The sequence below is a fragment of the Bidens hawaiensis genome, unplaced genomic scaffold (genome assembly GCF_021521415.1).
Source record: "Bidens hawaiensis isolate Kalapana, Puna unplaced genomic scaffold, B.hawaiensis_p1.1 tig00002236_1, whole genome shotgun sequence".
NCBI classification, from domain to species: domain Eukaryota; kingdom Viridiplantae; phylum Streptophyta; class Magnoliopsida; order Asterales; family Asteraceae; genus Bidens; species Bidens hawaiensis.
This window is the reverse complement of record NW_027491119.1, coordinates 1,342,103-1,457,263: the sequence shown is the minus strand read 5'-3', so window position 1 is coordinate 1,457,263 and position 115,161 is coordinate 1,342,103. Positions and strand designations below refer to the sequence as shown.

Below are 115,161 nucleotides of genomic sequence, written 5' to 3'. Positions count from 1 at the left end.
CCCATGCTCAACCAGGAGGGATGACTGTAGTTGATTTGCTTCCACTAGGCTTTGAATAGTCTTCGATTGCTCTGCCACGATCCGCTCTAGTGAAGCTATTCTCTCTGAGTCTGACATAGGCGAAGGCGAGACATCAGAAGCAGGCGTAACCGCAGGTGGTACCAATTGTAGGTTCCCTGGACGGATCACACGAGATATCCCGATATACACAGGTGCGGAATCCCTGTGTAGATCGTTACGGACGTAGAATACAAGCTCACAAACACACGAACACGATACGAACAAACACACGTTATATTGATAACTCGACCCTTAATACTTACAGACTATCGACCTTACGTCACTCGACTCACTGAATTACACGTAAATTAACCAACTCGATCAACTACAAAACAGTAGACCGTAACCTATATAAATACACGACAACTTCGCCTCAGGCGAAGTTGTCCATAACTTCGCTCGTTCAACAAGTTCGCCTAGGCGAACTTGTCAACAACTTCGCTTGGTTAACAAGTTCGCCTAAGCGAACTTGTCAACAACTTCGCTTTAACAAACAAATATACAAACAATATTACAGACTCGATTACAGACATTAGACATATGAACTACTGACATCTATGCACCAACAAGGCCCAATAATGATGTTACTAGTATCTAAGCATATAAAACAATTATAATTATTTTTTTGGTATTTAGTAAGAAATTGCACTTTACTTTGCACGTTTGCTCAAATGCAACAAATCTGATCCTTGGCGCTAACGTATGCGAAACTTTCACTTAACTTTTACTCGCGGTGGTGTTCCCGTCCTACCTGAAGGTATCCGAACATTTTTAATTCCTTTTATTTTATATCACCAGCTTTAATTACTTGTTTTTTACATAAAAAATACTTCAATTTAAGTTGTTATGTTAAATTTCCTCGTTTTATTTATTATAAATGTACATCTGAATTTGCTGAATAATGACTTCTTACGGATCTTATCTATTAAAGTAGTCAAAATTAAGTAACTCATGTAACAAGCGTATAAAAATGACTTCTTAGCTATTAAAGTAGTCAAAGTTGAGTAACTCTTGCTAGCATTTTTTTTATTTAAATCATTTAATTTATTTTTAAACAAATACCACTTGGGTAGTTGGTAGGAGTTTATGCCTCTTGATGAGAGGTCCCAGGTTCAATCATTGACGATGACATTGTTGGACTCGGTCTGCCCAAGACACATATTATGATTAATGTGGCTAGTACGTTATGATCCAAGTCGGGTCATACCCAATAATAAGCTAGACAAACACTGATTATATTTGTTTATATATGATATGATCATAAGTAAATAAATATTGACACATGTTATTTGAAAAATGTTTCTAAATACAATGTACTTGTGAAATGAATAAATCATATGGATGATTTATATTTTGAGAGAGAACATTATATAATGTTATTTAAGATGGTTAAATAACAATATGTAACACTTATCAATTTGCATGTTGCTTGAAAAATGTTATGTTATAATTCTATGAAATGAAAATACATAACGTAATAAGTTTTACATTTTAAAACTTGTTTCAAAAAAATATATATATATAAAAATTGAAATGGGCATGAGGGTGCCCCCCCTCTATTCAGTTTTATATTATTATTTTCAAGTGAGTGGAGACATGCAAATGTTGTGATTGGCACTTTGGGTGGTGCATTTGAATGACCACAACATTTCTCTTTCATTTTTCATTACACATTTTTGCAAGTAATAAAAAACACTCTCACTCTCTTCCTTTCTCTTCCAATTTTGGCCAAAGGAGAAGAAGAACAAGGAGGTGTTTTTCAAGTGCTAAAATCCTAGCCAAAGGTGTGTTGTTGGAGCTTAGGGTATACTAGCTTGAGGAACTACCTATTGAAGTTCTCGCCTACTTTTCACCATCTCCTTCGTACTTCTTTGGTTTACTTGAAAGGTAGTTTAACATGCGTGAACTTATAGTGACATGCATGTGTTTGATAGTATGTATTTCGTATTTGGATCCGGGTTTGGGTTTTGCATGTATAAAATTGGTTTTATTCACTATGAACTAACAAGATTTAAATCTTTTATCCGCTGCGTTTTTCATAAAATTGGAGTTTTATGACTTTGATAATCTTGTTAAAACCCAACAATGGCATCAAGAGCCGCTTATACGGATGCATGCTTCATTAAACCCGAAAATTTTCGGGTTTATGGTGGGGTTTTACCATATGGCCGAAAATTTTAGGGGTTTTGGTTAGCCCATGGTTTTTCAAGGTTATGCTTTACATGCATGTGGTAATCTTGAAAAACTAAGTCATTTGGATGATTGATTGTGTTCTTTGGACAAAAACCCGAAACTTTCGGTTTGGTTGTTTTTTGGGCCGAAAGTTTGAGGGAAAAAGGGGAACCATATTGGTCTTGTATTATTGCACATTTGGATGTGTATTGGATGCATAACCTAGTCATGGTCTTGTGTTTGGTTGAATGATTGTGTTGATGTGTTTGTTCATTCAAGTGGTTGTTTGTTCATTCGATATGGTTGTAATATTTATTTGGGTTTGTAATCTATTTATTCATTCATTTGGTTTGTAATAATAAGTAGATTAGATGCATTTCTTTTACTAGAAAAATGTATTAGGACATATATTGTAAAAGAAGATGCAAGGATAGAAGCCCAAATAAAGTGGAGACCACAACACGGGGGTGAACACTTGGAGCATTTGGATGCGGGATCAAGTGGGAGTTCACCGACACAAGATTATGTCCTTTCGGGTCCCTTAGGAAAGACCTTTTTGACCCACTTGTCTTCGGTCAACAAGTGTAGTCAACATTACGAGGCTATGGTTATGAACTTGTGGTTGTATGTTTTATGCTTGCATGGTTGATTTTCTTTTGTTTGTGTTATTGCAATATGGTTTGCTAACTACTTAAAATCAACAACTAGTATAAAATTGGTTCCTTAGAAATCGTTAGGTAATAAAAATTGGTTTTATTAAAGTATAATGATTTCATAATAAAATGGGTTTTATTAATAGGAATTTTGAAAATGGGTTTTTCAACTTAATACCATACATTTGAATGCATGCAAATGAAAGGTACATAAAAGCTTTTCCAATCTAGAATTTTGAAAACTAAAATCCCCTTTATAAAATAAGTCGAACACCATCCTTTTATACAACACTCGAATCACTTGGAAACTCGATATGGGATAAAGGTCACCTAACCATGTTGGAGGAAACTTGGGAGTTTGAGGTGGGTTTACCATATAGGTGGGATAAAGGTCACCTAACCACTTGTATATTTAAACTCACACGTGTGTATAAGTAGGACGACTTAAATTGGAAACCATGTGAATAGGGTCACAGAAGCATGGTATACAATGGTGTTGATGGGATTAAACATGCCAACTAAACATAAGATGTTTAACCGATCCCATAAAACTATAAGTTGCAAAGGGTTGCAATTGTCAAACGTTGACTACCTTGTTAATTTAAATAGTAGGATAAAGGTCACCTAACTACTATTTGAATGTAACGTTGGGTTCTAGATTTTAATCATTAATTGTCTAGGAGACATAAAGGGTATTAATGATTAAAATTAATTATTGATATCGAAAATACTAAAATTGAGCTTTGTTATATTTGTAGATGGCCGCAATCAAGAATCCACCTAACGTTATTATTCCACCCGTTAACAACCTATCACTAAGATCTATTCTTGATAAGGATCGTCTAAACCATACCAACTTTATGGATTGGTATCGAAACTTGAGAATCGTTCTCAAGCAAGAAAAGAAATATTACGTGATAGACGAGCCTATTCCCGAAGAACCTAGCATTGACGTTGCTAATAACTATAACAATTGGGTAAAGCACAATGAGGATTCCGTGCAAGTTTCTTGCCTCATGTTGGGAACTATGATTCCCGAAATTCAAAAGGATTTTGAACTTCATGGGGCATACGACATGATCACCCAACTTAAGGAAATGTTCCTTACACAAGCTAGGGTGGAACGCTTCGAAACGGTTCGAGCGCTTCATGCATGTCGTATGGAAGAAACCCAATCCGTTTCCTCCTATGTGCTTAAGATGAAAAGCCACATTGATCGTCTCGAGCACCTTAATTGTCGCGTCTCAAACGAGTTAGCCACGGATTTGATCCTAAATGGGCTAACCAAGAAATTTGAGACTTTTGTTATGAATTATAACATGAATGGGTGGGACAAGAGCATTGGTGAGCTTCATGCAATGCTCAAGACGGCCGAGACGGGAATGGGTAAAAAGGTTTTACCCGTTCTCACGATCAATGAGGGAAGCAATAGGAAGAGGCATCACCCGGAACCTAAGGCAAAGGTTGCCAAAGGTAAGGGACAAGTCATGGCTAAGTTCAAGGGAAAGGCGAAAGCGGGACCACCCAAACCAAAAGAAAAAAAGCCAAAGGTTTGCACGGAGGATCCGTGTTTTGGATGTGGGGAGATAGGGCATTGGATGAGGAATTGTCCAACCTATCTAAAAGATTTGAAAGCTAAGAGGGATGCGGGGCAAACCTCGGGTACAACTTTCATGATTCATGTTGATCTTAATATTATTTCCTCTAACACATGGGTATTGGATACCGGATGTGGAACTCATATTTGCAATTTGTTGCAGGGGTTCAAAGGAAATGAAGGATTCAAGAAGGGAGATATTAGTCTCTTCATTGGCAATGGAGCAAATGTTGTTGTCGAAGCCCGAGGGGACTACATTTTGAAGCTTCCAAATGGTTTGGAAGTTATTTTAAATAACGTTTTGTATGCTCCTAATTTGACTAGGAATATTATCTCTGTTTCCTTGTTAAGACAATATGGTTATGATTTTAAGTTTATGGATGATTGTATTTATGTTTTCATGAATGACGTATTTTATTTTAAAGCAATGCCATCTAATGGCATTTATGAATTAGTTCATGATAACACATCTTATGATAACGTGTTGTACCAATCAAGCACCAAAAGACTCAAAATGGATTTGAGTAAGACTTATCTTTGGCATTGTCGTCTTGGTCACATAAACAAAGATCGCATACATACACTTCAAAAGAATGGTCTTTTGGAATCAAGTGATGATTCATTCGATAAATGCGAGTCTTATATGTTAGGAAAGATGACCGAGGACCCCTTTAGTGGAACAAACCAAAGGGCAAAAGACTTATTAGGTATCATACATTCGGATGTATGTGGTCCTTTTAAGGCAATGGCAAGGAATGGTGAAAGATACTTCATTACCTTTATTGACAACTATAGTCGTTATGGGTATGTGTACTTGTTAAGACACAAAGATGAAGCTTTTGAAATGTTCAAAATCTTCCAAAATGAAGTACAAAATCAACTCGATAAAACCATCAAAGTACTTCGTTCGGATAGAGGTGGTGAATACCTAAGTGATGCTTTCCAAGATCATCTTAGAAGTTGTGGGATCATCTCACAACTTACTCCACCCGGAACACCACAACACAATGGTGTGTCCGAGAGGAGAAATCGAACTCTATTAGATATGGTTCGATCTATGATGGCTAGAAGCACATTGCCTCTATCATTTTGGGGTTTCGCTTTGCTCTCCGCGGCCCGTATTCTAAATATGGCCCCAACCAAGAAAGTGGACAAGACACCTTTTGAAATATGGAATGGAAGGGCTCCATCATTAACATATTTAAAGGTATGGGGTTGTGAGGCTTATGTCAAGAACAACACCCAAAACAAACTTGAAAGTCGGTCCACTAAGTGTATCTTTGTAGGATATCCCAAGGACTCCATGGGATATTATTTCTACAACCCAACCGAGCAAAAAGTGCTCGTTGCTCGAAAGGCCGAGTTCTTGGAAACTAAGTTCTTTATGGAAGGTACTAGTAGAACAGTGGAACTCGAGGAGGATCGAGAACCACAAGCCGATACACGTTTGGTTGACACTAGCAATCAACAAGAGGTTGTTGAGAATGATGAAATGGTTGATCAAAACACACTAAACGTTCGTAAATCCGGTAGAATTAGACATCCACCTGAAAGATATGGATTTTTCATGGATGGATGCTATGTGGTAGATTCGGATGAACCCACCACATACCGTGATGCAATGTCACAATCCGATTGTGACAAATGGCTTGAAGCCATGAACGTAGAGTTGCAATCCATGCATGACAACCAAGTATGGGATTTGGTTGTACCACCTCTTAATTCCAAACCGGTTGGAAGTAAGTGGGTTTTCAAGAAGAAAACCGATATGCATGGAAGCTTGGATACTTATAAAGCAAGACTTGTAGCAAAAGGTTTCACTCAAACTCAAGGGGTTGACTATGATGAAACTTTTTCTCCCGTAGCAATGCTCAAGTCTATTAGAATATTGTTTGCCATAGCCGCACATTATGACTATGAGATATGGCAAATGGATGTCAAAACCGCTTTTCTAAATGGGCATCTTGAGGAAGATGTCTATATGGTTCAACCCGAAGGTTTTGTCGATCCACAACATCCTAACAAAGTATGCAAGTTAAAGAAATCAATCTATGGATTGAAACAAGCATCTAGAAGTTGGAATCACCGTTTTGATGAAGAAGTTAAGAAATTTGGATTCATCAAAAATGGTGATGAAGCTTGTGTGTTGTAACACCCCGGCTTAAGCGGAAACGCCCGAGTGTGACGTACAGATTGCTCAAACACACGTGGCACTATTAAGTGACCATAATAACATTAATTCATTTAATAAGCCAAGTAACACAAGTTCGAAAGTAAAAATACAATTTCAAACCAAAACATAATCATAACAATAGTTCTTTTATTGAAATACCCTAAGTAATCTAAGTGTCTTCAATACTTCAACCTCTAATCACGGTACCTGTAACATATGTATAAAATATGGTCAGCTATAAATATAGCTGGTGAGTTTCTACAGTTTAAATACGTACGTAAAAACTATACAATTCATAGACATGTGATAAACGAGCAAGTAAGTCCTTTCCAGTTGGTACAACCAACGTACTTGGATAATCGCGCAAGTAAGGTCCTTTCCAATTGGTAACAACCAACGTACTTGGATAATGAGGCCCTTTTCCACTCGATACAAACGGACCAGAGTGTAAAGGGGGGCGTATGATCATACTTAATGAGGCTTCCCAATCGTGCAAGTAATATTCGTGCAAGTAATACAAGTAACACACAAGTCCATATACGAATTGTAGTTTTGTAATAGAAGAAACAATGCTTGAATTTTTATAAGGATACATATGCTACCCCAAAACATTAAAACATTAAAAAGGGGTGGTGAAAAACTCACCTTAGTAGTTGTGGTGAAAAAGGAATAAGAATAACTTGAAGGCGTCAAAGGAAACCGAAGCGGTCAATCCGTACGAACTATAAATAAGAATAAACACGACTTTTAACGGCTATTCTAACGGGATTCTAAAGTTGATTAATTGCACGAGTAATTTTTAGAATTTAGTTATTTTTTTATAATTTTATTACGAATCTTATGGCTCTTACATTATTATATTATTATTTATGTTTTAACGACGACTTGGTTATTAGTACAATTTAAGCACTTTAATGGCGAGAAAACAAAGTTTATATGTTCGAAAAGCTTGAACTATTGTTTACAAATCGAAAATATAATTGTTGCTTTAACAAAACGATTTTTAGAGAATTAAAGTTTACTTTGCGATTATTACACGATTTTTAATAACGACTTATGAAAACAAGAAACTTGATTTTTATATGTAAAATAGTGAGATATATTTTATAGTTAATTTACATAATTTTTATTTAATTTAAAAAGGTTTTTATAAATTTATTATGATTATTAATTGATTAAAATGATTTATTAATTAATAATAAACTGGAAAAATGTTTAAATAAAAAAATATGCGATTGACCCGGGTTTCGAACCCGGGTCTTGGTGGTATAAGTTCTGGGTATTATCCAACTGCTCTGGTGACAATATTCATTTATAGTATGGTTTTTAATACTTAAATATACCATTAGCTTTGAAATGGATTTTAATAATAATAATAATAACAATACAGGGCCCAACACAAAAAGAAAAAAAACGCTTGACCCGAGTTTCGAACCCGGGTCTCATGTTTACAATGTTAACGATTTAACCAGTTGGACTAGGAAGCAATTCAATGAAGTTATGGAAACCGTTTACTTTAAACAGATGTTCAACTTCATCTTCTTCATCTTCAAGAACATAAACCCTAATTTATCAATTGGGTTTCTGTTCCATGTTCGTTATAATTAGACTAGGGGTTTTGTTTATTGGTGTAACGACATTAACAAGCATATATTAATTACCTTATAAGGTTTTGTTTTGACCGAAACCCAATTGCCGGAAAAGTAACAAGAAAGCTCCCAATTACAGACAAATCGGTGTATTGGAGGGGGATTGAGAGGAATGAGCGAGTTGTTTATAAGTTTAGGCGTCTATTTATACTAGGTGGAGGAGCGTCTTCACATTAATTCATTGATTTGATTTCCGGATTTTCCGGCGACCATTACGGGTCTATTTACGGCAAATAAACGCAATTAACTTGTTGGTTAATGTTTTATATTGAAGAAGAAACGCGTTTACATATTTATTTGGTTAAAACAACGAAGTTTGGTGGTGTTTGGGTTACCTCCAGCGCCGATTCCGGCGGCCGGAAAAACGTGAGGTGGGGGGGGGGGGACGGGATAGGGTTGGGTTTATTTAATAATATAATTTAAATATTATTTACACTTTGGACCCTGCAGTTTCATAAACATGTTAAATGATGTTTAATATCTTTTAAGCTATAATAAGTTTTTAGAGTTTACACTTTTTGCCCAAACTTTATATTATAAGGTCTTCGGTTTTGGATTATTTACGCGTTTTACTCACGCGGCTCAATTAACGTCAAGGTTCGGGAATTTATAAACATAACAACGAACAACGAATAAAGAACATTAAATGTCGGGAATCACTTTATTAAAATATATTTAATACATCGAAACGACCCAACGGGTCGGGTTTACAATACGAAAACGAATCGAAAATTGACGAATGTCACAGCATTCCCTACTTTTGAAAATTTCGTCCCGAAGTTAGGTTTAAGAATCTGTATCAAACAAATTGGGGTACTTAGTTCGCATTTGGTCTTTTCGCTCCCAAGTAAATTCAGCGCCTCGTTTAGATTCCCAACGAACCTTTACCAAGGGTATGCGGCTACGTTTGGTCTCTTTGTCCATGCGGTCCATAATTTCCACCGGCTTCTCAACAAAGTGCATAGATTCATCGATGCGCACTTCGTCAAGTGGTATGTGGAGATTCTCCTCGGCTAAGCATTTCTTAAGGTTCGACACATGGAACGTCGGATGAATATTCGCGAGTTCTTGCGGAAGTTCAAGAGTATAGGCCACGCTACCAACACGATTGAGAATTTTGAAAGGTCCAACATATCGAGGAGATAGTTTGCCTTTCTTACCGAAACGAACAACACCCTTCCAAGGAGATACCTTGAGAAGAACACGATCATCAACGCTGAACTCGAGAGGTCGTCGACGATTATCCGCGTAGCTCTTTTGGCCACTACGAGCGGTTAAGAGATTTTGTCGAATTTGTGCGATTCGATCAGTGGTCTCTTGAACAAGTTCAGGGCCGGTGATTTGGGTTTCACCAATCTCATTCCAACAAATCGGAGAACGACACTTACGACCATAGAGTGCTTCGAATGGAGCCATACCGATGCTTGTATGAAAACTGTTATTGTAGGAGAACTCAATTAGATGAAGATGAGAATCCCAGTTTCCACCAAAATCCAAAACACAAGATCTAAGCATATCCTCAAGCGTTTGAATCGTCCGCTCGGATTGCCCATCGGTTTGAGGATGATAGGCGGTACTAAGGTTCAAACGAGTTCCCAACGCGGTTTGCAGAGATGACCAAAAGTGAGAAGTAAAACGACTATCACGATCGGAAATAATACGCAAGGGTACACCATGACGGCACACGATACGTTGAACATAGATTTGAGCGAGTTGATCTACCGAGAATTTTTCATTGATCGGAATGAAGTGCGCGGACTTAGTCAAACGGTCAACAATAACCCAAATTCCATCGTGGCGGTTTCGAGTGGTTGGAAGTTTAAACACGAAATCCATGGTCACATCTTCCCATTTCCAAATCAGGATGTGCGGTTGCACGAGTAAATCAGATGGTCGCTGATGCTCGGCCTTAACTTTAGCGCAAGTAAGGCACCTTGCGACGTATAATGCAATGTCTTTCTTCATACCAGGCCACCAAAATATGGACCGTAAGTCGAAATACATCTTATCCGCACCGGGATGAATGGAATATCGCGACTTATGAGCTTCGTCCATGATGAAAGTACGAAGATCGTCACGATTGGGAACCCACAAAAGATTAAGGTAATACAACAAACCATTGCGCTTAGTTTCGAGTTGAAGCTCAGCGCCACAAGACATCTCGTCGTGCATATTACTCTCGGTGACAGAGACATGTTGAGCTTCAAAGATTCGGAGTTGGAGATCGGTTTGGACGGTCACACTATGAAGCAAGATAGATTTCACATGAGTTTTTCGGCTAAGGGCATCAGCTACAACATTCGCTTTACCGGGGTGGTAGCGAATTTCGCAGTCGTAATCACTAAGTAATTCGGCCCATCGACGTTGCCGCATATTTAAATCCTTTTGGTCAAAAATGCGTTGAAGACTCTTGTGGTTGGTGAATACCACACATTTTGTGCCATAAAGGTAATGTCTCCAAATTTTTAACGCAAAAACCACAGCACCGAGCTCGAGATCATGCGTCGTGTAATTCCTTTCATGAACTTTGAGTTGCCGTGAAGCATAGGCGATGACTTTACCTCGTTGCATAAGGACACAACCGAGGCCTTGATTAGAAGCATCGCAATAGACAACAAAGTCCTCGTTGCCCTCGGGGAGAGCAAGGATTGGCGCATCGCAAAGCATACTTTTGAGAGTTTGGAATGCTTCATCTTGCTTTGGCCCCCACACGAAAGGCTTATCTTTGTGAGTCAAAGCGGTTAGGGGCAAAGCAATCTTGGAAAAATTAAGGATGAAACGACGATAATAACCCGCGAGACCAAGAAACGAACGAACTTCAGTAGGAGAGGTTGGAGTCTTCCAATTCTTGATGGCTTCAACTTTGGCGGGGTCAACATGAATACCCTTTTCGTTTACTATGTGCCCCAAGAACGGAATTTCGCTCAACCAGAATTCACACTTCGAGAACTTCGCGTAAAGTTGTTCCTTCCTCAAGAGATCAAGGATGGAATGAAGGTGCTTTGTATGCTCGGTTTTGGACTTAGAATATATGAGGATATCATCAATAAAGACAATCACGAATTTGTCTAAGTATGGCTTGCACACGCGGTTCATGAGGTCCATGAATACCGCGGGGGCATTGGTTAACCCAAAGGGCATAACCCTAAACTCATAATGTCCGTATCGAGCCCGAAAGGCGGTCTTGGGTACATCATATTCATGCACGCGTAGTTGATGATAACCCGAACGAAGATCAATCTTGGAGAAGCAAGAAGCTCCTTGAAGTTGATCGAAGAGATCGTCGATGCGAGGCAAGGGGTAACGATTCTTGACTGTAAGCTTGTTGAGCTCGCGGTAGTCAATACACATACGGAAGGAACCATCTTTCTTCTTGACGAATAAAACGGGTGCGCCCCATGGAGACGAAACTAGGGCGAATGAAACCTTTTCCCGAAAGTTCTTGGAGTTGGGTAGACAATTCTTGCATCTCGGAGGGTGCAAGACGGTAAGGAGCCTTCGCAATCGGAGTTGCACCAGGAACAAGATCGATGCGGAACTCGACTTCTCGAACGGGAGGAAGACTAGAAACGTCATTGGGAAACACTTCGGGATACTCACGAACAACCGGAATGTCTTCAATCTTTTTCTCCTTCTTTTCAACAACGTGAGCCACGAATGCTACATACTTCTTGCGCAAGTATGTTTGGGCTTGAAAACACGTTATGAGGTTAAGACTCGAAGGAGAAGGCTTTTCACCAATAACACGAAGGGTTTGACCATCAGCAATTATCTTCTCGAAGCAAACAATTTCGGCACGGTGAGAGGACAACCAATCCATGCCTACTTTGATGTCGAAACTTCCCAATTGCATCGGGATGAGGTCGATTGAGAACGTGTTGCCATTAAGATTTATCTTGCAACCTCGAATAACAGAGTCGATCGTCACAGATTTACCATTCGCTACTTCAACGGTGTATGAGCTCTTAAGTCTAGATCGGGGCTTAACAAGCAAGGACTCAAATTCAAAAGACACAAAACTCATATCGGCACCGGTATCAAATAAAATGGTAGCAAAGTGGTCGTCTACAGGAAACGTACCGTTCACCACATCGCCATTTTGTTACGCTTGGTGGGCATTCATCATGAAAGCACGCCCACGGTTATCTTGAGGAGCTTGAACGGCTTGAGCGGCTTGAGCCTCATGAAGTGCAGGTGCATGAATAGCTAGCAGTGGTGGAGCTTGATTAGCCATCAATTGAGGAACTTGTGGCTGAATCGCTTGGTAGGCTTGGTAAGCTTGGAGATGGAATTGTGGGGCAGGAGCCAGCCGAAGTGTGTTCACGTTTGTGAGTCGTGGACACGCACTACGAAAGTGGCCAAGTTCACCACAATTATAGCAAGCCCGCATTTGGTTAACGGGTTGGGCATATGGCACGGGTCGGGGATTTGGTTGAGCAGCCCTCGGGGGAGCCGCTATGGTGGTTTCACGACAAGTGGGGCTAAGATGCCCGTAACGGTTGCAACGGGTGCATTGTCGGCAAGAGACATAGGCGGGATGGTGACGTTGGCAGGTGCTACAAAACGGGTAAGGTCCGCCATAGGGTTTCTTGAGAGGTGGCATGGGGTTGGCTTGGGTTGAATGTGACATCTGCCCCGATCCGACCCGACCCAGGTACCCGTTTCTCTGATCCGATCTCTTTCTTTTATGATTTAATATTTATTTATACTTATATTTTACTTTTAATAATAATAATATATTTTCCTTCCCGCCTCTTTCTCTCTCTTTCTTTCCGCCTTCTTTTCCCTCTTGTCGCCGTCCCGCCCTTAAGCCTTGAACCCCTGTCCTTTGTTCCCTTCCGCCTAAGGTTGTCTGCGCAGCTCCACACGCCAGACTCCTTACAAGGAAGCCTGCGTGAAGACCACCTGTTACTGCGATACGCGAGACGAACTGTCCCCGCAGCGCGCTAAGGATTTTAGTTCTTCCCGCGGCGCGCTATGGATACCGTTCTTCCCGCGACGCGCTAAGGAATATAGTTCTTCTCGCGACGCGCTTAGAATTGAAGTTCTTCCCGCGGCGCGCTTAGAAATGTAGTTCTTCCCGCGACACGTTAAGGTTGGTTCTGTCTGCCTTCGCGCTCGCGCACTCTTGACCTTCTGTGTCTGCCTTCGCGCTCAAGCTTTCTCGCGCTATGTCTTGAGTCTTTTCTTCTGTTTAATCCAGCCGTTTACTTTTGTGTTGTCTTATCTTCTGTGCTGTTGACCTGACCTATCTTATGTCTGAAAAGCCACTTTTGGCGCAGCATGCGCACCAACCCCATTGGTTGACAGAAAAAGTGACTGACATTATCTTTTGAGATCTGCTTTTCCATGCTTGACCAGTACCTTTATCTGACCCGCCCATGCCTGTTTACTGTTCCCTGTCAGTTTTCCTTTGTCCCCTGCAGCTGCCATATCTTTTGATATCTTTTGCTTTTGGAATCTTTTACTTTTTGGAGATCTTTTCCCCTTTTCTAGGGATTGTGTTCCCTAGGGTTTCTCTATAAATAATAATATTATTTTTCCTAACACATCACACACAAACACTTAATTTAACCTCCTCCTTGCTCTCTCTGCCGTCTTCCTCTCTGCCTCCGTCTTCCTCCCTGTTCTGCCCTGCTTTTCCGGTAATATATATTATATATAATAATTTACTTATTAATTATGCTAACTTATAATCAAGACTTAAAACAAATCATTAAAACAATGATCTTATTTATAGGTTAACTTGTGCTTGTTTAAAGTTGGTTCTTGCTTTATCTTACACCGCATCGTTTATCAAGTGAGTAATCTCGTACCTAATCCCTTTTTATTTTAATGTTTTGGGATGTTCATGTGTTCGTACAAACTTAGAGTCTTAATCTGTTTATGAACTTTAGTCGCGCAGTATCCCATGTTGAGGACGTAGACTTGGCTGTTTATTTGTATGTGTGGATCATTAACCGTCTTGTCGGTCTATTCCGCAGTTCTCATGGTACCATTAGATGAACACGGGAGAACTATCGTTTATGATTTTCTCTTTTGTTTACACTTGCACAGTCTTTCTTGTTTGTAGTCTATGAATCTAAGAGTTGGTCCCGATCGGATTACACCCTTGTTGAAAACCAGACATACACATGTTGCGCGCAGATTTATTGTTATCTATGTATTGTATTAAACTTGATTTCTCACCAACACGCAAGTGTTTGACGTTTATTTTAACACATGTTCAGGGTTGCTGTAGCTGTTTTGGAGCTTGTGGACACGTAGGAAGTTTTCTTTATTTTGGACCTAGATTAAAATGTATCAAGACAAGTTATTGTTGTTCGAATATTATGATTTATAATATATTGATTTATGATGATTTATGTTATCTTATGTCTACTTTGCGCGTGCGCGAATGAATGTATTTATTAAATATTGACACCCAATAGTGTCACGAGTAATGAAACAATATGTGGCGCCCCGATGTATAATCCGCCTTTGGTCGGGGTGTTACAGATTGGTATCAGAGCCAGGTTGACTTTAGGATAGGTGGTTAGACATAACGGCCTAGAATACCTAAGAGTCCCTTCTCGCGCATGAGAGAAATCTCATGTTTGCGCGCTTATTGTTAATTACTCGTTATTTATGAATATGCTCGCGCCAGCGCAGTATATGATTTTATGTTTTATTCCGCGATATTTCGATTTTTGTTGAATTTCGATTTTTATTGATTTTACTTACATATTCGTTTGTTGGATTTGAAAATCCGAAAAGTCATGGTGATACATGAATAGTTGATTTTCAATTTTCATTTACGATTATGTTCTGAGGTTGGAGACTTGAAAAGTCATGGTGATACATGAATTGTCAACCTCCAATACTCATTTTCTTGTATATTTTATATTGAAGATTGAAAAGTCATGGTGATACATGAATCGTCAATCTCCAATACTCGTTTACTCGTTATTTTAAATTGGGAATTCGGAAAGTCATGGTGATACATGAATTGTCGATTCTTGATTCGAATTTGTTACCTTTATTAAGTCTGCATTTAGGGTCATTTATTTTACTTTAACTTTTGACAGTAACTGACTCCGCGAAACCAAGCTTTTCGAGGTTATACTTTGCGCTAAAACCAAGATAATAACTAAAAATTAAAACTTTTATAGAATGCCTCCGCTATCAGCTCGCCATCTCAAGAAGAAAGAAGCCGCGCGCAGACGTTCGCTGCAACGTTCCCAGGAAATGGCCGCCGCAATAGCCCAAGCCTTAAACCAAAACAATGCTAACACCTCTGGTTACAACATTAAGTCCTTTAACGCGGGTAACCCTCCAAAGTTCACAGGTCTTGAAGGAGCCACCGTGATGCTCCAGTGGCTTGAGAAAATAGAAAACACTTTCCTCCACACCCAATGCCTCTCAGACAGACGAACCCTATATGCCTCCAGTGTCCTGGAAGCAAGGGCGCTTACATGGTGGAATGGAGTAGCTCATGCGCGTGGCGCAGAAGCTGCTTCTAGCATGACATGGGAGGAATTCAAGGAAATTCTGACGCGAGAATTCTGCCCTCCCAACGAAGTTAAGCGCCTGGAGGAGGAATTTTGGAATCTTAAGCAATTCAGCGGTGAAGCGCGCGAGTACGCGACGCGCTTCCATGAACTAAGCCTGCTTGTCCCTCATCTTGTTACCCCTTCCCGCCGAGCCATAGAGAAATTCCTTGGGGGTCTCCCCATGGAAATTCAAGATTCTGTATGGGCCAGAAACCCAGTTACCCTCTCTGACGCCATCGAGTTGGCCGCTGTGCTCAGCGACAACCATGTCAGAGCAGGAACCCTGTTCCTGTGGGGAGCTGAGAAGACCAAACCTACCAAAACTGTCCCTGAACCCGCAGAAACCAAACCAGAACCCTCAAACCATAACCAGAAACGTAGGCGCAGACAAGTTTACGCGCTTACCAACCCACCCCCAACCTCCAGTTTACGCGCCTAACCCACTGTCAACCTACCCAACACCTCCTGTAGTCCACAACTATGCCTTAACCAATCCAGCACTCCCTGCCCCGCCAACTAAGAAACCCTACACAGGAAACCACCCCTTTTGCCCAACCTGTAGACTCCACCACCCACTTCAAGTCCCATGTCGACTTTGTAACCGATATGGCCGCGCTGGTCACCTTGCAGAAAACTGTAGAGTCCTTCCCGCCAATCCAATTGCGCCAACACCACCAGTCTACCCGCAAAACCCTCAACCGGCTTACCAAAACCCACGACCCAGATCGTGCTTCAACTGCGGTGATCCCAGTCATTTCCGGAACGCATGCCCGAGACTACAAGTTCAGATTACGCAAGCGAATCCGGTGAACCAGATTTCGAACCAAGTGACACGCGGACGAGCTTTTAATATAACCGCGCACCAAGCGCAAGCGAATAATGACGTAGTTAATGGTACATTTTTTCTTAACGGATTTTATGCTTCTGTACTTTTTGATACTGGCGCCGATCGAAGTTTTATTTCTCGCGCGTTTGAGCAGAAGCTTGCGCGACCGCGCAACGATTTAAAAGAAAATTTTTCAATTGAATTGGCTAATGGCGAAACTGTTTTAATTAACTCAGTGATTAAAGATTGCACGCTTAACCTTAACGAAAACAATTTTCTGATCGACCTCATCCCCATGCCTCTTGGAAGTTTTGATGTTATCATTGGTATGGACTGGATTACGCATAATCGCGCCGAAGTTATTTGCGCCAAGAAGATGATTCGCGTACCTCGAGAAAATGGTGATCTTCATATCTACGGCGAGAAACCCTCCCGCGGTCTTAAACTTATGTCTTGCGCCGAAGCCCAAAGGCTCATGCGGAAAAGGTGTATTGCATTCTTAGCCCATGTGGTTAAACCTGCTGAAGAAAAGAAGCTTCGCGATATCCCTGTTGTGTGTGATTTCCCTGAAGTTTTTCCTGATGATCTTCCTGGTATCCCTCCCGCTCGCGAAGTCGAGTTCCGTATTGATCTTGTCCCTGGTGCTTCCCCCGTAGCTAAATCTCCTTACCGTCTTGCGCCCGCTGAGATGCAAGAATTGGCAAGCCAACTTCAAGAGTTGACTGCTAAAGGATTCATTTGCCCTAGCTCTTCGCCCTGGGGTGCTCCGGTGTTGTTCGTTAAAAAGAAAGATGGTTCGTTTCGCATGTGTATCGATTACCGCGAGTTGAACAAGCTCACCATTAAGAACCGGTATCCCTTACCGCGTATTGACGACCTCTCCGATCAACTCCAAGGTGCCTCTTGTTTTTCCAAGATTGATCTCCGCTCTGGCTATCACCAGTTGCGCATCCGCGATGAAGATGTTCCGAAGACTGCTTTTCGAACTCGTTATGGCCATTTTGAATTCTTGGTCATGTCCTTCGGTTTAACCAACGCACCCGCCGTTTTCATGGATCTAATGAATCGGGTGTGTAGGACTTTCTTGGATAAATTCGTGATTGTGTTTATCGATGACGTTCTGATTTATTCTAAGACCAGGGCCGAGCATGAGCAACATCTTCGATTGGTATTGCAAAAGCTTCGAACCGAGCAGCTCTTTGCCAAGCTCTCCAAGTGTGAATTCTGGTCTGATGAAGTACAGTTTCTTGGCCATGTTGTGAACAAGATGGGTATTCATGTCGACCCATCCAAAATTGAAGCAATCAAGAACTGGATTACGCCGACCACTCCTACCGAGATCCGTTCCTTTCTGGGCTTAGCTGGTTATTACCGGCGCTTCATTTCAAACTTCTCGAAGATCGCTTTGCCTTTAACAGCTCTAACGCACAAAGGTAAACCGTATATTTGGGGCTCGAAGCAAGAAGAAGCCTTTCTAACGCTCAAGCGTTTGTTGTGTGAAGCTCCTGTCCTTGCGCTACCTGAGGGTAATGATGATTTTGTCGTGTACTGCGATGCCTCCAACCAAGGTCTCGGTTGTGTTCTTATGCAACGAGGCAAGGTTATCGCTTACGCATCAAGGCAACTCAAGGTTCACGAGAAGAATTATACAACTCACGACCTCGAACTAGGCGCAGTTGTTTTTGCCTTGAAGATCTGGAGACACTACCTTTATGGTACTAAGTGTATCCTCTACACTGACCATAAAAGCCTTCAGCATATCTTTGATCAGAAGGAACTTAACATGAGGCAACGCCGATGGAACGAACTCATCAGCGATTACGATTGTGAGATCCGGTATCATCCTGGTAAGGCTAATGTGGTAGCCGATGCGCTCAGCCGTAAACCCTGCCAGCTTAACTGTATCTTGCCGCGCACGCAGCTTCACTTCGCGCCGATCCAAAGCAACCTTGAATCGCGCATTCGTGACGCGCAGCGCGCATCCATCAGTAATGGTAACCTTCGCGCCGAGTTAGCGTGTGGCGCGGAAGCACATTTTGTGCCCAATCTGAGTGGGATTCTCTGCTATCTTAATCGCATCTGGATTCCCTTTGATGAGAATCTTCGCGCTGATATCCTGAGTGAAGCGCACAAATCTCGGTATTCCGTTCATCCTGGCGCTGATAAGATGTACAAGGATTTGCGCATTACTTATTGGTGGCCCGGTATGAAAAAGGATATTGCTGTGTTCGTAGCTAAATGCCTGACTTGTTCTAAGGTAAAAGCTGAACACCAACGCCCATCTGGTTTGCTCGAACAACCAGAAATTCCTACATGGAAATGGGAATGTGTAGCGATGGACTTTATTACCAAGTTACCTTTGACAGCAAGCAAACATGATAGCATTTGGGTAATAGTGGATCGATTGACTAAGTCTGCTCACTTTCTGCCCATTCGTGAAAACTACCGTGTTGAGCAACTCGCGCAACTTTATGTCAAAGAGATTGTCTGCCGTCATGGTACTCCTTTGAGCATCATATCCGATCGCGATGGCCGTTTTATATCTCGCTTTTGGAAATCTCTCCAATCTGCGCTAGGAACTCGCTTGGACATGAGTACGGCATATCATCCTCAGACTGACGGTCAGTCTGAGCGAACTATTCAAACCCTTGAGGATTTGCTACGATCTAGTGTTCTTGATTTTGGAGGTAATTGGGATTCGCACCTGCCTTTGATCGAGTTCTCTTATAATAACAGCTATCATTCCAGTATCGGTATGGCCCCATTTGAAGCACTTTACGGTCGTAAGTGCCGCTCCCCGATTTGTTGGAGCGAAGTGGGAGAAGCTCAAATCACAGGACCCGAACTTGTTCAAGAGACAACCGATAAAATCGCCAAGATCCGTGATCATCTGCTGACTGCCAGAAGCCGGCAGAAGAGTTACGCAGATCGTAGGCAGAAGCCTCTCGAATTTCAAGTTGGTGATCTTGTTCTCCTCAAAGTGTCGCCCTGGAAGGGTGTTGTCCGCTTTGGGAAGAAAGGTAAGCTTGCTCCTCGATATGTTGGACCATTTAAGATTCTCGCGCGTGTAGGAAAAGTTGCCTACAGACTTGACTTGCCGCCCGCGCTCAGTAATGTGCATCCAACGTTCCATGTATCCAATCTCAAGAAGTATTTAGCCGACGAGAACCTTCACATTCCACTTGATGAAGTTCAAGTTGATGAATCCATGCATTTCGTTGAGAAGCCTGTTGAGATTATGGATCGCGAGGTTAAGCAAACCAAGCGCAGTCGCATCCCTATCGTGAAAGTTCGCTGGGAGTCCAAGCGCGGAGCCGAGTTTACTTGGGAAAGGGAAGATCAAGTACCCGCACCTGTTCTCTGCGCAACCTACTTCGAGATAAATTTCGGGACGAAATTTCTTAAAGTAGGGGAGACTGTGACATCTGCCCCGATCCGACCCGACCCAGGTACCCGTTTCTCTGATCCGATCTCTTTCTTTTATGATTTAATATTTATTTATACTTATATTTTACTTTTAATAATAATAATATATTTTCCTTTCCGCCTCTTTCTCTCTCTTTCTTTCCGCCTTCTTTTCCCTCTTGTCGCCGTCCCGCCCTTAAGCCTTGAACCCCTGTCCTTTGTTCCCTTCCGCCTAAGGTTGTCTGCGCAGCTCCACGCGCCAGACTCCTTACAAGGAAGCCTGCGTGAAGACCACCTGTTACTGCGATACGCGAGACGAACTGTCCTCGCAGCGCGCTAAGGATTTTACTTCTTCCCGCGGCGCGCTATGGATACCGTTCTTCCCGCGACGCGCTAAGGAATATAGTTCTTCTCGCGACGCGCTTAGAATTGAAGTTCTTCCCGCGGCGCGCTTAGAAATGTAGTTCTTCCCGCGACGCGTTAAGGTTGGTTCTGTCTGCCTTCGCGCTCGCGCACTCTTGACCTTCTGTGTCTGCCTTCGCGCTCAAGCTTTCTCGCGCTATGTCTTGAGTCTTTTCTTCTGTTTAATCCAGCCGTTTACTTTTGTGTTGTCTTATCTTCTGTGCTGTTGACCTGACCTATCTTATGTCTGAAAAGCCACTTTTGGCGCAACATGCGCACCAACCCCATTGGTTGACAGAAAAAGTGACTGACATTATCTTTTGAGATCTGCTTTTCCATGCTTGACCAGTACCTTTATCTGACCCGCCCATGCCTGTTTACTGTTCCCTGTCAGTTTTCCTTTGTCCCCTGCAGCTGCCATATCTTTTGATATCTTTTGCTTTTGGAATCTTTTACTTTTTGGAGATCTTTTCCCCTTTTCTAGGGATTTTGTTCCCTAGGGTTTCTCTATAAATAATAATATTATTTTTCCTAACACATCACACACAAACACTTAATTTAACCTCCTCCTTGCTCTCTCTGCCGTCTTCCTCTCTGCCTCCGTCTTCCTCCCTGTTCTGCCCTGCTTTTCCGGTAATATATATTATATATAATAATTTACTTATTAATTATGCTAACTTATAATCAAGACTTAAAACAAATCATTAAAACAATGATCTTATTTATAGGTTAACTTGTGCTTGTTTAAAGTTGGTTCTTGCTTTATCTTACACCGCATCGTTTATCAAGTGAGTAATCTCGTACCTAATCCCTTTTTATTTTAATGTTTTGGGATGTTCATGTGTTCGTACAAACTTAGAGTCTTAATCTGTTTATGAACTTTAGTCGCGCAGTATCCCATGTGTTGAGGACGTAGACTTGGCTGTTTATTTGTATGTGTGGATCATTAACCGTCTTGTCGGTCTATTCCGCAGTTCTCATGGTACCATTAGATGAACACGGGAGAACTATCGTTTATGATTTTCTCTTTTGTTTACACTTGCACAGTCTTTCTTGTTTGTGAGCTCAATTGTGAGCACTGGCAGTCTATGAATCTTAGAGTTGGTCCCGATCGGATTACACCCTTGTTGAAAACCAGACATACACATGTTGCGCGCAGATTTATTGTTATCTATGTATTGTATTAAACTTGATTTCTCACCAACACGCAAGTGTTTGACGTTTATTTTAACACATGTTCAGGGTTGCTGTAGCTGTTTTGGAGCTTGTGGACACGTAGGAAGTTTTCTTTATTTTGGACCTAGATTAAAATGTATCAAGACAAGTTATTGTTGTTCGAATATTATGATTTATAATATATTGATTTATGATGATTTATGTTATCTTATGTCTACTTTGCGCGTGCGCGAATGAATGTATTTATTAAATATTGACACCCAATAGTGTCACGAGTAATGAAACAATATGTGGCGCCCCGATGTATAATCCGCCTTTGGTCGGGGTGTTACATTGAAGGTGCGGGTTGTTGGGTTAGCGCGTAGTTCTTGCGTTTCTTGTTGCGGTTGTGGGAGGAGTATGCGGGTTTGGATGATTCGGGTTTGGGTTCTTTGGGTTCAGCAGCGGGTCTTTCGATCGATTTCTTGGATGATTTTAATGTCAAAGTCCCGGTTTTGACATGGTTGTCGGTTAGGGTTGCGGCTAGTTTAATCGCATCGCCAAGTTCCTTCGGCGAACTACTAAAGACACTATCTTGGATTTGTCTTGGTAGTCCCCTAATGTATTTCTCGATGGCACGCGAGGTAGGGGTAACAAGATGCGGTACTAGCACGCTCAACTCGTTGAAACGGGTGGTGTAAGCCAAGTGCTCACCGCCCTCTTGTTTGAGGTTCCAAAACTCAGCCTCCAAGTTCATGAGCTCGTTTGGAGGACAAAACTCTTGGGTCATAAGATCCTTCAATTCGTTCCATGGCAAGGCCATGGCAGCTTCAACACCACGGGTCGACTTTTCCTTGACTCACCATGTAAGTGCGCCTTCCTCGAACATACCTGTAGCGAATCGGGTTCGCTTATCATCAGGACATTCAATTTTGTAAAACACGCTTTCCATCTTTTCGTACCACTGAAGTAGGGCAGTGGCACCTTGAGTTCCATTAAACTTGGTAGGTTTGGCATCAGTAAAGTTCTTGTAGGTTACAACGGGAGCTGAAGGTGGGGGAGGAGGAGGGTTAACGTTGGCCATGATGTTCTGGTGCATCTGGGTCATGATATTAGGGAGGACCGCTGTCAAGTGCTTGGTAATCTGGGAGGTTATCTTGCTGCTAGATGATCGACGCTTAAGGTTGCGGGAAGCCATTCTGCGAACAAGGGTGACGAAAATCGTGAGACTTGGAATAGTGCATGATATACATAAAGAAAATAAATCTTTTGTAACGTTTGTTAAAATATAAAAATCATAAATACAATAAGTGTTGTGAGAAACTTAGAGTTTTTTTTTTCATGAACCACCATGGACTCTTGTGTTCCAACACAACATCAAAATTTCGAAAGTAAATCGAACCAAAAGCTGGCTATTCGTGTATCACCACGACTTGACAGACTTTCGGTTAAAACACAGTGTAAAACATAGAGGGTCGGAGTCACACGTTGCATGAACCACCATGACTTGTATGACCCCTAAGAGTGCAACCATATCCTTATCACAAAGAGGACATGATCACGGTCGAAAACATAAAGTGGTGAATCGTATGGCGTTTGGTGTAGTATGCTTTGGCCTAATAAGTTTCATGCCCTTCCCGAACTCTCCAGGTAAGCAACCAGGTCCCGCTGCTGATTGGGATTTATGCGCATTGCTTATCCTTAGGTTACATGAACCTTGGTGTCAAGAGTTCGGGAAACAAGCACGTCCCCCTTCCAGTTAGTACATACCCGCCACGACGAGTCATCTTTATGCAGAGAATTATCGGAACACCATAATTTGAAAATTTTGAAAATATTTTTTTTGCTTTTAGGCATAAGACTTGGACTTGTGTGTGCTTTGTGTACATGAGGCGTAAACGAATTAAGCAATATAGCAATAATAGTAAGTGCGTTCAAACAATCAAATAAAGGCCCACATAATTTTCTAATCATGCAACCTAAATAATTTAAACAATTAAGCTATAGCTAAACTAGAACACTACGTCTAATGTCCTATCTTATAGCCACGGCTCTGATACCAATCTGTAACACCCCGGCTTAAGCGGAAACGCCCGAGTGTGACGTACAGATTGCTCAAACACACGTGGCACTATTAAGTGACCATAATAACATTAATTCATTTAATAAGCCAAGTAACACAAGTTCGAAAGTAACAATACAAGTTCAAACCAAAACATAATCATAACAATAGTTCTTTTATTGAAATACCCTAAGTAATCTAAGTGTCTTCAATACTTCAACCTCTAATCAGGGTACCTGTAACATATGTATAAAATATGGTCAGCTATAAATATAGCTGGTGAGTTTCCACAGTTTAAATACGTACATAAAAACCATACAATTCATAGATATGTGATAAACGAGCAAGTAAGTCCTTTCCAGTTGGTACAACCAACGTACTTGGATAATCGCGCAAGTAAGGTCCTTTCCAATTGGTAACAACCAACGTACTTGGATAATGAGGCCCTTTTCCACTCGATACAAACGGACCAGAGTGCAAAGGGGGGCGTATGATCATACTTAATGAGGCTTCCCAATCGTGCAAGTAATATTCGTGCAAGTAATACAAGTAACACACAAGTCCATATACGAATTGTAGTTTTGTAATAGAAGAAACAATGCTTGAATTTTTATAAGGATACATATGCTACCCCAAAACATTAAAACATTAAAAAGGGGTGGTGAAAAATTCACCTTAGTAGTTGTGGTGAAAAAGGAATAAGAATAACTTGAAGGCGTCAAAGGAAACCGAAGCGGTCAATCCGTACGAAGTATAAATAAGAATAAACACGACTTTTAACGGCTATTCTAACGGGATTCTAAAGTTGATTAATTGCACGAGTAATTTTTAGAATTTAGTTATTATTTTATAATTTTATTACGAATCTTATGGCTCTTACATTATTATATTATTATTTATGTTTTAATGACGACTTGGTTATTAGTACAATTTAAGCACTTTAATGGCGAGAAAACAAAGTTTATATGTTCGAAAAGCTTGAACTATTGTTTACAAATCGAAAATATAATTGTTGCTTTAACAAAACGATTTTTAGAGAATTAAAGTTTACTTTGTGATTATTACACGATTTTTAATAACGACTTATGAAAACAAGAAACTTGATTTTTATATGTAAAATAGTGACCATATTTTATACATATGTTACAGGTACCGTGATTAGAGGTTGAAGTATTGAAGACACTTAGATTACTTAGGGTATTTCAATAAAAGAACTATTGTTATGATTATGTTTTGGTTTGAACTTGTATTGTTACTTTCGAACTTGTGTTACTTGGCTTATTAAATGAATTAATGTTATTATGGTCACTTAATAGTTTCACGTGTGTTTGAGCAATCTGTACGTCACACTCGGGCGTTTCCGCTTAAGCCGGGGTGTTACATGTGTATAAGAAAGCTAGTAGGAGCATCATTACCTTCTTAGTGTTGTATGTTGATGACATACTACTATTTGGGAATGACATTCCAACCATGGAAGGTGTAAAAGCATGGCTTGAAAGTTGTTTTTCCATCAAAGATCTTGGTGAAGACGCCTATATTTTGGGAATAAAGATCTATAGGGATAGATCAAGGCGGTTGATAGGTTTAAACCAAAGTGCATACATTGACAAAATCCTGAAAAGGTTCAAGATGGAGAACTCTAAGAGAGGTTTGGTACCTATTCAAAGAGGAACGATATTGAGTGCGTCTCAATGTCCAAGCTCAAAGGAAGAGCAAGATAAAATGAATGGGATCCCATACGCATCGGCTACTGGATCCATCATGTATGCAATGGTATGCGCTAGACCAGATATGTCATGCGCTTTAAGAATGACAAGTAGATTCCAACATAATCCGGGAAGTAGCCATTGGATGGCGGTCAAGAGTATATTGAAATACCTTAGAAGTACTAAGGATATGTTTCTAATATACGGTTCGGGTGAGGAGGAACTCGTGGTAAAGGGTTACACGAATGTGAGTTTCCAAACCGATCGAGATGATTCTCGATCACAATCGGGATATGTTTTCGTTATGAATGGTGGAGCAGTCTCTTGGAAGAGCTCGAAACAAGATGTGGTAGCTTTGTCCACCACAGAATCGGAATACATCGCCGCCTGATTGGCAACTCAAGAAGCTACGTGGATTAGGAAATTCATTGCCGACCTAGGGGTGGTCCGTACCATTCAGGACCCTCTAGAAATCTTTTGTGACAACGAGGGTGCAATTGCTCAAATCAAGGAACCTCGTGCTCATCAAAAGACGAGGCACATTGAGCGGAGGTTCAACTACATAAGGGATGAAGTTGAGAAAGGAAAGATATGTATTCGCAAAGTTCACACCGATCAAAACATTGCGGATCCACTCACGAAGCTCCTTGAAAGGCCAAAGCATGAAGGTCACACTTGTGCCTTAGGACTTCGATATTCTAGTGATTGGATATGATCTAATTTTGTATTTGGATATCGGAACAATTGTTATTTTTACTCATTCATATGATTATGGTTTATCATTATGACATTTTGAGTTACGTTCCATTTTAGCATGTTTAAATCCATGAATAAGTTAATTATTCTAAATGTCCGTAGTCGCTCATAATTGTGGGAACAAGTATGAAAGTAAGACTATTATGAACTTGGATTGGTAGATATTCATAAGGTATGAATATAGAGCAAAAGGTTGCTGCCAAGGTTTATAGATATTTATGGGATATAAATATTGGACTGACCCGCTCTCAAATGTTACTACATGGAATCTTTCTGATTGATCATAAGTAAATTTGAGTAAAAGGTGAATATCATAGTATCCTCCAACCTGAGATATATATAGGGTCTTGATATTCACCAAGTTTTATGCTTTGACTTAGTTCTTTGCTGCTTTGAAACATGACAGTACATAAGTCTAAGATCAGGTACAGTACTAAGTGATTGTGAAAGACATATGTAGTCAAAGGGGGATTTGTCCCTCTTATTCGTTGAGAGTAAGATGTCTAAGGCCTGCAAAGTTAAATCAACAGAGAATGATCACTCTGTGTCTCTGAATTTGACATGACATCTCTGGCAAAAGGATAAATGATAGTTTCACCTAAATCATTTCAAGTAAGGGACTTGAAGGGGATGATGTTATTGAATGGCACTTCATCATGCGTATTAGGGGTAGTAAACCGTAGTTAGGCGATATTTGCTACTTGCATCAATCTTCTATGTATCTTACGCAAGTGGGAGATTGTTGGACTCGGTCTGCCCAAGACACATATTATGATTAATGTGGCTAGTACGTTATGATCCAAGTCGGGTCATACCCAATAACAAGCTAGACAAACACCGATTATATTTGTTTATATATGATATGATCATAAGTAAATAAATATTGACACTTATGTTATTTGGAAAAGGTTTCTAAATATAATGTACTTGTGAAATGAATAAATCATATGGATAATTTATATTTTGAGAGAGAACATTACATAATGTTATTTAAGATGGTTAAATAACAATATGTAACACTTATCAATTTGCATGTTGCTTGAAAAATGTTATGTTATAATTTTATGAAATGAAAATACATAACATAATAAGTTTTACATTTTAAAACTTGTTTCAAAAAAAATATATATATAAAAATTGAAATGGGCATAAGGGTGCCCCCCCCCCCCTCTATTCAATTTTATATTATTATTTTCAAGTGAGTGGAGACATGCAAATGTTGTGATTGACACTTTGGGTGGTGCCTTTGAATGACCACAACATCTCTCTTTCATTTTTCATTACACATTTTACAAGTAATAAAAAACACTCTCACTCTCTTTCTTTCTCTTCCAATTTTGGCCAAAGGAGAAGAAGAACAAGGAGGTGTTTTTCAAGTGCTAAAATCCTAGCTAAAGGTGTGTTGTTGGAGCTTGGGGTATACTAGCTTGAGGAACTACCTATTGAAGTTCTTGCCTACTTTTTACCATCTCCTTCATACTTCTTTGGTTTACTTGAAAGGTAGTTTAACATGCGTGAACCTATAGTGACATGCATGTGTTTGATAGTATGTATTTCGTATTTGGATCCGGGTTTGGGTTTTGCATGTATAAAATTGGTTTTATTCACTATGAACTAACAAGATTTAAATCTTTTATCCGCTGCGTTTTTCATAAAATTGGAGTTTTATGACTTTGATAATCTTGTTAAAACCCAGCAGACGTTATTTTAGAAAAAAATGATGTAATTTAGTAACAGTGTAGTTTTTTGTTAAAAAATTAGAGAAAAAAGTCGCTAACTAATAAAATATATCATAACTCAAATTAATAAAAGGGCAAGTTGAATCAGTTTAGCAAAGAAAATATAAATTGCTGATTTAAAACGACCAAGAAATAAGATCATCTCTAATAGATTAACGTGCTATTTTACAAAATGATTAGTGACATAAAAGCAACATCGTTTCTTTGCGTCACAAACATAAACAGAAGGTTGAAAACATATTGAGATCAGAACTGATGTAGTTACAAGTCTTTTGACATTTCAATGTAATCAGTTATTTGCTTCATTTTCATACTGTTATTTTTATTTCATCTTGTGTTCGGGCTTCTAGTTTTTATCTATTTTAAATGACCAATATGTAATGCATTTATATGTAGCCTACTATCTATAACTATATTCTATTCTATATAATATTAATGTAACTCATTTTGTTCACATGAGGAAGATGTGTTGAACTTGTTGATAGACACAATGAAGCTTCCTAAGAGTTATGCCATTATACACCTACCAATCCACATCATTAGATTCATATGCTTTTATTTTATTTTATTTATTTATCACATGTCATTTTGTTTTTTTTAAAGACGATTGTTTGGTCGGTATTATTTTTACCTTTAATTGTGAAGCGTCCTGTTCACTCAAGCGCACACTCAAATAGTCGTTTATTGAACATGTATTGACTGCCAACACATGTTTATAACATTTATATTTTTTGTTTTTTAGTGCCTGAAGCTGTAGAGCTGTTTAATCTTGTTTAACTGATCATGCATGATACTTTTATGAGTTCCGACCCTAAATTTTGTAAATGTTGTATAATTTTGTTATTCAAAAAGGATTCGCGGTATAGCTTATTTGTCGGCCTGTCTTCTATTTCGATGTAAATAATAAAAAAAGAAATATTGTATATACTAATACAAATGGAATTGGAAAACTTATTAATCACAGATATGTAATGGCAAAATAAGAGATTTTCAATATCATTAAAGTCTACAAACGAAGGTCTATAATATATTCAAAAAAAACATTAAATAACAATTATGTTTTCTATAACATTCGGTTTTTTTATATTAAAAAAAAAACATTAAATAACAATCGTTAAATAACACACTACTCATATTCATCCATAACTTTCACCCATCTATTTTTTTATATTAAAAAAAACATTAAATAACAATTATGTTTTCTATAATTCTCAGTTAACCATTTACATGACCGTTAGTGAACGCCTTCAAGCCTACTTGGTGATTAGTAAATGCCTTCTATAACATTCGGTCAATCGGTCTTAAAACTATTTAACTCAAACACAACTACGTAAACCTTACCAAATAGAACAAATAGACTGACGGGTAAAAATAGTTATAATAAAGTTGTAAATAGTTTAAACTTTAAACATGTCGTAAATGATTTGATAGAGTTTAGCTTATATTGTCATTTATGAAACTATTAGGATTTCAGAATAATTAGTCTAAGACTCATACATGTTTGTATCTAAAACTTTGTCATACACTCGTATCACCGGTTAAAAAAGAAAGGTATATTGGTTCTTATTAATATTAACTATTGTCTTTTGGTCACTGTCGGCCCCAACTAATGAATTGGCTACTGACGATCTCAACTTTTAATGTATTTGTTCATAATGGTCTGCGAGTAACAGAATCCTAACGCCATTAGTTTCAGGTCGTCGGAAAACGTTTTTGGCCGAAAAAGTCAAATTTGTTTGTCTGAAAACACCACATGAACACCGCAACCACCACCAATTGATTCACCACCAACCAACTACCACCACTCGACCACCATCAACCGATTCCGACGATGGTTCTAGGGTTTCTGGCAACCTCAATAATTTGGGCTTTTACTATAAAAAGGTTCCTAAATGTCCGATACAAAGTTACCAAGATGTTTGGGACGAAAATGTTGAGTTTTTGGGGAAAAAATTTGAGTTTCGGCCAAAAGCGTTTTACCGGTGACCTGAAACTAACGATGTTAGCATTCTGGTAGTTGTGAACCATTAAGAACAAATACGTTAAAAGTTGGGATCGTCAACAGTTAATTCGTTAGTTGGGAACAGTAATTACCAAAATACGATAGTTAGAATTAATAAAACCAATATATGAGAGAGAGAGAGAGAGCTAGTAAAGTATTGATTTTTTTATAATATATAAATATAAACCATAAGTTGACACGTAACTTTTAAAAGGTTTAGTGTTTAAATTTTAGAGTTAAGTGTCATTTTGGTATCTGTAGTTTAACCAACTATGCAACTTTAGTACCTATATTTTATTTTATGCAAATGACTACCCCAATTTCATAAAACTTGCATTTTTAGTACTTTTTTTTAACTTCGTCTATTTTATCAGTTAAGTTAAGGATACTTTCGTAATTTTGTAATTTTCTTAATTTTTTCTCTTCTTTTAAATGCCTTCCCCCCTTTTAAATGCCGGCGACATTCACCCCCACCGGAAGTCCACTGCCGGAAACTACTTCAGCTCGTCAGCGAACGCACCAGGTTTGCCGGAAATGTTCGTGAACTCCATCGTCGTCGTCGCTTCGTACTGAACCATCATAAGCCTAATCCGTCTCTGCTCGTTCTTCACCAGTGATGGCGGTTAGGAAGGCCGATGGCTACTGCCATATCTCCTGCAGTAGCAGCAGCGGCGGCGACAATCTGGTTCAATTGGTGGCGATGACGATGGCGATGACTATAGCAGCTAGGGTTCCGCCACAGTATCCGACAATGGTGGAGAAGAACGAGCAGCGACGAATTAGGCTTATGATGGTTCAGTACGAAGCGACGACGACGATGGAGTTCACGAACATTTCCGGCAAACCTGGTGCGTTCGCTGACGAGCTGAAGTAGTTTCCGGCAGTGGACTTCCGGTGGGGGTGAATGTCGCCGGCATTTAAAAGGGGGGAAGACATTTAAAGAAAAGAAAAAATTAAGAAAATTACAAAATTACGAAAGTATCCTTGACTTAACTGATAAAATAGACGAAGTTAAAAAAAAGTACTAAAAATGCAAGTTTTGTGAAATTCGGGTAGTCATTTTCATAAAATAAAATATATGTACTAAAGTTGCATAGTTGGTCAAACCAGAGGTACCAAAATGACACTTAACTCTAAATTTTATTATTATTTTTTTGAATAAAGTAAGATATTTTAATATGAAAACCCCAATATATTCGATGTAGGTTTCTTACTTTTTAATGATTTTTATCTACACTTTGATATCAAACAAGTGGTCACTTATCAAAACTTTATAATAATAAATAATAATATCACTGGTTCAGTGGTTTATGATTGAAAATATCTATTTAACAACGCCAAAATCTAAATATTATTATTTTAACAATTTTCACAGTCATCTATAACTATACAAGTGTTTACTTTTATTATTTTAAACTTTGGTTTGCACAAATATGTAATTGGCCTTTTGGGTCAATAACATTGGGTGACATTTAAGGCTCGGAATCATAAGCCTTAGCTCAAATTCTTCACTATCATAATCTATTAAAAATGACGTAAGTTGAAATCGAAATAAGCTCTTCACTTAGGCTACACGCTATAGGGCGCGTAGGGCGTGGACTCCAACACACACTCATACTAAGGAGGATGAGTTTCCGATCCTCGCCGCCATGGCCAAAGATTTACTAACGGTCCAAGCTTCCACGGTAGCTTCGGAGTCTGCTTTTTCTGTTTCTGGCAGGGTTATATCGATTAGGAGGACTCGACTCACTCCACCAGCTATAGAGATGTCGATTTGCTACAAGGATTACTTGGACTCTTTAGATAGGGCACAACATCAACTCTCACTCGATGGGGGAAATGGAGTATGAAGCGGGCTTGTATGAAGACGAGGTCAATGAAGGACACACTCAACCAATGACCGATGAATAAGCCGCGTACGACGATTACCTAAGAAATAGCTCGGGATCGGGTAGCGAAGAAAATTAGTTAAAGAAACAGCAAACATGGAGGCAAATAATGAGTAAGAAACAGCAAGTTGTTCATGTAATCGTGTCTAAGCATTCTTTAATGTTTGTATTTTTGAGTTACGAATATGCGACAACGATTTAATGTTTGTATTTTTAATGTAAAAACTATAAATGAAAGTTATGTGTTTTTAATCTTTGGTTTGTTGAAAACACATTCACCAACACACACTCATACTCATCTTCCAAGCAAAGAACCCTAACAACGAAAGCAAAGAATGGCTTCGGTCAGTCCGTTTTGCCTTGTAGTTACCAGTTTGCCTTGTAGTTACCGGTTTGTTTATACTGTGAAAAAATAATGGTAAAAAAAAAAAAAAAAAAAAAAAAACCGGTTAACCTAAAAACCGGTTATTAAAAAACCGGTTTATTAACCGGTTCTAACCGGTTTCTAAACCGGTCCTAACCGGTTAGACCGGTTAGGGTTTTGACAGACAAAAACCGGTTATTAACCGGTCCGGTTATTAACCGAACCGGTTTTTTTCCGGGCCAAAAAAAACCGGTCCGGTTAATAACCGAACCGGTTTTTTTAAAAAAACCGATTTGTGCACCTCTAGCGTGGAGGGTGCAGAACACCACCGAGGGGTGCGGAAGGGGGGGGGCGCCCTTAGAATGGCCGGCGCGGAAGAGGGGAAAAGAGGGGCCATCTCTCTCTCTCCATCTCACACACACACATACATATATACGTGTATATATATATATATATATATTGAGGCGCCCAATGAGCTTTAAACCATAGTTAGGCGGATTTCGAAGCCCCATGGAGATGATGTGGCACTATGGAGGAGCTTCGATACCCCCACCATGAAGAACAGCCTTAGCGATCCAAAGTATTTCTACCGATACGGCACAAGCGATGGATACCCTTGGTTTAAAGGTTTATGATTGAAAAAATATATATTTATAATAAGGGTTAAGTTATTCTATAAATGGGAACAAAAATGAAAAGGATGAGAATGAATTGTAGCCATTAAAAAAACCTTTTAAAAAATTAATAAAAAAATCATAACTTAAAATAAAAAAAATAAAAAAGTCAAAAAACAATAATGTTTCTATCGTCTTTCTCGTTCAGGAAAAAAAAAGATACAATGTTGAGGAAAAAAGATCATTGTGTCCTTTTGTTTATCAATGCATTTTTTTTTATTTTCGTCATTGATTGTGTCTTTTTTTCTTGATATTGTGATATTTTTCTCAACATTGTGTTATATTTTATTTGACATTGTGCTATATTTTGCGATCTATTGCCTCTTTTTTATTTATAATTGTATTTTTTATTAATTTTCATCAACGTGTCATATTTCTTGACATCGTGCTTTTTTAACATAAAAAAGGGAGAAATACTTTGCTTTTTAATTTTTTTTATTTTTTATTTATATTTTGAGTTATAACTTTTTATTATTTTTTAAACTTCTCACAGTCTTTTTCACACTTGTCGTTTTTGTCTTATTTGTATTTTAACTCCATCCTTCTAATAATGCCAAAATCTATCAATAAATATTATTGATAATATTATATATTATATATTATATAAACAAATAAATTTGTATCTTATGGTTTACTCTTCTTATCCTCACGAAAAAGTCGTCTTATTGCTTGCTTACTCCGTCTTTATAAAAACCCCCAAAATCCCACTCATTCTTCTTCATTCATCTTCTCTAAACGCCGCCGTTTAACCTCCGATTAGCCGGTACTTACTCCGATCACTACTTTCAGTTTCGTTTATTTATCAATTCCGTTTGTTTCCGTTACCGTAATTAACGCTATTCGCTATATCATTTCATATGTAGCTTCATGATTATTAGCTCAGAGTTATTATTATATGATTGAAATGATTGAATTGAGACGCTATGTGACCTAATTTAGCGTTTGATTCGTAATTAGAAGAATTAGAGTGTCGGTGCGTAGTAATATATATATATATATATATATATATATATATATATGTGTATATATATATTAGAACAAACTGTTAGGATTAATGAACACAGATCGACCCTAGCTTAAACGATCTCGAGTCTAAATTTACACTTGTTTAATAAATGAACCTGAGCTCGAGACGGCCTGCAAGCCTTTATTTAACAATTCTGCTTGTTCCGTTACCGTAACTGGCGTTATTCGCCATATTATTTCATATGTAGTTTTGTAATTAGATTGAATTGAATTGAGACGTTATGTGACCTAATTTAGCGCTTGATTCGTAATTATAAGAATTAGAGTGTCTGTGCGTTGAAATTAAGTGAATTAGGTACATATATATATATATATATATATCAGTGTTTTGAATTATAATCAATTTATAATCTGTTATTCTGTTTGTTAAGTGTTTTATAATAATCTCTTAATTTGTGTTTTGCTTGCTTGCTGTATAAATGTATATTACAACAAATTGTTAAGATTAATGAACACAGTAGTCACTGATTAAGCTTTGCGAATCGAGCCTAGCTTAAACAATCTCGAGTCTAAATTTACGCTTGTTTAATAAATGAACCTGAGCTCGAGACGACCTGCAACTGTGCAAGCCTTTATTTATCAGTTTTGCTTGTTTCCATTACCGTAACCGACGTTATTTGCTATATTATTTCATATGTAGTTTCGCGATTATTAGGTCAGAGTTATGACTATAGGTTTGAATTGAGGCGTTACGTGACCTAATTTAGCGGTTGATTCGTAATTAGAAGGATTAAAGTGTCTGTGCGTGGAAATTAAGTGAATTAGGTATATATTTCAGTTTTTGAATTATAATCAATTTAAGATGTGTTATTCTGTTTGTTGACTGTTTTATAATGACTTAAATTGTGTTCTACTTGCTGTATAAATGTGTATTACAACAATTTGCTAGGATTAATGAACACAGTAGTCACTGATTCTGGTGATTGGTTGTTGATGAAAGTTAGTCAAGCTGGATCGACCCAAGCTTAAACGAGCTCGAGTCTAAAATTTCACTTGTTTAATAAATGAGCTCGAGCGGCTTGTATTTTATAACTATTGCTATATATAAAATTATGATAGAATAAAGCCAATAACTAAATAATATATATTTTGTTGTATAAATATATAGGTAAAAAACATATGTAAACATTAATTATAAATACATACAAATTGGTTAATAAATTATAAACGAGTAGAGTCTAAGCCTAGCTCATGCTTGAAAAACTACTCACGAGCCGATGGGGCATTAGAAACAGAGTTTGAAACGAGACGAGCTCAAGCTCTCTATAAGTTAAACGAGTCGAGCCCAGGCTCGTCTTGTTTTTACCCCTAGACTATCTGAGATGCTGACCAATTTAAGCTTGTAAGGAAGCATTATATCTACCCTAGTTGTTTATGCTCACTAGTGATTTATGTCAGCTTTAGAGGCTTAGTATCCATACATAAGCATTATATACTTATATATGAGACATACTGACCAGTTTCGGCTTGTAGGAAGCATGCTATCATATCTTTCCTAGTTGTTTATGCTCACTAGTGATTTATGTCAGCTTTAGAGGCTTAGTATCCATCATCTATATCTTGAGTTTTGATTATTTTATGATTTTAAACTATCCACGTGAACAACAGATAATCTATGGGCAGTTTGCTGGTTTTCATTTGCTGTTTTTTTTCCTTGAGTAAATAAAGACTAGTGATATACTGATAAGATATTGATGTTGATATATGATATGTAAATAGTTGTTTTACTAGAAAACTTGTCCTGAAATTCCAAATAAATGCACTCTTGTGCAATTGATAGTGATGTTTCAATAAGCATATAAATTACTATGCCAACAAACCTGCCAGTACACATCCATCTTTATGTGATATTGTAAGGTGAAAGCATAAATAAAAACACAAAAATAAAGCATAACCAATTTGACAGTTGGACTGTGTGCCCACTTAGTTATATTTCTAGTTTGATGTACCTTTCGATCTATACAAATTATGCTTTTTTTTATTTTATACACATTGAATTTTAATCCCTTCAAATGCCTTCCATATATTTCAGGAATAAACAAGCTTACAACTGAATTCACAATGGAATTTGAAAACTATTTTCCAGACGAATTAAGTCCCGTTTCATCACATGAAAAATCTTTACCCTGCTTCGACTGCAGTATCTGTCTCGACTTCGCGAAAGACCCCGTGGTTACACTTTGCGGTCATTTATATTGCTGGCCTTGTATCTACAAATGGCTATCTTCTCAAACCGATTCAGATAATAACCCGTTATGTCCCGTATGTAAATCCGAAATATCACACACATCAGTGGTCCCACTCTACGGGCGGGGCAAAACATTATCCGAAAACGAACCCGACACCAAAACATCACACACAGCTATCCCACCGCGACCGCGACCGCATGCTCGTCTGTTAACCGCACACAATTCCACCAGACAGTTTGCTTATGGTAACTCTCACCGAACACCGTATGGAGGTTACGGTTACAATTACAATTCCACCCCTGGAGTTTACAGTCAAGGTGGTTACGATTCGAACGTATGGATGTATGGAGACATGATTTACGCTCGGGTTTTTGGGAATTCGCAGAGGCTATACGCGTTTCCGAACTCGTATCATTTAGCTGGAAGTAATAATCCAAGATTAAGAAGGCAAGAGATGCAGGTTCACAGATCTTTGAACAGATTGACCATTTTTCTGTACTGCTGCTTATTTTTGTGTCTTCTGCTGTTTTAGGGGGCAGGTTAGTCTTTTTACATATTCTGTGCAGTTATGTATGCTTGCTTATAGCATAATGTGTACATTTTAGATTTAATAATTATATATATGGTTTTGTATAAATGAAATTTTGCTCTTTTACTTATAAATATTAATATTTTCTTTTTTAAAGTGTAATACTGTAGTCACTGTTCTCCTAACCGGGCTTGTGGTCCGACTAGGAGAACAGTGAATTGGCTGGACCTTGTGGTTGACCGAATATCTGCATGTGCTTAGTTGGTCGAGTTTGACCCTTTTAATTTTTGTTGGCGATTTTTTGTTCTTAATGTTTTATGTATAAATTTATGCTTCTTAATGTTTCGAGGCGATTTATACATGTTTCTTGGTACAGATGAGATTGGTAGGGTTACCTTGGTACCGATACGAATAACAAATTAGTTGAATTGGTTTGGGTACGAGTACACGACAGACACTAAATTGGCTAAAATGGTATGGGTACCGGTATGGTAGCAACATCGAGTTTTATTGCCATTTACAAGGATCCGATGACAAAGAGAGAAGTAAAGCAGATGTTTCGATGTAGTAAACCCTAAAAAGATAGCTTGAGGAAGTCTCGTTTTTATAATGTGGTAAAATAAATACTACCTCATTTTAAAATATTTTAAATAATATCATAATATATTTATAACTTATGAAGAAAACTCCATGTTTTTTCATATAAAAAATAAGTACTTGCTATCCAAATAAATTTAACCCCTTAATATATTATGTTATATATAAAATTATAATTAAAAAAATATACATTAATAAATAATAAATGAGTCGAGTTTGAGCTTAAAAAACTATTCGCATGCCGAGCTCGAACTTTAGAAATAAGCTTCAAACGAGCTGAGCTTTATCTCAAGCTCTGTGTATGTTTAACGAGCATTGTCCAGCTCGGGCTCACTCATTTATTATTTATTAATCGCCTTGTTCTTATAAAGAAATAAATCTCCATGATGTGGATTGCCGTATCTTCAATTACACTAGACAGACATTTGGGTCCCTTGAAAGCAAAAAAGAAATTTGAGTATTGTTTCGCCATAACTCATCAATGCTATCGTGATTCATGCATATATATGGATGATTTTGGGGGACATAAAGTGTGAAGAGAATAAGAAGAATAAATTAAAGAAAAATGGTATTAATTCTCACTTATCCTACTTAATAAATTAGTTTATTTGTTTATGATAATACACATGTATAAGTAATTAATACAAAATTAAAACATATATGAAAAAAATTAGTTTGATCATATTTATGTAACATAGCATACACATATCCAGTGGCGGAGTTAGGAAATTTTTTCTATGGGTTCGGAATTTTTGATGCTCAATTTTTTTCTGGTGTCAAAGTTTTCGGCCCGAATGAGTCGGGTCAGTTATTCGGCCAAATAAATAAAACGCAATATCACTAACGTAACAAAAGTACATTGTTTTTTCGGGTCCAAAATGGCGAAGAAAGAGGCAGTAGTCTGGACCAAGCCGATAGAAAAGAAATTGATCGATCATTGTTGTTGGCTTATTAACCCATTCTATTAATAATTTTGGGGTTTTTTTTTAATAATCTATGTAACATATATGGGTTATTATTGGCCCATATATAATGCTTTTTTTACTAATTTTATAGTTTAATTTTTAAAACTTTTTATATTTTATAAAAGTATTTGTTACTAAAAACTTTTTTAACTAAAATTTTCTTAATCAATGAGTTCGAGTATTGTTTTTAAATTGATATTGGGTTCGCTCGCCGAAAATGAATGGGTTCTTTCGTTAAATCGTACCTATAGGTTATATATAAAATCGAAACTTGAGATGTATGTGGCTTAGCCACTGCACATATCTGTATAATAAAAAACAAAATTTGAAAATACGAACCATTGATAAAATAAATAAATAAAAATTAACGATTTAGATTTGTTGCCTTTTTTTTCTCTTGTAATACTTTATTCTTATCATCGCCCTATGCATAAAGATGGTTATTCTAAACTTGATAAAATTCCCAAACAAACAAACAAACAAACAAACGTGAGTAGTAATCTAGAGTGCTTTTAGAGCTAATGCTATTTTTGTCTATTTAAATACGCAATTTCTTGACACCAGATGCAACAAGTAAACTTGGCGAGGAAAGAGTACATGCGTAATCAAAACTTGTTACTTGGACACGTAGCAATGTTGGGTGCGTGTTTTATGAGAGTTTCACGCATATAGCTCTCTATATATGTTAGGCCGTTGCGGGTTTTGTAAGAATTTCTTGAAATATTATGTTAGGTGGTATATCACTAAATCAATCAACCAATTTGTGTGTATGTGTTTTTAATATATAAATTGATATAAAAGTAATAGGCATGTTAGGTCACAATGGCCAAAATGTCACCAAACATTTTCTATGTTTGGGTAATGATGATGACATTGAAGAGGATAGCACATCTTAACATCAAATGCAATTTAAGAAATGATTTATTAACACCCATTTTCTAACATTCATGATTATAAAAGTATCTTGACAAAGATGTGTGTACATGTGTACAAATGGATGTTAGTTGATCAGTTTTTGTGGTACAAGTGAGGTGAGTTAGGGGGTAACCGGGTGTGATGCGGATGGTGTTAACTCTTTCGGTTTTGATGCACTCGATGTGACAGATGACAGAGAAGACCTAAAAGGTATATTTAGAGGTGCACAAAAAACCCGAATTTGGAAATTTTTAATACCCAAGTTTTTACTACCCGAACCCGTATCTGACCCTACTAGTAGGGTACGGATAAGGTATGCATTTCAATACCAAATACGTACACGAAACCAGACCCGATTTGTGCTCGGTAATATCCGAAACGGTTCCAAACCTGAACCCGGGTTTTCCCGGCACCTGAAGCGGGGTTTTACAAATACCCGATGCATATCCGAAATTACCCAAAAAGTGCGGCCCCTTAAAAAACCCAATATATATACCTGGAAAAAAAAATCCGAACATAGGGTTCTTTCGATACCCAAAAATAGGATATTTACATACCCGGTTTTAGAATATTCGGCTCTATACCCAACCTGAGTATTGCCAATACCCGAATTTTCAATACTCAATCATACCCGAACCCGATTCTATACTCGAAACTGGGTATTAGAAAAAGCTAATTTGTGCACCTCTAGGTATATTCATAATATAACCAAAACGTACTTGTTTCATTGATTTTTTAGAAAACTTTTTTTTTTGTTAAAACTGTTTAGTTACATGACAAAAGAAAAAATAAAAAAGGAAGGTAAACAATAAAAGAATTCAATAATGAATACCAACTTAATTAATACATATACTATGTATATGAGGTTAAAAAAACAACCATATCCAGTAAAAATATAATTAATAGCAAAACTATTGATAATACTGTTAAAGAAAAACAACCATACTGAGTAAAAATATTACCAATAACAAAACTATTGATATAGTCTTGAGAGGATGAGACAGGATGTAGACAAACTATATCTCTATCTTAAAGGATCATGAAGTTGCTTCTAGTGAGACCCTCGGTTTTAGAAAATACATGCAACGAAAGCGTAGTACAAAAATATATATTGCTAGTGCGCTGGTGATGGTTACAAAACTACATAATTAAAAAACTACCCCTAGCAAATGATGTTATGAAATGGTAAAAATGGTGATATATTGAACATCATATTACTATACGTCAATAACAGACAAAGTCTAGCTACAGTGTATCCGTCCTTAAAGATCTTCAACTCTAATCCTATGTCTCCAAGATTTTCTATCCTGGACAATATTGAACTCCAAATCCATTAAAAAAATATTTACTAAAAATTGGTGGCAATTACTATTCATAGCACTTATTGCAAGACACCAATATTGATAGTAAGGGAGGTCGGGACACCAGTGGGTACACCGCTGCCTGTTGCACAGGTCCAAGCGGGTTGTTGAATTTCTGATGTGACGCTAGGGTTAAGGGGTTACGACATGTCCCTCCTAATATATACCTTTTTGTTTCTCAAAACAAGCGTATCATATCAAAGTCAGCCCCGTCCCTCCTAATATTAATATACGTCTTTGTTTTTCAAAATAAGCGTATCACCTCATAGCCCTTTGAAGTGTTTTTCCCATTAAAACTCATCGTTTAAAGTGTTTTGCCCACTAAAACTCAACCAACTTCCATTTCGTGTTTAATCATTTGTTCTTTTTCTTATAAATGCTAAAAAAAACTAAAATTAAGTGAACCAAATAAACATATATGAAGCTAATGGCCTGCTTTTTACAATTTGACTTAAATTTAACATTTATAAAACTTGATTACTATTCTGTATTTTCTCGTCTTTGGTTTGTCAATGTGTTTAATTCATTATACATTATATGTTAGATGAAACAATTGCTTAAATAAAAGCAACACCGGATGGTTTATTAGTTACGTAAAATGACTACAATTCATTCTAACCCGACACGCTTATATAATCTTTGAAACATTATATATAATTTTTTTTTTTTAAATATCCAAACATGCTATAAAGGTTCTAATTCTCAGTTATGAGGTTATGGACTCATTAATATATTTAACGTTCATAAGCAAGATAATTCACCATGAGCAACTTCAAGTACAAAAATACACACACAATAGTCACAAAACACCACAAACATTCTCAAAAACAATTTTCCACTACAAAGGATTTTAAAAAAATGACAATTTTACCCTTTATTCTGATAAGGTAGATGCAAGTTCACCACTGCTTTTAAGCTCCATAATAATATCACACCCTCCAATCAGCTCACCTTTATAATAAAGTTGCGGGAAAGTAGGCCAATTCGAGTACGTTTTCAGCCCTTGTCGAACATCCTCGTCGCTCAAAATGTCAAAAGATCCAAACTTTATACCTTCTTCCTTAAGGGCATTTACGACTTTTGAGCTAAACCCGCATCTTGGGGCGTCTGGGGTACCCTTCATAAAGAGCAAAACGGGCTTGGAATTAACTAACTTCCCCAAACGGTCTTTGAGAGAAACGATACCATTTTCGACCAAGGTTTTTTCAAGTTCTCCGCTTTTTTGCATTTCCAAAACGATATCGGATCCACCGATGAGTTCGCCTTTTATGTAGAGTTGAGGGTAACTTGACCAGTTTGAGTGGACTTTTAGGCCTTGTCTCACTTCATCATCTGAGAGTATGTCAAAAGTCTTGAAGTTGACTTTTTCTTCTTTGAGAATCTCAACTACCTGAAAAAAGATTATATGGATTGGTGATTTTAATTCGTGCCAAAAATACCCTTCTCGTTTTCGTCTACTAAATTTGGCTAAATTGTGTCGAAAGTGGTAGAATGACTATTATACCCTTCTCCTTTTCGTCTACTAAATTTGATCAAAATGTTGTAGAAGTGGTAAAATGACCATTACGCCCTTCTCGTTTCCCTATACTAAATTTGGCCAAAATGCATTTGAAGTGGTAAATGACCATTATAACCTTCTTGTTCTCACAAACTAAATTTCACCAAAATGCATAGGAAGTGGTAAAATGACCTAAAATGACCATTATACCCTTTAAATAACTTAGGGGTTAAGGGCATTTAATATTGAGTTGTCGCGAACTAGTATTTGACTAAAATGTGTGAGAAGCGGTAAAATAAACATTACACCATTCTCGTTTCCCTATACTAAAGTCGGCCAAAATGCATTTGGGGTGGTGAATGACCATTATAACCTTCTCGTTTTCACAAACTAAATCTCGCCAAATTGCATTGGAAGTGGTAAAATGACCATTATAACCTTCTATTAAATTTTCAGATATAAAGGTTTTTTTCACCACATTTATAAAACTTATTATAATGCAAGAACGCTAGTTCCCTACAACTCAATATAAGATGCCCTAAACCACTAAATTATATTTATAATTTTCCTAACAATCCAAAATATTTCATAAATAAGAAGGTAATAATGTATCACCTTTCGGCTGAAACCGCATCTAGGTTCATCTGGCGTTCCCTTCATAAAAAGCATAACCGGAGCCGACTTAATGAGACCATCAAGGCGGGAAGTCAAAGCCAAACTCAACCCAGTTGAATTGGTCACTCCAGCCTGTTGACCATCAGTTCCCGCCAGAGTTGACTTGCTGACATCATCATTTCCGACCCCATGATCAGCAAAAGCTTGTTTCAGTTCACCACCCTCGTGCATTGCAATTATAATATCCGACCCTCCAAGAAGCTCCCCGTTACAATACAGTTGAGGATACGTGGGCCAGTTTGAAAACTTTTTTAACCCTTCACGAACCTCGTTGTCGGTAAGGATATCAAAGGTACCAAATTTAACATTTTCGGTTTTCAAGATTTCGACGGCTTTCTTACTAAATCCACATTTGGGTTCTTCAGGGTTTCCTTTCATGAATAGCATAATGGGGTGAGAACGGATGAGTTTTTCAAGACGGGTTTTTAGTGAATCGGTAATGCTAGCTGGCGGTGGCGGTTGAGTTTTTGCAGAGTTGTCGATTTTGGCGAGATCTTGAATTGCTTCGAGAACTGAGGGTCCCCCTGCCATCCCGAGGCTCGCGGGTGCAGCCGGTTCGCCAGCGTGGATTGATCCCACAATTTTTGAAACTTTGTTTGCCAGCTCAGATGGATACGTGCCTTCTAATGTATCAACCGTCTTGCCTCCCTATAAAAATAATTTACAAAGAAAGATTCATTCAGTCATTGTAGAGAAAAGCGTAACTTATTAATCTCGAATTATAATTAAAACAGAAAAAACTAATATTACGGCACACGACATAATATAACAATTTTATTCTAAATTATGTGAAAAAAAAATAAGAATGAGAAAGCGTTGGCCTACCTTGACAAACGCAAAATAAGGCACAGCGGAAACCGAATATGCCTCAGAAATTTCTGGTTGTTCTTCAGCTTCAACCTATATTGTTTTAACAAGAAAAATAATCAATAGCAACCATGATATGATCATTACAACAACCATATATTCATTTGCCAAAATAAAACCCTAATACAACAATTAATATCCTATGAATCCAAATAACAAAATCACTGATTATGAAGTACAAACATAAAACACAAATGATAATTAAGTGCTCTACTTCTAACGTCATAATGATTCAATAGGTGTCTTCTATGTGAGATTTGAACTCCCATCAACATAATTAAGCACAATGAAAAGTTAATTATAGAAAACTAACTTTTCGAACCAAGAATAAGCCTTTTCACACATACTATGAGCATGTTTGGGATTGAGTTTAAAAACTGCTTATTGGCTTTTTCAAAAAGCCATTTTGAAAAGCCATGATCTAGGGCTTTTAGAAAACTGCTTTTTAACCCTTACAGAAAGCTAAAATAAAAGGATTTTCGTGATTGCTAGACACATTTTAAATTATTGGCTTTTTGAAAACACCAAAAAGCCAATAAGGTGTTTTCAAACTAAATCCCAAACATGCTCTATGTAAAAGTAATTAAAGCTCATCATAAACCCTAATTGTCCAAAACAACCATTGGAAGCATAATCCTCTAGCTTCTCATTGCAATCATTCACTTGCAGCAAAAAAAAAACACACACACACACAAAAAAAAAACAATTATAATAACAATTAATATCCTATGAATCCAAATAACAAAATCACTGATTATAAAGTTCAAACATTAAAAAAAACAAAAAAAAAAACACAAACATATTTTTTTCTTGACAGTAAATCAATAATATAACCAAAATAAATAAATAATACAGAAATATAAAAACCAATATCCAATGAATTCAGATAACAAAATGACATATTAGAAATATAACTAATAAATAACTTGATTAAAAAATGAATTAACTTGATTAAAAATGACTAACTTTTCAAACCAAAAACCACCTTTTTCACAAAATTATATAATTAAAGCCCATCATAAACCCTAATTGTCCAAACCAACCATATATTCATTTGCAAAAAAAAAAAAAAGTTCACAATAACTTATGAAACAAGATTAAAAGCATACCCTAACAAAATGGGCATTGGGGAAATCAGCAGAAAGATGATTGAAAACTTGATCCATATGCTTAGAAGCTTCACACCAAGAAGCCCAGAAGTGGATGATAACAGGTGACCCATCTTTCACAAGATCATCAAGTTCTTGTTTTGACTTCAAATCTAAAACACCCATTATTATTATTATTATTCTCTGCTTCCAAAACCCCACAAGAATTTGTTAATAAAAGAGTGGTTTTGATGACTTGGGGAAGAAGATGGGTTTCAATTTTAGGGTAAATAAAGATTGCTGCTTTTGGAATAATAAAGAATCAAGATTCAGACTTTTATTGTTGACTCTTGATTTTGGGCCTAATTTACGGGTCGAGTTGTTAGCAAGTGTGGGCTTTGCTTTCTTATTTGAGGTTATCGTCCATCGGGTTTTCATTCATTTGATTTGTCAAAATCTACGGTTTTATTCTAATAATTTTAAATTTATACTTGTCTATGTGGGTTCATGTGGTTTGTCTAAATCTGCAGTTTTAGTCCAATAGTTTTAAATTTGTGCTTTTAGTCCATGTGGTTTCATTTCACTTGCAATTAAACCCGATTTCACTGAAGTTGTCCCTCATGTGAAGGACACGCTGATTGGCTTAGCGACTAGACTTAACAGGATTGGTGAATTCTGGTTTAATTGCAAGCGAACTGAAACCACAGGGACGAAAATCGCGAATTTGAAACTATCGGACTAAAACCGTAGATTTAGACAAACTAAGGAGAAGAAAATCGTAGTTTACTCTTCTTATTTTATCTCAGTTAGAGGTGGAAAAAACTTGGTTCCGGATATGGCCTAGAGCCGGAACCGGTTCTATCTGACCCGTGGGTATGAATCAGATATCGGGTCCTTAGAGAAACCATACTTAACTTGAACCGGACCCATCGAAATTGGTTCCATCTTTACCCGGTTAAAACCCAGACCCGACCCAGCCAAACCCCGATAAAGCCCAACAAATACCCGATCATACCCGTAACCAGTTCCTACACGACCTGGTTCTTGAATTTTGTTGACCGTAACCGGAATTGGTTCCTACCTGGTTTCAATTTATGAAAATACTTGATTTGTGCACCTATAATCTCAACAAGATGACTTGACAGTTGACCCGCTAAGAAATGTATGGAGTGTCAAAATCAATATGAAAGGTTTGCATCACGTCTTAGAAAGGTTTTATTAGATATTGGGGTAGTTCCAAACGCTGTTAAAAATTATTGTTTTTTAGCTACATTAACAATGCTAATGTTGTATCATACATTAATTTTGTTGAGAGTGTAAATTGTAAATGAGTTGAGTTGAGTTGAGTTGAGTTGAGTTGAGTCTGAGCTCGAGTTTAGTTCATTTCGAGCACTTTTTATAAAGGTAGAGTTTGGGTCGTAAGTAGTTTGTTTTAAAATTAAGCTTGACTTGGGCTTGGCTCGTGTAACATTATTAATTTATATATTTTTTTAATTTAATTACTTTTACATATTTTTTAAGCTCAGCTCAAGCTCGTGTGCAATTTCTTAAACGAGTCAAAGCTCAGCTCAGCTCAGCTCAACACTATGAAATTAATATATAGAAGTCCTAAACAATTAAAACTTAAAAAGCATAAAGCTCATTAAGGCTCAACGAACCCAAAAATATAGTTATAACAAACTTATTTTAGGTTTGGGTTTAGCTGGGCAAGGCTCCACTTATTTTAAGCCTTTTACTGATCCGATCTCGAACAGCTCACGAGTGCCTCGACTCATTTGAATCTCTAGCTGTGTTGACGGTAATCACCGTAGTTTTTACTCTTGTTTTTATTACAAGTAAAAGAGTATAATTGCTATTTTTTTTCTCATGAGACTAACATATATGTTTTTTGTTATCAATTCTAGTAAAAGGACCAAAATTTTGGTGAGAGTCATATATTTTGTAAAGTAAAAAGGCCAATAACATATTATATAAACTAGTTTATTTGCCCGTGTGACGCACATGTTGAAAAGAAATTATTTTTAAAACATATTAATAAACTACTATAAATTTATAAATAATTTTTTGTAGGCAATACACGATGTTGTATTTGAAATCATACCATCACGGTGCCCTAATCTTCCGCCATTGTTCTCCGACTTGTCAACTTATGCCATTTCACATTCACCTACTTGTGAATACGGTCCGAAATTACCAACACATGTCAATGCTATGCTGAGTGTTTTATTAAGAGAAAGCAAGATAATAAACACCAAAACTGTGGTCCTAAATATGTATTAAACCAAATCATAAAGTTAAAATTTATTAACTGTTATCACTCATAAGTTCACATGTGAAACCTTTTTCACATTTTTTGCAATGGCAAATGAGTTGATCAAAAACCATATTCTTTGACCAGGGAAAGTCAAGTAACATATTATTACAAACTTTATTACACAAACACCAGACATTATTTACTAGTTATTTAGTCACCTTCGATGACGGTAACACTAGCCCAGTTCGCATCAGTACCCCTACGCGGTATGCTTAAACGTCTAGTGAACAAATCCACTTGAAATATCACAGCCGAGCTACATCCTTCATCGTCCTCTCTCACTATCCCTCGTACTTTGTTAAGCGGATGATCAAAACTGATCAACCCTTCTTCACTCTTGAATAAACACCCTGCAGTTAGAAGTTAATCTGTCGGGTTGACTTTATGTTTGACTTTTATATATCATGCATTCCAACATATTATAACTTTATAAGCACATAATTTATTAGTTACCAGGCGGGAAAGGCGTATATCGATCTCCACAACACTTTCTCACGGTTTTAGGATCGTTGGAACATACTAAACACCCATCGGCCGCCACTCCCCAGTGAAGTTCTGCAGATCCATCGCGATCCTGTAACAATATTATTATTATTATTGTTATTATTATTATTATTATTTATTTTTTATTTTTTACAATTTTAAATTTCTTCATTAATATACCAAATAATCTGAAAAGTAGTGATTACATCGAAACAACAACAGGCTTTCTATATATAGTTGTGCATGTTAAAGATTACCCGATTATTATTATTTATTATTTATTTTTTACAATTTTAAATTTCTTCATTAATATACCAAATAATCTGAAAAGCAGTGATTACATCAAAACAAAAGGCAAGCGGACAACAGGCTTTCTATATATATTTGTACATGTAAAAGATTACCCGAGCTAGAAAGAGTTTTGTTTCTTTAGCATCAAACAAGATGAACGAAAACTTCCCGTCGAGCTCTTTAATGACTTGATCAGCAGGATACGGTGCTCGGTCCCTCAAGACTTTATAAGCTTCAACCACAACCATGGCTTCAGTTGCTTGTCTTGACAGCCCATAGCTTCGACGTAAGCTGCAAGTGTTGTGTAGATAGCCATTGAAGATGCAGAATATGTCATCTATAACAACACTTGACCTGCCAACACAAAAACACATCTTTGACGGGTCTCGGGTGTAAACGAGCCGACCTGAGCACAAGCTCGGCTCGTTTAACTTACAAGAGTTTGGAAGCTTGAACTCGGCTCGTTAGTAGTTATTTAAGTTAGAGCTCGGCTCATTTATTATTTTATTTGTACACATTTACAGTTATTTTATATATGACATCACAAAATTATTTTTATAAATTGTTTATTGGATTACATCGAAACAGAAGGCAAGCGGGCAACAAGCTGCGCCGCTACCCCTTTTATATATGTGTTTATGATCATAATTTCTATATATAACATAATATAGATTATTTTGTTTTTTTAATCAAGATTAATATATTACTAGTTATGATAAAAACATATATTTTATATATTAAATAATAACTTATTTAAATAATAAGCTCTTTTGACTCAAGCTCGTCTAAGCTCAAGTTCAACTTGTTTAACTTACAAGAGTTTGGGAGCTTGAACTCGGCTCGTTAGTAGTTATTTAAGTTAGAGCTCGGCTCATTTATTATTTTACTTGTACGCATTTACTGTTATTTTATATATGTATTTATTTATGATAATAATTTTTATATATAGCATAATATAGGTTATTTAGTTTTTTAATCAAGGTTAATATATTATTAGTTATGATTTATGATAAAAACATATATATATTCAATATATTAAATAATAACTTATTTAAATAATAAGCTCTTTTGACTCATAAGCTTGCTCGAGCTCAATAAGCTCGCACGCAACCTCATCTATTAAACAAACTTATTTTTTAAATTAAGCTCGTCTCGATTTTAACTTTTAGCGAGCCAGTTTCAAATAACTTGACTTGTTACACAAGTTTTTCAGTAACGGGTTCTCTTAATAATAATAAAAAAATAAGACCACAAAGTATGCAAAAGATGGTAGTTAACCTTGGACATGTTGCATGCTCATCTTGATGAGACAAAGCCATGAAATCCTCATTGTAAAACTTGTACATGGTCAAATCGGCCCGACCCGACCCGATTAAAGTAATAACTTCTTCTCTTGTTTTTAAGTTTCCACTTCCTTTAAAAGGAAGACTTAGCTCCTTAGGTGGATTAGCAATATTCTCCCCAAAAACAGCAAACATTTTTGTTGTGTAGATTTTCAGTTATGAAAACATAGGATTCACATGTTCATGTTTATCCACATATAATGTTAGTAAGTATTGGATACAGTTTAAAAGTGTTGGGTGAGGTGGCACCATATTTAGCAAGTGGCAGGTATTGAGTTTACTTTGATGTGCATGCCGTTTGAAACATGACATAGGCTACGCTGAAAAAAAAAAACTTGTCTTACCTTTATTATTATTATTATTATTATTATTATTATTATTATTATTATTATTATTATTATTGTTATTGTTATTGTTATTATTATTATTAATTTGATATTTAGAATGTTCTTCAATCAAGATTCAAGGTTAAGGAATCTTTTAAACCAGTGTTAATATTAAGTAATATGAACAAATAAGTACTTTTTAAGTTTTAACTTGCAGATGTGACAAATTAACAACATTCAGCATTTTGAACAAATTATAGTCTCCTTTGGTGCAGAGTTAATTATTCTTTGGGAAAATGACCAAAAGGTCCATTTGATCGTTCAATGTTGACAAAATGTCCACCTGACCAACCAATTCACAAAAACTATACCCTAAAACTTGCTGTCCCGGTCACTTTTTAATCATTACTCGACGAGATTTTTAGCCAACCAGATTCTGCCACATGTAAGAAAAAATCTCGTCAGAAGCCAATACAAATCTCGCCTAACACCAAAATAAATCTCGTTGGACGCCAAAATAATCTCATTAGACGCCTAAATAATCCCTACGGCTCTGGCAATTTTTCAAAAAAATCTAGCAACCCGACAGTTTTACGGCATGTGGCAGAATCTAGTTGGTTAAAAATCATATCGAATAATGATCAAAAAGTGATCGGATTTACGGGTTTTAGGTTGGACATTCTGGAGATTGGTTGGTTAAATGGGCGTTTTGTCAACACTGGCCTATCAAATGAAGTAATGAGCATTTTGTCGACATTGAACAATCAAATGAACATTTTGGTCATTATTCCATATTCTTATTTATGACATTAATAAGACATGATATTCAGTTTTTTTTTTTTTTAGCCTAAAACTCATCCAATTAGTGCATTCTTATACTTTGTGCAACAATGACTTAACAATGACTATAAATATTAAGTATTAACTAATTTATTTGATTATCATCCACCACCCATACCACACTCTCCTCATGAACACCCATCTTGTTAAAATTCGGGTTTCTGTTTAAAACCAAACCGAATTAAACTCACTTTTCGGTTCGGTTTTGCCACCTTTGAATTCTGTTCGGTTTTCGGTTTTCAGTTCCTACCAAAAAACCTAGGAAACCGAAACCCGAGATTCTTCAAAAAGTACACGAAAAATGAGAAATGTAAACCATTATTTCTTGTTATTTATGTTGAACTGTTGGTTCAACAATAACTAACACACATATATATACATATGACATTATGAGTTCATTAAATCTTAGGCAAATATTCAATATTATAACCATCAAATTTTTCCCTCTAGTACAACTGCAGAAGCCGAAAAACTCAGCTGAAAAGTCGCTTGAATGCAGCATGATCGGGTAGGTACGGGCTAGATCGATTGATGGTTAAAATGACTAGTTAGTTTCATTATTTGATCATGCTAGGATGGTTGTACCGCATGCATCAGGAGCGTGTTTTCCGTCCTCGAAAACCAGGTTTCCATTAACAAAAGTGGCCATAACTTTTCCAGTGAGTCTTGAGCCCATGTATGCAGATATGCTCTGCATAAAAAATGTTGTGGTTAGTTTTTATTTTGACTTTTGACTTTTTATGGTCAAATATGTTATTTTAAGAATGTAAAATACCGGTTTCCTGTAGGGGTGCAAACGAGCCGATCTGCTCGCGAGCTACTAGAGATCGGCTCGTTAAAAAGCTTCATCGAGCCTAAGCTCGAGCCTAAAAGTAAGCTTGTTTAATAAACGAGCCCGAGCCTGAGCTTCACTTATGAGCTCGAGCCAGCTCGTGAGCCTAAACGAGCCTGCCATTTATATAATTTTTTAAAATATATATTTAATAATTATTAATTAATATATATAATGTTCTGAAAAATAAATAAAAATAACTAAATAATATATATTATTTTGTACATAAAATTATATTAGAAAAAAATATATAAAAATAATTATAATTACATAAAAATAACTGATAAATAGTAAACGAGCCGAGCTCAAGCTTTGAAAATAGAGCTCGAGCTCTGTGTAAGTTAAACGAGCCGAGCTCAGGCTCGGCTCGTTCGCACCCCTAGTTTCCTGACATAATTGTTTATCTTTCGCTGGCGGTTTATGTAAAATCTAAACATAAATAATATTTTTTTCTCAAAAGTTTATGAATTTGTAGTAATGCGGGTTAACAATGGTATTGATTTTTAAAGTCAAAGTGGACTTAAGAAAGTCAAGAACCAGAAACTCATACCGGATGCTTAACGTGTACGGTATGATTTTCGTCAAGGTCAAACTCGTTTTCGGGTTCCCAAACCACAATATCTGCATGCTTTCCTATTTCAATAGCTCCCTGCAAGTATTAACCATATTGTCACTTTGTCATTCCGCATTCGTTAAGCGAAAGAACGATTTGCATTTATATTAACACGCGTAAATAATAAAAATCATTTACCTTAAGATCTTGGCTAGCAAGTTTAGCAGGCTGCTCACTCCACCATGAAACTAACTTCTCTAAAGTAACACCATGTTTAAGCCCATATGACCATGTCACAGGAAGAACAAACTAAAACCAATATAAAATTTTGCTCATTATTATATACAAACACAATAAAATTTTTGGTATCAAAATACCCGAAACATAACTAACCTGTAACGAAGATATGCCGCCCCACGCCCTCAAAAAATCACCTTCAGAAAATAGTTTGAGCTCCGGTACAGATGGTGAATGATCCGAGCTTAACATGTCAATATCCCCATCCTACATTTTTCAACATACATTAACATACGGTGCTACTCATTGGCGAAGCTTAGTGAGCCCTGCACCCCCTCCCCCTGTTTTTTTGCGCAACAGTGTAAATTTGCCCGTTTTCGCCCAAAATTTTGGTACGCAGTGTAAATTTTCCCGTTTTTGACCGAAATTTTGAACCCCCCCCCCCTGTTTATGATTTTTTTAATACATTTTGAGTCCCTCCCAAGCTTCGCCACTGGTGCTACTATACGGGTCGGTTTAAAGTTAAACAGGCCGTATAACTTCTGACACAACACACCATTGTCACATCAGTCAGTTTCAATAACGTTATACAGGCCGTATAACTTTTGCAGACCACCTTAAACAATCTGTAAAGCAGCTCGTATACTTATAACATTTCCACGGGCTGTGTAACATTATGTGACCTGCATAATATGTGAAAAATATTGTACGGCCTGTATAACCTGTCACTGGTGTGTGGATAGTATGTATGTGGATAACTTTTATTTTATTTTTTTAAACTACAAATAAATATTTTGGTAATGCAGCATGGGTATGAAAGTTAAATTTACCAATAAGGCCTCCCAGAGTTTTTGTCTGTTTGGTTCATCGCGAATGGGCGGTGCACACTTGAAACGAGTATCGCCATCTGGTATCTCTTCTGCTGAAAAGGCAAGATAATGTGGGCATGTTTCAACAGTTAAGCTATCACCATTACTTTTCGCTTCCTGCACATGAAAAAAAAAATTAAAAAATAATAATAAAAAAATAAAATCATAGCCATTTGTTAGCTTCATTGTAAGCACCACAAAGTGTTTACCTTGATCAGGTCTAAAGAAGACTTTGAATCCGAGAGATGAACAATGTGAACATGAGCTCCTTCCGCAGGACCGCCAATTCTAGTGTCTTTCGACACTGATAGCAACTCTCTAATGGCAGCTTCTTCCCTGAATAAAAAAACATGTATTTTTAGAAATACATTTTATTCTTAATATGAAAACAGTGAGAACCAATTTGCTGTTATTATTAGGTTTATTTTTATAGGTGTTTGCTGTTATTTTTTGTTCGTATTTGTTGATTTTCGATTATGAGAAGTTATAAGTATTTGCTGATTTATATTTTGTTGTTATTATTAGATTTTTTCTTTTGCTGTTATTATTTTGTTCTTGATTTTGATTCTATTGTTGTAATTTTTAGGTTTTTTTCTTTGTTATTATAAATCATTGTTTATGTAGATTGGCATTGTAGTTGGTATTGTTTCTTACGTTCTCATTTTTTTTAAATTGGCATTGTTTCCTACGTTCTCATGTTAAAAATAAAATGTACATGAACCTTCCCCTATATATATAATAAGTGCAAATATTACATATGCGTGTTGTGTTATATTAAGAAACCATGCATACCATGAGGGGGGTCTGGTTTTAAGATAAGTAGAATATGACCGTGGATCATCTTCACCGTCTTTCAGTTCAATTTCTTCTTGTTTTTCAGCATGTACAAGTAAAGGTCTCTTGTATTTAGCCAGTACAGATAGTCCCTCCTATAAAAACAAATCAGGTATCCGAAAAACATTAAAAAAACGCAATTTTGAGGGGAAAAAAATATGGAAGACTACGTTTTCGACTACTTAAGTACCTTGATATGGCTAGCATCTGTCATGGGAAAGTCATTGATTCCTGAAGGACACATGAAAGACTAAAGATACATTCAAGAAACAATCTAAGATATGTTAGATAACGAGAAACGAGAGTCTTGAGTGTATTTTAGAATATATATGAATGTGGTTGGTTTTGTACCTTTAGACCAAGAGCACCCGCATTTAGGAGACTTTCTAGAATACTTGCATTAAATGCGTTTTCGGGTACTAAACCTCCCCAAAACCCTGTGTACAAGAAGTAAAGATTCATAAGTAAACGGGCTGAAGCTATCGTGCACTGATTTTTTTTTTGTTAGGTTAGGAGCTTACCGACATTAACAAAGATCCTTCCTTTTGCAGCCTCTAACTGTCATCCGGATTGTAATGATAAAATATATATATATATATTTTAGAGAAAATAATTATAAAAAAAAAAGATTGTGGTGTATAGATTAGTCTTATTAACCTTGAGTTGTAAGGTTTCTTTAGAAACAGTAGACGGATAACTATTAAGAGGCATATCTATTAATGTTGTTATCCCACCTGAAATAAACAAAGATATGAATTAAGGATGCATTATTTTTTAATTATCTCTTGTTTTAACATTTTAATAAAGTTATACATAATAAACTTACCAGCAGCAGCAGCCTTTGTTCCGGAAGGAAATCCTTCCCATTCTGTCCTCCCGGGATCATCAAGATGTGCATGCCTGCGGTCAACACACGGTCAAATTATTAATCGTGTTTTACATGTAAAAAGTTTAAACTTTGTAACACTTTGATCATTAAAGTTTATATTTTTGATATTATATTCTATGAATAGAATTTATGGGAATTTTCTTACACGTCGATTAAACCAGGCATCACAACGGCTTCTCTATAATCAATCACAGGCCCATTCTTGACTCTTTCGAGCCAATCCTTTTCTTTAACCAAAGATATGATGCTCCCGCCATTAATTTCAACTGTCCATTTGAAAAATCAATAATATTAACCAAATCGACACGAAAAGCAGTTGACTTTTAAAGTTCTGTTACTTTTCCAAATTTAAAACTCATTACAAGTTTTACATATTTTAGGGGTAATTTAGTAATTTTGAATCCACCAAGAATAATCAGCTTATTTATATTCATAAATTTCGTCACGGTCGTTACCTGCACCAGAAAATATCTCATGAGGTGTCACGATACGTTTGCTAGCGATCCAGTAATGATGATGAGGAAGAAGGCTGCATCCACTTGTTGTCGGCTGTTGAATACACATTTCATATAAAGTTAACTCATACATGATAATACAACAATATATGACAAGTTATATATGTCAAATCAAGTGTCTCATTGCCATGTTTCAAATTGCTAGCAAGTGCATGTGACACAGAAAAACAGATCAGATACCCCCCCCAACCACCACCACAACCCTGTCGGTTGGCATTCCGTGTTTTAGGTGCTTATGGATGTAAAGATTGCCTAAAAATCAAATCTTTAGGATGAATTTTCGATACATTTGATTGAATGAGTTGAAACCTTGAATCTTAACAAAGCAATCATCTTTACCATATATTATACAATCTTATACAGCAATGAATCAAACTATCGAATTACGGGAAAACTAAGCAAACACCACCGACATATTATCCAGACATTATTGACTTGTCATACAGGCCATAGGCCGTATGACATGAGAATATCCATATGGGTCGTTTGAAGGGTAAATCATACGGCATGTATGACCATTTCCGTCCAATCATATGATCCGTACGACGTGGCAGGTGCTGTGTAATGTGTACCAATAATATGACCTTAATTTCAAATTACCCAACCCTCATCATTACACACTCTCCAACAACATCCACAAACCACCTAGGGAATCATGTTATAACATAAAGATTATTGGCATAAACCACATATATATTAATATTAATATTAATATTAATATTAATATTAATATTAATATTAATATTAATATTAATATTAATATTAATATTAATATTAATATTAATATTAATATTAATAAATGATCAACAATCACTCTATCAAATAGTAAAGAATCAAACTAGCATCTATATATTATCTCACCGCTAACTAAGTGGCAGCTAAACAAACACCACTAACATGTTATATTATCCATTATCCAGATATCACCGACATGTCATACTAGCTGTACGGTATGAAAATAGCCATACGGGTCAAATGAAGGGCAAATCTTAACACTGCTCGTACGGCCATTTTCCGCTCAATCACATGGCCCATATAACGTGCCAGGGGTTGTGTACACTCTTCGGGTGGTGTATCTATAACATCACCCTAAGAGCAAGAGTAGTGGGCGACAAAGTGGACGAATTTTGGCTTGAACACCGCCCCCAGCCGATTTGTTGGGGGGGGGGGGGGGGCGACATCTATTTATCGCCTGGTTTGAGTTTGGAAATAATATTTTCTAATATGTTGTGTTATATATATATATGTGTGTGTGTGTGTAGGCTACAAAACCACTACACTGCTAAAATGAAAATCGCCAAATGAAAATCGCCCTTTTGCTGACGTGGCGTCACTTATCGAAAATCTTCCCCATTTACTACACATGGCCTAATTAATCAAATTACACAACTCTCATCATTACACACACTCCAACAAAATCCACAAACCACCTAGGGAATCATATTAAAACATAAAGATTATTGACATAAACCATATTAATATTAATATTAATAAATCAACAATCACTCTTAACAAATAGGGTTTACATATCACAAACAATAAACAAATAACACAAACCTGTGGAGAGCTATAAGCAGAATATAATATGTATAGCAAATATATAAGCAGTGGGAAGAAAGACACAAGAAACCTCCATGTTCCAGCTTCCATGTCACCGGAAAAAAAAGGTTTCTTTAGCCTTAAAGCTTGAGATTCCGGGAATCTGGATGTGTGTTGTGAAGTGGGGTTGAGTTATATGGAACAAGTGACCAATGGGAGATCAGTACAAGTGGTGTATAATGCACAAGTGGTACAGTGGGACCTGACTACCTGATTTTCCATTTTTAAAAAGATTTTAGTGCCAAATATGTTATCTTGTGAAATTAATAATGATAAAATGTGTTACCTTTTGGAAAGTATTAAAGTGGTTTTATTATAGGTAGATGAATGATTCTTGAATAATGTGGAAGTATGATGAAGTGAACCACCATTATAAATTTATTTATTGTTGAGTATGGCTTGTTTAAAACCGGATTGTATTTAGTTGGTTTTAGTATTTTATGGGACGAGTGTTGTAGCAATGTTAAGGTTGTTGTCATGTGACTTGAAGGTATAGGTTAGACTGTTAGAGTTTTGGAAACAGTGTATCACAGAAATGCAAGGTAAGATGCGCAATTATGCCCAAATAGGCCGATACCTCGTGGACCTCGTGCATGTGGGAGCCTCATGCGCCAAGTTTGCCATTTTTTTTAATATTCGAGTAGCTACGATTTTAACGCACCCCATTTGAATAATAATAATAATAACAACAACTAAGGGTTATATGGCCTTGTTTAGAAACCAGATCACATTTATCCAATGTTGTAAAAGTAGGTCTTCAAGACCGAGTACTAGCTACAAGGTACGACGCCGAGGAGGTTTTCTTTAACTTCGCCTAGTTACTAAGAATCGACCAAATATGGTCAACATCAGCCAGAATCACATCTAGTCGGTCAACTTGGGCCAATTTTAACTTAGAAAATAAAACATAATTCATATTTCTATATTATTAAAAATAGAATATAACTTTTTTTTAGTTAATGATTAGAAAATTTTAGAATAATTTAGTATTTAAAAATGTATTTTTTTTATTTATATTGTTATTCACTTTTTTTGTTATAAATATTAGTATACTTATGATATTGACATATATATAGTATCCAAAAAATTAATTTTCTTTACATTTACCATTTCCGAGTACTCTTCGACAGCAACCTTAACGTTTCTTCTGAGTACTACGAGGACACCCAACTCCCCAATCAGGCGCCTAGAATCCGCCTAGCGACTTTTGCAACCTTGCATTTATCTCGCTTTAATATCGAAGGGGGTGAGTCTCAGAAGAAACGTTAAGGTTGCTGTCATATGACCTTTAGTCGTGAGTTGCAGAAATGTTGGGTAAAAATGGGTATATCAGGTCAAGCAGTCGTGCACCTGCTCGCTCTTTTATTCATATTCAAGTGGCTATAAATTTATATGTAAGGCACATCTGATTATGTGACCTGACCCGGTTCGGATTTTTCTTTTATATTTAACGATACAACCGACCAATGAAGAAAAAGAGTTCAGGTCCACCACGGCAAAGAAGAGTAAAAAGCAAAACAGTCCCTGTTGATTCATATTATTTATTTTAGTTATATGTTTGTTACTTTGATCAAATGTATATTAAGACTAATATAATAATGTCTATAAATAAAGGCTCTTTTCATATAAAATTATAATCTTTCTGCTAATATTTGTAGTATTTTTAGCAATTGAATCAATTGAAAATCATTGTCATTTTTTTGTTTGATGTTTCTATGCGTGGATAATTAGATCTTTCTTCTCGTTCAGCGTAGTTTTAAAGCTGAATGGATAAAAATACACTCTTAAGTCTGACCGAATCAGAAGCATTACTTTTGTTAATAACTTCAAACATCCATGTACAAATTTAAATTTTAAAAAGTAATCATATTAAACACAACTTTAATAGAAATAAACTTTTAATCCAATTTATTACAATTTTGATATTCCAAATAGATGGCCTATGACTTGTAAACTAAATCCCTAAAATGCTTTATCCATTATTCATATTTTTGTATATTCAAATCTTAAATACAAAATCAAAACATACACTCCCACAAACAAACAAATAAATAAATTGCAACCATTTTAACCACCTCACAAATGCACTTACACATCAAAACCACTTCTAAACCCTCCGCGGTCCGTTCACATAAGAAAGCTAAGTCCACGACGACCACCAAAACGCCGAGTATAGAACATTAGCGATCATCACGAATTTGCTTTTATAAATACAAATTTGCTTTTATAAACACCGAGAAATGACTCAAATGAGTCCGGTGTACGTATATAAATATATATATATATTCTACCTCAAATATGAGTCAGGCATTGAAGGGCGAGTTGGGGGCAATAAGAGGGAGCTTGTCTATGTACATGAAGAATCTTTTAAGGTTTCCCCATGTTATTGTGGCCATATCCATCACTTCTTTTCTGTTAACATACACCCATAACTCACTCGGGTCCGCTTTTCTAAGGCTGACACAACAAAACGGGCACGACAATGATCTTGTTCGCCTGCAATTTGTTCCACAACAGCTTTTAGTAATCATTTTGCCAACGGGTCGACAAGATGCAAATGGGTTGTAATCAACTTGTGAAAATAGATGCGTACGATTGGTCGTAAACAGGTTGGCTGGATGACCTTATAGGGGTGGCAAATGGGTCGGGTCGGGTCGAAACGGGTCATGGGTCGGAATGGGTCTATTAAAAAAAGGTTGTTTTGGTTCGGGTCTCAATTAAAAAAAAGGCTGTTTTGGTTCGGGTCGGAACGGTCAGGGTCGGAATGGGTCAATTAAAAAAAGGTTATTTTGGTTCGGGTCAGAACGGGTTAGGGTCGGAATGGGTCAATTAAAAAAGGGTTGTTTTGGTTCGGGTCAGAATGGGTCAATTAAAAAATGGTTGTTTTGGTTCGGGTCGAAACGGGTCAGGGTCGGAATTGGTCAAAACGGTTTCAGACCTTTTTTTTTGTTTTAACGAGGACAACAGAGGAAACATTTTAGTTTTTTGTATCTTTTGTTTTTTATTTATATTTTGAGTTATGATTTTTTTTTTTTGAATTCTTTTTTGAGGGGCGTTTTTATCTCAACCCATTCTGACCCATTCCCATTTTTCTCTTGACCCATTTGGGCCCGTTCCAACTTTTTATTTTTTTAGTGTGACCCATTTTAACCCATTAAGCATTTCGCTTAAACCCAAATCAACCCAAAAGGATATTTTTATGTTTATGGGTCACAATTGCCATATATTGCTCTAATTTTAAACAAGTTGACATGTTTTAAGCAAACGGGTTAAAACACATCAACTCAAACATGACATGTTTATTAAACGGGTTACATATAATAATCCCCAATATCCTGTTACCATACCAGACATTATAGCAATTGGAACACATAGCATGTGTACATGTCGGTAGCACAAGCTTGTCATTAGCTTCCATACAAATTCCACATTCTTCTTCCGATTCAATATCAAGATCCGAACATCGACATCCATCATCATCATCATCATCATCATCATCATCATCATCATCATCATCATCGACATCATCGTCGTCATGTTCTTGTTTTGAATATCGTTCGCGGCATATCTTCTTTTGCTTTCTATCTTCCGAATTAGTCACTCCGCTTTGAAGTTGCATTAAAGATGGATATATAATACCTGTTTTCGACTTCAATAATGTAAATTGTTTTTATAAAGTTTAAATAAAATAAATTAGAAAAGTGATTATTTCATAATTAAATTTCACTTTGATCATACCATAAAATTCTCTAACGCTTGCCTTCCGTTCATGTGTCGACATCGTTGTGGTGCCATCAACATAAACCTGTAATGCATTAAACCAAGAAAAATATGGTATTCAATTGATAAATGTAAAATAATAATAAGTTTGTATTTACTATGAACAAAAGAATGAATTTTTTACCTTGTAAATTAGGATCCTCAACAGTCCTAGCACGCCTGCCAGGTGGCAATCGGACCACTGCACAAAGAAAAGCAAAAACTGTGCGGCTGCACTGTAAGACATCCGCATCTGCACACACGCACCATCACACTCCCGTCTTAAATCCGAAGTTCTACAAAGCATAAACAAGATTCAAGAAAACATAACACAACATAAGTTCAGCCATAAATACCAAGGTCATTATAGTCCTTTCTCATATGAATTATGAAAAACTATCAAATTTATGAACAGATAATTGATTAAGAAGTTCAAAACAAAAACGCATGTCATCTTACTGATTTATGTGAATCCTTAACACTTTCAGATATTGTGCAAGAAAATTTAAAATAAATAAATAAATAAATAAATAATAATAACTAAATAAGCTACCCACATAAGATAAACCCTAAGTTTGTTTTCAACTTAGAAAAAAGGTGCCACCTTTATCCAATCAAGAAACAACCAATCTAGCAAATACTTACATTATACCATAAATCAAAACAAACCAACATCATAAACTGTTCTTAACCATCTAATATCAAAAACCCACAAATTAATTTCCAAGAAACACACCAAAACACCACCAACTTCATCAATATTCAACACAAAAACAGAAGAAATTAAATAACTTCTTACAGGATTTAATTTACAGTAATGTGCAAGAAAATTTTAAAAAAATAAATAATTATAATATTAACAATAATAATAGCAACTAAATAAGCTACCCATATAAGATAAAGGTGTAATGGTTTTTATTAATCTAAAGTATCATCTTTCGGTTGTTGCCAGTCCCAACTACTAACGAATTGACTGCTAATGGTCCCAACTTTTAATGTATTTGTTCCCAACAGTCCGCGGCTAACGGAATCCTAATGCCGTCGCTTGCAAATCGCCAGAATAACGTTTTTGGCCGGAAAATTCACATATTTTTCGAAAAACTCAACATTTTCGTCCCAAACATCTTTGTAACCTTAGATAGGACCTTTAGCAACCTCTTTCTAGTAACATCTTCAGTTATTGAGGTCGCCAGAAACCTAAAACCATTGTCAGAATCAATTGGTGGTGCTCAAATGGTAGTGGTTAGCTGGTCGTGAGTCAGTTGGTGATGTTCGGGTTGAGTTTACTGTCAAAAATGTGTGAATTTTCCTGCTAAAATCGCTTTTCTGGCGACCTCCAAGTAACAGCGTTAGGATTCAGTTAGTTGCGAACCGTTGGGAACAAATACGTTAAAAGCTAGGACCGCAGTAGCCAATTCGTTAGTTGGGACCGAACGCAGCGACCGAACGATGATAGTTGGGATTAATAAACACCAATACACCTAAGATAAACCCTAAACTAGCAAAAAGGTACAACCTTTAACCAATCAAGAAACAATCAATCTAGCAAATACTTACATTATACCAAAAAATAAAATAAACCCAGATCACAATCTGTTCAAAACCACCTAAAATCAAAAACCCACAAATTAATTCCCATAAAACAATCAAAAAACCATCAATTGCATCAATATTCACACAAAAACAGAGTAAATTGAACAGCTTCTTACAGGGTGTTAGCATGTTGAATATCAGCTTCAAGAAGTTTAAGAGAATCCTTAAAAGATGTTCTCATTGAACAAAGATTGCAGTGATTGAGAATCTAGTGATTCTTGATTGGTTTATAATAATAATATTATTATTATTTTTATAAACCCTGAAAATGTAATCGAAGAAGACGAAGTGTGTCACTGTCATGATGCCACGTGGAGGTGAGTATGGTGTAACACCTATGGCCTTTGAAGCTTTCTTGAAGGATCTTTATTTGTAGTTATATATTATGTGTAGTGATGATCAAATTTTGGTCAATTATCAAGAAAATATGTTACTTATATCATATACATACTATATATAATATATATAAACGAAAATCCAAAAATCCTATGTATCGTGATGTGGTTGCTCCTCTTTTATGGAAGTCCTCAGATTTCTTAATTTTTAAATGGAGACCTCTCGTTGATTTAACCCAAATTCATGGGTATGAGCTTTACCAAAACCAGATAGCTCTTAAACGGGTTATAACATCTCATTAAATTAAAACTTAATCTTACCAATTATTTAATATGAAAAACCTATAAATTAGGAATATACTAAAATTTAATATCCAATTTAAAAAAAAAGATATTATTTATAATTAATAAATAATTTTATAGTAAAAAACATAAGCGGGTCATGGGTCATCAAATCCAGATAGCTTTTAAACGTGTTATAACATATCATTTATTTGTGAAACCCTTTCATAATCAAACCCTAAGTATATTATTAACTTTCTTACAATAAAGAAAATTACATTTGCCACTCCTTACTTTAATTTTGAATCCATTTCTTGGAAGAAAATAAGTTTCTTGAAATTTTCGATTTCAAATCGTATTTCCGCGAAAGAAATAGCGAAAACACCTAATCTTTCGGACGAATAATGTAAAACAACCCCCGTAATACGGGGGATAAAATCTAGTATGTATATAAAACAGGATGTCTCATACTATTACCTTTAACGAACTTATTTTCACTAGACTGGTGTCCGCGTGATGCAACATGAGACGCAGACCTTGGTAATTATGTAGCAAGTTTACAGGTGTTTACTGTTTGGTTTGAAACCGTAAACAAGAACCGGTTATTGGTTTGATTTTTTTCTTTAACTTTTGGCCAGTCATTTTCAATTTTCAAAGGTATGGTTTTTGACGACAAAAAAACGTTACTAACGGTTTGGCTCACGGGTTAATTTAAAAACTATCAAAATCATACCGTAACATAAAATGATATTTTTTAACTAAAAAAATTATAACAATACTATATTCAAATTAAAGAGAAACATATGTTCGTGTCTATGGTGCAATTTTTTTTATAAAAAGCTATTAACTTATAAAATAGTTATTAGCGTTTAAAAAAAAGAATTATAGTTGTAACAATTTACAAAAGTTTATTATAGTTGAGGTAGCAAGATTGTAACAATTTTAAAATAAAGCTGAATAACATGTGAGTTTCAGTGTTACAGTGACTATTTTGTCTCTATTCAAAGTTGTACCATGCGTTTTCTTTCTTGAAAAACTCTTAAATTGAAGCGTCTTAATTTACTCTTGGTTGGTGTATTATATATAATATAGATATAGATACATATATGTTTAATTATTATAACTAAGTTAGATACTTAGATATATTTTTTTGTATTTCTTTAGACATATGTATCGTTAAGGCAAAATGATGGTATGCACATCTAGAGGTGTACAAAAAAACCGGTTTGGGACCGGTTTTAGGCGAATCAAACCGAACCGGTTTGGGTTTAAAACCGGTTTCACCCAAACCGGTTCCCAAACCGTCAGTTTCAGGACCGGTTTCCCTTAAAATCTACCAAACCGGTTTTAAAATCAAACCGATTTGAGAAAAACCGGTTTAAAACCGGCTAAAACCGGTTTATAAACCGAACCGAACCAACGTGACCAGGCCGGCCTATCTTGTGTCTAAACCGGTTTGAGTCAAACTGGTTTTGACCACGACCAAACCGGTTCGGTTTATAAACCGGTTCGGTTTGGGTTTAAAACCGATTTTGTACACCTCTATGCACATCTAAACATTGAACAGAAATTGAAACTAGACTTCTATGGTCATATTACACAGCTGCAGCAAGCATATTTGAGCCCGAGAGACGAAGTGAGCAAATAGCTTGGGCCAAAACCAACGCGCTACTTGAAACCATTACCTCCTTCTTCGCCACATCGCGGTTATCAAACACGCGAGAGTTTGTAGAGGAGTTCACAAAGCCTCAACATTATCAAGATGATGGAAAACCATGGGATATGATTCTGAACGCGCGCGTGAAACCATTAACCAAATCTCATTCACACCTCCAACATGCTGCAAGTTCTCCATCATATAACTATTTAAGTAATATCATATATATACCGAGTGCTCATTGTTATTTCTCTAATTATTTTGGTAAATTTTACGATTATAAGAGGACGTCGTGGATGTTAAGCTGGCTCTTAATTGATAAATCATTTTATTTAAGGGGGTATAAGTATTATATACATGTGTTTAGGAGCATGATCATACACTAAGCTTGGAGATTGAGTCCAAAATGCAAGAACTTGTGCAGCTCGTGCAGTCTAACTCACAAGACGACGATCTTGGTCATGATTTGAAGCAAACGTTTTTAACTGTCGCAAAAACGTTCTACTACAAGGCTTATTTTCGTCCTGAAACTATAAACTGTCACATTGAAAAAGTATTATTTGAAAATGTGGTCTGAAAATGATCACTAGCTAATAATAGTATCAACTGTAAGCTTATTTTATAGTTTAGGCTTGTAACTTATTGCAATAATAAAATTTTATGAATATAAAAGATTATGTTACAACAATGGGCCTGTGGATATTGGGTTGATTATTACTTACTCTCATACTGTCATACATACACTAGGGGTGCAAACGAGCCAAGTCGAGCCCGAGCTCAACCAGGCTCAAGCTCGACTCGTTTAACTTACACAGAGCTCAAGCTCGCGTTCGGCTCATTTCTATCGTTAATTTTAAAGCTCAAGCTTAGCTCGTTTACTATAATAATTAATTAATTTTTATATATTTTTAATCATTTTTATTTTTTCAATTATAATTTCACATATAACATAATATATGTTATTTATTATATATACTAACTAATTTTTTTTTAAAGATGCAATCTTCAATTTGAAATCATATTAATCAAATTAATTGTTTATTGGATTACATCGAAACAGAAGGCAAGCGGGCAACAAGCTGTGCCGCTACCCCTTTTTGAATCGCAAAACCCAATCTTTTAAAAACTATATTTGCTGATCTTGGAGTCATAACATTACTATGCATGACCCGCTGAACACGGGTAAGTAGCTCCACAACTTCAGGCGCGAGGAAACCAAAAGTGTCAAAAGCAAAAGGAATAAATACATGTTGGTTGTCAAGACACGCCTTTTCATGTTTTGTCACCTTACCTGAAGCAGCTTTTAATGCGGCTTGACCGACCGCGAAACCACCACTTCCTAAGCCCACCAAAGGAGAAACCCCTGTTAAATCCACACACACGTGTTTCCCTCCTATCCATCCAAGCACCAAAATGTCAGCCGGTCGAAGAGATGATCTTCCCTCCGACGGGTCAGTCAGGAAATTCACAGGTGCTTCTTTCTTAACAGAAATTCCAGCTCGCCTGAATATATCAAAGAGCACATCCCTAACCATATCGTGTCGGTACTTGAACCCTGGGAGCTCTTTACAGTGCACCGCGTGCTCCCCATATGAGTCTAAACACGCTTTACGACAAACAGAACATATCTCATCAACCGGAAATAGAGGAATCATAAGGCGATACTTAAGGATACTACGATACTCCACTGGAGACATATGCTGGCCTAACCCATCTATAGGGATAGCAAGAAGAAAATCTTGAGCATGTGGTGCTTGTAGACACTCAAAAATGGCTTTTTGTCTGCTTGTCATGTTAAAGTGTGACTCCATGTCGTGAACAATTTTACTAAAAAGAGTGCTCGCCAATGCATGCTAGGCTTTAGAGGGGGCGGTCTCTTTGTTAGAGAAACTGCTAAAATCGAAGCTTGGAATCATATCACGAAGACAAGCCAGAGCACAAGAATAATCAGAATCCATCCCACATATACCACTGTCTCGCAAAATGTGATCCTGAAGCACCCACGATTGGGCTCTCGAGGCCACAAACGCATAAAAGGAAGCCTCTACTGCCGAATACAACCCCAAACCCCCATTCTTAATGGGTAAGGAAGCAAGTCGCCATTGGAGGTCTCCAAAGAAAGGACCTCCACAAACTACAATGTCCTCGATCGCCTCACGCAATCCCTTGTCAAAAAACACCGCTGCCTCCATCATGTGTACAGGTTGGCATGTTCTCAAACCGAAGAAAAGTTTAGTAATACCCATACATGATCGAAGCAAAAGTAACTCACTCTGTGGGTCACCAAGTTTTGGGAGAAGACGCATCAAATCAACAGCATTAGTAGCTCTCTTCTTTGCCAAACCCTTAATAAACCCGGTGTCTTTACTAACAGCTCCCCCAAGAAGCTTCACCCCTAATAATGGTCTCCCGATGTCAGCAGGGAATAAACCATCACGAGACTTCGTACCATCACAAGAAGGCCAAAATAGCTCAGTTTTCTTAATATTCAGTTCAAGACCCAAAGTTGGACCCGTCACCTTAATGATATCCAGCACTTTAGCAACCTCCGTTGAATCTCCAATGACTGTCCCATCATCAAGATACCAAGCATGAAGAAGAAGCTTGCAATTGTCTCGAATCTGATGCACAAGGGGGTGTAAAACCAAGGAAAAAATAAGTGGTCCCAATGGGTCTCCTTGTTGAACCCCTGTGGTGGACCAATTATTATCATCCCCAAGATATAGTCTTGATGGCTGCCCATATAAAAATTCCACCCACAAGGAAATAGAAGGGCATCTGATCCTTACCTCATGAAGTAAAGCTGATCTATCCACCATATTAAATGCATTAGAAAAATCAACTAATTATTATTATTATTATTATTATTATAAAAGTTATATAAATGACAGGCTCATTTAGGCTCGCAAGTTGGCTCGAGCTCGATAAGTGAAGCTCGGGCTCGTTTGAGCTCAGCTCAATCCAGCGTTTTCACAAGCCAATCTCGAGTAGCTCGTGAGCGGCTCGGCTCGTTTGCACCCCTACATACACATTGCACATGGCTGTTTAAATTTAGAAAAGGCCCGTTTAGACAAAATCTAAATGACCTCAGCGAAAACCGCAGGCTCATTAAGCAACTAAATAAGGTTTATAAGATAAGAGATTATAACAAGGTGCTAAGAATCAAAGTCAATGTTTGACTTGCATATCATAAAGTCAAATTAGGATGCTAAGAATAAAGTCAATGGTAAGAGTAAGATACAAAATGTTCATTTAAAGTACAACATAAGTTCACATTACAAACATTAAGTTTCAAACTAAATCTTAAGTAAAAAAAAAAAAAATCTTATAGTAAAATTACTCAAACTTTTGTAACTAAATCAACTTATTATTACAGGCGCCTGCGATACTCCGAAATTGTTTCAAAATCTTTGCATACGTTACAATGCCGACTAATGTATAATCTTGTTGAACCACCCATGCATAACTTACACGAAGCGCGATCATTTGAACCATAACCGCGATCAACGAGTTCCAAGGATGGCAAACAATCGCCTCAGACCGTCTCCCAGGATAAAACCGGCCCACACAACCATTTTTAGTGGGCCCGGACTCTTCATCCGATGAGCAACACGAAGATGAAGGCGAAGATAACGGGTTATAATAGTCATCCATAAGGTCCAACATCCCAGTCAAGTTTCTCTCATGTAACCTTGTTTTGACCAAGTTGACCAAGTCGTCTGACGGGCCCGAGTAGTCAATGTAGGCCATGAGGTCCCCGGCTGAGAGGGTGGCAATGGCGGCTGCAACGGTCTCGTCACAACACGCAAGGGTAAAAGGGGAAATTTCGCCTATTAAACGGTTATCTTTGTTGACTACTCCTATAGAGGTTTGGTCTAGAAGTGAGCATGTTATTAAGGGTAATGTAGTAATTGCAGGGTCATTGTAGTTGACCGTGAGCGTTGACTTTTCGATGATGTCCAACGCTTCGATGGTGTATGTGGGTATAGGGGAAAAGATACCGATCGAGTTCAAAAGATACCGAACCACGTCTTCTTGTGTTAGCCAACAAAATTGTTGGTTTTTTCTTGAGTTAGTGTATATTGGTATGATCAAGTTTTGTGCACCTTCAAGTATGCAGTCTATTGCCTCTAATAGACTGAAAAAAAAAAATTGTTAACGGAGTCGATATAAAGTTAAATCCTAAAGAGTAAACTGCGGATTTCGTCCCTGTGATCTGTCTAAATCTGCGGTTTTAGTTCAATAGTTTCAAATTTTTGATTTTCATCCCTGTGGTTTCATTTCACTTGCAATTAAACCCGAAGTCATTAATCCCGTTAAGCCTGGTCGTTAAACCCATCAGCGTGTCCTTCACCGCTTCACGTGATGGGTAGTTTTGTCCTTTTTTTCTCAAAATACACCCCAGCCTTGAGAAAAAAGGACAAAACTACCCATCACGTGAAGGACATGCTAATGGATTTAATGACCAAACTTTATAGGACTAGTGAATTCAGGTTGAATTGAAAGTAAAATAAAACCACATGGAATTTGAATTTAAAACTATTTAATAAATAGTGGAATATGTCTTATCAATTACCTAAAATTGATGAGGCAGGTTCCAGTATTTTACTTTATATTGACTAAAAGTCATATCTTTTACAGGCATATTTAGGCCCATTACAAGTAACCACCATAAATATTTTATTTACACTTTTGGAACTTAAAAGTAGAATGTTGAATAGTTAAAAAAAATAAATAGTTAAAAGGGGGTAAGCGAGTCAAGTCGCTCGTGAGCTTTTTGAGATCGGTTCGTTGAAAGCTTGAATCGAGCCGAGCTTAAACGAGTTCAAGCCCAAAAAATACTTATTTAATAAGAAAGGCTAAGTCCGAGCTTCACTTGTCAAGCTCGAGCCAACTTGTGAGTCTTAACGAGTCTATTATTTATATCATTTTTATTTAACATATTATATATATATATAATTACTAATATATGAAAAATATGATAAAAATACGTGTGTGTAATTATAACTAAAATATATACAAAATTAAGTATAAATATAAATAAAATAATTAATAAATAATAAGCGTACCAAACTTAAACTTAAAAATTATTCACGGGCCAAGCTCAGAGTTGGCTCGTTTGCATCCACATTTAAAAAGGGAATTATAAAAATCACATGATTTAATTACATCTAGATATAATATAAAAATTAATGCTTAAATTTGACTGTAAATAATAAAATAACTAAGAAGATGGATCTGCTTATGCCTTTTGGTACGGATAATAATATTATAACTTTATATAAGATTTAGACATTTAATAAAGCCTGGCCCACACGGTAACACCCACCTAACCCCACCTTGTCCACTTCACTTTCTAACTAATCCTAGCTTTGACTTTGAATAATGTTATATACAAATCACGGTTATCACCTCATCTTTCTTACCAACATATTACCGTGTGCAGAAGTATTTTCAAAACTGTAAATAAAACTTATCTGGTTAAACAATATGCTGACGTATTTTCAAAACTGTAAATAAAACTTATTTGGTTAAAGACAGTAATTTTCCATTTTCATAAACAGTTTCTAAAGCTCGGTGAGTATGTTTTAAAGTTTTGTTTCTAAAGCTCGGCCTCAGCTCGTAAGTAGTTTTTAAGCTCGAGCTCAGCTCGTAAGTAGTTTTTAAGCTCGAGCTCAGCTTGTGTTCAACTTATTTGTTACTTATTTTACTTATAATTATACTCTTTTTTTATATATTATTTAGTTATACTTATATATATATATATATATATATTATTTAGTTCTATTTATCATAATTTAAACATTACTATATTACAATAAGAATTAAAATAAAATAATTTTATATAATTTTAAAACTTTAAGTAATGACAACTTTTATATCATAAGTTGTAATCCTTCTAAACACATCATAGACCTTTTTACTAACTTCTCTTCTACTGCTTCTTGATTTTTAGATTGTCATAACTTTTTCATATATTATTTATTTAATTTTTAAATTAAGTCATAAAAATAAATATTTTATTCTTTTTAATTTGAATATAGTATCATTAGACTTATTTTTTAATTCACGTTATTACCAGTTTTTTTGTTCCTCTGTCAATTGTTTCATTCCGGATGCAATTCTAGACCAAACTACAAAACTATATATTTAAAACTAGTCTATATACTCGTGTGACTCATAGGTTAAAGAATTTTTTAATTCAATAATAGTAAAACAAACATTTAATAAGTAAAAAAAAATATAAATAATAGGCTCGTCTAGGATTTACGAGCCGCCTCAAGCTTGATAATTAAAGATCAAGCTCATTTAAGCTTAATAATTAAATATCAGCCTACATTTAAGCTCGGCTTAATTCAACCTTTTAATCAAATTCGATCAAACCACGTTGATTGTTTCATTCCGGATTCAATCCTAGACCTAATTCATTATTCCCCAATCTCATCATCAAATTCAGCCAATTAAAAGAAATTTAATCAACAAACTACAAACCTCGAACTCGCATCCAAATGCCGAATTTGCCCTTTCACATCCCGAACAAGCGCCAACACATTCGCTCTAACCGCCTCCAACGGACTCAACAAATTATCCTCTCTACATAAATACACAATAACATCAACCATGCATATCTTGTCTACACATTGATGACCATTAGAGGTCCATACGGTTACATAAGCCTCTCCGGATTGTTTTAATGCCGCCACGGCTTCCGCGACGGTTGCGGTGGTTGGCAACGACCTCAACGGTGGCTTTCCTAGGCACAAGTCGGATATCTCGGTTGCAAAAAAGGTTATTGCCATGCAATGGGTGGTATGAGGGTTTTAACGGTAACGGAATATGCGTGTTTAATATTATTATTATTATAATTATTATTTGGAAATGTAAGGTGTTGAATGGTTTGGTATTTATAGGTGGAGAAAGAATCGGATCCGTAATTTACGGTCATTTGGTATTTAGATATGTACACTTTCTACCATCAACTTTCCTAATGTCAAATTTTTTAATTCTTTTTGGGGTGTTCATGGTTCAATTCATTGAATAAGCTCGTGGCTTGCTTTGCTTATCACTTGATAAAAGTTCGGATAAAACTAGCAAAAAAAAACTTGATTTGAAACAACTTGAGTTGAGTTGGGTCATTTTTGTAACTGCGGCCAAATTTGTCCCAAGCTTGGCTCGGCTCGTTAGCTTGTTGAACGTTAAAATTGAGCTCGGTCCTAGATGAGCTGTCTCGTTCAATTTCGAGCTCGAGCTCGAACCCACCTTAGCTTGACTCGTGAACAAGACTTTGATTCAAACAATTTTGATGAAAGTTATAAGTTGAATCGGTATCTAGGATTTTAGGTAAGGGTGTAAATGAGCCGAGTTACTCGAGATCAGATCGGTGAAAAGCTTGAAACGAGTGCAGCTTATTCGCGCTCGAGTCGAACTTGAGCCTTGAATGAAGCTCATTTAGTTAACGAGCTACCTTGGATGGGAAGTTCGTTTAGACTCGTCGAGCATTAACGAGTCTGATGTATTTTTTTTTTATGTTTTACGTTTTTTAGACTTCTATGTATTTGTTTCACACTACACAAATGAGCTTGAGCCGAGCTTGGCTTGTTTCGGGTACTACACGAGCTCGAGTCGAGTTTAGGCTCGCTTAAAGATTTTATTATAAAAATAATAAAAAAACCATATATATATATATATATATATATATATATATATATATATTGATTAATCAGTAATAAACGAGTTGATCCCAAGCTTGAAAAAACTACCCATGAGCGAAACTTGATCTTTAGGAAAAAAGGTTAAAATGAGTCAAGCTCAAGCTTAGCTTGGCTCGTTTGCACCTCTAGTTTTAGGAAATGCCAGTGAAAATCAGTCAGGTTAGATAGGTGAGTCGGTAGAACCATCCAATTTTACCAGTTCATTTCCAACTATTTAAAGCGACGTTTTTTAATTATTAGCGTGCAATATTGAAGTTTTAAAAACTTAAAATGGTTTATATTGTATTAGCAAGAAAGGTACAATGTCACACCATAATATAAACAAACAACCCTTTGGTACCTAAAGCTCAATGGGTCAACACCTAAACCTATCACATCTATACTAGTTACACTCGATCACACAAACTAAGGATGTGACACGATGTGAAGTTTGGAGCGTAACGGTACCTATTTAGGTTTAAGAAAAGACTACTTGGGCGTTTGTCGGCATGAGCTAAACTTGAGATCCTTCTGATCCACCACCTTACAAGACGTAATAGAAATTATCTTTATATGTGAGTGTGCGAATGAACTACCAAATCAACTAACATACGAGTATATAACTATATAACTGCTCTAACACTCTCACTAGAGAGTTGGTGCTTTAGATTGCGGTCATCCATAGTTCCACACTTCAAGATCCTAACTCATCATCTCCATTTTCTTCAAATTATCTAATTGTTTTTTATGGTTCTAAGTTACTCTATAAATGGGGAACAAAAACGAGAACGAATTGTGACAAAAAAATAAAAATAAATAAAAAATATCACAACTCAAAATTTAAAATAAAATGAAAAAAAGTAAAAAAAAAAAAACACACACACACACACACAAAAAAAAATGTCCCCCCCCCCCCTCCGTCTTCCTCGATTTCAAAAAAATAAAAAAAGATCATTATGTTTTTTCCCCGTCACTGATTGTGTTTTTTTTCCATTAACGTTGTGTTTTTTTCTTGATATTGTGTTATATTTTGCTTGACATTATGTTATATTTTACGATCTATTGGTTTTTTTTTATTTATCATTGTGTCTTCTTGTTTATTTTAATCATTGCGTTTTTTTTCTCTTGTCATTGTGTCTTTTTTAGGTTTTTTTAGCGAGAATGAAATAAGAAACATTTTAGTTTTTTATTTATATTTTAAGTTATAATCTTTTTATTATTTTTCTTAATTTTTTTTAAGCTGGTCTTTTTTGATGCCACATATCTCACTCTTTCCATTTTTATCTCCTTTTGTAGCTCAACTTTTTTCTAATTTGTATATGACAATTAACATCACATAAACATAAAAAAGAGCTAGAATATATAATTAACCTAGTGATATAATTTATAAAATAATTATTTGGTACAATCTTTATAAAGTATCCAATTTGGTCCTTTCTAAATTGGTAAGGAGGTTGGTACCAATGTACCATATAATATTCGAATCTTGTCTAGTTACAAGGGATCATTCATAGTATTTAAATCATAGAGGTATTTTTGGGACCACTAAATTTATTTCGTGTGAAACACATAAAAGACCCCTCATTATTACGTGACGTTTAAACGAATACCTAAATGTTCAAGTAGGGTCGAGAATTCAGTAGTCGATATAACTAATCTTGTTAATTCAACGCAACATAGTCTTCAATTCTTCATACATTAAATGTGACTAAATAAACATAAAGCGTGTCAATCTGATAACCAATCATAAACTGATAAAAGAACGAGTTCTTGAAAACTACCCAAGTTATTTTTTCATTTGAATTTATTTAAACCATAAATAAAACATCAAAATATAAGAACTTGACTATAAAAATAGACCCTTCGAGCTCCGTAGATTTCAGAAGGACGTTTAATATGTTAGCTGTCATCAAAGTTATAAAATATTGTGTGTGTGAGAGATTTTATGTAAATACGTGTTTGCATACAAATTTACAGTGCAAAGCCTCAACTGGTGAAACATAGACAATCATGACTTGTGGAGTTGTGTAAACTGTAATAATGTTTGTTAATGATTTAAATACATTAATATGTGATGAATTCGATCACAAAGTTTCGTTTAATAAAATTACACCAACTAAAACATTCGTATTTCAAAACTATATTTTTTAAATGGAAATACTATGTTGGAGGACTGGTTTTGTAATTCTTTCTTAGTTCTTACATTTTGTTTACTAAATAATTAAAATTTTTAATACGATAATAAATAAATTAAAAACCATCAAAGCTATAAAGTATTTGACCATCAAAGTTGCGGTTTTTCAAGGAGGACTAAATTGATTGTTTATTTATTTTATTATTATATGATATATTTCTTCCACACGTTGTTACGAACTATAAAAAACCATGCATTATTTAAATAAAAAATAATTATTATTAAACTTTATTTTTCTAAACCTGTTTCTTGACTAGGTTATGATCGGTTTCGGTTCGGGTTTTAACCGGTTTCGTTTCGAGAAAAGTTTTACATCAGTTGATTCATATCATTCTTTCGATCAGAAACCCTAGAACGTTAGTTTGAAACTCGGAAAAAATGTTAAGTGTTTTTTAACGGAGAACCATTGAGAGAAAAATAGTTGAGAAGTTAGACCGTTGGTAGTGATATTTAAAGGTGGAATTATTATCGGTCAATACATAAAAAATGAGATTATTTATTTCCAATTTACTAAAATAATTGTTTTTTAATGAAGGACCATTGAGACAAAATTAATTAAAAGGTTGAATCGTTGGTAACGATTTTTAAAGATAGAATTATTATAAACAATATAAAAAAACAAGATTATTTATTTCTAATTTACCAAAATAATAATATGATGGTCGAAACATGAAAACAATTGGTTTGAGATTTGTTTAATAATATATTATTATTCACAAATATATAATTTAATTTTATAGAATTTGTTTTTGTTTCTAGAAAGGCGTATGATAAGAATAACAAGCGCAAGTTAACATTTTTTTAATTTTATAAAATTAATATAGAAAAAGGTCCTACCGGGAGTAGGACCCAGGTTGCTGGATTCAAAGTCCAGAGTGCTAACCACTACACCATAGAACCACATGCGTTTATTATTCCATACATATAATATATTACTATATAAAATTTTATTATTTAATATTGAGTTATTTGTGACATATTGCACACATATGAATTATTATCTTTCTAACATATTATGTGAGGTTATGAAAGATTCTTGGATTGTATAACAAAATCAAGTTTTAGTGAGCCTAATAATAATAATTATTAAATTATGTTTAAATATATTTTTAACATTTAGTAAATTTTCAAAGATGTATACAATGCTTAGTTGAGTTCAAGTTTTTAAGTGGCCATTGCCCATTACAATGCTTACTCTTAGTTATTCAATAAGTTATATTGTTATTACATTACTAGTAAAACTATATAATCGTATTTAACATGATAATTATTTATAAATTTAAATAAATAAACAGAATACTATGCATGACCAGCTAGATCACAACCAGAGGTTTGATTAGACTTTATACAAATAACAAGTAAATAAAACGAATATGAAAACTTAGGTGCAGCTATTGTTAGCCTTCAACGGGTCTTTAGTTAACCTTCGTGGCTATAATCGTTTTCAGAATATGTTGGCTGGTAGCTTATAGATTCGATTCCACGAATATCTGCAGTTATTGTAAAAGAGTGTTTGGAATAATATTTAAGGATTGAAAGGCTGAAAAATGATGTGATTAACAACTTTGAAAAGAAAATAAGACTGACTTCTAGATCGGGTAGCGGTTCATAAGTTTTTTTCTCCATTGCATCGAACACTGTTATACCAATTATTTTCTGCACTCCAAGTTTTGAAGATATCAGATTCTGCAAAAAAAAAAAAAAAAAAAAGTTGACAGAAATATCATAATTCACACAAAATGTTTTAATATTATTTTATAATTATCAGAATATATAATTAAAGCCCACGGGCTTATTGGGTTAGCCCACGGGCCTTAGTCTGATTATACATTCCAATAATAATAATAATAATAATATTTACCAGTTGAAACTCCAAGGATGCAAATGCCTCTACCTCAGGTAAATCCTGCAGACATGAGTTAAATATGATTATCATAATCTGATTAAAAAAAAAAAAACCATGCAATATTGAACATTAACTAACTTACCATCCTTTGAAGTCCACTAATCACAACAGCCTTTTCCTCTTTTAAATCATTAGATAACCAAACTCGAAACGCCCCGAGCTTCTTTCCAGTCAAGTTTGTGAGGCTCAAGTGCACCTATGCATGCGTTACATAGCGTTACATCATTTACATGCGCACATATTGATTCGTATAACTTACAAAAACAATACTTACCAGAAAAGGTTTTTCTAAAATAATAACAGATGGCACTTTCACTGCTATCAAATCAATCTCTTTTCGCGTGACCGCCTACACAAATGATAAAAATATTAATCCGGTGATACTAAAACCCTAAATACTATATATCAATAAATATATTTATATAAAAAAAGATGGTTGACTTACATTGCCAGTTATCTGTTGTGTCTGCAGGCGACCGGGCTCACCCAAATTCGTACGCCATGTTATCTGAAGCTTACCGAGAACATTACTCGCCTCGGATTTCGTAGGTGGAGGTGACATTTGCAATGCATAAAGATAGTTGTAAATCCCACCTCCTGATCTAATAAGAATAGGTGGTTTGAATATTTCTCTGTTACATACAACAACAATAATATTAGGGAAAATGACAAAAATGCCCATTGTTATATATATCCCACCGGTTCCATTATGTCCAGCTTAAAACCAACCAGACCGTCCCTTGTTTCTAAACCAATGATCGAATGACACTTGTCAAGAATGTTTCCCGCCGACGCCTCGTTTTCTGACCAGCCCGAAAAAAATGTTTTAGGCGGCGCCTCGTTTTCTAGGCGCCGAGTGGATTTTTAAAATCTAGGCGGCTACTAGATTAATCTAGGCGCCGCTTGGTTTTGTTTATTTAAAGAATTTTTTTATTGAGGTAACTCTTTAATATGATCCTTCGAGAACCGACTTGTTTTGCAGGTTTAAGATGACTACCTGGCGGTACATACTTTTATGCCCAGCTGCCTCTATACAAGTCTATACATTTGGCATTTAAAGATCAAAATTTAAATATAAATAAAAATAATTCAAAATTTAAAATACCAAACGGCGCCTAGATTAATATAGTAGCTGCCTGGATTTTAAAAATCCTCGGCGCCTAGAAAAATCCACATGACGCCTAGATTTAAGAAAACCAGGCGCCGCTTAAAACATTTTGGTCGGGCGGGCCAGAAAACGAGGCTCCGACGGGAAACATTATTGACAGGTGTCGTTCGATCATTGGGTTAGAAAAAAAAGGCGGTCTGGTTGGTTTTGGACTGGACAAGTGGACATAATGGAATCGTTGGGATTCGTATGGACATTTTGAGAATTACCATGGTCAAAATGGACATTTTTGTCATTTCCGTGTATGTTCGTTCATTTGCATTAGTGTAATGTCATTTTAAATTGTTCAAAACTAAAAATATTGTTCAAGTAATATGTTTGGCACATCACCTAGTAAAACTACTACCCTTTTGTGAATCATGGATGTCGGCTTTAAGTATCGTTGCACTCCACCGTGGAGCTGGCTCGAATTCGACTTGGTCCATGAATAGGTTTGATTTTGTATTGTTTTCTAGGCAAGTCTCCAGAAAAGTGGTTTCCTGAGATGTATCATACAATAATATACAATCACAAAACGATAGATATCGTGTTAAAACGCATACTTGTGTGTTTAATCAGTTGTAACCCACCTTCACAACGCGAACCTGCACAAGAAAAAACATATATGATCAATATGTTTGTAACAATGTAACTGCAAATACATGCATCACAATAACATTGGATTTTTTTGCTGGATTAGGTGGTTTTACAAAAAAAAAAAAAAAAAAAAAAAAAAGAGTGGTTTTAGGTGGCTGACTAAATTTTAAGTGCTTCTAGGTAATTTGCTATTTCAGATAGCGGATTATGACGACACATCAGCTAACTTTCCAAGTTGCAGTCCAAGTCATCCAATTGTGGCATGTGGAATCCACTATCTCAATAGCGGATTACACAAACCATCATTTTTGGACGATGACATGGATTGCCACTTGGAAAGTTAGCTGATGCGTCCTCATAGTCCGCTACCGGAGATAGCAAATTACCTGAAAGCACTTAAAATTTAGTCAGCCACCTAAAAAACCACTTTCTTTTTTGTAAAACCACCTAATCCAGCAAAAAAATCATAACATTGTTGCTATGTTAATGAATATAAGGTATACACGATGCTTTATAAACAACATAGCAAAACAAGATACCTTTGTCCTAACAGAAAGCGGATTCGAAACCATGAACTTGAAATACTGTGGAAGATACTTGCGTTCGGCATCAGAGTCATAGTACAAAGCAGTACAGACCAGTCTGAAGAAAAAACAAACAAACGCGCCCAGTAAAATCTCACTGGAGAAAATAAATATGAAATTATTATTGAACTTGCAATATCGTATGTGGCGTACGTGTGTGCACCGAGTTCCTTCACATCATGTTCGACGATGAAGTCATAGCGTCCGCCCGCTCTTATGCTTTCAACAGGTGATTTTGATGTATCTAACAGCATTATTCTTTGTCTTTCTGTTTGTATTTCAGACTGCAATTAATTTCATTAATCACTTGTTTAACTACATGTTTTTATAATTTTATTCTTTAAAAAAAGGATTTAAATAGATTTAATCAAATAAGAAGTGTCACCTTGATTATTATATCCCTTGCATCAAAACTTGAGCTGTTGTTGATGCTTATATAACTACAAAATGTCTCACCAAGATATATTGCCCTACATAACATATAACAGACAAATTATGCATGTAGAACTGTAAATAAACCGAACGCTCGGTGATCTGTTTGTGAATCGTTCGGATGGAAGTTATGTTCAATGAAAAAGGAATTTTGTTTAATTTACTAAATGAACAAACTAGGACATGAATAGAGGCCATGCTCGTTTAGTTGTGTTCGTGAACATTCGATAATGTGTTTGTTTACGCTCGTTACAATCCGCTTATGTAGTTTAAGCATATAGATTATATATTTAAGCAAAATTAGTAACTATAAAACGAAAATATATGAGTTTATGTGATTAATTTATATTCAAAGTAACATATGAATATGAATGTTAAAAAAGCACTAACATAAACTTGGTATTTGGGGGTAAACAAACATATATGAACAAACGTAAATGGATACAAACAAACATAAATAAACACAAACGAACAAATATAAAACATTAAGTAGTTGACACTTGATGCTTCCAAAGTTTCATCCAAAAATGTACATAAATGAATGTTCACGAACATAAATGAATGAATAAAACACGTGTTCATGTTTGTTAAGTTAATTAAATGAACAAAGACTTTTTGTTCATGTGCATTCGTTTATTAAATGAACGAACATGAACAAACGCCCCGCCAAACAGCTCACTAAACGTTCGGTTCTTTTACAAGCCTAGTTAGGTGTTCATGAACCGTCCACGGTCCGCTTGCATGTCCGATAAAAGCTTAACGGACAAACACGAACAAGAAGATCCCTAAATGCATGTTCATAAATCATAAACGAACACATGTAACTGAACACAAACAAACAAATATAAAACATTAAGTAGTTGATTCATCCAAAGTTTCATCCAAAAATGAATATAAACGAACGTCCACAAAAATAAATTTTTGAACAAATGTGTTCATATTCGTTCGTTTAATTAGTTTAATTAAATGAGCACATACTTTTTGTTCATGTGCATTCCTTTTTTAAATGAACGAACATGAACAAACTTCCTGCCAAACAGTTCACTAAACGTTCATTATGTGTTCATACGCTTGCATGTCATAAAAGGTTAACGGATGAACACGAAAAAGCAGATCCCCAAATGCATGCATGTTTAAAAATCATAAATATATTATTCAAACCCAAAGGACTGAGGAAGCACAAGGAGCCCAGGCACACCCATGGCATCAGACTCATCTCCAAGAACAAAGCGGTTGCGATACGTAAGATCATTAGACAGCGAATCACCAGAACCGGAACAAGAGGGATCAAGAAGGTGGCGAGGGGCAGCCGAGGGGCTGTCGAACAGATCCTCGCCCACAACGAGGTCGCATGGGTCGAGTTGGAGTGGAGTTTCGACGTGGAACGTTGGGCGACATAGCCGCATAACCCTGAAAGCCAAGGAATGCAATGACTGTGTGTTGCTCATGATGAAGATGATGGAGGTTTGGATGAGAGTGGAAGAAGATGGGAAATGTAGGGGTGAAGTTGTGTAGTTTAATAGTATAGAGACTGTTTTGTAAATTAATATTGTTTAATTTTTGGACAAATATGTAAGAAGGTATTAATTTGTTGTGAATAAAGATATATAGCTTGTTATATCTATTCTTTCGGATCAATGAAATTGTCAAAGTTGAAATTATTGAACAAAAAGTGAACTTATAATATGTCAGTATGTCACACTAGATATTATAGGAGAGATATGAGACTATACGGAAGAAACTACTATTATGTCTAGCGCGTATTAAATTTCTCGTGTATCTTGTTGTTTATATACTCATATGGGATCGTATAATTTTTTTTTGGGTTACAGGCCCGTATAACATGTCTCTATATTATAGGAGTTGTATAAGGTTATACGGGTCATACAATATGTGAAAAATATTATGTGAGTCTTATAATCTATTATAGATATTATAGGAGACATGAGACTATATGTAATTATGTACCGTTTAAGTTCTTTAGAATGTAATACTATCATATTTATCTCTTAAAGTATATCATACATGTATAAAAATTTTCATATATCATTTTGTTTGTATAACATTTCTCGCATCTTATATGGGCTTGTACAAAAACATAAGATTTTTGTACGGGTGCGTATAATAGTTCTCTATATCATATGAGTTATATAAGGTTATACGGGTCATATAATATGTGAAAAATATCATGTGAGTCATATATCATATACTATATAATGCAGGAGACATGAAACCGTATGCATCGTTTAAGTTTTTTAGAAAGCAATAGTGTCATGTCTATCTTTTAAACTATATCATACATGAATTAAAATTTTCATATCTCATATGGGCTCGTATAAAAATCTTACTTTTTTTGTATGGGCCCGTATAACATTTCTGTATATCATACAAGTCATATAAGATTATATTGCATACGGGTGACATGATGTGTGAAAAATATTATGCATGTGTGACGTATAATCTATCAATAATATATGTATAGTATGATAGTGGTGTTCATATAGTTAGTTTATGACTTTATAGTTTATCCTGTTGGAAAATTAGTTAGTCCAATTAAGTTAAAATTTTAAAACAAAAAAAAAATAAATAAAAATTTTGAAATAAATTAATAAAATTAAAGTTGATAACAGCATATACAAAATTCAAATAATAATAATTTTAAACATAAAAAAGGTTTTTAAAAGCATAAAGTAAAAATAAAAAAAACAAATGACGAAGCCCATGACGTCTAATATCATGCAAACTAAACCTACTAGATGGTTGGTTTTGTTCTACTTTCCAAAACAATGCGTATTGAAAACGTCAGGTCGTCAATGAAAAAGAAAGATTACGATGGTTGTCTTCATGGTCTATGTTGATTATAAATTTAAAGTGGTGTGATATTGTGTGAACATAGCAACATTAGACTTAGCATTTTGTAGACGAAGCTAAGAAAGATTGTGACATGAACATGATGAATTGATGATCAAAGACAAAAATTATAAACCACACGCTAAATTCTAATTTTTAGACCACATCAAATGTGTAGGTTTACACATTTGGAAGTAGTAGTTTGGGATATTATTAAAAAAATATTTATATGACATTTTGTCACCATTCATTGATTATTAATAAAAGAAATATTGTTTATATAGTATAAATAAATGATAATTAGATTTTCTTCTCTTATGTTTACATTTTGATGAATTGTGATCTTCATTGTGTTCATAAACGATGGATTTATATCATAAAAATCCAACCAAGTTGGTTAATTTGTATTAACAGGGCCGTCTCTGATATCGTGAAAAATTTGGGTCAAAGGCGAAAAATTTTGGGTCTTAAATTAGTTGAGTAATTGGATTTAAACATTATTAATACATATTATTTTTTCAAAAGAATATATATGGTTTTAAATAAAGAAATCCAGATCATTCAGGGTTGTCAGGCCAGGGTAAGTCGACCCAAAAATTGTATACATACATCTATACATGTGATGATTATGATAGTACCTGACGTTTGTTACATGTTTTTAAAGCAAGTTGGAGTGGTTGAACCGGTGAACTAGACCCTATAGTTAGACCAGAATCCAAAACATTTTTATTATTTCTTTTATATTTTTATATCTTTCAAAATCTCTTGACCATTTCTACTTAATCTTCCAAATCTTTTTGCTTATTTCTACATTTAATACTTTATTAGTACTATAAATCCACCCCAATTAGGGGTACAAATGAGCAGAGCTACTCACAAGCTACTCGAGATCGGCTCGTTAAAAAGCTCGATCGAGCCGAACTTAATCGAGCCCGAGCCCGAGCTCGAGCCTAAAAATAAGCTCGTTTAATAAACAAGCCCGTGCCCGAACTTCACTTATCGAGCTCGAGCCGGTTCGCGAGCCTAAACAAGCCTATCATTTTTATAGTTTTTTTTAAATATATATTTAATAATTATTAAGTAATATATATAATGTTATGAAAAAGTAATTATAAATAACTAAATAATATATATTATTTTATACATAAAATTATAATAGAAAAAACATTATATAAAAATAATTATAATTATATAAAAAATAGTTGATATATAGTAAACGAGCCGAGCTCGAGCTTGAAAATCTGCTCACAAATCGAGCTCGAGCTTTGAAAATAGAGCTCGAATCGAGCCGAGCTCGAGCCTGAGCTTTGTGTAAGCTAAATGAGCCGAGCTCGAGCCTAGTAGAGCTCGGGCTCGGCTCGGCTCGGCTCGTTTGCTCCCCTAACCCCAATAGATAAAATAATTGTATATTTTGTTTAAGTTATATGATATTTACCTTTTTGAATTTTTATATTTATATTTATGATTTAACCGATCGAGTAGCATATTTCTATATGTTTTGTTTAACCTAATATATATTATTTTGACACAATTATACATATGGTGCCTGAGGTTTGAGTAAACTAACATATTTTGCTATTAAGGTTTTAGAGTAACAGGGGCGGACCTAGCTTCATCTTTTCCGGCGAAGTGGAAATTTTTACGTTTTATGCATACGTTACCCCTGAAAATTATATTATGCTACCTCTCAAAAATTTTGAAAAGCCCAAAACTTTACCTTTTAAAGTTTTAAAAGCGCAAGATGATTAAAAGCTTACCATTTAATTAAAACTTAAAAGCCTAACTTAAATAACTCGGTGAAGGTAGGCATGAAACGGGTGACCGGGCGTGGAGACGCGCGTACTGCTAAACTAGGCCTGGGATGTGTGAAACGCATAACAAGGTGGTTGGATGAGTGAAGCGCGTTACCGAGTGCCAGTACACTCGAAATGCATTACCAAACCCCTGAAACTGGTAGTTGGGCGCCTATACACACGAAACAGGTAATTTAACGCCGGTACATGCAGCGTGTAACCAGGCTGGGGAAGTGCGAAACGCGTTACCGGGCCGCATACACGCAAAACACGAAACCGGCTACCAATACGCGCAAAATGGGTATAAAGATTTCCGGTAATATATGATCAAAAATTTTTTTGCGCTATCCCTAGAATTATGTTCTAGATCCGCCATTGTAGAGTAACAAGTTTAAGTTTTAATTTTTCAATTTTGTAACAAGTTTGGGTATTAACGTTAATTTTTGTTAACTATTTTGTTAAATTATAACAAAATGACTAAAATACCCATAAATATTAAAAAACCAATTATTACTATTACTATATAATAAATGAGAATTTTGGTGACGCAAGTGGGTCATGTCACCTTAAATTTATTTTTTATTTTTTGGGTTTTTTTTCGACACCTTAACGAACATAATCTAAACTAACTAGATTCGGCGTTGATTCATCGCCGCAACGCTCGGGTGTCGACTTACAGCCGCAATGCCCGGAACCAACAGTGTTCGGGTTTTACTAACGCCTGAGATTTACCAGCCTTTTTGTTTTAGTTCCAGTGCCGTAACAAACGTAGCCGAAACTGACCCAATTCGTATCGACTCACCGCCGCAACGTTCGGGCTTGGCCAACACTCTTTTTACCGACTCACTGCCGCAAAGCCTGAGACCGGTAATGCTTAGGTTTTACCAGCATCCATGTTTTATGACTGAATAAACGTCAGTTTAAACATTTTATTTTTTTATGTTAATTTGTCGAAATTATTTTGAGGTTTTCGACTCTTGGGTTTTATCAATGTTGTTTATACTGTAACGAATGTAGCCGTAACACTCCGTTTTACCAGCCAGGTTCGTGTCAACGCTCGGGTTTTATCAACGTTCGGCTTTTTACGACCGAATAAACATTGTTTTAAATATGCTTATATTTTTATAATACGCTATAAATATAAAATAAAATCAAGTGATTATATATAAATATTATACTTTTAAGTACATAACATAATCAGTCCCTCACCCAATTAAGTTACATGATTAGTCTTTCAAATTTGAAAAGACTAAAATGCCCTTAATTTTAAGAGAAAAGTTAACAGAAGTTAATGTTAATACCCGAAACCGTTACAAAATTAAAACCGAATACCCAAACTTGTTACTTTAAACCTTAGTACCCAAAGGCACCATTTGTGTAATTGTGTCTAATGTTTTTTTTTTAAACAAATATATTAACTGATACATGAATGATGAATCTCTTATTAGCAGATATTTCAAATAATCATAATCTACAATAGATTCGAGCATTAAACCCGGTTTCAAACCCGACCCAGCATACACGACAAACCGGACCCACACTATTCGAGCCGCAGGTACAAACCAGGTTCCAGTCCCACACAGATACCGTACCCAGACTCAAAACCAAACTGAAACTGCTTCTGCCTCTACCTGAACCCAACCCGACCAAAATTGATAAAAACCCGATCATAACCAAAACTAGTTCCTACCCGACCCGGCCGAGTCTTATTATGACCGTTTCTCTCACACGTTACAATCATTCAACTAAAGTAAAGACTTTTAACTAAAAATTAAAACTTAAAACAAACATTGGAGCATGCATTCATTCATTCATTCACCAATAACAATAATAATAATTTTATTATTATTATTATTATTATTATTATTATTATTATTCATCAATCAATTCAATCCAATTGTTTCAATATCAATCTTTAAGCTGCTGATCAAATACAAGTTTTATTTTCGATCAGTTCATCCTTAAAAGGTAACTTATGATCTTACTTTTTAGAATTCTTCTTCTTGTTATGATTCTAGTGGTAGATATAATTGAAACCCAGATTAGACCCAACGGTTTGGTTTTATGTTTTTTTTTATTAAATCAAACTTACGGTTCAGTTTTGGTTTTGCGTATGGTAGAAACTGAAAAAACTTAACCGAATCGAATTTATAGATTTTGTTTTTTGTTTCTGTTTTATTTGAAGTAATTTATAAGAATTTAATAAATATAAAGTAAATATTTTATCGCAAATGTATAATAATCAATTAGTTTTTAATTAGCAAACTGATAATTAATTTATGCCCAAATTCTTTATTTTGTGTCAAATTATTTTTCGGCCCAAATTTTCAAGTTCAAATGGCAAAACCGAAAAAATCGAAACCAAACCAAACCCAAGGTGACCAATAACCAAACCGTTAACCGAAAATCAACGAAACCGAACCATTCATATTTTCATATATTTCTATCATTTGTACCTCCATTACTCCTAACCCATACCGAAGAAACCGGAACCAAACGGTTTAGTCTTGGTCCAAAACCGTCCCAAACTGAACCGTGTACATGGAGCGAATTGTGCTTGACTAATTAGATATTTAATGATCACTGAAGAATCCAATTTTGGTTTTATGTTTTTGTAAAAACCAAATTTACGGGTTAGGTTTTGGTTTTCCATGTAATAAAAAACGAGCCAACCCGAATTTATAGATTGCATTTCATTTTTTATGTTAAGTAATTTATAAGAATTTAGTAAATATGAACTCAAATATTTCAACCCAAATGTATAATAATCAAGTTGTTTTAGTTAGCAAATTGATTTAGGTCACTTATTTGCTCGGCCCGAAGGTTTCGAACCGAAAACGAACGGTTTAAAAAAAATTTGTTTCAGTTTTAACCCAAAACGACCGAAACCGAAAAAGCAACGAATAGTTTTCAAAAAGCGACGCCCGGTCTTTGGTTTGGTTTTAGCCAAAATTGACCCAAACTGAAGAAACTGAAACTGAACGGTTTTCAAAAGGCGAAGTTCCAATGTATGGCTCGGTTTTAGCCCAAAACTGACCCAAACAAAAAAAAACGTAACCTAACGGTTTTCAAAAATTCGAAAACCGAAATTTCGGTTTTAGCCCAAAACTGACCCAAAAAAAACTGTAACAGAACGGTTTTCAAAAATTCGAAAACCGAAATCTCGGTTTTAGCCCAAAACCGACCCAAACTAGAAAAACTGAAAATGAACGGTTTTCAAAAGGCAAAGTTCCAATGTATGGCTCGGTTTTAGCCCAAAACTGACCCAAACAAAAAAAAAACGTAACCTAACGGTTTTCAAAAATTCGAAAACCGAAATTTCGGTTTTAGCCCAAAACTGACCCAAAAAAAGAAAATTGTAACCGAACATTTTTCAAAAATTCGAAAACCGAAATTTCGGTTTTAGCCCAAAACCGACTCAAACTGAACCGTGCACACCCCTAGATCAAACCATGTTAACTAATCAGATATTTAACGATCGCACAATCACGATTTTCGATAGGTTTTGCTTTTATTCCGCTCCGCTTAAACTGTAGATGAAAATAACTGAGTAAATGATAAAACAGTAGATGAAAAACAAGTTAAGTTATTGACACTAACAATTGTGAACTAACTGAAACATATGTTAATCTGGCTTGTGACAGCCTGTGTTATTGCAACTTGCATTATATAAAATAGTACAAACTCCTACATACTATTAAATTATCATATAGTCCATACAATTTTTCATACATTTTATCCTTAGTTGTTATATTTAGTAACAAAATTTATAAGACAAAATGTTGTATTGATTGTTTTGTGTCTTTTAAAAGAAGGTTTTAAGTTCATACAACTTTGCAATTTATCTAATGGTATGTTTTTAGTGCACGAGGCTGAGCTTCGGATCGTAAACCAAACCGACATGAGTTGTAGCTGCTTCGGTTCGTCACGTGTGCAGAAGAAAGAGACGAGTACGAATAGGGAATTGGAAGGTAATTTTTGTAGTAATTAAAATTTATATTGTCTCATTTAGAAGACTCCAATCATATATTCATTCATATGCATTTGTTTTGTCTAGTTAAGATAAAAAATTTTTAGTGGACTATTATAAGAAAAATGTTACTATAAATAGAGCTAACCAAACAAATTCATGTTCATGTTCGTTCATTAAGCTTTTATCATACAAACGAACGGTTCACGAACATGAACGAGTTTTTTTGTCAGTGTTCATTCATCACATAAATGAACTTGTTCGTGAACGGTTCACAAACACAAATGACCACAAACAGTGTCAACGGTTCGCTCCGCCTACCAAGTTGGTGTTGGTGCTTTTTTTATAAATTAATCACATAATACTCGTTTATATTTTTGTTTTACAGTTATAATCTTGTTTAAATGTATATGACACGGTCAGAAAAGTCATTAAAAAAATAAAAAAAACCCTTTAATGAACTAACATTAACGAACATAAACGTACACCTTATCAAATGTTCACGAAAACAATGGAACAAACACGACCTCTGTTCGTGTTTGTTCATTTAGTTAATCAAACGAAATTCAGTGTTCATGTTCGTTCATTTATTAAACAAACATAAACAAACTTCACACTGAACAGTTCACGAACAGTAACTCTAACCTTAAGTTGTTGCACAAATGCACAGGTTATTCTCTTGATAATATCCGAAACTTTTCGTATAACGAATTACGACTCGCAACATATAACTTTGATCGAAGTACCAAGATAGGACGAGGAGGTTTCGGGGTCGTTTACAAGGTAACTTATTCCTAAACCGCTTTATTAAAATTGAAATATTGTAATAATGTTAAACACATTAAGTTAATATTGAAATATGTTTAAAACTTTAGGGCATCCTAAAGGATGGAACACAAGTAGCTGTAAAGACACTTAGTGCCGAATCAAAGCAAGGGGCTCGTGAGTTTGTAGCAGAAGTTAACACGATATCAAACGTCAAACATCAAAACCTCATTGAGTTGATCGGATGCTGCATGGAACGAACTCATCGGATTTTAGTGTATGAGTTTTTAGAAAATAACAGCCTTGACCATGCAATATTAAGTAAGCTTAGTAATAACATTATATATACTTTTAAACAAGCATTTGCTCTTTTAGTTTAATGTTAACTATTAAGGGGTCAAGTTATTTTACGAAGGGAGACAAAAACGAGAAGGATGAGAAGGATTTATAGCCATGCGAAAAAAAAAATTTAAAAATTAAATAAAAAATCATAACTCAAAATTTAATAAAAAAAAAAGTAAAAACACAAAAATGTTTCCACCGTCTTTCTCGTTTGTATATATATATAAAAAAAATAAGAAACAATGTTAAGTGAAAAAGATCATTGTGTCTTTTTGTTTATCATTGTGTTTTGTGTTTATTTTCGTCATTGATTGTCTTTTTTTCTTGATATTGTGTTATATTACTCAACATTGCGTTATATTTTGTTCGGCATTGTGTTATATTTTGCGATTTATTGTGTCTTTTTTTAGTTATAATTGTGTCTTTTGTTCATTTTCGTCATTGTGTCTTTGGTCTCTGCATTGTCTTTCCGGCCTTTTTTTTGTAACGAGAATGACGAGGAAAACATTTTTGTTTTTTTCATTTTTCGTTTTTTATTTATATTTTGATTTATGATTTTTTTTATTAATTTTTTGAAATTTTTTAAGGGGGTTTTTTGTGTGGCCACAAATCCTTCTCACACTTCTCATTTTTGTCTCCCTTTGTATTTTAACCTTTCCCACTGTTAAGTATGCTGTAATTTTATTACAGGGAAAAAAAGCAATATTAAAGAACTCGATTGGAAACAAAGATCGAAGATAATGATCGGTACAGCACGGGGACTTGCATATCTTCATGAAGAACTTGAACCGCGCATTGTGCATAGAGATATTAAAGCTAGTAATATACTTCTAGACAAAGATTTCAATCCGAAAATTGGAGATTTTGGATTGGCTAAACTTTTCCCGGATACGATCACTCATATTAGCACGAAACTAGCTGGCACAACGTGAGTTCGTACTTCGCATTACTAATATCATATTCTTTTATACATTTATGAAAAGTCAAACATGACATTTTACAAAGTCAAACCCTCTAAAATAACCCAAGAGCATGATTAGAATGTTAGCAATGGGTTTTAACTTTTAATGTTTTATGTCTACTAAATGAATCTTGCTTGATGAAATTGCGTTTTTACCCTTCAGCGGTTATTTGGCCCCTGAATATGTGTTGGGTGGTCGGTTGACTTTGAAAGCTGACGTGTATAGCTTCGGGGTCCTCATGCTCGAGACAATAAGCGGTAGAAGCAGTTCATCGTCGAGCTGGGGTACTATGCAAAAGGTTCTATTGGAATGGGTAAGTATTTATAAAATAATATAATAATAATAATAGTAATAATAATAATAAATATAATTTAACGTATTTTCGTGTTACACAGGCATGGGAGCTATACGAAGAGGGGAGGCTTTTAGAACTCATGGATCCAGGCCTTAAAACATATCCTAAGGATGATGTTGTTAAGTATATAAAAGTGGCGTTTTTTTGTACTCAAACGACTGCAAACCGAAGACCAATGATGAGCCAAGTTGTGAACATGCTGACAAGAAACATTAAACTTAACGAAAAGGAACTTACAGCGCCGTCAATTTACCAGGATTCTAGTGACAAGAAAGAGGTATCGTGTGCTTCCACGAGCCGCATATCAAGTTCTTTCCCTTCCACCATTACCCAAGTGGTTCCTAGATGAACTGTCTTTATAAGCAGAATCAGTATATAGAATGATAGAAGTCAGTTAAGACGCGATAACTGTTTTAACGTTCATCTGTAGCCAACGGCTCACATATATTTTTGGTTTTCATTTTTATAAACAATTTAGGTTTCATGTTCATACATTACTCAATATTTATCATTTAGTTAGTATGAGAGTAGCATTGCCTATTTTCGGGTCATGCTTGCTTTGCCCTTTCATCTGTCGATTTTCAGGTTGTTCAAAATAAAGATTATTTGGGTCGAGAAATTTGTATGTCCGGTTTTTGAACCAACTTGGGTTCAAATTGAAATTGAATCGTCATGTTTTTCGGTCTAATTATTTCTGATGTTATAATGCTAAAATAAGAAGGCAAATAATAATAATGAAAAGTGCTACACAGACAAGTGGAAGAAATTAAACACGTCTCAACATCATTAACATCAAAATAAAAACAAACAGTAATAACAAACTTCGAAACAACACCCGGTTCTACGAAACACAGCAACATAGTAAAATCGTTTAAATCCCCGCATCCACACCACATAGAAGAAAATTATACGAAAAAGACTATCCTAAAATCTTGTATATCAGAAAAGATTTTGTATTTAGGTGGCAGGTTGTTCGACTGGTGCAGCAGCAGGAGCTTCAGCAGTACCATTCGTTGAGGTGGTAGCGGTAGCAGTTGCGTCTTTTCCATCTTTAGCAACTGTTTTATCATCTTTGGCGGCTTCCTTACCGTCTTTGGTGGCAGCAGGTGGCGGTGGAGGCTGGACCATGTGGGCCGGTGGGGTGTGCTTCAGTTTCACCAAGATGTGACGCAGCCTTGATAGATCGGTTGGTTTTCCGGGCTTGGGTCCTTGAATGACTGTAATGGATGGTTTCTTGTCTTTATCTTTCTTGCCTCGTTTTTCGATGTTGGGAACCTCACGAGGGATCAGCTCGGCGATTGCTTTCCAGTATTGTTTGTCGGCCTCTTTGTGGAATGTTTCTTGCTTGGCTACATACATCTGTTACAAAGACAGTTACAAAGACGGTCAGACGAAGTTCAGTTTAACAATGCAATGCGGTAAAGAAATTTTGTTTTTACTGAACGAAAAGGAATTAACTAATTACCTTCTCGCCTTCTCTATTGGTGAGTTTGTTAGTTTCGATGCTTTTGAGTCTCTTTTCATGGAAAGCTATAATGTACTCTTCACCTTCTTGAATGATTTGGCTTCTTAACTCCTTCTCTTTCTTCTCCTTCTCCTCCAGTCGAATGGCATTCAGCCTGCACATAAAAAAGGTGATGTTCATACGAAGATCTACGACTTCAGACGTTCAAGAACTGATATCATCATGTTGAACTTATGAAGTCGACAAAAAAAATATTTGTGATCTCCACTGGATGATTTAGAGCATGTTTGGAATTGAGTTTCAAAAATGCTTATTGGCTTATTGGTGTTTTTAAAAAGCCCAATAAGTTAAAATGCGTTTGGCAATCACAAATATCTTTTTTATTTGAGCTTTTCAAAAGGGTTAAAAAGCAGTTTTCCAAAAGCCCCAAATCCTAGCTTTTCAAAATGGCTTTTTGAAAAAGCCAATAAGCATTTTTAAAACTCAATCCCAAACATGCTCTTAGTAATATTACGAACTATAAAACTTCTCATTTATTTATGAATAAGTGAATAACAAAACCAAGTGAGAGTAAGCTCGATACTGACAAACTATTTAACAAGTTGGCAACTAAGATTAGTTAGTTAATAAATAGATATTAGAGTAGCTTCAAGTATTAAGGCTACTTAGTTGCCTGATTATGTGACTAGTAGAATGGTTTCTTCAAGTTTATAAAAAGAGATATGATCCACAACATCAATGCTTAGAAGTATTGAAGAGAATTCATGATTCAATTTAAGATAATTCCCTAATCACTTTTATCTAGTTCTGTTTCAACACCGAAGAGACCCAAGGCATTCTGTGATTAAGTATAGCGTGTTGTTCATCCCCAACCCAGATTAATAATCAGCAAGACTTCTCAAGATTAGACTATTTTTAACATCAAACCAGATTAATTGCCATCAACAACTATAGCACCAAGCCAGATTAAGCCATGCACAAATAAACATTACTGTTTTGTTTAGATTTAACAGATGATTGATATTGAAAACTAGATTTATAGGACGTGTGTGTTGATCATGCCACCTAGGGTTTGCTCTTCAGGAATGGAGTTGTTAAGAGTTTCAGTTCGCAGGATCTTATTTTATTGCTTATTGTTTCTGGTTTGTTGTAGATTATAAAGTAGTTGACTGATCAGGTGAAATTGCACCAGATCTGATTAGAACTTTATGTGGTATTTATATAGCGATTTTGACCTTGCTGGGTTTATTGAACTTGTTGATATTCAGGTAGCTAGTGGTTTGATCGTCTTATTTGCACCATGTTAAGATTTATTTGTTCCTGTTCAATTTAGGTTTTGCAGACGAATCATATTAAAAATTAGATTCATAGGAATATAGGTGTTGATCATGCCACCTAGGTGCATGATCAACATATACCTACTACAAATCTAGTTTTCAATATTAATCATCTTCAAAACCTAAATTGAACAGCAAGAAATACACCTTAACCTGGTCCAAATAGCACAATCAAACTACTAGCTGCCTGTCAAAATCGCTACACGAATACTAAGTCAAGTTCTAATCAAATTCGACCCGGTGAAATTTCAACTAATCAGTTAATTACTCTAAGAGCCAAAAAAACCAGAAACAAGAAATAAAATCAGATCCAAACAACTAAAACCTCACCTACTCCATTCACGAATACTGAACCCTAGGTAGCATGATCAACACATGCTTCCTATAACTCAATAGTTACTTCAACCTAAATGATTAACATGTTGCAAATAACACGATCAAAATCAAACTACTAACCACCTAAATCACAATAAGTTCAACAAATTCCAAATAACCAACCTCACTACACAAACACTAAATAAAATTCTAATCAGATTTAATCTAATACAATTTCACCTAAACAGTTATTTACTCTAAGATCCAGAACAATTTCATCTAATTAGTTAATTACTCTAGTCTTCAATACAAATCATCTGTTACTTAAACCTAAATGATTAACATGCTGCAAATAACACGATCAACATCAAACTAAGTACTAGCTGCCTAAATCACAATAAGTTCTAATCAGATCTAATCTATTACAACTTCACCTAATCAGTTAATTACAATAAAACCAGATCCACAACAGTAAAACCTCACCTCCTCCATTCACGATGCGCAAAACCTTCCTATAAATCTAGTTTCCAATATCAATCATCTAAATATCAACATATTCAATCAATTCCAAATAGTCAAACACTCAAACTCACTACACTAACACTAAATCAACTTCTAATCAGATCTACAACCACAATTTCAATATTAATCATCTGTTAAACCTAAATAACACTATCAAAATCAAACTACTAGCTGCCTAAATCACAATAAGTTCTAATCAGATCTAATCTAATGCAACTTCACCTAATCCGTTAATTACAATAACATCAGATCCACAACACCAAAACCTAAATGATTAACATGCTGCAAATAACACGATCAAAATCAAACTACTAGCTATCTAAACAACTTCAATAAACTCCAGTAAAGTCAAACTCGCTACACAAACACTACATAAAATTCTAATCAGATCTAACCTAACACAATATCACCTAATCATTTAACAAAACCAGATCCAGAGCACTAAAACCTCACCTCCTCCATTCACGAAGAGCAAACCCTAGGTGGCATGATCAACACATACTTCCAATAAATCTAGTTTCCAATATTAACAATCTGCTACTTCAACCTAAATGATTAACATGCTGCAAATAACACAATCACAATCACACTACTAAATCAAATACACTCCAAATAGTCAAACTCACTACACGCATACTAATCAAATACTAATCAGATCTAATCCGATTTCACCTAATCAGTTAATTGCAATAATTTCAGATCCATAACACTAAAACCTAACTGATTAACATGCTGCAAATAACACGATCAAAATCAAAATACTAGGCTACTAGCTGCTGCTTAAACAACAATAAGTTCAATAAACAATAAAATAGTCAAACTCACTACACAGTATACTATTTCAAATACTAATCAGATCTAATCCAATTTCACCTAATCAGTCTATCACAATAATATCAGATCCATAACACTAAAACCTAAATGATTAGCATGCTGCAAATAACACGATCAAAATCAAAATACTAGGCTACTAGCTGCTGCTTAAACAACAATAAGTTCAATAAACAATAAAATAGTCAAACTCACTACACAGTATACTATTTCAAATACTAATCAGATCTAATCCAATTTCAACTAATCAGTCTATCACAATAATACCAGATCCATAACACTAAAACCTAAATGATTAGCATGCTGCAAATAACACGATCAAATCAAACTACTAGGCTACTAGCTGCTTAAACAACAATAAGTTCAATAAGCTATAAAATAGTCAAACTCACTACTGCTTATACTAGATCAAATCCTAGTCAGATCTCATACAATTTCACCTAATCAGATTATTACAATAATATCATCTGTTATTTAAACCTAAATGATTAACATGCTGCAAATAACACGATCAAAATCAAACTCACGCTACCAGGCTACTAGCTGCTTAAACAACAATAAGTTCGATAAACTATAAAATAGTCAAATCCTAATCAGATCTATTACAATTTCACCTAATCAGTTAACAAATCCAGATCGATAACAGTAAAACCTCACCTCCTCCACTCACGAAGCGCAAATCCTTCCTCACGCATCTCACTCGGCGGAGGAAGCACCGGTCCATCGGAACTAAACAGTCCGTCAGCATCCTGACCTAAATCGTAACTCTGACTACCGTTCGAGATCGGAACCGAGGATGAATCGATCGGATCCGGATCCGGATGCGAAGTGAATCCGTAGGGATCCGGACTGTCAACTGACACGTGTTCGGTATTAAACTGATACGACGGCGTATCGGCGGTTGAGAAGTTGGAGTCGAAGTAGCCTTCGTCGAATTGACCGGAGGATTGAATGTTAGTGGTGGAGTCTTCGCCGTCGACGCTGAAGGTATCGAACGACATCGTTTTGGTTTTGGCTTTGGTTTTACTTTCTCTCTCCAGATTCTCTCTCTATAAATCTGTTTGGGTGGGTTTTTAGGCCGTTTTCGTGGATGCCACTTTTATATCTAACCTTTTTAGTTTGTGTCCGTAAATTATTATTATTATTATTATTATTATTATTATTATTATTAAGACTGGTTTCTTGACTTGCTTACAATTGGTTTGGGTTCGGGTTACGATCGGTTTTATTCGGTTCGGGTAACCAGTTTGAAATTGGTTTTGATAGTGAGAATTACACATACGGTTTCAAACTGAAATCTGCATAATCAGTTTCAAACCGGTTCGGTTTTTGTTCGATTTTCGGGTCGGTTGACTACTTTTTTTGCCCGCGTCGACTAAAATCAAAATTTTCGTTTTCATTTTTTTATTTTATTTTTAAATGAGTTGATAAGTTAATCCGGATTTTTGTCGACCTGCCGACTCTCCATCACGTCCCCACGTCAATGAAACTGGTTTCTTGACTTGCTTATAAATTGGTTTGGGTTCGGGTTACGATCGGTTTTATTCAGTTCGGTTAACCAGTTTGAAACCGGTTTCGATAGTGAGAATTACAAACAAGTTCCAAACATACTGTTTCAAACTGGAATCTACATAATCGGTTTCAAACCGATTCGACCTTGGTTCTGTTAACAGTTTTTTTGCCCACGTCTACTAAAATCAAAATTTCCGTTTTCATTTTTTATTTTAATTTTAAATGAGTTGATAAGTTAATCCGGATTTTTGTAGGGAATTCGACCTACCGACTCTCCATTAGTCACGTCCCCACCATAGCGATGTCGCTTATATCATGTTCGTTGTTGTGACCGTTGTCGCCTCTATGGCTCCACCTTTAGTTATTAATTCAACTCACTTAAATCTACGTAATTTTGGTCATAATTTGTTTCAACTGAAATTAACTTTATACTTCTTAAAACGACCTATGTTAACCCCAATCCAATTAGATCAGAACCCGATCTGATTAAACCTAGATTGATTCGATTCATGTCTCTAGGTTGAATCAAAACTGTAATATGAACTAAACACGTGAACCATTTATTTAAATAACTCTTATTTTTACGATGATATCTCTAGGTTAGTGAATTACATATTTATTGTATGAGTAATCTATTATAGAAAAAAAATCACTATGTTAACATTGATGTAGATAAAAATTAGTTTTGGGTTCAAGTTCAAAGTTCCGTTAATCACTTGAACTTGAAGGTGTGACTTAACAGATCAAGCAAATGCTAAGCCATCCACCAATCATGTTATCTTTGTACTTAAGACAAGAATGTCTTTAGTCTTTACAACTACCAAACTATCATTTCATACTTTAAAACCTTGGTGTTAGGAATCTACTATATTCATCCATTTTTTATTTTTACTTTTACACCTAACCAACTAAAATGTTGATATTAATAACAATATTTTAATTTTAAATTAATATAAGAGACCAGAACTTTTATCTTTTGAGTAAATTATAATTACCTATAGGTTACTCCTTAACATCTGAGAAAATAATAATTTTCAATTTCCAAAATATGCATTTTACATTTTTTACTTGGGGTGTCCAATAATGTATGCATAGAGTATCAAGAAAACATATTTTTAACTTAATTATTATGAACATCATACTTTACATTTTTTACTTTAAACATTCTCCAAACTCGCAGCAGGCCATCCAACATGGCATGGTGAATTAGATGAAAGATAGCCAATGGCTTGAGCGCAAGATGCAAAGGACGAGGAGGGCGGACGGGCAAGCTGACGTCTCACCAGGCAAAATATTTTTCGCACCCTTGTTGCCTTGTCTATAACCATCATCCACAGACAAAAAAAATGTAAAACAAATTAAATCCTTCCCAAAAATAAAAAGATTTACGTCGGGAAGCATCACTTAAATAACAAAAAGAAAAAAACGGCCTTTGATGGCAGCAGCTACTACAACCTACAAAGTTACAACTTACAATCATCATCGTCATCAATTTAAATTCAGCAAATCATCTTTGGCACAACGGTTGCTTCAAAATGTCAAGCAACACCATTCATCATTCACCCCCAATCAAGAACCTGTATCGGTTGTCAATCCTAACGTTGCCCAGAGCTGTTAACAGTTTCCCGATAACCCAAAGGTGCAGATAGAGCGGATATTATCTGCTTTGCTCGCATCTTTGTAACCACGGATCCAAGTTCAAATACAACCAAAGGTCTTGACCCAGACGGTTTCATTCACAAACAGGTACTTAACTACCGTCATGGTAAAGCAGTTTGCTGTTAAGAATCATCCATTTATACTCCGTTAGAAGATTTGTTAAGGAACGGGTGAAGCGTTCTTGGGGTATCTTGCTGACGAAGGCATTCGTTGCAGGACTCTTGGGTACTCCGGTCTAAACCGCTTAGGTGGCATTCCCTGGAATGACCTGGGAGAGGGTTGACGTTTTTGAGGGTATTGTCCGATTCTTGCTTTCAGATTTATAAAAGCAGTTTCAGCAGCCTGCATCTTAGCTTCGTCCCATGTTAACCCGACACCCTTACCCCACACTTCACCATCTATTTCAACCTGAAAACACGCCCAATATACAAAATGAAGAGATATAAAAACATTCATAAGTAGGCCTTTAAGCGAACCAGAACGTACACGAACAAGGGCATGTTCGGGTTTGTTCATTTAACTTTAAACGAACACGAACACGGACACTTAATCGAACACAATGTGTTCGTGTTCGTTTATTTAAAAAATGAACATGCTCGTGTTCGTTTATGTTCGTTTGTTTTAACTTCTAAACGAACAGTTCACGAACATAAATGAACATAGCTGACCAAAGATAAACAAACAAAAATGAACATATATAAACAAATGTAAATAAACACAAACAAGCATAAATGAACAAGCTTAAATCAACACAAATGAACAAATATAAAACCATTAACTAGATGACTCTTCAAGATAAAATTTAATTATTTTCTATTAATATGTAAACGAAAATAAACGAACGTTCACGAACATAAATGAACAAACGAAACATGCATTCATGTCCGTTTAATTAAACGGGCACAAATTTTTTGTTCATGTTCGTTCGTTTATTAAATAAGCGAACTTCCCGCCAAACAGTTCATCGAACGTCTGGTTCGTTTACATGCCTATTCATAACTGAATAAACAATCATATGATAAATCAGGTCAGGTTGTACCTGTGCATATAGTTCATTGTTCTGGCCCATACTGGATGAAACTTGAGGCTGAGGTTGAAAAGTAAAACCCAAACCCTCCATCATGCACTGAAATGAATGACTAGGTATTAGGTCAATGAGCACAGTGACTGATGTTTATATTAATAATATAATGAGATCTTACTAATTCATTAAGTGCAGCGATTGATCCTTTTCTAGGATTCTCTAGCTTAACTGGTCCGGAAGCAGTTGGATATGGCATAGATTCATGCCCGAAAGAATTTCCATCATTTATAAACCTTCCATCGTCTCCTGATTTTTGACGAGATAAATATTTATCTGCATCAACATTGCCTACAATCGTTAGAATCGTTGTTCACACTTGTTAGTTAATATACATCGTGACTATGGTCAGATAAAACATCAAAACATACAAACTATATAAAATAAAAAAAAAATCAAAATTTCAGTAGCAAAAACATACCTGCCAAATTCATAAGAGATGACTCAGCAGCTTGATGTTGAGCTTCCTTTCGGGTCCTTCCAGTTCCTTCACCGACTTTCTCACCAGCAAACCATACCTGTAAAAGACGGTGAGTGTTTGACTCAGATTATTGTCTCAAACTAACACACTGGAGCTTTTAAACGAGATTTCAAATACCTCAACAGAAAACTGCAGGTCAATACTAGGAAGAAGAGCTGGCCTGAACTCCACCTGCATATGTATATACATTTAATAATCCGTAAACATAATGGACGTTTAAAAGGCATTTGGTAAACCAGGATTCATTATTCTAATACCTTGGCTCCGCATTTAAAGGCAATAAAGTGTAGATATTCAGCAGGAGATTCGGTGAAAGTATCATTGCCACCGGTTTCAATATCCATCTCTCTGTTGCTGGATGATGATTGACCTAAAGAACTTCCTTCCCCTGGCCCTTCAGAATAGTGAAATACAATCCATTATTCAAAAAAAACTTGTTTTCGAAGTCCCACTACGAATATAATTAAACATGCAAAATGCATTGAACCATAAATCAAAAGAATCAATGAAAACGTTTTCCACACTATGTATCTGCATTTTTATTGGTGTTACAAATTTAAGTAAAAGCTGAAACTTTTTAAATGCATAATTATTACAGTTTCTGTATTTTTCATGGGTATAACATGTACTAAGGATCCATTTTATCTAAAACGTATATCAAACTTTGAAATCAATTTTAATACTACACACTGTTTGTTTAATCTGATATACCAATTTTTGTCAAGCATTTTATGTACAAGCGTTGACCAAATTATCAATGTTAAAAAGAACCAAGAAACCATTTGGCTCACCTGGAAATGAGGGGTAAACAGGAGGTGAATGGCTTAACCTCATACTATCATCTCTTTGAAGAACCTGCAAAATATTTACATGTATATATTCATATATATTTATAGCTTATTAAACTAAATGATTAAGAACGGTAGAACCATTAATTACCTCCTTAGGAAGCCTCTGATTTTCAATAATTCTATCAGGCATTATAGAAGGTTCAACCTTATGAACGAAAGGTGGTGGCATGAGATTGTGTTTTTTGTCAATATGCATAGGTTCAGAATGTATAGGAAATTCTTTAGGAGGTGGCGCTATTCGGTTCATCTGTCTAGGACCCATTTCTTCCCCCATCGGGAACCACCCGCCACGTGGCTCAACCCGGGGAGCAGGAACTTGCATTGGAGGTGGTGGCCTTACAGGAAACTGAGGCGGTGGTGGTGGTTCAGTGGGGGGTTGTTCTCTCATGTCCATACCATGTTGTAAAATGAGGAGTCTGCGTCTTGTATCAGGGTCTAGTTCAGATTCTGGCACCTCACCTTCTTCTCGTGCAGGTGAACTGTGTAAGCTTGTTTCTTGATGGTTCACTTTAGTCAATGGTTCAAGTATAGGCGGCAGTTGCTTATTGGCATATCGGACAATTGGTGCTGGAGGCGCAATAGGCATTGATATTGATGCAGGTGCAGGATTGTACTGGAAAGCTGTCTTAGGTACTGGATCAAGTTTAGGCATCAGTGGAGCTATGGTTGATGAAGCTATAGCCTCCTGGATGGTCAAAATAATAAAAGTTTTACTTATGATATAAATGTCACATCTAAAAAAAAGAATAGCACTGTGAAAAGATAAGCTACCTTTAACCTTCTTTCTACTTCAGTATCAGCCATTCCATCAAAACCAACTGATTCTTTATTCCCATTTATAGCCGAAGGATCATCCTGGACAATGAGCAAGATTATATCACAATGGTTGCAAAAATAAAAGCCATAATTAAAAGTGCAAAAAAGAAGGAAAGCTTAATCATTTTGTGTCACAAACCTCAGAAATCAAATAGTTGCTCACATCTGGAGGCAATATATCTTTTATATCATCTTCATGTGCAACGTCATTAATTCGTTGCAAAAGGACGTCATCAAACTCTCTGCTCAAAGACAGAACTTGTTATGCCAAAAGAACCAACAAAAATACACTAATACAAAATAGTGGATATAAAATACAAGTTTAATAATATGTGAAGTTCTGAAAAAGAATGCACTCTTACTTGAAAAAACCACCTCTGACATTGCAAGCAACGTTTCTGGCAACACAAAGAATAGGAACAGCACTGTTTGCCTAGAAGCACAAAAATAACAGATGAATATAATAGTATAAGAAAGCTATAAACAAAATTCGTATATTTAAGTAAGAGAATATATAATAAGACTAATGAGTGTAGTTAGTTAATACTTCAGCTTGAGGAGCATAATATGGAGCAAAAGCAGGAACAACATGAACACGAGGCTGATCTCTCTCATCCCACACTTTCAAGCGATCATCAATAACTAGTGACATCTTGGGATGGCAGTTTCCGTCTTGGAAAACATTAAAAAGTGATTTCTTCATACCTGTTATATAAGAAATAAGCAATGCATTAGCCTTAAATTGCTCAAATAGCAATTAGATGATATAAGTGAAGAAACACAAACTAACCAGATTTCACACACACGATACGGTTCAATAACTCTTTTACAGTAATAAGATTTGAATCTGGATCAAGAAGCCTCCACATTTCCAAAGCATAATCTCTTTCAGCCATAGTACAAACATAAACCTCAAAACGTTTCCGTCCTCTTGCTATCAAGTAGCTTCTAAGATCCTCCCATGCAGGCCTCAATCGCACAAGGACACTCGTATCGCGAATCTTAAAAGCAAAAGAAATATAATCAAGATATTTAATAAATAAATAAACAAAATAAAGGGTCCATATATAAAAAAAATTATACCACTGGATTTATACGGGTAAGAATGATGTTTTTCTCTTGCAATCTTATAAGTGGGCGAACAAGAGTTTGATGGCTATCAGACAAAGCAGGGACAACCTCAGGCTGTGCTTTGATTACCTTGCCAGTTTCAACAACTTGATCACTTTCTGCATATTGCTTTAGTATATTTCTATCATCTTGATACCGTTTAATCTCAGAAAGCATGCCAGCAATGCGTTGTGGATCCATTTCACAGCTTAATTTCCTTTGTAAAGCTTCAATTCTATCCTCAAATGACCTTGAAGTATTGGCCACTATAAGAGTCTCGTCAAGATCAAATACAATGCCAAGACATCTTAAGTTTAGCATGACAAGACATGACTCATAAAGTCCCGGTGCAACATTAAATCCCCAAAAACACGGAAGTAAATCGTTTCTCCTAGAGCGCATGGCGACCAAGTGTAGCTCATCTCCACCAAGTGAAACAACAGCAGTCTGCATATGGGCACATAGTCAACAACACATTCAGATGGAAATAGAATTAAAATTTACAGAATCATTTAATGATGCACTTGCATAAATTTCCGGATGAATAAGTCATTGCTTATAACAAAGCAATAAAAAATTTACACATCTACGCCTTAATAACGAATACGATCACACAATATGTGAAAAGAAAACTGTTTTTCAATTTTTTTGTTTGAAATTTCTTTGTTTACCCTGACTCAATCTCTCAATGAATAAAAAGTACAGGGCCAGATAATGTATTTCTCCAGTAAACCAATTGAGTTTTCTTAAGACTGAGCATAATCTAATGAAAAAGGCAAGTGCCTTAACACAAATAGTTTATTCTTCAGGACCAAATTATTCCAGTGGAATAAACCATATTGCAAGTTTATGTACTTCAACAATATATTCAATCAAGAGTTCTCTCTCAAAACTGAAAAGTAATGTCCATAGGTCCAAATTTGAGATGAAACTGCAAGTTGCAAGTCAAATCAGTCCTTTGATAAACTGGTTTTAATTTGTGCTTCTTAGAAGTTAATTCCCAGAACTGAAAATCATATAGCCCTAAGTCCTTGTTTGAAAATTTGAAGTATTTGAAGTATATTTTCATTTGCAGTTATCAATAAGGAACAGTCCAATATTGAGAAAAAACCAAAATAATTCAGAAATCCTAACTTTACTGTATCAGTTCTTCATAGTTGTTCTAAGTAAATTGTTCAAAGTTGCAAAGAGGATTATAAACTGCTTCTTAATTTGTATATTACAAGTTCATTCCCAGAATAATTATAGCCCTGAGTCCATGTTTAAGAATTTAAAATATATTCTCATTTGTAATCTGTAATCTATAATCTGTAATTATCAATAAACAATAGTCCAAAATTCAGAAAAAGATCAGAAATCCTAACTTTACTGTATGAGCTCTTCAAACAGTCAATCCAAAGTACAAAGAAATTGTTCAAAGTCCCAATTTTAGTCTTTCTTTTAAGTTCTTCATTTATAAATATTATCAATAGCAGAAAGTCCAAAATTTCAGAAAATTCAGAAAAAAAAATGTTCTTTGTCAAGGAAATTGTTCAAAGTTCCAATTTCATTTGTAACTCAGAAAATAAATCAAAAATTCTAACTTTATACTATATGAGTTCTTCATAAAAATTGTTCAAAGTTCCAATTTTAGGTTCTCTTGTAAGTTCTTCATTTATAATTATCAATAACAAACAGTCCAAAATTCATAAAAAAATCAGAGACCCTAACTTCACTTTATATGCGTGTTCCTCATCAAGGAAATCGTTCAAAGTTCCAATTTCATCTGTAATTATCAATAACAAACAGTCCAAAATTCATAAAAAAACAGACACCCTAACTTCACTATATAAGTTCTTCATCTAGTCAAATTTACTTCAAGTTTCCTTTTAATAGTCTCATCTTTGTCCACCAAAGTCCTCATATAATAAAACATATTCAGCTATAATTAGCTCAAATTAAGGTTTCAGTTTAAGTATAATTTATCAATTCATTCTCAATTTCAATTCATCTGTGTTTTTGTTAATTAATCTGCTTATTATTATTATTATTATTATTATTGTTGTTGTTGTGAGGTAGTTAGTGTATTATACCTTATTCTCCGTGAGACAAGTAGAGTGCAATACACTCAACGCTGAGTTCGAACCCGAACCGAAACCGAAACCGTTGCTCACGCTCTCCAGTTTCAAGCAAACACCACTGGCTGCTGCAGAACTAGTAACCGTATGCAGCACAGCTAACGGTGAGCATCTCTCACTCGGTGTCGAATAATATGATATCCGAATCCTATCCTTCAGTTTCTCTCTAATATTCTGAACATTCATCAGATTTGGATTATAATACACCTCCACGTCACCGAGTAACCGTTCTCCGTCATACACCGCCACCACCGGTTTATACATTTTTCCTTCAATTAATACAAAAATTAATTAAAAAAATCGAAATAATATAATAATAATTTATCAGATCTTCGTTTTCTTCGATTAATCCGTGAAAAATTATCAGATCTGTGTTATACCGGTCGATAGATGGATAGATCGATAGATCAATTGATTAATTGATTGAATTCATCTTAAGCGTAGTCTCAATTTATGTTTGAAAAGTAAAATTTGGGCGAAATAAGTTAGATCTGTGACGGAGATGATGCCGATGACGATTGCGATGATGCTGATGATGATGAGTGATTGGTAGTATTAGATTTGGAATGAATTTTAAATCAATTTGGGGGAAATTGATGAACTGAAACCCTAGATTAGATGCAGAGTTTGTTTGTTGTAATGTGTGTTTTTGTTTGAGGGGGTGATGATGTCATATATAGGGGTTTGGACGCGTAGGATTAGGTTGAATTTAAGGATGAGTGGATATCAGCCGTTGGATTGGATTGGATTGGATTGGATTGGATTGGATTATATTAGGTTAGCTGGCCTCCCCACCTTTTTATCTTGTTTTATTTATTTTTTTTTATAAATTTAGACACAAGCAAAAGTACAAGTGAAAATATGTCAAAATAAGAGGGTGTTAGGATGAGCTTTTAAAATTGTTTTTTTGTTTATTTGACTTTTGAAAAGCAAAAATAACATTTGAAAAACTTTAATTTGAAGTTTTCGGAGAAACTTTGTCAAAAACATTTTGCTTTTCAACAAACTAGTTTTAAAAGCTCACCCAGACACCCCCTAAGTAGGCTTGTTCAGGTGTTTGAAATTTATGTGACTCGATTGATGCTTCGGCTTTGACGATTTTCTACGATTTCAAACAATTCATTCAACGTTTCATTTGTTAGTCTGATTTATGAAAGATAAAATTCCCAAAATGTTTCTTTAGAAGAGAGAGAAACTGAATATGACCATAGTTTTTTAAAATCCCAAATTGTCTCTAACAAAAGTGCAAAACCCAGTAACTCTGACGCATTTGTATTCACGTCGACGAGTTTTAACAGCCAATTAAAAAGAAATTACCATTTACTGTTAAAGCAAACTTTTCATGACTAAATTACAAACTCGTCGGCAACAGCAAATTCGGAATGAAAGGTGTCGTCAACGACAAATTTGGCAAAAAGGAAGTTGGCGACGAGTTGTTGTTAAAACTTGTTGCTGGTGATGAGAATGATTTAAAAGCAATCGGAGCCGACGGTTTTGATGTTTCCCCAAAAAGTTTCGGAGCAGACGAGTTTGGATCAAACTTTCCTGTGACGGCGGGTTTTGACCACGTGGTTGCTTTTTATTGGCTGTTAAAACTCGACAACGCGAATACAGATGTGTCAGAGTCAATTAGTTTTTCTAGGGACGCTTTGAGAATTTTTGAAAAACGAGAAACCTGTTAGAGTTTCTTTCTCTTCTAAATGGACATTTTAGGTAGTTTCCCTTTGTTAAGTAGTCATTTGTTTATATTTGTATATATTGTATTAAAATTTATATTGGTTAATGGTTTTAAAAGAAGTTGAAGATAGTTCATATTGTCAAACTGCTAAAATCGGTTGGGTTAGGTAGTATTTTGTTTTTCGAAACCGTGGGTAGTGATTTGATCCTTTTTTGTCTTCTTGTCAAACTCGGCTATAACAAAACGTGAAAACCCATAGTTATACCTATAGTGTACTTTATCTTTACTTTGATAATAACTTAACATTGTATTCTCGGGTTTAAAATAAAAGGAAAAAAAAATTATAAGATTGGATAAAGAAAGAAAGGAAAAAAAATTATAAACTTAAAAGACATTTTCGAGTTAAAGAAAAAGAAAAGAAAGTGTTAATTACATTATTGAGTTAGATAAATAGGAAAAAAAATTGTAACTTTACAATTATATCCTCATTTTTGAGTTAGTTAGAAAGGAAAAGATGGGTAATTACTAATATATAAACTTTTCCTTCACAATCAGGCCATATTTGGCCGGAAAGTTTTGGAGGAAAAGAGGCCTTCTTTTCTTTTCATTCTCTTTCTTTTCTTTTAAAAAATAAACTCAAGAATGAAACAAGAAAAATTTTCTTATCTTTTTTTTTCCAAACTCAATAATACAGTGTAAGAGTTAGTATTTGTGTATTGGAATATATCCACTTTGATTTGTATATGAGTCATTCAAAAATGTGAGATAGGATGTTTATATTTTTTATTATACTCAATAAGCGGCGTTAACTTTGTTATTGCATGCATGGTCACTGGTCAGTGGCGAAGCCACATTATCTCCATCAGGTTCAGCCGGACTCGGTATTTTCGGTTTTTTATGCAACATATAGTGTCGAATTAACAAACGAACCCATTTAAAAAAATTAGTTATATTTTTTGAGTAATGAATATTCTTTTTATAAAATATAGAAGCTTTTAAAAAAACTATTAACAAACATTATATATGGGTCATTAATAATCAATATATAAACTATTAAAAAGCCCAAAATTACTAATAGAATGAGTCGATAAGGTCAACCCAATTAGCATTTTTAAACATAATACCTAAATAGAAAAATAAAAAAATAAATAAACAAAGACATGGGCAATTGCCTCAGCAACTAATCATCTTCTTTATGTCGACCAAACAATCATTGCCTCATTGCCTTCGTCAGTTCGCCTCAGGGTTTCAACGATAGCCAACAACCAATATCCCTTGATCAATCGTTTGTGAAATGTTTTTTTAATGAAGCATGTGAATACGGATTTGCATAATTAGTTGGGTGATGATTTTATGAATGATGCATGTATTTGTTATATTAAAAATGAGTTATTTTTCAAAGTCGCGATTGAATGTATCGTTTTCAAAACATGAAAACGTATATGGAACAATTATGATATGTAATATCTTTTTATTTAACATGACATTGCATTTTATTGAATGTTAACGATATATTTTTGTTATGATAGTGATATTGTATTTTATTTATCTGATCCAATGATCGACCCGACCCATTCGGGCCCGAAAACTTTAACGCCGGAAAAAATCAAGCACCAAAAAATCCGAACCCATAAGAAAAAATTTCTGGTTCCGCCACTATGCATGGTCAGGTAACGCATTATGAAATGCAATATTTAGTTTGACTATACAAGTATGAATATGTGATATGAAACTAAAATATAGTTAGTTTTATGTTCATACCATACATTATTCAATCATTGTCAAGGATGTTCAAACTAGAGTTCTAGCACAATTTCAAGTCTTGAAAACAAAACATATACATTTTGATATCATATTTGATTCAAGAACTATGTCCAAAATGTTTTAAGAAGATTCGTGTGCCTTACCTCCTACATATAATATGATGGTATATTAATTAAGTAAATGTATAGTAAGTTATTGTCAAGTCATACTATTTTGATGAAAAGTTAAAAAGTCATGTTGAATTTATAGATAAACAAAGTTGTTATCATTCATGAGTTACTTAAATTTGTCTCATATAGTCGTGTGTCATCCTAAATGAATTCATGGTTGGTTTTTTGCTTATCAATAATAGTATTGTATTTTCTTAATGACTAATAAAATTGTCTGTACCTTATTTGAAAAATAAAATTGTTACGAGCTTAATATATAATAAACCTTTCACTTGCTCCTACGGGTGTTTATCGGGTTATTTATTCCGGTTTCAGGTTGTTTGGGCCGGATTTTTCGGGTTTGAGCTAAAAAAATTGACCCAAGAACCGACCCAAATAAGGTTGGGTTGTTCCGGGTTAAACGGGTCGGGTAAATTCAACAATCAAATCAAATTCAACATACAATCAAATTCAAATTCAACATACAAGTATGCAACCATATTCAACTTGTAAAGAGGTTATTTTTATAATGGTCGTTTCAACCGGTTTTAAAAAATGGTTTCATTAAAAAGGTCATTTCATCATTAAATGTCCAAGAAGCACAGTAGTTTATTTTAGAAACCCAAAAATTCTTCATTACCCATGTAGCAGCAGCTTAGACGTTTGGTTGCCCTAGACCTCTAAAACATCAAACGTGTTTTGCGTTATTCGGGTTCTTCAGGTAAACCCGTTTCTTGGTAATTCAACCCAAATACCGAACAAACTATTTGATCTCGGGTTCAGGTTAGGAGTTTAATCGGGCCGGGTCAATTCGGGTAGGGTAGGCCTCGGGTCAGGTTCGGTATTTGGTTACGGTTAAAAAGGGCACCGCTACTTGCTCCTCTAAAAACTAAGAATTATAAAAAGCTAAACAAAATACTTTCTTGAGTGAAGTACAATGTCTTCCTTGATAATAAATATTTCGCTTAAGTAATTGTGACGGACATGGTGTTATGATAAGGTGTCTTTCTTTTATTTTAGAGATGGAAGGTTCAAATTCTACATGTAAGAGTAATGAGTTTGTATCGAAAATAAACTATGATGGTTATGGTATACATTTTTAATATTACAAATAAGTGTGTACATAATTGGATAGATATATGGAATTTAAATTCTTTGTTCGATACATGTTCGAAGAACTTGCATCACTTTGTATATCTTTATTTAAATTAAACTTGATATTCATTCAATTCCGAGTGCTTGTTTAGATGGAAGCTTACAAGGAGGGCGTTAATTGACAATTCGTAGTTATTCATGCTTAGTGAAGAAACACTAATCGACCCCGAGCAGATTACGGATAATCTGGGGGTTAAATAGATGTTTCCCATGAGGGGTTAGATCCGGCGAAGATGGTTCTTCTGATAACCTGCAAAACAGACACCGTGAGCTCGTCACTGAGAAGGGGGGGTACCTCCTTGTGACCACCCTCTGGCGTGAGAATCAGACTAGATTGCTCTTGAATATAAGTGTATATTAAGAGAATGACTAGAGCAGATATCAGGTAATATATCAAGATATGAGATATGAGATAAGATAAGATAATACCATTCCAAGGTGTTGGAGTATTTATAGCCGAAGGTAGGTTTCCAAGCAGGTACAGCCGGCTGAATAGTGTTCTTGTTCTGCCAACTGTGGGCTACGCACATGCCATGCTGGTGGTTGGTGGGTAGGCAGCGGCTGATAGTGACCAGGCCGGCTGTGTACTATTCCTGTTCCACCAACTGCAGGCTATGCACGTCCTCCGACAGGTTGGTGAGTAGGCAGCGGCTAATAGTGACATACAGTACAAGAGCGTGCTGCTCGTCATACTGTTGTCAGTGAGCTGTCGTATCTTTGGTCAGATCTTTTGTCCATACCTCGTCAGGTACAGTACAAAAGATCCTCCAGTATCGTACGGACTGGCTCATTTGGGCGGGAGTATTCCCGGCTTTGCTCATTCCTTCTTCAGGTGACATTACTGAATTATTTTGAGAGTTTGGTGCCTTGTGCGTGTAGCCTTGCTGCGCGGGTAGCCTTCCCTGATGGCTAGTATCCGCTACTGCGGGAACAGGCGGAGTACGTCGACTATTGGGAGGCGTTTCCTGCGGGGACAGCTTGCGTACTGCACGTAAGGACGTCACGTCTCTGAGCATGGTGGGTCATGCGGATCCAGTTAGTCTCTGCGCAGACGTCCCTTTAAGTTAAGTCTTGCGGGTTCAACCGCGCAGACGTCCGTTAAGGAGTCTTGCGGGTTCAACTGCGCAGACGTCCCTTTTCAAGGTGAGTCTTGCGGGTCCAACTGGGCTCTGCTGGGACCTACCTCTTCACTTAGTCTTCGCTTTATCAATTGTAAATCAATTAAATATAAAGGGGTAAAACAACAATTGCATTGTTGGTATGCCATGCCCATAATAACTTTATCAATTTTAAGTAGTCTCGTTGTATTAGGGGTCTTCATGGTAGAGTTTAAAACTGTAAAACCACCTACATTAGTCATTGGTTTGGCGGTGTTGTCGCTTTTTTATTTAAGTTCAGTCGGTCGGTTTCATAAATTCAAACTATTGAACAATTTGATTTATGAATTACTGAAAACCGACGCTTATAGAATTAAACAAAACCGTAAAACTTAATAATATACTTTAATTTATTTGTATGTTTAACCCGTACTACATCATGGTTGTAAAATCTCAACTAGACGTTGATTCGCTGATTAATCCCATTTATTTCTGATTAATTCTAATTAATCGCTAGTTCTCACCTTACCATCCGACTAGCAATTGGTTAAAGGTATTGGTCTATTGGAGTGTTCCATACAAGATTGAAGATTAATTTAAACAACTACATACAAGATCTTACACATGCAAAACGAGGATAAGATGTGCTACAACCCATTTTTGGAATTTCATATAAAAGTATCTTTAATTTTATGTCCTGTGTCTTTTTTTATAAGTGTGGCCTTTGTAAAATGGAGTAAGTGTTGAATATCAAGTTTGAGGTGAAATTTATTATAAATGAAACGTGAGGATTAAATGTTTGTGTCTGAGAGAGCGACCGGTGATTAAGAAGAAAAATCAAATAGAGGGGTAAAAGTCTCGAAGGTAGAACCAAAGAGAAACAAAGGTGAATAGTTGTCATTATTCAAGGAAAAGAAAGTTTTATTTTTTTATCTTTTTTTTTTGTATCTCTTCCTTTTCTTTAATTTATTTTCCTTTCAAATCTTTCCAAATTAGAAAGATACAAATTCTTTTATTTTACTCATCATTTTCTCTACTCTCCCCTCTTTTTCTTTCTTTTAATGAAACCCGGGAACACCCCTTTTATATTTTCCTTCCTTTTCCTTTCTTAAATGAAACTCGGGAACACAACATATTTTTTCCATCCCTAATTTTCCTTCTCTTTCTTTCTTTAAAAATGAAACTCGGGAACACAAGTGAAGAGAAACATGTGATAAGTAATCTATGACCTAATCATCTTAGTTCGTAAACATCTTATGGCATATGATAATCATCATGGTTAATAATGACTTAACTATGTGAGTAATGAGATTTAGCTGACAAAGCTACATTAATGGTGATGAACTAGGATAGCAAGTTTCGGGTTTTTTTATGGTTAACTTGTAGGTTTATGTTATAATCTAAACGAGTATTGTGCCCCTCGCGTTGCGGCGGCGTAAACCATGAAAAAATAAGGAGTGTATTGATAGAAACAAAGCAATACAGTTTTAGTGACATAACGCCCCAAGCTTTAGATTAATCAACATTCAAACATATTTTGACACAAACGTTGCATGCTATGTTCATATGTACGTATAGGTATTTTTTTAACACTACTCTCCAGTTATCATTTTACAAAAGGTTGTACCATGTTGCAGCGAAGTCGTTAAACCATGCCAAAAAGCAGCATTAAAAGGTCAAATCGTGCATACGCTAATACGCGTTAAGCACAGTAACTCATGCATGCAGTCTAAAAAAACCTGTATTGGATTGTTATTGCTTTTTCTCACTATAAAAATAAAACTTTTATCTAGTTGGTTAATAAACTAAAGGAAAATATTTAATTTTAACATAAAACAAAAACCTCGACCTCTCTCTCTAGCGACGGTGAAGGTGTTCTTTGATTCACAAATTTAAAAGGATGATAAAACAAAAATGGCTAGCGAACCAATGCCAAAGAAAGACGTGTTAGTGAATACATGGAGTCATGGACCCATAGCAAAAGATGGCATCAGCACAATTTACCTACCTTCCTATTTTTTTTTTCGATCCAACAATCTTAAACGTAAATTTTTGATAATTTTGTTGAGGATCCCTTGCAGGTAGATAAAAAATTTGTTACATTTTCTTATCTTTTTTTTATATATAAATTAAAGAAACATAGATATTACATCAATATAGCAGGTAGGCGGGCAACAAGCTGCGCCGCCACCCCTTTCTGAATTACAAACCCTAACATGCTAAAGACATACCTCTGCCCCTTTGGAGTCGACACATTGCTATGCACAACCTGTTGGACCCTGGTTAGAAAACGGATAGCTTCCGGTGCCAATGAGCCAAATGTATCAAAAGCCAGAGGGACAAAAACATGTTGGTTCTCTTCGCAGGCTTTAGCATGTTTCTCCACCTTCTTCGTTTCAGCCCTTTTCATTGCTTGCCCAGCTACAAACCCATTATCCCTCAAACCAGCTAAGGGAGATACCCCTGTGAGGTCAACACAAGCGTGTTTTCCCCCGGCCCAACCAAAGACGAGCAAATCTGCCGGTCGTAGAGTGGATCTCCCTTCCGTGGGGTCTGTAAGGAAGTTTACGGGGGCTTCCTTTTTAGCTGATATCCCAGCTCGCCTTAAGATGTCCCAAAGAACATCCCGCACCCAATCATGTCGGTATTTGAACCCAGGCATCTCCTTGCAATGAACCGCATGCTCTCCGAATTTATCCAGGCAGGCCTTACGGCAGATCGGACATGTTTCGTCTTCTGGGTACATTGGGACCATCAAACGGTACTTAAGAATGGCCCTATACTCGACCGCAGACATGCTTTGGCCCAAGCCATCAATCGGGATAACGGTCAGAAAATCTTGGGCATGAGGACCTTGTAAGCATTCAAAAACCGCCTTCTGTCGGGGGGACAATCCAAAAACTTCTCCCAGGCTCTGAGCGATTTTTCCAAAAAGGGCATTCGCCAAAGTTTTTTGAGGCTTTGGTGGGGCGGTGTCCATATTAGAGAAACCGCCAATGTCAAAGTCTGGGAGAGCGCCATTTAGGCGTTCCAGGGCCTGCACGTAGTCTGGGTCCAGGTCGACAACTCCGCTATTCCTTAAGATGTGATTCTGTAGCTTCCAAGACTGAGCCCTCGACGCTACAAAAGCGTAAACCCCAACATCATGAGCCGAAAGAAGGCCTAAACCCCCTAAGCGCATCGGTAAAGATGCAAGTCGCCACTGAAGATCACCAAAGAACGGGCCTCCACATACAACTATGTCTTCGATGGCTTCTCGTAGCCCCTTATCAAAACAGGATACCGCATCATCCATCATATGAGGGTGGCATGTTCGTAACCCAAAAAGCAACTTAGCAACCCCCATGCAAGACCTAAGCAGGAGGAGTTCGCTCTGGGGATCCCTAAGGCAAGGTAAGAGTTTCATAAGATCAACCGCACGAGATGCTCTCCGCCTCTCCAACTCCTTAATAAAGTAGGGATCTCGACTAACAGCCCCTCCAAGGAGCTTTACCCCTCTCTCTGGTCTACCAATCCCACTGGGGAAGAGCCCATCTTTGACTTTCACCCCATTACACGCTGGCCAAAAAACCTCGGTTTTCTTAATATTAAGTTGCAGCCCCAATGATGGCCCTTCCAAGTTGATAATGTCTAGGGCTTTAGCGACTTCGTTGGCACCACCAATAATAGTCCCATCATCCAAGTACCAAGCATGAAATGGGAGGTTACAGTCATTTTGTACCCGGAGAACAAGAGGGTGTAATGCTAAGGCAAAGAGGAGGGGCCCAAGGGGGTCTCCCTGCTGAACCCCAGTAGTAGCCCCTATACAGTCATCATCAACGTACAACCTAGCCGGCTGGGCATAAAGGAACTGGACCCATAGATAGATAGACGGGCAATGATGATGAACCTCTCGGAGAAGGGCTGTGCGGTCGACCATATTAAAGGCGTTGGAGAAGTCCACGGTAAGCATAGCTAAAGAGCCGTCCGCGTGAAAGGAGTTAAGAAACCGGTTCGCGCTGTGAAGCACCGCCTCTGCCCCATTAGGGGTCCCCACCCCAAACTGAAAGTCCCCTAAATACTGAGTCATTTCCTTCCCAACCATCTTCATAGCCACTTTAGAAACCAACCTACGCCAGATAGCCCCCACAGCAATGAGCCGAATTCCATTATCCGGCTTTAATAAAGGGGTAAGGGGGGCCGAAGCAATAAACTCAGCGAGCACCTTGGGGCACAGACCCCCTAGCCATAAGTTGAGGACTTCAGTGATGGCTGAGAGCAGACCCATGGAAGTCACTGATCCCTCACCACTAAGAGCGTCCAACAAGTGTTGCGCCCACATCCCGTCTCTCCTGCATGAGGTCCCTTTAGGAAATGATCGGATACATCTAAGCACACAGTCCCCATCCACAGAGAGAGTATGCAGGACGACAGAGCTAGAAGGCAAGGACGGAGGCGGCACCACTGGGTGTTTATCAATGAGGGCTTTCATGGTTGAATCTCCGAGAGGGGCAACCCCACTTGAGCATAATACCTTGACTGCAGCTGTGAAATGACCATCCCTGACTTTCCTGAGACATTGTTTAATATTAAGGCTGTTTTCAGAACCCTCCTCCCCTCCGACCTCTCTTTTAAAAAAAGTGCCCCCCCCCACGTTATCAAAGAGAGAAAGAACCAAGTCAGCAAAACCAGATCCATCTTTCCACACCGCAAGTGCTTGCTGAATGCTACTACATTGCAAAGACTTTCGATTCCCTGACCTGCGTTCCTGCCTAGTGGAAGGTTTCACCACCCTTAAAGTACAACGCGGCAACAATAGTAATTTGACCCAATTGAGCCTGGTGAATCCACTACCTTGCGTAAAGCGCATGCCAAAGTCTGAGCAAACGCCAAACGACAACTTGGGGGATGCTCTTAACCGTTTGAATGGGAAGGGAGAAAACCCGTTCCAAAAGGGATACATCCCCAACCACTCATACAGATGGACTTGGGTCCCTATCCACAGACACACGATTAGGTTTCTGGATCCCAACATTGAATTCTCCAGCATCTCCAGAATCCACAGAAAAAGAATAGACACCATCAGCATGCTTGCACCCCCTGCTAAGGGCATGCAACGTCATGCACCTCCCACATAACCATTTACCCCCCTCCCGAAGGGCTTCCCCAACATCTATAAAAAGGTCCAAATCCTTAGAGATGGCGTCTTTTAAAAGGTTCTTCCGAGTATCCGTTTTGAAATGGGTACTTTGCATGTGCTCAATTAGGCGGAAAAACCCCGAGGACCCAGGTCTACCATCCTTACACTCGTGGAAATGCTTAAAGGGGCATGGCCTTAAACCGTAAGTGGAGCTAGGACCAAGCCCTCCTGTATTTACGTTTCGAATTCTTTTTATGGTAGCCATGTACACACGAGAACAGAAACAAACAAATCACAAAAGACACCGGACCCCTAAAGACCCCTACTCGAGATGAGTTAGAGCAAGAAACAGAGACCAAACCCCTCACACTCGAAGGAGGGGAGCAACTACGGGTTGCTCACCCCCATCTAGCACCCCACAACAACCGCTAAGGCAT

The 115,161-nt window shown here is 36.0% G+C and overlaps 9 protein-coding genes across 11 annotated transcripts; 2 read left to right on the top strand and 7 right to left on the bottom strand.

Moving 5' to 3' along the window:
- Nucleotides 1-35,693: 35,693 nt before the first annotated feature.
- On the top strand, nt 35,694-36,647 carry LOC143612065 (E3 ubiquitin-protein ligase RMA1H1-like). Its single transcript, XM_077086140.1, has one exon. The coding sequence runs from the start codon at nt 35,811-35,813 to the stop codon at nt 36,561-36,563; it is 753 nt and encodes a 250-aa protein (XP_076942255.1). The 5' UTR covers nt 35,694-35,810; the 3' UTR covers nt 36,564-36,647.
- A 4,577-nt stretch (nt 36,648-41,224) lies between these two features.
- On the bottom strand, nt 41,225-44,759 carry LOC143612807 (monothiol glutaredoxin-S17-like). Its single transcript, XM_077086711.1, has 4 exons — nt 44,548-44,759; nt 43,397-43,471; nt 42,512-43,219; nt 41,225-41,788 (listed from the first exon to the last, which is right to left on the bottom strand). The coding sequence occupies exons 1-4, from the start codon at nt 44,710-44,712 to the stop codon at nt 41,273-41,275; spliced, it is 1,464 nt and encodes a 487-aa protein (XP_076942826.1). The 5' UTR covers nt 44,713-44,759; the 3' UTR covers nt 41,225-41,272.
- Nucleotides 44,760-50,567: 5,808 nt separating this feature from the next.
- LOC143612051 (allantoinase) lies at nt 50,568-56,428 on the bottom strand. Of its 2 annotated transcripts, XM_077086126.1 has the most exons (15): nt 56,410-56,428; nt 54,793-54,886; nt 54,483-54,603; nt 54,275-54,348; nt 54,106-54,182; nt 53,970-54,006; nt 53,800-53,885; nt 53,639-53,698; nt 53,407-53,543; nt 52,824-52,950; nt 52,576-52,731; nt 51,902-52,012; nt 51,707-51,817; nt 51,506-51,604; nt 50,568-50,814 (listed from the first exon to the last, which is right to left on the bottom strand). In XM_077086126.1, exons 3-15 carry the CDS (start codon nt 54,500-54,502, stop codon nt 50,689-50,691), a joined length of 1,221 nt encoding a protein of 406 aa, XP_076942241.1. In that variant the 5' UTR covers nt 54,503-54,603; nt 54,793-54,886; nt 56,410-56,428; the 3' UTR covers nt 50,568-50,688. The 2 variants fall into 2 exon arrangements, with proteins under 2 accessions (XP_076942241.1, XP_076942246.1); XM_077086131.1 differs by lacking the exon at nt 56,410-56,428 and having other exon boundaries at nt 54,793-54,927.
- Nucleotides 56,429-58,685: 2,257 nt separating this feature from the next.
- Nucleotides 58,686-61,984, bottom strand: LOC143612043 (E3 ubiquitin-protein ligase AIRP2-like). The gene is made up of 5 exons (XM_077086118.1): nt 61,920-61,984; nt 60,356-60,506; nt 60,190-60,256; nt 59,799-60,090; nt 58,686-58,947 (listed from the first exon to the last, which is right to left on the bottom strand). The coding sequence occupies exons 1-5, from the start codon at nt 61,982-61,984 to the stop codon at nt 58,755-58,757; spliced, it is 768 nt and encodes a 255-aa protein (XP_076942233.1). The 3' UTR covers nt 58,686-58,754.
- A 5,447-nt stretch (nt 61,985-67,431) lies between these two features.
- Nucleotides 67,432-70,877, bottom strand: LOC143612033 (CBS domain-containing protein CBSX5-like). The gene is made up of 2 exons (XM_077086111.1): nt 70,570-70,877; nt 67,432-68,215 (listed from the first exon to the last, which is right to left on the bottom strand). The coding sequence occupies exons 1-2, from the start codon at nt 70,875-70,877 to the stop codon at nt 67,432-67,434; spliced, it is 1,092 nt and encodes a 363-aa protein (XP_076942226.1).
- A 4,551-nt stretch (nt 70,878-75,428) lies between these two features.
- LOC143612024 (uncharacterized) lies at nt 75,429-80,076 on the bottom strand. The gene is made up of 12 exons (XM_077086107.1): nt 79,790-80,076; nt 78,582-78,666; nt 78,350-78,480; nt 78,152-78,254; nt 77,606-77,620; nt 77,367-77,515; nt 76,314-76,500; nt 76,143-76,217; nt 75,951-76,064; nt 75,824-75,868; nt 75,550-75,648; nt 75,429-75,452 (listed from the first exon to the last, which is right to left on the bottom strand). The coding sequence occupies exons 1-12, from the start codon at nt 80,074-80,076 to the stop codon at nt 75,429-75,431; spliced, it is 1,314 nt and encodes a 437-aa protein (XP_076942222.1).
- Nucleotides 80,077-85,220: 5,144 nt separating this feature from the next.
- Nucleotides 85,221-90,086, top strand: LOC143612015 (putative serine/threonine-protein kinase). The gene is made up of 7 exons (XM_077086101.1): nt 85,221-85,239; nt 87,143-87,242; nt 87,912-88,024; nt 88,117-88,327; nt 89,039-89,276; nt 89,473-89,623; nt 89,706-90,086. Exons 2-7 carry the CDS (start codon nt 87,173-87,175, stop codon nt 90,012-90,014), a joined length of 1,092 nt encoding a protein of 363 aa, XP_076942216.1. The 5' UTR covers nt 85,221-85,239; nt 87,143-87,172; the 3' UTR covers nt 90,015-90,086.
- Nucleotides 90,087-90,614: 528 nt separating this feature from the next.
- On the bottom strand, nt 90,615-95,151 carry LOC143612005 (clathrin light chain 1-like). The gene is made up of 3 exons (XM_077086092.1): nt 94,793-95,151; nt 91,131-91,284; nt 90,615-91,024 (listed from the first exon to the last, which is right to left on the bottom strand). Exons 1-3 carry the CDS (start codon nt 95,134-95,136, stop codon nt 90,623-90,625), a joined length of 900 nt encoding a protein of 299 aa, XP_076942207.1. The 5' UTR covers nt 95,137-95,151; the 3' UTR covers nt 90,615-90,622.
- Nucleotides 95,152-97,331: 2,180 nt separating this feature from the next.
- On the bottom strand, nt 97,332-104,026 carry LOC143612793 (RNA polymerase II C-terminal domain phosphatase-like 1). 2 transcript variants are annotated; one of them, XM_077086692.1, is made up of 15 exons: nt 103,718-104,026; nt 101,619-102,092; nt 101,326-101,536; nt 101,083-101,240; nt 100,898-100,968; nt 100,675-100,777; nt 100,491-100,574; nt 99,808-100,404; nt 99,660-99,723; nt 99,126-99,256; nt 98,986-99,039; nt 98,809-98,905; nt 98,509-98,678; nt 98,346-98,432; nt 97,332-97,714 (listed from the first exon to the last, which is right to left on the bottom strand). In XM_077086692.1, exons 1-15 carry the CDS (start codon nt 104,024-104,026, stop codon nt 97,466-97,468), a joined length of 2,859 nt encoding a protein of 952 aa, XP_076942807.1. In that variant the 3' UTR covers nt 97,332-97,465. The 2 variants fall into 2 exon arrangements, with proteins under 2 accessions (XP_076942807.1, XP_076942816.1); XM_077086701.1 differs by having other exon boundaries at nt 98,509-98,663.
- Between the last annotated feature and the right edge of the window lie 11,135 nt (nt 104,027-115,161).

What these genes read in the sequence shown, in the direction of transcription:
- LOC143612065 (XM_077086140.1), top strand. Translation starts at nt 35,811, where the DNA reads ATGCTTTTTTTTATTTTATACACATTGAATTTTAATCCCTTCAAATGC.
- LOC143612807 (XM_077086711.1), bottom strand. Translation starts at nt 44,712, where the DNA reads ATGGGTGTTTTAGATTTGAAGTCAAAACAAGAACTTGATGATCTTGTG. An exon ending in CCAATGCCCATTTTGTTAGG is followed by an intron (nt 43,472 to 44,547) that starts GTATGCTTTTAA and finishes AAAACAATATAG; the next exon opens with GTTGAAGCTGAAGAACAACC. An exon ending in GATGCGGTTTCAGCCGAAAG is followed by an intron (nt 41,789 to 42,511) that starts GTGATACATTAT and finishes ATCTTTTTTCAG; the next exon opens with GTAGTTGAGATTCTCAAAGA.
- LOC143612051 (XM_077086131.1), bottom strand. Translation starts at nt 54,925, where the DNA reads ATGTATGAGTTAACTTTATATGAAATGTGTATTCAACAGCCGACAACA. An exon ending in ATGCCTGGTTTAATCGACGT is followed by an intron (nt 54,349 to 54,482) that starts GTAAGAAAATTC and finishes TGTTGACCGCAG; the next exon opens with GCATGCACATCTTGATGATC. An exon ending in CCGTACACGTTAAGCATCCG is followed by an intron (nt 50,815 to 51,505) that starts GTATGAGTTTCT and finishes TTTTTTATGCAG; the next exon opens with AGCATATCTGCATACATGGG.
- LOC143612043 (XM_077086118.1), bottom strand. Translation starts at nt 61,984, where the DNA reads ATGAGAACATCTTTTAAGGATTCTCTTAAACTTCTTGAAGCTGATATT. An exon ending in AAGCGTTAGAGAATTTTATG is followed by an intron (nt 60,091 to 60,189) that starts GTATGATCAAAG and finishes AGTCGAAAACAG; the next exon opens with GTATTATATATCCATCTTTA. An exon ending in TCCAATTGCTATAATGTCTG is followed by an intron (nt 58,948 to 59,798) that starts GTATGGTAACAG and finishes AACAAATTGCAG; the next exon opens with GCGAACAAGATCATTGTCGT.
- LOC143612033 (XM_077086111.1), bottom strand. Translation starts at nt 70,877, where the DNA reads ATGGCAATAACCTTTTTTGCAACCGAGATATCCGACTTGTGCCTAGGA. An exon ending in CATTTGGATGCGAGTTCGAG is followed by an intron (nt 68,216 to 70,569) that starts GTTTGTAGTTTG and finishes TTTTTTTTTCAG; the next exon opens with TCTATTAGAGGCAATAGACT.
- LOC143612024 (XM_077086107.1), bottom strand. Translation starts at nt 80,076, where the DNA reads ATGAGCAACACACAGTCATTGCATTCCTTGGCTTTCAGGGTTATGCGG. An exon ending in GTGCTTCCTCAGTCCTTTGG is followed by an intron (nt 78,667 to 79,789) that starts GTTTGAATAATA and finishes TATGTTATGTAG; the next exon opens with GGCAATATATCTTGGTGAGA. An exon ending in AAGGAACTCGGTGCACACAC is followed by an intron (nt 78,255 to 78,349) that starts GTACGCCACATA and finishes TTTTTTCTTCAG; the next exon opens with ACTGGTCTGTACTGCTTTGT.
- LOC143612015 (XM_077086101.1), top strand. Translation starts at nt 87,173, where the DNA reads ATGAGTTGTAGCTGCTTCGGTTCGTCACGTGTGCAGAAGAAAGAGACG. An exon ending in TACGAATAGGGAATTGGAAG is followed by an intron (nt 87,243 to 87,911) that starts GTAATTTTTGTA and finishes ACAAATGCACAG; the next exon opens with GTTATTCTCTTGATAATATC. An exon ending in AAAAGGTTCTATTGGAATGG is followed by an intron (nt 89,624 to 89,705) that starts GTAAGTATTTAT and finishes CGTGTTACACAG; the next exon opens with GCATGGGAGCTATACGAAGA.
- LOC143612005 (XM_077086092.1), bottom strand. Translation starts at nt 95,136, where the DNA reads ATGTCGTTCGATACCTTCAGCGTCGACGGCGAAGACTCCACCACTAAC. An exon ending in GCGCTTCGTGAGTGGAGGAG is followed by an intron (nt 91,285 to 94,792) that starts GTGAGGTTTTAC and finishes TTTTATGTGCAG; the next exon opens with GCTGAATGCCATTCGACTGG. An exon ending in CCAATAGAGAAGGCGAGAAG is followed by an intron (nt 91,025 to 91,130) that starts GTAATTAGTTAA and finishes TCTTTGTAACAG; the next exon opens with ATGTATGTAGCCAAGCAAGA.
- LOC143612793 (XM_077086692.1), bottom strand. Translation starts at nt 104,026, where the DNA reads ATGTATAAACCGGTGGTGGCGGTGTATGACGGAGAACGGTTACTCGGT. An exon ending in TTACCCGTATAAATCCAGTG is followed by an intron (nt 101,537 to 101,618) that starts GTATAATTTTTT and finishes TTTGCTTTTAAG; the next exon opens with ATTCGCGATACGAGTGTCCT. An exon ending in CCTTTAAATGCGGAGCCAAG is followed by an intron (nt 99,040 to 99,125) that starts GTATTAGAATAA and finishes ATACATATGCAG; the next exon opens with GTGGAGTTCAGGCCAGCTCT.